At 42.9% G+C, this 144,179-nt stretch overlaps 5 protein-coding genes and 1 long non-coding RNA gene across 11 annotated transcripts in view; 5 read left to right on the plus strand and 1 right to left on the minus strand.

Annotated features, from left to right (window-relative positions):
• The first annotated feature begins 8,599 nt into the window (after positions 1-8,599).
• Positions 8,600-25,365, plus strand: keap1a (kelch-like ECH-associated protein 1a). Its single transcript, XM_071387598.1, is given in 21 exon segments — positions 8,600-8,939; positions 12,932-13,484; positions 13,740-13,950; positions 14,176-14,197; positions 14,200-14,341; positions 14,495-14,542; positions 14,544-14,590; positions 14,593-14,630; positions 20,970-21,062; positions 21,200-21,346; positions 21,469-21,578; positions 21,721-21,977; positions 21,980-22,148; positions 23,000-23,083; positions 23,085-23,132; positions 23,134-23,227; positions 23,275-23,309; positions 23,311-23,335; positions 23,337-23,419; positions 23,560-23,625; positions 23,669-25,365. Coding segments are annotated over 20 exon segments (1,869 nt in total). The 5' UTR covers positions 8,600-8,939; positions 12,932-13,443; the 3' UTR covers positions 23,778-25,365.
• A 17,212-nt stretch (positions 25,366-42,577) lies between these two features.
• Positions 42,578-61,791, plus strand: LOC139566434 (single-stranded DNA-binding protein 3). 4 transcript variants are annotated; one of them, XM_071387602.1, is made up of 18 exons: positions 42,578-42,869; positions 48,640-48,712; positions 49,317-49,378; positions 51,717-51,801; positions 54,215-54,304; positions 55,370-55,435; positions 55,839-55,898; positions 56,008-56,074; positions 56,512-56,579; positions 56,708-56,766; positions 56,922-56,967; positions 57,164-57,199; positions 57,320-57,374; positions 57,484-57,554; positions 57,723-57,801; positions 57,911-57,939; positions 58,095-58,196; positions 58,341-61,791. In XM_071387602.1, exons 1-18 carry the CDS (start codon positions 42,814-42,816, stop codon positions 58,368-58,370), a joined length of 1,134 nt encoding a protein of 377 aa, XP_071243703.1. In that variant the 5' UTR covers positions 42,578-42,813; the 3' UTR covers positions 58,371-61,791. The 4 variants fall into 4 exon arrangements, with proteins under 4 accessions (XP_071243703.1, XP_071243701.1, XP_071243702.1 ...); XM_071387600.1 differs by having other exon boundaries at positions 58,520-61,791; XM_071387601.1 differs by having other exon boundaries at positions 57,320-57,371; positions 58,520-61,791.
• Positions 61,792-61,910: 119 nt separating this feature from the next.
• Positions 61,911-65,028, plus strand: LOC139566433 (ankyrin repeat and SAM domain-containing protein 3). The gene is made up of 5 exons (XM_071387599.1): positions 61,911-62,594; positions 62,671-62,895; positions 63,081-63,263; positions 63,554-63,770; positions 63,840-65,028. Exons 2-5 carry the CDS (start codon positions 62,674-62,676, stop codon positions 64,781-64,783), a joined length of 1,566 nt encoding a protein of 521 aa, XP_071243700.1. The 5' UTR covers positions 61,911-62,594; positions 62,671-62,673; the 3' UTR covers positions 64,784-65,028.
• A 69,582-nt stretch (positions 65,029-134,610) lies between these two features.
• On the plus strand, positions 134,611-135,190 carry LOC139566196 (uncharacterized). Its single transcript, XR_011673069.1, has 2 exons — positions 134,611-134,822; positions 134,996-135,190. It is a non-coding gene; the product is annotated as an uncharacterized lncRNA (long non-coding RNA).
• A 192-nt stretch (positions 135,191-135,382) lies between these two features.
• Positions 135,383-140,023, plus strand: d2hgdh (D-2-hydroxyglutarate dehydrogenase). The gene is made up of 10 exons (XM_071387090.1): positions 135,383-135,797; positions 136,276-136,642; positions 136,915-136,972; positions 137,096-137,235; positions 137,391-137,584; positions 137,685-137,853; positions 138,054-138,197; positions 138,316-138,458; positions 138,618-138,783; positions 138,952-140,023. The coding sequence occupies exons 2-10, from the start codon at positions 136,297-136,299 to the stop codon at positions 139,212-139,214; spliced, it is 1,623 nt and encodes a 540-aa protein (XP_071243191.1). The 5' UTR covers positions 135,383-135,797; positions 136,276-136,296; the 3' UTR covers positions 139,215-140,023.
• Positions 140,024-142,971: 2,948 nt separating this feature from the next.
• The window catches only part of acvr1l (activin A receptor, type 1 like), an 8,748-nt gene continuing 7,540 nt past the window's right edge, over positions 142,972-144,179 (minus strand). For all 3 annotated transcript variants that reach the window (XM_071387094.1, XM_071387092.1, XM_071387093.1), the window contains one exon: positions 142,972-144,179. This exon is cut by the window's right edge and continues 42 nt beyond it. In XM_071387094.1, coding sequence (XP_071243195.1) covers positions 144,090-144,179 — 90 coding nt within the window. In that variant the 3' untranslated portion in view covers positions 142,972-144,089.

Consider the following 144,179-nt stretch of genomic DNA (forward strand, 5'->3'; position numbering starts at 1 on the left):
TTCCACGCTTCAAGACTGCTTCCATCACGTGGATTGGGATATGTTCCGCATTGCGTCCAACAACAACATTGACGAATACGCTGATTCGGTGAGCGAGTTCATTAGAAAGTGCATCGGCGACATAATACCAACAGCAACGATTAAAACATTCCCAAACCAGAAACCGTGGATTGATGGCAGCATTCGCGTGAAACTGAAAGCGCGAACCACTGCTTTCAACCAGGGCAAGGTGACCGGAAACATGACCGAATACAAACAGTGTAGCTTATTCCCTCCGCAAGGCAATCAAACAAGCTAAGTGCCAGTATAGAGACAAAGTAGAGTCGCAATTCAACAGCTCAGATACAAGAGGTACAGTGGGGAGAACAAGTATTTGATACACTGCCGATTTTGCAGGTTTTCCTACTTACAAAGCATGTAGAGGTCTGTAATTTTTATCATAGGTACACTTCAACTATGAGAGACGGAATCTAAAACAAAAATCCAGAAAATCACATTGTATGATTTTTAAGTAATTAATTTGCATTTTATTGCATGACATAAGTATTTGATACATCAGAAAAGCAGAACTTAATATTTGGTACAGAAACCTTTGTTTGCAATTACAGGGATCATACGTTTCCTGTAGGTCTTGACTAGGTTTGCACACACTGCAGCAGGGATTTTGGCCCACTCCTCCCTACAGATCTTCTCCAGATCCTTCAGGTTTCGGGGCTGTCGCTGGGCAATACGGACTTTCAGCTCCCTCCAAAGATTTTCTATTGGGTTCAGGTCTGGAGACTGGCTAGGCCACTCCAGGACCTTGAGATGCTTCTTACGGAGCCACTCCTTAGTTGCCATGGCTGTGTGCTTCGTGTCGTTGTCATGCTGGAAGACCCAGCCACGACCCATCTTCAATGCTCTTACTGAGGGAAGGAGGTTGTTGGCCAAGATCTCGCGATACATGGCCCCATCCATCCTCCCCTCAATACGGTGCAGTCGTCCTGTCCCCTTTGCAGAAAAGCATCCCCAAAGAATGATGTTTCCACCTCCATGCTTCACGGTTGGGATGGTGTTCTTGGGGTTGTACTCATACTTCTTCTTCCTCCAAACACGGCGAGTGGAGTTAGACCAAAAAGCTCTATTTTTGTCTCATCAGACCACATGACCTTCTCCCATTCCTCCTCTGGATCATCCAGATGGTCATTGGCAAACTTCAGACAGGCCTGGACATGCACTGGCTTAAGCAGGGGGACCTTGCGTGCGCTGCAGGATTTTAATCCATGACGGCGTAGTGTGTTACTAATGGTTTTCTTTGAGACTGTGGTCCCAGCTCTCTTCAGGTCATTGACCAGGTCCTGCCGTGTAGTTCTGGGCTGATCCCTCACCTTCCTCATGATCATTGATGCCCCACGAGGTGAAATCTTGCATGGAGCCCCAGACCGAGGGTGATTGACCGTCATCTTGAACTTCTTCCATTTTCTAATAATTGCGCCAACAGTTGTTTCATTCTCACCAAGCTGCTTGCCTATTGTCCTGTAGCCCATCCCAGCCTTGTGCAGGTCTACAATTTTATCCCTGATGTCCTTACACAGCTCTCTGGTCTTGGCCATTGTGGAGAGGTTGGAATCTGTTTGATTGTGTGTGGACAGGTGTCTTTTATACAGGTAACGAGTTCAAACAGGTGCAGTTAATACAGGTAATGAGTGGAGAACAGGAGGGCTTCTTAAAGAAAAACGAACAGGTCTGTGAGAGCCGGAATTCTTACTGGTTGGTAGGTGATCAAATACTTATGTCATGCAATAAAATGCAAATTAATTATTTAAAAATCATACAATGTGATTTTCTGGATTTTTGTTTTAGATTCCGTCTCTCACAGTTGAAGTGTACCTATGATAAAAATTACAGACCTCTACATGCTTTGTAAGTAGGAAAACCTGCAAAATCGGCAGTGTATCAAATACTTGTTCTCCCCACTGTATGTGGCAGGGTCTACAGTCAATCACGGATTACAAAAAGAAACCAGCCCCGTCGCGGACCAGGATGTCTTGCTCCCAGACAGGCTAAATAACTTTTTTGCTCGCTTTGAGGACAATACAGTGCCACTGACACGGCCCGCTACCAAAACCTGCGGGCTCTCCTTCACTGCAGCCGAGGTGAGTAAAACATTTAAACGTGTTAACCCTCGCAGGGCTGCAGGCCCAGACGGCATTCCCAGCCGCGTCCTCAGTGCATGCGCAGACCAGCTGGCTGGTGTGTTTACGGACATATTCAATCAATCCTTATCCCAGTCTGCTGTTCCCACATGCTTCAAGAGGGCCACCATTGTTCCTGTTCCCAAGAAAGTTAAGGTAACTGAGCTAAACGACTACCGCCCCGCAGCACTCACTTCCGTCATCATGAAGTGCTTTGAGAGACTAGTCAAGGACCATATCACCTCCACCCTACCTGACACCCTAGACCCACTCCAATTTGCTTACCGACCCAATAGGTCCACAGATGACGTAATCGCAACCACACTGCACACTGCCCTAACCCATCTGGACAAGAGGAATACCTATGTGAGAATGCTGTTCATCGACTACAGCTCAGCATTTAACACCATAGTACCCTCCAAACTCGTCATCAAGCTCGAGACCCTGGGTCTCAACCCCGCCCTGTGCAACTGGGTACTGGACTTCCTGACGGGCCGCCTCCAGGTGGTGAGGGTAGGTAACAACATCTCCACCCCGCTGATCCTCAACACTGGGGCCCCACAAGGGTGCGTTCTGAGCCCTCTCCTGTACTCCCTGTTTACCCACGACTGCGTGGCCATGCACGCCTCCAACTCAATCATCAAGTTTGCGGACGACACTACAGTGGTAGGCTTGATTACCAACAACGACGAGACGGCCTACAGGGAGGAGGTGAGGGCCCTCGGAGTGTGGTGTCAGGAAAATAACCTCACACTCAACGTCAACAAAACAAAGGAGATGATTGTGGACTTCAGGAAACAGCAGCGGGAGCACCCCCCTATCCACATCGACGGGACAGTAGTGGAGAGGGTAGTAAGTTTTAAGTTCCTCGGTGTACACATCACGGACAAACTGAATTGGTCCACCCACACAGACAGCGTTGTGAAGAAGGCGCAGCAGCGCCTCTTCAACCTCAGGAGGCTGAAGAAATTCGGCTTGTCAGCAAAAGCACTCACAAACTTCTACAGATGCACAATCGAGAGCATCCTGTCGGGCTGTATCACCGCCTGGTACGGCAACTGCTCCGCCCACAACCGTAAGGCTCTCCAGAGGGTAGTGAGGTCTGCACAACTCATCACTGGGGGCAAACTACCTGCCCTCCAGGACACCTACACCACCCGATGTCACAGGAAGGCCATAAAGATCATCAAGGACAACAACCACCCGAGCCACTGCCTGTTCACCCCGCTATCATCCAGAAGGCGCGGTCAGTACAGGTGCATCAAAGCAGGGACCGAGACTGAAAAACAGCTTCTATCTCAAGGCCATCAGACTGTTAAACAGCCACCACTAACATTTAGTGGCCGCTGCCAACATACTGACTCAACTCCAGCCACTTTAATAATGGGAATTGATGGAAATTTATGTAAAAATGTATCACTAGCCACTTTAAACAATGCCACTTAATATAATGTTTACATACCCTACATTACTCATCTCATATGCATATGTATATACTGTACTCTATATCATCTACTGCATCTTGCCATCTTTATGTAATACATGTATCACTAGCCACTTTAAACTATGCCACTTTATGTTTATATACCCTACATTACTCATCTCATATGTATATACCGTACTCTATACCATCTACTGCATCTTGCCATGCCGTTCTGTACCATCACTCATTCATATATCTTTATGTACATATTCTTTATCCCTTTACACTTGTGTGTATAAGGTAGTAGTTGTGGAATTGTTAGGTTAGATTACTCGTTGGTTATTACTGCATTGTCAGAACTAGAAGCACAAGCATTTCGCTACACTTGCATTAACATCTGCTAACCATGTGTATGTGACAAATAAAATTTGATTTGATTTGACCAGGCGAAAAAACCTTTCTAAGCCAAACCATATCATAACCACTACACCCATCTGTCATGACTGTCCTGTAGGGATCCAGATATGTCAGATCAGCTTTGCAATAAATAACTTCAGCCTGACCCCCTCTCACCCGCAGAGGGTGGAGAAGAGAGCTGGTGGGGGGTTGACAGTTCACACTCTGTTGTAAATCAAGGATTAGAACATTCAGCTATCTCCAAATTCACACAGGAATGTGCCTTTGTTTCATAGACATTTTCCCGCCAAAACTCTAACATGTTCTAAAGCGAATACTGGAACAATTTTTCTAACATAGAATGTGAGGAATGGTCAGTGGCGATCTAAAGAATAATAATGTCACTTCGGTTGTTATTTTTTCTTCTTGTTGCATTAAAATGTTATAAAGAAAATACTGTAATTTGAACAGTATATACAATATATGAACAAAGTTTCATACAATGTTGTGTATGAAATATGAAAAAATATGAAAGTGTTTTTGTTAAGAGGGGGATGTAATCTTAGAAAGTATTAGAGGAAATTGTTTCTATAACTTTGTACAAGTAAGTAGTCACTGCCCCCTTGAGTGCGGTCAGCCTCACAAACCGCCCATTTTCAACGAACTGTATAAAACAATGGGTTAAGAATTTAACATATCAGACCAGAGAGACGTGTAGCTGCAGCTCACGTCCAAAGTGGTTCGAACTCAATCTCAACACGAGGTAGAGACGATAACGTCACCTCGCGGACAATCACTGGTACGGCTGATTAGCTGTCCTAAGTAAAGTATCTAGATAAGCGAATTTAAGTGGGACTATTCTATTACTCTCTTCAAACCATCATATTCTAATCCTCTCATCACCCCACTGGGATCCATTGGCAAGGCTGGCTAGCCTATATTCAAATAATCATCTTCCAGAACGAATGGAAGAACAACAATAGAAGACGGGTGGGGACCTCTTTTGGACAATCAGAGCCTTACAAGCATGCAGCAAAAAGGCCCAACACACTTTCCAAGAAGGCCTAGTTCTGACAGAAAACCACGACGAGCCAAGACATTTACATGTAAATACATAATTTGATTTCTTACTTCAAACGGGTGGTGGTTCATGTGCAAAGTATATGATTACTGTGAGAGCAGTTTCTAAATATACCAAAGCATTATGTCTCTGTCCCTCTCTCTCTCACTCTCCCTTTTGACTTTTGTAACAAGCCGTCATGTTGTGTCAGTCCACTAGGGACCTGTTTCTAATGTATTAAGTGTGTATGTTTATCCTGTGTTACCATTTAGTTAGCTAGTAAATAAATAATTAAACCAATTTGTGTAGTTCTGAATCATAAGTAAGACTGGGGTTTTTGTAGATGCAGGAGGTTTCGACTGTTCAGAATGATGATATGATACTAGGTTAGGATTAATAAGTTGACTGTTTATGGATGTAATAGGTTAAGACCTTTGGAGTTGAATTCGGGAGATGGAAACTTTTTAATGAACCACTCTCGTGGTGCCCCAAATCCTAATGAGTTAATTGTTACATAATTCATTTAATCAGGTAACAATTAAACATAGTTAGTTGATTAGATAAATAACAGTCATCAGATTAATGAAAGTAAAGTCACGACACTGCCTACATCATTGTCACAAATTTAGCTAAAGTAACATCATAGTCAACATAGCTGATAGAACTAACGCACTAGAAAACCCCCTACAATCATTCAGTAAAGTTTGTCTACAGTTAGTAAGTCGTTTAGCCCTTACACCGGCGGGCCCTGGTGGCAATAAATAAGTAAAACCAAAAGCTTACCTTGACTTGGAAGAGTTCCAGTGTTGTGTTGGATAGTCATAGTCAGCTAGCTAACATAGCATCCCACTGTTTGAGCAGGGTGTTTGAGTTGGCTAAACTAGCTAGCTGCATGTCCTAGCTAAGTAAGTGAAATTGAAAGTGAAAAAAAATACTCTCTCTCTTTTGCTTCTCCTTAATTTTGGAATAAATTAATTTGTTCAAAACTGTCCTACTATTGTCTTTCTCTCTATTTGAGTCAACTACTCGCCACATTTTATGAACTGCAATGCTAGCTAGCTGTAGTTTCTGCTTTCAGTAATAGATTAATTCTCTGATCCTTTGTTTGGGTGGACAACATGTCAGTTAATTGCTGCAAGAGCTCTGATAGGTTGGAGGACATCCTCCGGAAGTTGTCATAATTACTGTGTAAGTCTATGGATGGGGGTGAGAACCATGAGCCTCCTAGGCTTTGTAATGAAGTCAACGTACCCAGAAGAGGACGGAAGCCAGCAGTCCTCTGGCTGCACCATGGTGCTACCCTACAGAGTGCTGTTGAGGCTACTGTAGACCTTCATTGCAAAATAGTGTGTTTTAATAAATTATTTGGTGACATGTGAATATATTTAGTATAGTTTGATCTGAAAATTATAACAAAAAAAAAATATTTTTTTATCAAATTCACTGAGGAGGATGGTCCTCCCCTTCCTCCTCTGAGGAGCCTCCACTGATGTAAACAACTTACAGTACGCATATCCTTTGGTAACATTACAGTAGCATTCACTTTCAATGGGGGGAGCTTTCAGAGTTAGTGCCACCTGATTTTCTTCAGACTTTTTTTTAGCTAGGTTTGCTATGTATTGCTTGTTGTTCTTGTGGTAGTGTAATACATTCGTCCTGTTGGTTTCAGATGTCTAAAAAGACCCATAAGGAAGTGGATGTCCCTCTTGGGGACATTTGCCACCACAGGGATTTGGCCAGCCAATGTGGGCAACAGGCCAGCCCCGAGGCAGAAGAGGTGGTATGACTTCAAATCAAATCAAATTTTATTGGTCACATACACATATTTAGCAGATGTTTTTGCGGGTGTAGCGAAATGTTTGTGTTCCTAGCTCCAACAGTGCAGTAGTATCTAAAATTTCACAACAATACACAAATCTAAAAGTAAAAGAATGGAATTAAGAAATACATAATTAAGATGAGCAATGTCGGAGTGGCATTGACTAAAATACAGTAGAATACAGTATATACATATGAGATGAGTAGATGAGATGAGCAGTGTGTAAACGTCATTAAAGTGACTAGTGTTCCATTATTAAAGTGGCCAGTGATTCCATGTCTATGTGTATAGGGTAGCAGCCTCTAAGGTGCAGGGTTGAGTAACAGGGTGGTAGCCAGCTAGTGATGGCTACTTAACAGTCTGATGGCCTTGAGATAGAAGCTGTTTTTCAGTCTCTCGGTCCCAGCTTTGATGCACCTGTACTGACCTTGCATTCTGGATGATAGCGGGGTGAACAGGCCGTGGCTCGGATGGTTGATGTCCTTGATGATCTTTTTCACCTTCCTGTGACATCGGGTGCTGTAGGTGTCCTGGCTGGGCAGGCAGTGTGCCCCCGGTGATGTGTTGGGCAGACCGCACCACCCACTGGAGAGCCCTGCGGTTGTGGGCAGTGCAGTTGCCGTACTAGGCGATGATACAGCCCGACAGGATGCTCTCAATTGTGCATCTGCAAAAGTTTCAGGGGGTCTTAGGGGCCAAGCCAAATTTCTTTAGCCTAGTGAGGTTGAAGAGATGCTTTTGCTCCTTCATCACCATACTGTCTGTGTGGTTGGTCCATTTCAGATTGTCAGTGATGTCTATGCCGAGGAACTTGAAGCATTCCACCTTCTCTACTGTGGCCCCATCGATGTGGATATGAGCGTGCTCCCTCTGTTGTTTCCTGAAGTCCACGATCAGCTCCTTCGTTTCGTTGACGTTGAGGGAGAGGCTGTTTGACTGGCCCCACTCCGCCAGGGGCCTCACCTCCTCCCTGTACGCTGTCTCGCCATTGTTGGTAATCAGGCCTACTACTGTTGTGTTGTCTGCAAACTTGATGATTGAGTTGGAGGCGTGCGTGGCCCCACGGTCATGGGTGAACAGGGAGTACAGGAGGGGGCTGAGCACCCACCCTTGTGGGGCCCCTGTGTTGAGGATCAGCGAAGTGGAGGTGTTGTTTCCTACCTCCACCACCTGGAGGCGGCCCGTCAGGAAGTCCAGGACCCAGTTGCACAGGGCTGGGTTCAGACCGAGGGTCCCGAGCTTAATGATGAGCTTGGAGGGTACTATGGTGTTGAATGCTGAGCTAAAGTCAATGAACAGTATTCTGACGTAGGTATTCCTCTTGTCCAGATGGGATAGGGCAGTGTGCAGTGCGATGATGATTGCATTGTCTGTGGATATATTGGGGCGGTAAGCAAATTGAAGTGGGTCTAGGGTCAGGCAAGGTAGAGGTGATATGATCCTTAACTAGCCTCTCAAGCACTTCATGATGACAGAATGGGCCAGCATCCCTGTGGAATGCTTTTGACACCTTCTAGAGTCCATGCCCCAATGAATTTAGACTGTTCTCAGGGCAAAAGGGGGTGCAACTCAATATTAGGAAGGTGTTCCTAATGTTTTGTACACTCTGTGTATGTGGCTCTCAGAATAAATTGTCATTATTCCCACTGGGCACACACTGGTTGAATCAACGTTGTTTCCACGTCGAACCAACGTGGGATAGACATTGATTCAATGCGCGTTTAGGTGCACACAGCACAGGAGCCAGCTTCAAACGAGGTATTGTTCATCTGAATGTGTCTAAAATGTATCCAAAAATATCACTTGTTTTATTCAATAGGTGCGATGTCATTTATTAAGTGAAGTGGCAAGTTTTATTTATGTGCTGACATAAGGCCTGCGCGGTTGCGTCATCAAAGGACAACTGCATCGGCAGTTTGACAGCCTGATTTCCATACTGACAGTCAGTGAGCCGAATGTGTCGTAGCCACATTGTTTTCTGTGTCCTTAACCACGAAAAGAACACTAGTTGGAAACTACTATTTTGGAATAAATCCCTGTAGCCTAAAATATAATATAGCAGGGGAGGTGAGTATCTAATGATTTGAGCAGATGGGCTAGGCTACATCAGTGTCTGATGTGTGTAATATTTTACCTTTGACATGTCCTATTGTTGTTGAATGCACTGCAGTCTAAAAGGAAGTGAAAACTGATTAAGAAGCAGATGAGCTCCACATATGACTAACTCCCGCTCATATATCTCAATCTAGACTTGCCTGGAAAGCTGACGTTGAATTGCATTGCAATAATGGTTGAATTGAAGAAGTTTAAGCTGCCTATCAATCGTTGTTTTTGCCACCAGTGGACAGCCAGTGAAAATGAGCTCTAGCAACAGCTGCATAGTGTGTATTCAGGGCCTGATTAATGCAGGTGCTTACAGGGTCTGAAGCCTCGTTGTTCAAGCCCGTAGGGGGCCCTTGAAGCCGATAACAATTGAGAAAGTTATTCGTTTGAGAGCTAAGTCTATATAAGCATTCTGATAAGTATAAATAACTACAATCTCAAGGGAATACGTTTATCACTAACAGGAATATAGCTGATTTATTTATGAATTTCAATTAACAAGTGTGCCTTGCTAAAAGTACATTTGTGGAATTTCTTTCCTTCTTAATGCGTTTGAGCCAATCAGTTGTGTGTGACAAAGTAGGGGTGGTATACAGAAGATGGCCCTATTTGGTAAAAAATCAAGTCCATATTATGGCAAGAACAGATCAAAAAAGCAAAGAGAAACGACAGTCCATCATTACTTTAAGACCTAAAGGTCAGTCAATCCGGAAAATTTCAGGAACTTTTAAAGTTTCTTCAAGTGCAGTCGCCACAAACATCAAGCGCTATGATGAAACTGGCTCTCATGAGGACCGCCACAGGAAAGGAAGACCCAGAATTACCACTGCTGCAGAGGATAAGTTCATTAGAGTTAACTGCACCTTAGATTGCAGCCCAAATAAATGCTTCACAGATTTCAAGTAACAGACACATATCATCAACTATTCAGAAGAGACTGCGTGAATCAGGCCATGGTTGAATTGCTGCAAAGAAACCATTATTAGAGGACACCAGAAAGAAGAAAATACTTGCTTGGGCCAAGAAACAAAAGCAATGGACGTTAGACCGGTGGAAATCTGTCCTTTGGTCTGATGAGTCCAAATTTGAGATTTTTGGTTCCAACCGCCTAGTCTTTGTGAGATGCGGAGTAGGTGAACGGATAATCTCCACATGTGTGGTTCCCACCGTGAAGCATGGAGGAGGAGGTGTGATGGGGTGGGGGTGCTTTGCTGGTGACACTGTCTGTGATTTATTTAGAATTCAAGGCATACCAGCATGGCTACCACAGCATTCTGCAGCGATACGCCATCCCATCTAGTTTGCACTTAGTGGGACTTTCATTTGTTTTTCAACGGGACAATGACCCAACACACCTCCAGGCTGTGTAAGGGCTATTTGACCAAGAAGGACAGTGATGTAGCGCTGCATCAGATGACCTGGCCTCCACAATCATCTGATCTCAACCCAATGGAGATGGTTTGGGATGAGTTGGACCGCAGAGTGAAGGAAAAGCAGCCAACAAGTGCTCTGCATATGTTGGAACTCCTTCAAGACTGTTGGAAAAGCATTCCTCATGAAGCTGGTTGAGACAATGCCAATAGTGTGCAAAGCTGTCAAAAGGTGGCTACTTTTGAAGAATATAAAATATAAAATCAATTTTGATTTGTTTAACACTTTTTGTTACTACATGATTCCATATGTGTTATTTCATAGTTTTATGTCTTCACTATTATTCTAGTCAAAATAAAGAAAAACCCTTGAATGAGTAGGTACGTCCAAACTTTTGACTGGTACTGTAAGTCAGCAGTGTGACTTTGTTTCAGTAGTTCTGCAGATTTTTCACACTGTCTGCTGTGGACTGTACGCTTATTTGCTGTGTCGACAGGGTTAGTTTGGTGTGTAAAACCCCTTTAGCCAGATCAGGAGTTCAGTACCAGGGAACACAGCTCAAGACAATGGACCTTTTAATAGGAGGTAGTGGGTGGGGGGGGGGTGAAGGTCTCTTTCTCTCACTCCTGCTCTTTTTCTATCCCTTATCTCTCTCTTTTTGCCATTCACCACTCTTCCCCCCCTTTCTCTCTCTCACCCCCCCCCCCCCCTCTCTCCTGGCTGGTGGGTTTAGGTCTTGTGACTTGTGATCAGGCTAGCTGTAGGGTGACACACTCACACTACACTAGGCCTATGTCATTTCTGATATGATTGTTTGTCCTCGTCTATTTATAAACCTTAAGGAAGTGAAACTATGCTCGAGGTCTCATATAGTTTACCCAATAGCAATTTTTCACATTTATACTGAACAAAAATATAATCTCAACATGAAAAGTGTTGGTCCCATCTTTCATGAGCTGAAATAAAAGATCCCAGAAATGTTCCATACGCACAAAAAGCTTATTTCTCTCAAATTTTGTGCACAAATTTGTCTACATCCCGGTTAGTGAGCATTTCTCCTTTGCCAAGATAATCCATCCACCTGACAGGTGTGGCATATCAAGAAGCTGATTAAACAGCATACTTATTACACAGGTGCACCTTGTGCTGGGGACAATAAAAGGCCACTCTAAAAAGTACAGTTTTGTCACAACACAATGCCACAGATGTCTCAAGTTTTGAGGGAGCATTCAATTGGCATGCTGACTGCAGGAATGTCCACCCGAGCTGTCATTTCAGAGAATTTGTCAGTACGTCCAACCAGCCTCACAACCTCAGACCAGGTATAACCACGCCAGGCCAGGACCTCCACATCCGGCTTCTTCACCTGCGGGATCGTCTGAGACCAGCCACCCGCACAGCTGATGAAACTGTGGGTTTGCACAATCGAAAGACTTCTGCACAAACTGTCAGAAACCGTCTCTGTGAAGCTCATCTGCGTGCTCATCTTCCTCACAAGGGTCTTGACCTGACTGCAGTTTGGTGTCGAAACCGACTTCAGTGGGAAAATGCTCACCTTCGATGGCCACTGGCACGCTGGAGAAGTGTGCTCTTCACGGATGAATCCCGGTTTCAATTTTACCGGGCAGATGGTGTTGTGTGTGCGAGCAGTTTGCTGTAGTCAACGTTGTGAAGAGAGGCCCATTGTCGTGCCATTCATCTGGCACCATCACCTCATGTTTCAGCATGATAATGCACATCCCCATTTCGCAAGGATCTGTACACAATTCCTGGAAGCTGAAAATGTCCCAGTTCTTCCGTGGCCTGCATACTCACCAGACATGTCACCCATTGAGCCTGTTTGGGATGCTCTGGATCGATGTGTATGACAGCATGTTCCAGTTCCCGCCAATATCCAGCAACTTCGCACAGCCATTGAAGAGGAGTGGGACTACAGGCCAAAATCAACAGGCTGATCAACTCTATGCGAAGGAGATGTGTCACGCTGCATGAGGCAAATGGTGGTCACACCAGATATTGACTGGTTTTCTGATCCACGACCCATAGCTATTTTTTTAAAGGAATCTGTGACCAACAGATGCAATATTTGTATACCCAGTCATGTGAAATCCATAGATTAGGGCCTGATTAATTTATTTCAATTGACTGATTTTCTTAAATGAACTGTAACTCAGTAAAATCTTAGAAATTGTTGCATGCTACGTTTTTTAAAATGCACATGAAGTTGGTAATCATTTTACGAGCAGAACAGCTTAATATCCAGAAGTTTAAAACCATTTGTTTTTGAGATAGGGGTGTCACCAATGCTGTGTTCTATTCATTAGGTATGCAAAAGCTAATTTTAAAGGATATGTTACAAGCTCAAAACCATTTTAACCAAAATTACAATTATGACAATAACCGTGGTCATTTGCACGACAATGAATCTTTACACATAATTCCATAATCATCACAGTCCTAGGTCTGTTGACAGTGGTGTGTGTGTGGGGGGGGGTTAAAACATTTTGATATATATACACACTCTCTCCATTGGATACACACATGCTGCCTCTCCTAATGACTATATTGTCTTAATTTGCTCCCAGACAAACAGAAGCCACCAGATCATCCCTGATGTTATCTATCTTGGACATAATGGATTTAGAGGACAACAAGTGAAGAATGACCAACCAATGATTCATTCCTGAACCCCAGAACTGGAGGCCCAACACCAAAGGACCAAGCTGGAATCTCATGGACTAAATCAGGAATATCTGCTCTAAAGATGGAATCTCTGGACTAAACTAGAACTACATGGACGAAATAGGAATAGTTCTTAAACCAGGAATATCAGGACCAAAAGCTGAAATATCACAGACTAATTTAGGCATTTCTGGACTAAAATTGGAATCTTTGGACTGAATACGGAATTGCTGGACTGAACTAGAAGTCTTTGGGTGAAATCCGTAATCTCAGCAACATGACCGGTTTCTTCTGATATCTGACTGACTAGCGTAGATTATGTGTGTGTTGTAACAGGCTAGTCACTAGATGGCTATGCTAGAGAGGTGACAATATTATCAACACATTGACTCTGGAGGAAGTACTGCCAACAGTGATGGATGGAAGTTATAATCATCAAATCGGACAAATGGAGGGGTACGTGGCTGTTACTTGTGTAGGACTTTGATTTGTAGTAACAGATACTGCGTGGGAAAACCCACACTCCTCCTGAACGTTTAGTAATATCGATAAGTATCACGTGTTGAGTGACTATGCACTGTCACAATCATTCAAAGAGGATTAATCGGGTGCAAAAGTCGACTTGGGGAATTCAGGGGAAATCAATGCTTAGTCCATTGATTGGTTAATCAGTCCCTAAGACAGACAACCCCACCCCCCCAAATCGGTCAGGATGCTGTGCCCCAGGAAGAAGCTCCTCACCAGGGATGCGGATTTCTCTGCCATCGCGGTGCCGTCGATGCGGGGGTCTGGGTACCTGGACTACACCATAGAGACCCACCCCTCCAGAGCCCTGCAGGCCATGGAGGACTTCAGAAGGCACGAGATGCTGTGTGACATCACTCTACACGTCACCTATAAGGACACGACCGCCGACTTCAAGGTGAGAGGGCTGCTCTTTGTTCCTACTTATAAAGCTGTATAACGGGATACTTGACTGTAAAATACAGCATTATCCTTGTGCATTACCCCTGAGGTTTGCTTATCAAAGCAAAAGGCTGTAAAATACTTTATTAGTTGAATCAGGAGTTTTACTGCTTGGTTGGAGTAAAAGCCTGTCCCCCACCCACATGTATAAGATTGGCCACACCTCCCCTCCCAACCTCAGGTGCATAAAGTGGTGCTGCAAGCAGCTTTAAGGAGTGCCATGCCTCTGAGGTGACGTTACGTGATGTCTGCCCCCTGGTGGTAGGGAGGCTCATTGACTTCGCCTACACCTCACGCATCACCGTGGGGGAGAAGTGTGTGCTGCACGTCCTACTGGCTGCCATGAGGTAAGAGTATGTGGTGACATAAATAATTGGACTGGTAGATGGTCTACATATAAAGTTCTTCCTGGTGTCTTAAATGACGAATCCTTCTGTACCTTTTAAGGCATGTTGTGACTACCTCATTGAACATGTCTAAAATGTCTGTGTGTCTGTCAGGTACCAGATAGAAGACGTGGCTAAGGCTTGCTGTGACTACCTCACTAAACTTGAAGCCGGCCAACGTGATCGGCTTCGCTGAGGAGATTGGCTGCACCTGAGGAGCAGCGAGTACATCAATACACACTTTAACGAGGTAGAAACCACACACACACACTTTGTATCTCACTCAAATAATGTAGCCAAAATTGCTGGCTATGTGTCTGAAGTGACCTGAAGTAACCTTTCAGATTTGGGTCAAAATAATGTTGTTGTCTGTCAAGCAGCTGTCATATTGCTGTACACATGAGCTATTTTAACACGATGTCATAAAGACTAAAACATCAACGAGACAAAGACGGTTCTGCCTTTTGTTGATAGATGTTAGAAGAATCATTTTGGAAGAGGCCCTGACATACAGACTCTTTACTAGAGACCATTACAGCATCCATGATGTTCTCACACTGTGAAGAGCAGGAAGCCACTGAAGGGGTTATGGTTTTCGTAGGAATCTCAGAGCTTCCACAATGTAGGGTTGCACATCTACACAGTACAGTCGTGGCCAAAAGATTTGAGAATGACACAAAAATTAATTTTCACAAAGTCTGCTGCCTCAGTGTCTTTAGATATTTTTGTCAGATGTTACTATGGAATACTGAAGTATAATTACAAGCATTTCATAAGTGCCAAAGGCTTTTATTGACAATTACATGAAGTTGATGCAGAGTCATGCAGTGTTGACACTTCTTTTTCAAGACCTCTGCAATTTGCCCTGGCATGATGTCAATTAACTTCTGGGCCACATCCTGACTGATGGCAGCCCATTCTTGCATAATCAATGCTTGGAGTTTGTCAGAATTGGTGGGTTTTTGTTTGTCCACCTGCCTCTTGAGGATTGACCACAAGTTCTCAATGGGATTAAGGTCTGGGGAGTTTCCTGGCCATGGACCCAAGCCACTTAGTTATCACTTTTGCCTTATGGCAAGGTGCTCCATCATGCTGGAAAAGGCATTGTTTGTCACCATACTGTTCCTGGATGGTTGGGAGAAGTTGCTCTCTGAGGATGTGTTGGTACCATTCTTTATTCATGGCTGTGTTCTTAGGCAAAATTGTGAGTGAGCCCACTCCCTTGGCTGAGAAGCAACCCCACACATGAATGGTCTCAGGATGCTTTACTGTTGGCATGACACAGGACTGATGGTAGCGCTTACCTTGTCTTCTCCGGACAAGCTTTATTCTAGATGCCCCAAACAATCGGAAAGGGGATTCATCAGAGAAAATGACTTTACCCCAGTCCTCAGCAGGCCAATCCCTATACCTTTTGCAGAATATCAGTCTGTCCCTGATGTTTTTCCTGGAGAGAAGTGGCTTCTTTGCTGCCCTTCTTTGACACCAGGCCATCCTCCAAAAGTCTTTGCCTCACTGTGCGTGCAGATGCACTCACACCTGCCTGCTGCCATTTCTGAGCAAGCTCTGTACTGGTGGTGCCCCGATCCCGCAGCTGAATCAACTTTAGGAGACGGTCCTGGCGCTTGCTGGACGTTCTTGGGTGCCCTGAAGCCTTCTTCATAACAATTGAACCGCTCTCCTTGAAGTTCTTGATGATCTGATAAATGGTTGATTTAGGTGCAATCTTACTAGCAGCAATATCCTTGCCTGTGAAGCCCTTTTTGTGCAAAGCGATGACGGCACGTGTTTCCTTGCAGGTAACCATGGTTGACAGAGGAAGAACAATGATTCCAAGCACCACCCTCCTTTTGAAGCTTCCAGTCTGTTATTCGAACTCAATCAGCATGACAGAGTGATCTCCAGCCTTGTCCTCGTCAACACTCACACCTGTGTTAACGAGAGAATCACTGACATGATGTCAGCTGGTCCTTTTGTGGCAGGGTTGAAATGCAGTGGAAATGTTTTTTGGGGAGTCAGTTAATTTGCATGGCAAAGAGTGACTTTGCAATTCATCTGATCACTCTTCATAACATTCTGGAGTATATGCAAATTGCCATCATACAAACTGAGGCAGCAGACTTTGAAAATGTATGTTTGTGTCATTCTCAAAACTTTTGGTTTTCACTCAGTTCCAGAGTGAAAGCATTAGACATGTGCGTATGCTTATCGTCAGGCTTGAAGTCGTAATTGTACATTCTCTGACCTTTCTTGTACATGTACAGTGCCTTCAGAAAATATTCACACCCCTTGACTTTTTCCACATTTTGTTGTTAAAGTGGGTTTAAATTTGATTTAATTGTCATTTTTGGTAAACAATCTACACAAAATACTCTTGTCAAAGTGCAAGAATAATTCTAACATTTATAAAAAATATATAAAGTCAGCAAAAAAAGAAACGTCCCTTTTTCAGGACTCCGTCTTTCAAAGATAATTCATAAAAATCCAAATAACTTCACAGATCTTCCATTGTAAAGGGTTTTAACACTGTTTCCCATGCTTGTTCATTGAACCATAAACAATTCATGAACATGCACCTGTGCAACGGTCGTTAAGACACTAACAGCTTACAGACGGTAGGCAATTAAGGTCACAGTTATGAAAACTTAGGACACTAAAGAGGCCTTTCTACTGACTCCAAAAGAAGGATGCCCAGGGTCCCTGCTCATCTGCGTGAACGTGCCTTAGACATGCTGCAAGGAGGCATGAGGACGGCAGATGTGGCCAGGGCAATAAATTGCAATGTCCGTACTGGGAGACACCTAAGACAGCACTACAGGGAGACAGGACGGACAGCTGATCATCCTCGCAGTGGCAGACCACATGTAACAACATCTGCACAGGATCGGTACATCCGAACATCACCCCTGCGGGACGGGTACAGGATGGCAACAACTGCCTGAGTTAAACCAGGAATGCACAATCCCTCCATCAGTGCTCAGACTGTCCGCAATAGGCTGAGAGAGGCTGGACTGTAGGCCTGTTGCAAGGCAGGTCCTCACCAGACCTCACCGGCAACAACGTTGCCTATGGGCACAAACCCACCATCGCTGGACCAGACAAGACTGGCAAAAAGTGCTCTTCACTGACGAGTCGCGGTTTTGTCTCACCAGGGGTCATTGTCGGATTCGCGTTTATTGTCGAAGGAATGAGCGTTACAGCGAGGCCTGTACTCTGGAGCGGGATCGATTTGGAGGTGGAGGGTCCATCATGGTCTAGAGCGGTGTGTCACAGCATCATCGGACTGAGCTTGTTGTCATTGCAGGCAATCTCAGCGCTGTGCGTTACAGGGAAGACATCCTCCTCCCTCATGTGGTAGCCTTCCTGCAGGCTCATCCTGACATGACCCTCCAGCAACAATACCACCAGCCATACTGCTCGTTCTGTGTGTGATTTCCTGCAAGACTGGAATGTCAGTGTTCTGCCATGGCCAGCGAAGAGCCCGGATCTCAATCCATTGAGCACGTCTGGGACCTGTTTGATCGGAGGGTGAGGGCTAGGGCCATTCCCCCCAGAAATGTCTGGGAACTTGCAGGTGCCTTGGTGGAAGAGTGGGGTAACATCTCACAGCAAGAACTGGCACATCTGGTGCAGTCTATGAGGAGGAGATGCACTGCAGTACTTAATGCAGCTGGTGGCCACACCAGATACTGATGGTTACTTTTGATTTTGACCCGCCCTTTTTTTCAGGGACACATTATTCCATTTCTGTTAGTCACATGTCTGTGGAACTTGTTCAGTTTGTCTGTTGTTAAATCTTGTTCTATATTCATAAAAATATTTACACATGTTAAGTTTGCTGAAAATAAATGCAGTTGACACTGAGAGGACGTTTCTCTTTTTGCTGAGTTTATATAAAAAATGAAACACTATCTTGATTAGATAAGTATTCACCCCCCTGAGAGAATATCTGTTAGAAAAATCTTTGGCAGTGATTCCAGCTGTAAGTCTTTTGGGGTAAGTCTCTAAGTGCTTTGCACACCTGGATTGTACAATATTTGTCCATTTCTATTCTTTTGAAAGGTTCTTCAAGCACTGTCAAGTTGGTTATTGATCATTGCTAGAAAGCCATTTTCAAATCTTGCCATAGATTTAAGACGATCTTTAGTCAAAACTGTAACTAGACCACTCAGGAACATTTGATGTAATCTTGGTAAGCAACTGCAGTGTAGATTTGGCCTTGTATTTTAGGTTATTGTCCTGCTGAAAGGTGAATTTATCTCCCAGTGTCTGTTGGAAAGAAGACTGAGACAGGTTTTCCTCTAGGATTTTGCCTGTGCTTAACTCTATTCCGTTTTTTGTTTTATCCAAAAAAAAGACATAGTCCTTGCCGATGACAAGCATACCCATAACATGATGAAGCCACCACCATGCATGACAATATGAGAGTGGTTCTCAGTGATGGCTTTGCCCCAAACATAACGCTTTGTATTCAGGACTTGCCTTGTTGCAAACAGGATGCATGTTTTGGAATATTTTTTATTCTGTACAGGATTCCTTTTTTCACTCTGTCATTTAGGTCACTATTGTGGAGTAAATACAATGCTGTTGATCCATCCTCAGTTTTCTCATATCACAGCCTATCACTCTAACTGTTAAAAATCCCCATTGGTTTCATGGTGAAACCCCTGAGCAATTTCCTTCCTCTCTGGCAACTGAGTTAGGAAGGACGCGTGTATCTTTGTAGTGACTGGGTGTATTGATACACCATCCAAAGCCTAATTAATTACTTCACCATGCTCAAAGTGATATCCAGCATCTGCTTTTTATTTTTTTTTTACACATCTACCAATCGGTGCCCTTCTTTGCGAACATTAAAAACCTCCCTGGTCTTTGGTTGAATCTGTGCTTAAAATTCACTATTCGATTGAGAGACCTTACAATTATCTGTATGTGTGGGGTATAGAGATGAGGTAGTCATTCAAAAATCATGTTAAACACTATTGATCACAGAGTGAGTCCATGCAAATTATTATGTGACTTGTTAAGCACAGCTTTACTCCTGAACTCATTTAAGCTTGCCATAAGGAAGGGTTGATAAGGAAGGGTTGATTACTTAATGACTCAATTAATGACTCAAGACATTTAAGCTTTTCATTTTTTAAATTAATTTTGAAAAACGTTCTACAAACAAAATCACACTTATTTAGGCCGTAACACAACAAAATGTGGAAAAAGTATAGGGGTGTGAATAGTTTTTGAAGGCAATGTAAAATGTGTTAATGGCAGTGAATCTCTAGTACACTCCTCTTACTGGTGGTGTGGAGATACCTGGAGCAGAGGACAAGAACATTTTGCATACACGCTTGAACTCCAAGACTAAAGTAAATCAAAAACAGTCTATATGGTTGGGCCACAAAGTGACTACCTGTTGTTGGGTCGTAGGCCTCGCCGATGTTGGTGATGACTCTGGTGTAGACCGGGGTGGTGACATTATTGAAGGGGCCTACAGGTCCATTGTGGCTCAAACCAGCAGAGAAAACAGTAGAATTACTTGATGATACATTTACATAATTCTTCTATTCTCAGAGTGCAAATGACAGTATATGTTATGGTTCACAGGCTCTCAATGGTATTCAATACATTATATTTGTGCAACAGTGAATTCTGCAGCAATGTAGATTTTGTGAAATGAACTGATCCCCCAACTCAAAAGCAATGTTGTTTACATCCGTTTTACTATAACTACAGCTGCCCTCGTCAGCTCTCACTGGCACTCAGTCTGGCCTCCAGGCCTGAAAACAACAGACATATTCACACTAAGAGTCACCAGTAACTTTACATCCAACATGAAACAATGTTAACCCTTCCTCAAGTCATTATAAACAGTGGGACGCTGTGACTGACTTATTTCCTTCAATTTACACCTTTACAAACATACCTGTTAAATCACCTGTGTCCTTTATCTTCATCTTCGCCATGGTGGCTTCTAAGGTCCACCACTGTGTTATTCTGTTTCTATACCCCACCCTCATTGGTTGTCACTCTGACTTCCATGTTCCTCAGCTTCTCTCTCTGCTCCACCACGATGGTTCCCAGGTTGTGCACCATGTCTCTCAGCGCCTTCATCTCAGTCCAGATGTCAGGTGAGGTCGTCTGTTCGTTGGTCATCTCTCCATCTGAACCTCACTCTCCTGCTCTCTCTCACTGCACTGTGTCCCTGTTGAGTGATGTCACTCTCTCTGACCCCTCCACTCTCCTCCTGAGCCCATGCCCCAGACAGACAGAACAGCAACACCAGCAGAGCAACAGCACCCCTCATTCTGAAACGATACCTGTTCAGATATGATGCACTTTGAGGCTTATACACACACATCTCAGTTAAGCAGTACGTGTACAAGAGACACGTCGTTAAAAAGCTACGGTTGGTAAGTTTTATCAATGTTGTATAAGACCATGAGAAGTCCAACTGTTTGGTGAAGGGTCCCCTGACGTCACCTGTTCTTTATAGACAAAAACAGTGCGCTTAGTCGGACATAGAATTGCTTTGATGGACTGTGTTGGTGAGCATGTGACGTGTGTTGACTGTGTGTATTTGTCCCTACCCCAGGTAACCAAAGAGGAGGAGTTATTCAGTCTCCCTCACTGTCAGCTGTTGGAGCTCATCAGCCAGGACAGCCTCAAGGTGCTCTGTGAGTCAGAGGTATGGATTTGATTTATATTCTATATACATTGTTTATCCTGAGGTGTATATTTATATACTTCACTTATATGCATATTTCTATGTGAAAATCAAGAAAACTGTCTGCCAAAGTGTGACCATGAGCTCCTTGATGTCAGGTGTACAAGGCTTGTACAGACTGGGTGCGATGGGACGTGGAGAGCAGAGCTCCGTATCTCCACGCCCTCCTCAATGCTCTCCACGTCTACGCTCTGCCTCCCAAGTTCATCAAGATACAGCTCCAGTCCTGCCCCATCCTCAGCAAGGCAAGTCTCTATCTATGAAACCTATGTCATCTATTTATCTATGACCGGCTGCTGGGATTGATTGTTAGATTGAGGAATACCAAATTCAATAATTTTTCTATTTTCATGTTCCTTCATTCCAGGCCAACTCCTGTAGAGACTTCCTGTCGAAGATATTCCAGGAAATAGCATTGAGGAAGCCCCTCCCCCCTGCGCCTCACCATGGAACACAGCTTATCTACGTAGCCGGAGGGTAGTCTACAAACATATGATGGGATGGGATGTAGTAGGATACGATACAATGAGATAATTGGATGATATGATATCATACGAGTATGATGATATAATCCTGATACGGTTATGTACTGTCTGATCCTACCTGTGTTCCATCCCAGGTATCGGCAGCACTTTCTGTCTTCTATGGAGGCCTATGACCCTGGTAGGAACGTCTGGCTGAAGCTAGCTGACATGGGCTCTCCCTGCAGTGGCCTGGGCTCCTGTGTGCTGTTTGGCCTGCTCTACACGAACGCACGCACACACCTTGCTTTATACGGCCTTGTAGGTCTACCTAACGCCTCTCATCCTTCCCTCCCTCTCTCTCTCTCTCCCTCTTTTCCTCATCCTCAGGTGGGAGGCAGGAACCTGTCTCTACAGAAAACACTGAGTCCAGTTCCCTGTGCTGTTACAACCCCATGACCAATCAGTGGAGTCAGCACGCTTCCCTGAACACCCCCAGGAACAGGGTGGGGGTGGCCGTGGTGGACGGGAGCATTTACGCCGTGGGGGGGTCCCAGGGATCCACACATCATAACACTGTGGAGAGGTGAGGAGAGAGAGAGGGTAGTGTAAATTTCCCAGATAATGTAGAAATTCCTGACTAATTAGTGTGACATCCTTTGGTCCGGCTGTGTTGGTACCCACTTCCAAGGAATGTCAATCTGGTTGGGAATGCTTCACAACTCGCTGCTGAGCGGCTAACAGGTAGGGAATCGTCTTCACCGGAATGTTGTTACAGGACCCATGGCTCTGGTAGAATACCTCAGAGATGTGTCCTTCCTGCCTTTTTTTTCTATCTTCCTACCTTCCCTCCTTCCTTCCATCCATCCACCCTTGCCTCTCCGCTGCTCTCTCACACAGCGTGTTACTAGACACTGCACAAAGCTGGCAGCTTTAGTTAATCCACTGTACGTTACCTGGCTCCTATACAATGAGTTAGTTATACTATCAAACTCACACTCTGATAGCTCCTACAGTTCCATGCACTCAGGTCATGATGATGAGCATTAAAGTTGCACTATGCAGAAATCGCTCCACCATTTCCTGATTGCAGAAATTCTAATAGTTTGCCTAATTTCAATTTATGTGACAAAACAAGCAAGTATAGTGTAGAGAATCATTGTACCATCTAAACCGCTGTGAAATATATTTTACATAACCAAAAATATTGTATTTTCAGCTGTTCGAAGCTGGTGTACAAAACCCAAAGTAAAAGATGCAAAAGCGAAACTTAAGACAGGGAAGCATAGAAATAACACACATAGAGCAGATCTACTGCTTCTTAGATTTGCTTTCTTTAACTGGCATTTCTATGTGAATTTGGTCGGGCACGCCTAAAAAGTTACACATTGCAGCTTTAAGGCAACAACCACCATACATTTTCTCTCTCTCCGCCAGGTATGACCCAGAGGCGAACTGCTGGGTGTTTGTGAGCCCCGTGTCAGTTGCCCATCTGGGAGCGGGGGTAGCAGGTTGTGGGGGTTCTCTACGTGGTGGGGGGGTTCGATGGCCAGAACCGCTGGAACAGAGCAGAGGTTCCACCCCGGCTCCAACACCTGGCACCAACTGGCCCCCATGACTACTGTACGCAGCGGACGGTGTGTGTGTGTGTATACACCTGTCAAAGTGTGTGGATAACGTTTCTCCCTCTGTGTGTGTGGACTCGTATGCAGTATGCAGTAGGAGGGTATGACGGTCATGCTCAGCTCCATGGAGAGGTACAGTGTAACCAGAGTATGTGTGGGAGCCAGTGGCCTCCATGCAGCACTGACGCAGCGCTCACGGGGTCACCATCTACCAGGGACGCATCTTCATACTGGGTGAGTCTGGAGAAACCTGCCATCTCTCTGGAGAGTTTGGCCAACTTTAGAACCAGATACCATGTTGCTCCTCCTGAGCCTTGGATTCACTCATCCTGTTTCCCTTTCTCTCCTCCTCCCTCCCTCCCTCCTGCCTCCTGGTGGTTTTAATGCCACAGGGTTTCTGTCCAGTGTTGAGAGTTACTGCCCTGACACCAGCCAGTGCTGAGAGTTACCGCCCTGACACCAGCCAGTGTTGAGAGTTACCGCCCTGACACCAGCCAGTGTTGCTAGGACGCAGTGGAATGGCCGCCGCAGTAACAATGGAGCCCTGCCCTGGCAACCTGCCCGAGGAGGAAGAAGAGGAAGTGACATAGAGTTAGAGCGAGGAGACATGACTCATCATAACTCTTTTTATATCTGACTCAACATGGCGGCAGAGCAGGACTTGTTGCAATAGAATTAGAATGAGTAGAAAGGACAAGGTCTAAGATCACTTTTGTCCAAAGCCACAAAGTTTGCATTAATCAGGAATGTCTGTTCTGCTCATTCATATGTGGAGTCAGTAGGAAGTGATCTCACAATGACTTCAAAGTGACCTCACCATTATTAGGGTGCTACAGACATAGAGTTAGGAATTAGAATACTAGAATGGACATGAACCTTCGTATGATGCCATTATAAGACACATTGTCTGAATCACTAAATGGGCTGTCACTCCCAAACAGAAGACAACTGCATTGGTCACAATTTATTTTTAAGTGTATCAACTTAAATTTAAGGAACACCTAACTTTACCAGACTGACATGACTTATTTCAGCAGCAATTACAAAGTCCAAGGGTACATCATGAGGTTAGAGTAAGATCTTTCAGATACAAAGGCCCTGACTGGAATTATGTACCTATAGAAAAAACGGTGAATTTAAGAAAGTCATTTCTCAAATGTTAAGAAAAAACTGTTTGTTTTTAACTAGCTAATAGAAACATCACCATGTGAAGATATTTGTATGTATATATTATAGGTACTTAGTTTTATTAGTAGTTGGAGTAGTATTTGTAACTTTTTAATTCTGTTAATGCATGTTGTTTTTTTGTATATATATATTTTTTGTTATTATTAGACAGTAGTTTCCATATTATTCTAAGTATTGTTTAGTTTTTTTCATTTGGACTCTTGAAAACGAGATGGTGCGTCTCAAGAGATTTCCTCCTGCAAAATGTCAAATACATAAATAAATGATGGGATAAAGGTCAGACATTTTGGTCAGGGAGTTTGTCAACCATGGTTTGCCAGTGCTGTGATAGTGTCAAATAATGAATTTGAAGAATTTATTTGCACTCTGTGTGTTAGCCTGCCAGGTAGTTTTAGAGGTTTGATTCCATAAATGTTTTAAATTAACTGCCAATATGCCAACATTCCATTTAAACAATGCAGTCAATCCACAGCCATACACTGTCTTAAATCAGTTGATGATGGGACTTAGACAAGTTATAAATGCAACAAGTACTGATATTGCATCATATAATAGAACTCTCAGCTTTCCAAGAAAACACAATTTAGACATTTATGGTCTGTTTACATATATTTTAGTGGCTTTTTACAGCAAATGGTATAAAACCCATAAATTGTATTTATGATTATATGACAATATTTTAGGTTGACAGTAATTCTATTACATCATTTCCAATATATCACATGCCTTACTTAAATTTTCCTGCATAAGTAAAACCAGGATTATGCCTTTACTGCCATTCATTCCAATTAGGCTGGTTTGGATTTCTCCTTGACCACAATGGCTGATCACCCCATTCTGGAACATTGAGGGTTTATGACATAGCCCCTCTAGTAATTTAATGGGATCTCTATTGCTACAGAACTTATCTCAGAGACTCTTCTAATTGACTGTGCCATCATGTCCCCTCTCTCTATCGACAACTCTGACCATAACTCTAGCAGTTTTTCACATGCAGTGTTTTCATAATCCAAGTGCACCTTATTATAGTTCACATACTGTTGTCTTGCCCACATCATTAGAGGAGGCTCCAGAGAAGCTGAAATGAAGACAGTTCTCTCTCTGACCTCACATAGTTTGTGTTACAAATGGCACCCTATTCCCTTTATAGTGCCCTACTTTTGACCAGGGCCCATATGTATTAAAACTTGTGGTTCATTTCTCTTGCTGCACTGTAGTAGAGCCTAGTCACTGTGGGAGCATGTTGGTTAACCACCACTAGGTGGAGGAAGACTACTACCAAAGACTAGAGGGATGAGAACACAACAGGCCACATAACAGAAAACACATAACAGGGCACATTCAAGTGTGTTGTTCATTCTGTATTCTAACCATGGCCACAGGACTGTTTAGTAGACATCACTGCATTAGTCACCACTGGTTTACGTCAGACAACTGTTTACTTATCTCTGTATGTGTGACCCCTCCCCCTCTGTGCTAGCTGATATCTCTGTGTGTGTTCAGTAGGAGTCTTTAGGGTCAGGCATATTCACATCCAAACCTCCAGGTCTCCAGTACTGCCAGGGCAGTGTTCACCTGCTGTCCAGGTCTCACACCTGAGATCTGAATCAGTCCCTGATAAGAGGGGAAAGATGAGCACTAAAAGTTTGTATATTTGACTGAAAGGCAGTGGAAATGGAAGGAGGAGAGGGAGATGAGGTGGGAGCAGAGAGAGAGGTGGAAGGAGCAGAGAGGGAGGTGGAAGGAGCAGAGAGGGAGGTGGAAGGAGCAGAGAGGGAGGTTGAAGGAGCAGAGAGGGAGGTGGAAGGAGCAGAGAAGGAGGTTGAAGGAGCAGAGAGGGAGGTGGGAGGAGCAGAGATGGAGGAGTTGGGAGGAGCAGAGGGAGGTGGAATGAGTAGAGAGAGGAGGTGGAATGAGGAGAGGGGGAGAATAAATGTGAGGTGGAATGAGTAGAGAGGGAGGAGGTGAAAGGAATAGAGGGAGGAGGTGAAAGGAGTAGAGAGGGAGGAGGTGAATGGAGAAGAGGGGGAGGGGGTGAATGGAGAAGAGGGGGAGGAGGTGAATGGAGAAGAGGGGGAGGTGGGAGGAGCAGAGATGGAGGAGGTGGAAGGAGTGGAGATGGAGGGGGGGTGGGAGGAGCAGAGGGAGGTGGGAGGAGCAGAGGGAGGTGGAATGAGTAGAGAGAGGGGAGGTGGAATGAGTAGAGAGAGGGGAGGTGGAATGAGGAGAGGGGGAGAAGAAATGGGAGGTGGAATGAGTAGAGAGGGAGGAAGTGAAAGGAATAGAGGGAGGAGGTGAAAGGAATAGAGAGGGAGGAGGTGAAAGGAATAGAGAGGGAGGAGGTGGAATGAGTAGAGAGGGAGGTGAAAGGAATAGAGGGAGGAGGTGAAAGGAATAGAGAGGGAGGAGGTGAAAGGAATAGAGGGAGGAGGTGAAAGGAATAGAGAGGGAGGAGGTGAAAGGAATAGAGGGAGGAGGTGAAAGGAATAGAGGGAGGAGGTGAAAGGAATAGAGAGGGAGGAGGTGAAAGGAATAGAGAGGGAGGAGGTGAAAGGAGTAGAGAGGGAGGAGGTAAAAGGAGAAGAGGGGGAGGAGGTGGAAGGAGAAGAGGGGGAAGGAGCAGAAATGAAGGAGGAAAGGGAGAGGGAGGAGGTGGAAGGAGGAAAGGGAGAGGTGGAGGGAGGAGGTGGAAGGAGGAAAGGGAGAAGAGGGGGCGGTGGAAGGAGCAGAAATGGAGGTGAAGGAGGGGAAGTGGAAGGAGGAAAGGGAGAGGTGGGAGAAGAGAGGAGGTGGGAGCAGGTGGTGGGAGGAGAGAGGGAGGAGGTGGAAGGAGGAGAGAGGGAGGAGGTGGAGGTTGAAGGAGGAGAGAGGGAGGGAGGAGGTGGAGGGAGGAAAGGGAGGAGGTGGAAGGAGAGAGAGGGAGGAGGTAGGTGGAGAGGGAGGAGGTGAGAAGGAGGAGAGAAAGGAGGTGGAAGGAAAAGAGGGAGGAGAGGGAGGAGGTGGAAGGAGGAGAGGGGGAGGAGGTGGAAGGAGCAGAAATGGAGGTGGGAGGAGAGAGGGAGGAGGTGGAAAGCGGAGAGAGGGAGGAGGTGGAAGGAGAGGTGGAAGGAGGAAAGGGAGAGATGGAAGGAGGAGAGGGAGGAGGAGAAAAAGGTGGAAGGAGGAGAGAGGGGGGAGGTGGAAGGAGTAGAGAGAGGAGGTGGAAAGAGGACAGAGGGAGGAGATGGAAGGAGAGAGGGGAGATGGAAGGAGGAGAGAGGGAGGAGGTGGAAGGAGGGAGGAGGTGGAAGGAAGAGAGATGGATGAGGTGAAAGGAGTAGAGATGGATGAGTTGGAAGGAGGTGGAAGGAGAGGAGGTGGAAGGAGGAGAGAGGGAGGAGGTGGAAGGAGGACAGGTAGGAAGTTAAAGGAGGAGAGGGAGGAGGTGGGAGGAGAGAGAGGTGGAAGGAGGAGAGAGGGGGTGGAAGGAGGAGAGAGGGGTGGAAGGAGGAGAGAGAGGGGAGGTGGAAGGAGGAGAGAGGGAGGAGTTGGAAGGAGGAGAAAGGGAGGAGTTGGAAGGAGGAGAGAAAGGTGGAAGGAGGAGAGAGGTGGAAGGAGGGGGGAAGAGAGAGGGAGGTGGGAGGAGAGAGGTGAAATAAGTAGAAAGGGAGGAGAGGGAAGGGGGAGAGGGGGGAGGTGGAAGGGGGAGAGAGGGAGGAGGTGGAAGGAGGAGAGAGTGGAGATGGAAGGCGGAGAGGGAGGAGGTGGAAGGAGAGGGAAGGAGGAGAGAGGGAGGAGGTGGAAGGTGGAGAGGGAGGAGGTGGAAGGATGAGAGTGGGGAGGTAAAAGGAGGAGAGAGGGAGGAGGTGGAAGGAGGAGAGAGGGAGGAGGTGGGATGAGAGTGGGGAGGTAAAAGGAGGAGAGAGGAGGGGGAAGGAGGAGAGGGAGGTGGGAGGCGGAAAGGGAGGAGGTGGAAGGATGAGAGTGGGGAGGTAAAAGGAGGAGAGAGGAAGGAGGTGGAAGGAGGAGAGCGGGGATGAGAGTGGGGAGGTAAAAGGAGGAGAGAGGAGGGGGGAGGAGGAGAGGGAGGAGGTGGAAGGAGGAGAGAGGGAGGTGGGAGGAGGAGAGAGGGAGGAGGTTGAAAGGAGTGGAGAGGGAGGAGGTGGAAGGAGGAGAGAAGGGAGGGAGGAGGTGGAAGGAGAGAGGGAGGAGGTGGAAGGAGTGGAGAGGGAGGAGGTGGAAGGAGGAGAGAGGAGTAGGAGGAGAGGATCTTTCTACTTAGACCCTCACACTTGAGGATGACTCACATGGCAAACACATGGCAAACACTGACACGCATCACACACACTGACTGTTCCTGATCTGACTGGCTCATAGAGACCTCTTGCTTCAGTCTATGCAGTGTGTCCTTAAAGAAAGCAGAGCTAGGTTTCAACCTGTCTTAAACACATAGAAACAGATCATACAGAATGTATATAGTTCTGTATGATATATAGAGGATGAAATGAAATACGCATACATGTGGAAGTGACCTTGGGAAGGGATGACCTTATCAATATCTCTGCCTGCAAACATTCTGTTTCCTTCTGAAGGATGCTCCAACGGCACACACACATCAACATCCCTCCCTGCCTACAAACCTTATCTGTTACATTCTGAAGGATGCTCCATGTATAGTGTTCCATGAAGGTGACATTGGTGGTTACACACACACACAGGCACACACAGATTACATTGATGCATATGGGTGATACACACACACACACACACAATGGAATAGTGCGCCTGATTTTCCCCCAAGCCATGTTCCCTGTGACGCAAAGTAATTTACGTACATGAGTGACATAAGTACAGCGTGTGTGTGCGCACTCAAAGCTCCAAAGCATCTAGTTTGTTACCTGTCCAGTTCAACCTGCTCCAGGTGTGGTGGTGGCATGGATACAGTGACCAGGTAAGACCATACATGACTGCCTGTCCCAAATGGCATCCTATTCCCTTCATAGTGCACTAGTTTTGACCAGGGCCCATAGGGCTCTGGTCAAAAGTAGTGCACTACAGTATGGTAGGGAATAGGGACATTTGGGACGGTGATTACGAGAAATCTCACTCATCACAGGGCTTCATCTAGATGTGATGGTTGCTATGTTTCGCCCCCACCTCCTTAGTTACTACCCAACTGCTACAATACCTTCAACTTCACACAGAGAAAGAAGCGGATTATGATCAGGGATCATTTCAGCTATTCTTTTCAGTTTAATTGGAATTTCGATCGATTTTTGTTATGAGAGATGATCTTAAAGTTGGCATATTCATTTTGCATTCTAGCACATGAAGACATGTTTTAAACCCTCTCAGTGTAAATGACTGAAGTGTTGAGCATTATGCAGTCCATTTCAGTGCTCAAAACACAATGACTATAGTTTAAGCATAGCCTTCATGTAGTTAATGTATTACACTGTTATTTAACTTAACATAATTATTCATTTGATAATCGGTCAAGGAAAAGCAAAGATTAATGAGTGTGATCGACAGTGTGTGCAACTTGTGCCGTGCTGCTGATATCCCACTAGCTGACTGTATTCAGTTTGACTGTGTTTCTCCAGAGCTCCGAGGAAAGCATCAGTTGACAGTTTCAAGCTACCCCTAGCTGAATTGATTCTACTATGGGGCCGCTCGAAATGCAGCAGTGTATGGCGGGGGTCTGCGATGTTACGTCCTTCTTTAACCAACCCCTTTAAACAAACAGAACTCGTCGAAATAAAAATTAAGCCTATTCGTCTTCTTTGTTGTTTATTTTAGACTTTATAGTAGTCCGAATTAAAGTTGAGCAGCCAATGGTTAAGAATTCAATGTTTCGTCAAATATGCTCCCCCACCCCTGTTCTTGGAAATAGTATATTCCACAATTTATTCCAGGCAAAGACTGACAGTTTTTTGGGTCACAGAACGGCTGTTGAAGTCACCAGTTTACCCTCCCCCCGCCATAATAAGGAATTAGTACATTTTAGATAACGAAAATGTTCGTGGACTGAGGGAGAAAGCGTGTTGACATGTCTGCCCATTTCTACTGAATAAAAAGGTTTTTGCCATCTTTTTTAAAAGGCTTTAATGTTTTCTTGTTTTTCTCTAGTCTACCACATCCACCTTTCCTTTATTTAATTAAAACATGTATTTCACCTTTATTTAACCAGGTAGGCCAGTTGAGAACAAGTTCTCATTTACAACTGCGACCTGGCCAAGATTAAGCAAAGCAGTGCGACAAAACAACAACACAGAGTTACACATGGAATAAACAAATGCACAGTCAATAACACAATAGAAAAATATGTATACAGTGTGTGCAAATGAAGTAAGGAGGTAAGGCAATAAATAGGCCAATAGTGGAGAAGTAATTCCAATTTAGCAATTAACACTAGAGTGATAGATGTGCATATGAAGATGTGCAAGTAGAAATACTGGTGTGCAAAATATCAGAAAAACAAATATGGGATGAGGTAGGTAGTTGGTTGGATGGGCTATTGACAGATGGGCTGTGTACAGCTGCAGCGATCGGTAAGCTGCTCTGACAGCTGATGCTTAAAGTTAGTGAGGGAGATATAAGTGATATAACTTCAGTGATTTTTGGAACTGGAAGGAAAGGAGGTGCTGGCTTTGGGGATGACCAGTGAAATATACCTGCTGGAGCGCGCGCTACGGGTGGGTGTTGCTATGGTGACCAGTGAGCTAAGATAAGGCGGAGCATTACCTAGCAAAGACTTATAGATGACCCGGAGTCAGTGGGTTTGGCAACGAATATGTAGAGAGGGCCAGCCGAGGAGAGCATACAGGTCGCAGTGGTGGGTAGTATATGGCACTGTGATAGACAGCATCCAATTTGCTGAGTAGAGTGTTGGAGGCTATTTTGTAAATGACATCGCCGAAGTCAAGGACCGGTAGGATAGTCAGTTTTACGAGGGTATGTTTGGCAGCATGAGTGAAGGAGGCTTTGTTACGAAATAGGAAGCCGATTCTAGATTTAATTTTGGATTGGAGATGCTTAATATGATGCTTAATATCAGTCTGGAAGGAGAGTTTACAGTCTAGCCAGACACCTAGGTATTTATAGTTGTCCACATATTCTAAGTCAGAACCGTCCAGAGTAGTGATGCTAGTCGGGCAGGCGGGTGCGGGCAGCGATCGGTTGAAGAGCATGCATTTCGTTTTGCTAGCATTTAAGAGCAGTTGGAGGCCACGGAAGGAGTGTTGTATGGCATTGAAGCTCGTTTGTAGGTTTGTTAACACAGTGTCCAAAGGGCCAGATGTATACAGAATGGTGTCTGCGTAGAGGTGGATCAAAGAATCGCCCGCAGCAAGAGCGACATCATTGATATATACAGAGAAAAGAGTCGGTCCGAGAATTGAACCCTGTGGCGCCGAATTGAGACTGCCAGAGGTCCGGACAACAGGCCCTCCGATTTGACACACTGAACTCTATCTGAGAAGTAGTTAGTGAACCAGGCGAGGCAGTCATTTGAGAAACCAAGGCTGTTGAGTCTCCCGATAAGAATACGGGGATTGACAGAGTCGAAAGCCTTGGCTAGGTCGATGAAGACGGCTGCACAATATTGTCTTTTATCGATGGCGGTTATGATATCGTTTAAGACCTTGAGCGTGGCTGAGGTGCACCCGTGACCAGCTCGGAAACAGGATCGCATTGCGGAGAAGGTATGGTGGGATTCTAAATGGTCGGTGATCTGTTTGTTCACTTGGCTTTCGAAGACTTTAGAAAGGCAGGGCAGGATGGCTATAGGTCTGTAACAGTTTCGGTCTAGAGTGTCTCCGCATTTGAAGAAGGGAATGACCACGGCCGCTTTCCAATCTTTAGGAATCTCAGATGATATGAGAGGTTGAACAGACTAGTAATAGGGGTTCCAACAATGGCGGTAGAGAATTTTAGGGAGAGAGGGTCCAGATTGTCTAGCCCAGCTGATTTGTAGGGATCCAGATTTGGCAGCTCAGCTGTCTGGATTTGGGTGAAGGAGAAGCGGGGGGGGGGGGGGGGGCTTGGGGCAGTTGCTGCGGGGGGTGCAGAGCTGTTGGCCGGGGTTTGGGTAGCGAGGTGGAAAGCATGGCCAGGCGTGGAGAAATGCTTATTGAAGTTCTCGATTATCGTGGATTTATCTGTGGTGACAGTGTTTCCTAGCTTCAGTGCAGTTGACAGCTTGGAGGAGGTGCTCTTATTCTCCATGGACTTTAGAGTGTCCCAAAACTTTTTGGAATTAGTGCTGCAGGATGCAAATTTCTGTTTGAAAAAGCTAGCATTTGCTTTCCTAACTGACTGTGTACTGTATATTGGTTCCTGACTTCCCTGAAAAGTTGCATATCGCTGGGACTATTTGATGCTAGTGCAGTACGCCACAGGATGTTTTTGTGCTGGTCAAGGGCAGTCAAGTCTGGAATGAAGTAAGGGCTATATCTGTTCTTAGTTCAAAATGTTTTGAAATGGGCCTGCTTATAAAGATGGTGAGGAAAGCACTTTTAAAGAACAACCAGGCATCCTCTATTGATGGGATGAGGTCAATATCCTTCCAGAATACCCGGGCCAGGTCGATTAGAAAGGCCTGCTCGCAGAAGTGTTTTAGCGAGCGTTTGACAGTGATGAGGGGTGGTCGTTTGACCGCGGACATTTAACTGACGCAGGCAATGAGGCAGTGATCGCTTAGATCCTGGTTGAAAACAGCAGAGGTGTATTTAGAGTGCAAGTTGGTCAGGATGATATCTATGAGGGTGCCCAAGTTTACGGATTTGGGGTTGTACCTGGCAGGTTCCTTGATAATTTGTGTGAGATTGATGGCATCTAGCTTAGATTGTAGGACGGCCGGGGTGTTAAGCATATCCCAGTTTAGGTCACCTAACAGTACAAACTCTGACGATAGATGGGGGTCAATCAATTCGCATATGGTGTCCAGGGCACAGCTGGGAGCTGAGGGGGGTCTATAACAAGTGGCAACAGTGAGGGACTTATTTCTGGAGAGATGGATTTTTAAAAGTAGAAGCTCAAACTGTTTGGACATAGACCTGGATAGTATGACAGAACTCTGCAGGCTATCTCTACAGTAGATTGCAACTCTGGCCCCTTTAGCAGTTCTATATCGACAGAAAATGTTGTAATTTGGAATGAAAATTTCAGAATTTTTGGTGGCCTTCCTAAGCCACGATTCAGACACGGCTAGGACATCAGGGTTGGCGGAGTGTGCTAAAGCAGTGAATAAAGCAAACTTAAGGAGGAGGCTTCTGATGTTAACATGCATGAACCCAAGGCTTTTACAGTTAGGGGTTGCATCTCTGCAGGCGCCAGTTAAGCTAGGTGCGGTCTCCGCAAGTGTGGGGGGTGGGACAAAGGAGCTATCTGAGGCATGTTGAGCAGGACTAGGGGCACCGCAGTAAAATTAAACAATGAGAGCTGTCCTAAACAACAGTATACAAGGCATATTGACATTAGAGAGAGGCATAAAGCAATCACAGGTGTTGATTGGGAGAGCTAAGACAACAACGGGTAAACAGCTAAGACAACAACAACGAGTAAATGGCGATGAATGGGCAGAGAGGGTCAGTTAGCTACACACAGGGCCTGAGTTCGAGGCTGGGGCCGACAGATAAACAAAATGAAGTACCGTGTTAATGAACAGTCCAGCAGGCATCAGCTGTGTAGCCGAGTGATCATAGGGTCCAATGAGCAGCAATAGATGAAACAGGGAGCCGTTCGGTAGTCGTTACTAGGCTAGGCGAGCGGGAGACACGGCGTTCAGAAAGCTTGCGGGCTGGGGCTAGCAGATGGGTCTTCACCGACATCCACGACGCAGAGGCTGGTTGAGAGCACATCGGCCGAATTACGTCAGCAGACTAGCAAACAAGTCGTGATGGATCAGCGGGGCTCCGTGTTGACAAAGGGTCCAGGCCAATTGGCAAGAGAGGTATTGTAGTTGGTGTACTTCGTTTGCTAGCCGAGAGATGGGCCTAGCTCGAGGCTAACTGGTGCTTGCTTCTGGACAAGGGCGTTAGCCACAATAGCTACTTGGTAGCAGCTAGCTAGCTGCGATGATCCGGTGTAATGGTCCAGAGCTTGCGACAGGAATCCGGTGATGTAGTGAAAAAAACTGTATCGCGCTGTGCAGACTGGCAGGTATTATCCGGGCTATCGCGGCTGGTGTCTGAGCTAAAGGTAAAGACCGCTATTAGTGGCTAACAATGACTAAATAGCTAGTAGCTAATTAGCTGGCTAGCTTCTGATGGCTAGCCTCTGATGGAGGTTCCTGTTATAAGATCTAAAAAAAAATAGCAGATCCGTACCACATTGGGTGAGGCGGGTTGCAGGAAGGTATATTTAATCCGAAAATGGAAAAAAGAGATTGAAATGTATACAAAAAAAATTGAAAAAAACCCGGAATATTTACATGGGACGAAAACAAACACGTCTTACTGCTACGCCATTTTGGATCAGTTTCGTTGTGAAAATGTAGGCCTGCCTATGCTGTAACACATTTATCATGAAGTATATTATAATAGAGTAATTCCAGTGCATGCCGTCTTAGTGATGTGAACTGATTGTCATGTTGTCGTTTTATTTTCTCCAGAATAAAAAAAAGAAAAGACAAACAGAAGAGATTGAATAATAACATGTTGGACAATTATTATCAATAATGGAAAACTCTCTATCCCTCTTTCCGTCTCTCTCTCTCCCCATATCCTGTACTGTACATATGGCTGGTAACACAACAGTGGTGGCAGTTAAGGGAGAAGGACTAGTGACACTTGACTCTACAGGTCCTATGTAGCCATTCATCAAATCAAATTTGATTAGTCACATGCGCCGAATAAAATGCTTACTTACGAGCCCCTAACCGACAGTGCAGTTTCAAAAAATACAGATAAGAATAAGAGATAAAAGTAACAAGTTATTAAAGAGGAGCAGTAAAAAAATAACAATATATACAGGGGGGTGCCGGTACAGAGTCAATGTGCGCGGGCACAGGTTAGTTGAGGTAGTATGTACATGTAGGTAGAGATAATTAAAGTGACTATGCATAGATGACAACAGAGAGTGCCACTGGTGTGGAGAGGGGAGGCAATGTGAATAGTCTGGGTAGACATTTGACTAGACGTTCAGGAGTCTTATGGCTTGAGGGTAGAAGCTGTTTAGAAGCCTCTTGGACCTAGACTTGGCGCTCCGGTATCGCTTGCCATGTGGCAGCAGAGAGAACAGTCTATGACTACGGTGGCTGGAGTCTTTGACAATTTTTAGGGCCTTCCTCTGACACTGTCTAGAGGTCCCGGATGGCAGGAAGCTTGGCCCCAGTGATGTACTGTGCCATTCACACTACCCGCTGTAGTGCCTTGCGGTCGGAGGCCGAGAAGTTAGAATACCAGGCAGTGATGCAACCAGTCAAGATTAGTTCAATGGTGCAGATGTAGAACCTTTTGAGGATCTGAGGACCCATGCCAAATCTTTTCAGTCTCCTGAAGGGGAATAGGTTTTGTCATGCCCGCTTCACGACTGTCATGGTGTGCTTGGACCATGTTAGTTTGTTGGCAATGTGGACACCAAGGAACTTGAAGCTCTCAACCGGCTCCACTGCAGCCCCGGTCGATGAGAATGGGGGTGTGCTCTGTTCTCTTTTTCCTGTAGTCCACAATCATCTCCTTTGTCTTGATCACGTTGAGGGAGAGGTTGCTGTCCTGGCACCACACGGCCAGGTCTCTGACCTTCTCCCTATAGACTGTCTCGTTGTTGCCGGTGATCAGGCCTACCACTGTTGTGCCATCGGCAAATTTAATGATGAGGTTGGAGTCGTGCCTGGCCGTGCAGTCATGAGTGAACAGAGAGTACAGGAGGAGGCTTCGTACGCACCCCTGAGGGGCCCCTGTGTTGAGGATCAACGTGGTGGACGTGTTGTTACCTAACCTTACCACCTGGGGGTGGCCCGTCAGGAAGTCCAGGATCCAGTTGCAGAGGGAGGTGTTCAGTCCCAGGGTCCTTAGCTTATTGATGAGCTTTGAGGGCACTATGGTGTTGAACGCTGAGCTGTAGTCAATGAATAGCATTCTCACATAGGTGTTCCTTTTGTCCAGGTGGGAAAGGGCAGTGTGGAGTGCAATTCATACAATAATTATAATGCTTTATCACAGGTCAAGATCTGGAAGATAGCATACATACTCACGGTGTGTGTGTGTGTTTACTAAAACAATACAGTGAATCCCCAGGACCAATAAAGCATTAGTGTAGTTAAGATCTGATTATCCCCTATGGGGCTTCTGTGGTTATTGACGATTATGTTTTTCATGTTGCTACAGTGCGAACCTTAAAGGCTCCAACATATTTTTAGCTTAAAAGCACCAACAGGGCTCATTTTGACCCCAAATTTGTAATGATTGCAAAGAGACACTGTCTGTCAAGCAGTAACACAAATATAAATAGTTTAAACACACACAAGTAAATGGTTTATATTTCCCTCAAATAAGTGTATAGTATTGCAGTTGAAGCGCCCTCTAGTCGCTTCATCGGTGGAATGTTATTCATATTTTTCATAATTAATAAACATGATTAAATTTGTCACGAAAATCCGGTGTTTCTATGTCAAACGGTTTTGCTATATTTCAGTCTTATGTGATGTATATAAAGTCTAATATTGGGATGCAAACTCTAAATGTAATACATTTCAACTCTATATCTGACATGGTACAGGTGTCTTATTTTTAAGCCCACAACCATGTGTGTGAAGGTGTATACTTTTGTTTCAAAGAAGATTTGTTTAAGACTACCAAGAAACACTCTGTGACCTTGATTTAGCTCACTGCAGTAAAAGGTTTAAATAAAGAAATGCACACATTTATAGTCAAAGTTGATCTTTCAAAACATACGTTTGAATGTTTTTCATGTTTTGAACAGATATGTGGATACATTTCACCCAGCCACTTTGACATTTGTCTGTTATTCAAAGTGTTGTGTTTCTGTGATACTCAGAGGCTGAGAAATTGACGATTGAGCTAATCTGACATACTGACACGATTTAAAATGGCCAACGATACAGTCACATGTGCCATCAGACTTTGAGCTCTAACTTTGGAACGCCACGGGCTGTCAACTCAGTTCTAATTACATCTGAAACATGACACTCTGGACTTGGTATGGAGACATTGACTAGAAGAATGTGCATTAACATTTTTCTTTTTTTATAAAACAAATTGTTGTTCATGTTGCTTTCATGTCTCCCACACCTAATAATCGTTAGAACCTTTGTAATCTACATTAGATTTTGACAAACAATTGATAAACCTTTAAAGCAAAATATAAAGATGAATGTTTTATTCACCACATCTGAATAGAACGTAATAGAACCTAATAGAATAGAGCAGGTATGTACAAGTGCTTTGTGATGTCTGCAGTAGATCCTGCTGAACAGCTAGAATGGACCCATTATGGCTAACACTGGATTAACGTCATCCTTCACCGTGAGCTGTGTATGTACCCCCGTTAGCTAATGATGAGGATCATATGTGGAGTCAGCACAGAAACACTAAACAATTTACTTTCCCCACCACCACCACACACACAAACATCCTCGGCCTTAAACCCCTCGTCAGTGAGTTAAACACTACTCCTTGGGGAGGTAGAGTACAGCCCTGCCACCGTGTGTGTTAGAGATAGGTGGATGTGGTGGTGAATGGTGGGAGAGGCGAGGAGAGAGAGAGACGGAGAGAGAGCAGGAGGTATGGAGTGCGCAGAGGGAGAGGGACAGCAGTATAGAACGAGAAAGACAGAGAGAGAAAAGAGAGGTTTAGAGGCCCACAGAGGGGTAGAGGGGCCCTGTAGTTCTGGCAGAGGGGCGAGACTGTCAACAACGCATGTATCAAAACCCCCAGACAACATACTCCATATACACACACACACAGCCCCTGTTTTTGGTGTGTGTACGTACATAACACTGCATGTGACACCAAGAGCCGAGGTAAGACAAACATAATGCCAAGCATAACCTTCTCTACTGGAGAGAGTGGGGGAGGAAGAAGGAGAGAGAGGGGTGAGGGAGAAGCAGCGAGAGAGAGGGATAAGGAGAGAAAGGGGGAGGAAGAAGGGGAGAGGGGGAGGAAGAAGCAGAAAGATGGGAGAGGGTGAAGGAGAGAGAGCGGGAGGGAGCAAAGAGAGGGGAGAGAGGGGGAGAAGGATAGAAGGGGGGAGGAGAGAGAGCGGGAGAAGGGGAGAGAGGGGGGGAGAAGGATAGAAAGGGGGAGGAGAGAGGGGAAGGGAGAAGGAATGAGAGGGGGAGGGAGGGAAAAGGGGGGAGGGAGAAGGAGAGAGACGGGCGAGGGAGAAGGATAAAAAGGGCAGGAAGAAGGGTAGAGAGGGGGAGAGAATGAGAGAGAGGGGGGAGGGAGAATGGGAAAGATGGGAGAGGGAGTGGGAGGGGAGAGAGGGAAAGCGGTAAAGAGAGAGAACATTTAGAGAGAGATTAGAAGGGGGGATAGAATAGAACATTATTTATTCAGTCAACAAACATACCTCGGAAAGTAGTTATGTGGTCATTTTACCTAAAACCATTTAGACATTTCGGGAATAAAGCAATATCAAGACATTACCAGATAACCATTGCAGTAAGAGTTTGATTGAATTCAACATTTAAATAAAATAGTGTTAAAACCTGAGAACATCAGTGTACTCCTGTCTGTGTAGTAGCAGAGCACACCACAGTCTGTGTTCCTTTAATGAAAAAACTGTGTTCCGGGTGTGTGTGTGAGTGCATGTGTACGTACGTGTGAGTGCGTGCCACTGTTAAAACCCTTCTTTAAGAGGACATGCAATCTGGATCCTATTTAACATCCATGTGTTTTTATTTCAGGGCTCTTAGGTCAGATGTACTTGACTCTGCTCCAACTGTTTAAAAGTTTGCCATTATTGACACACAGTATCAAAACTTTAGAGGTGGTATTTGACATTCTGATCCTAAAGCATGTACATGCATGTATGTGTGTGTGTGTGTTTGTGTGCCTACGGGTATGATATGACTGTACAGAGTTGTGTTCTGTCAGAAATAGGGCAGGTTAGGTCATAGACAGTTTCATAAGCCCAGTCTGACCTCTTTATACAGACACACACAATCTCTCTCTCCCTCTCTTTCTTTCTCTCCTTTAATCTCTCAGAATATTAGTCAACTCGCTCAAATTCCCACATCTCTCTCTCCCTCTGGATCCCCTTTGTTTTCCACTGGCTGATTACAACCACGCTGATACGATTCATATCTACACGTAACAAAAATATAAACGCAACATGTAAAGTGTAGGTGCCATGTTTCATGAACTGAAATAAAAGATCACAGAAATGTTCCATACGCACAAAAAGCTTATTTCTCTCAAGTTGTGCACAAATTTGTTTACATCCCTGTTAGTGAGCATTTCTCCTTTGCCAAGATAATCCATCCATCTGACAGGTGTGGCATATCAAGAAGCTGATTAAACAGCACACTCATTACACATGTGCACCTTGTGCTGGGGACAATAAAAGGCCACTCTAAAATGTGCAGTTTTGTCACACAACACAATGCCACAGATGTCTCAAGTTTTGAGAGAGCCTACAATTGGAATGCACATTGCAGGAATGTTCACCAGAGCGGTTGCCAGAGAATTCAACGTTAATTTGTTTTAGAGAATTTGGCAGTACGTCAAACTGGCCTCATAACCGCAGACCACGTGTAACTACACCAGCCCAGGACCTCCACATCCGACTTCATCACCTGCGGGATCGTCTGAGGGGAGAAGGAGCTGAGGAGTATTTCTGTCTGTAATAAAGCCCTTTTTGTGGGGAAAAACTCATTCTGATTGGCTGGGCCTGGTTTCCCATTAGGTGGGCCTGGTTTCATGTGAAATCCATAGATTAGTGCCTAATTCATTTATTTCAATTGACTGATTTCCTTATATGAACTGTAACTCAGCTAAATCTTTTAAATTGTTGCATGTTGCGATTTATATTTTTGTTCAATATAAAACAACAGCAGCCTGACATTTTAGTTTCTGGAAATATGGTCCACCTATATGTTGTGGTGCTAAAACCCATGTACTTACATGGTAATTAGCAGGTAATCATTAGCGAGTAATTAGCATGAGCAGGTAAGGTGTACATACAGTCCAGGTACACATTGTTGCAAAACACCTACAACTGATATACCTGTTTGCAGCTTGCACAACGAGTGGGGAGGATGGAGAAGAAGAATGAATGAATGGGAGACAAGGGGAGAGGAAAGAAGAGGAGAGAAGAAGAGGCTGAAAAAGCAAGGAGAGGCAGCGTCATACAGAGGCAGTGGTTGTCTGTGGTTTTCCCCTCAGACAGTTAAAATAGGGGCGTAGAGAAACCAGGCAGTATGATCTTTCGAGAGATTACATTTCTATAGAGATAGAACGTATTCAGAGAAAACAGAGATTAGAGAGATACAGGAGCAGGTAGACATTTCCCTTAACTCTAAGGCTGTGTTTACACAGGCAGGCCAATTCTGATCTTCTGCCCAATTATTTGCAAAATAGCTCTTTTGATTGCTCAAAAGACCAATTAGTAGAAAAATAATCTGAATTGGGCTGCATGTGTAAACGCAGCCTAGCTGGTCCTAGGTCAGACACTTGTTCAGTCCTGTTAATGGTTATGTTTAGAATGTGAGGTCGGGTAACCTGATCCTAGATCTGTAGTTAAAGTGCTAACTTCTATTCTGAGGGATAGTAGAACTATCAGGTATCAGGAAGTGTGAGAAGCAAAATAGTTAACCACATATATTAAATGTGCTACTACTGAAACCACCACACGCTCTACTAGCTAGCTTGTGGTATTGACACACTCATGTCAGAGCCATGTTCCAGTAACCTCCTTCTTTCTTACTACAGTATTGAAACGAGGCCCAAGTCTTTGAGATGAAGCCATCTATAGGAATCCAGTGAGTACTGATCTAGAAATCCAACAAACAGCCTAATTGGTGAGTCAAACGGCCTCATTCAATTAGCAATGAAACATGTGAATGTAATATTCTGAGAGGGCCTCTTCAGGAGTGATTGAAAATACAGGTCTGGCTCGACTGAACACAACCTGTTTGGAGTGTGTATGAGATGTGTATGTGCGCGTGTGTACATTAGGGTGAATACCTCTGAATTCCAGGAGTGGAGTTGATTTATAATTACCCTAACGAATCATCCTACCCTATCAGAAATATACACACATACACACACACAGGCACACTCCCTCAACAGTATGTGTGTTCTGAGAGGTATGTGGGCTCAGACCAATCGATACTGATGCTATGATGAGACAGTGATAGAGTTTGTGGTCTAGAGCGGAGTAGATACAAACACACTCTCCCTCACTCTCTTCCCTATTGGAGCAACACAAGCACACTGACAGGTCTGCCTAGCTAGACTGGGTTTGTGTGTCCTAGCTCTGCACTCTCTCTTCTCTTTCCCCCTTTTTTGGACAATGTGTTTGCTTATGTGTGTCCTGTAGAAAACAGTGGAGGTGGCTAACCCCAAGAATGACACATGCATGCGCACACACGCATGCAGTCAGTGTGTCCTTCCCACAGATGAGCAACATTTAAACAGAACACTTCGCTCCTGCACACACACACACACACACACACACACACAGCCACTGCACTGGCACTCACACACATTCTTAAAGGGACAGGACACACACACATCCCTCTACTTCATACTTGGTATACATGTACACATTTTATGAATAATTCCCTCACACGACACATGGGCTGTGTTTAGACAGGCACCCCAATTCTGATCTGTTTATCTCCACTAAATTGGTCCTTTCACCAAACAGATCAGCTCTGAAAAAGATCTGATGTGATTTGTAAAAAGACCAATTAGTGGGAAAATGATCAGAATTTGGCTTACTGTGTAAACACAGCCATAGAACTATATCTAAACAGGACACGCAGAGCTGTAATATACCATTCCTGGCTGGAACATACCTTACAGAGCACACAGTTCCATAAGGGCACAGTAGGGTACTGTTAAAAGAGGTATGTTAGTGCTGTGCTATATCAAAACCCTGCACACACCCATGTGGGTCTCCAGGCACAGGAATGAAGAACACTGACCAGTCTATCATAATTTAGTTTGGCAAATAAACAAAAAAGGTATCTATCCCTTTAAGAAGCCCCCACCATTCTATAACAGGGGGAGCGTTAGTAAAACCCTGGAACAGCGACAAAAAAAAAACGATCACCAACAGACGGTTTCAAGCTCCCCGCAACGGCAGCAGCCCCTGTTCGGATCGGCAATGTTGAGGATGGATGTAGCCTGCTAGAAAAAAAAGACACCGGGGCACAGTGAGAGAGAGAACACTACTGCTGTGTAGCTATGGAGATCGTAAGTGGTCGCTTTCTTTGACAGGTGTCGGAACCGGACTGAATAAAAAGTATCGAAACCAGCTTCAAGGATGTACGCCAAGGGGAAAGGTGCTGTTGTGCCCTCAGATAACCAAGCAAGAGAAAAGTAAGTGGGAATAGTGCAATGTCACAAAAACACCAGCTAGAGACACTAATGCTAGGATATCTACTGTTATCTCCAACGCTCACATACACCACCTCGCTTGTTATAGAAAGGGTGCAGAATAGGATACGATATGCTCTCTCTTCGTAGTTTTGGTTCTTTGTTTTTCAGGTTGTTTTCTTGCATCGGTGAAGTCTTGTAGTCCTCCCTAACAAGCAAGCAGTTATTGGGGGTTGATTGCTAGCCTAGCTAACGTTAGCTTACTACCAAGGTATCCATTCCTACTCGTTTCATTCTCATCCGGTACAGTATATTATTAACTTCATGTATGACATTGTAGATATTAAACACCATTGGCAAATTCGTTTGTTTTTAAACTGTCTGTGCAATATGTTGCATTTTATAATTGAGTGGAAAAGAGAATCCCTACCTCTCTGGGTATTGGGAACAATGCATTCGTGAAGATGATTGTGTGTTTCAGGAAGCCTGGGATTAGTTTATGGTGAAATAACGTAGCCGACTGATAGCTTTTACAAAGTTGAAACCAATGTAACCGGTTTTGTTTCAATGTAACAAAGGAGTGTCCAACGTTCCAAAAAGTAACTATTCGAACTCACTCTACATTGTATGAATGTGTTCCTTCATACGCGAGTTACTGCTAGGTAGGCTAGGAGCTAGCTAGCGGCAAGTATGACAACTTTGTGTCCAAACAGTTTGTTTAGCTCTTTTTAAAGAGTAAAATACGTGTACTTTATGAAACTAGGTTTTCTATAATTTTAAAATTGGCCACTATGCAAAGCATTTAACCGAATAGTTGAGTTAAACTCTAGGTAGTGTGCTAGCTCAGATAGCGGTAGCTTACCTATCCCTTTGTCTGCTAGCTACGGGTGCCGTTTAGTCCGTGAAGGATGCTGTTCCGCTGATGTAGGAACTGGCTGCTAGTACGACAGAAACGTAATCTTATCCACCTAGTGCTACTGTGTTGCATATGTTTAGTTCCTAAACATGTTTGTCTCTCAACATGTGTTATTTGGTTTCTAAAGAGATTTCATTGTTTTGTTGTTATAACCTGCAGAACCAGATACTCAACATTATGCACCGTGAACAACACAACTACTAGGCTATTCATACTGATTTATTTGAACTTTACTGACAAGCTGTAGATGGCTCTTTTTTTCCTGTCTTTCCAAATGTCAACAAAGCCAATACCTCATTATTTGCCCATGCTTTAACCCACACACTTCAGTCCATATTTCAATAAAAACTGTTCTAAGCCTTGTCCCTTAGATGTGCAAATAAATTGTCAAAACATTTGTCTGCTCCTTTTGTGTATGTCGCTGCTGTGCTTGATATGAGTATGTTAATCTCTACAATCTAGCCTAACTGATTTTATGAATCAACCTCAGCACTTGAGCTCTGGGCAGACCATAGCTTTACTCAGAAGGCAAACTTTTGTTCATTTTCCTCCACTCTGTCTCTCTATTCTTCTACCTCCCCTCCCTCTCCTCCTCAGTCTCCTCTCCTTTCTTCCCCTCCTCTCCTCTCCAATGCTCAGTTCTCTCTTCCAAGTCCTCATCTCCCTCTTCTGTGTTGAATTATTGAGTGTCTGACTGAAGCGGTTGCTCTGTGCTGTGAGTCGGAGTGGTGTGTGCGGTCGCTCTGAGCTAGAATAAATGTGTGTGTTTTTCGGTCTGTGAGAAAGAGAGAGTGTGTGTGTCGGTGGGCTGGCTTATCCATGTTTAAAGAGGGGTTTTGTCTGCAGCCGCAGCCAGGATGTCAGGTGTACTGGTGGCGCACATCAGGAGGGAAGTTTGTGTGAGAGAGAAAGGGACTGAGGGAGGAGTGAGCTGTCCCTTTGCTGACTGAGTAATTGTGCGTGTGTGCAGAGACACTACCTTCCCATCAAAACATCTCCCCAGTGTTGCAGCTCAAGAAACTCTCTTCCTCTCAATGCGTGAGCTTAAATAATGCAGCAGTCCAGGTGCATGTAGCCCCCCCCACCCCGCGCACACACACAGACAGGCCTCTCATCACACATAAACATTTCATCAGTGCCCTTATGGGGGAGATCAGTAGTTTCTGTTAACGGGCAGGAGAAGACATGGTGTGTATGTGAGAGAGTAGACCTACACTAACTAAAGTCAGTGGTGTAGTGGAGGGTAAAGGCAGTTTACCCTCCATGCATCCCACTTCTGGCTTGCCTCTGAAGCTAAGCAGAGGCACTCTTTCCTCTGGTCTAAAATAAATAATAATTCCAGTGCCCCAGGGCAGTGATTGGGGACGTTTCCCTGTGTAGAGTGCCGTCTTTCGGGTGTGATGTTAAGAGTGTCCTGACTGTGGCCACCAAAAGATCCCATGGCACGTAGCATGAGAGAATGAGTGTTAACCCTGGTGTCCTGGCTACATTTCCCCACCTTTTGGGGAAAAATGCATTGAAAGTATAGGCAGCGTTACTTTATTCACTGTAACCGCCGATCAGTTTGCCCACCTGTGTTTTTTTTTACCCCTACAGCACTGCCAAAGGTGTGTGTGTGTGCAGAGAGACCCACACTAAACCAGCAGTCTCAAAGAGCTAAGGGACTTTCAAACCATTGAGTGCCCTGTGCAGTGGTCACATTGATACATTGGTCAGGTGTGTGTGTGAGAGGGAGGCCTAACTGACCAAAGACAGACAGTAAACTTTACTACACCACCAGGCAGCCACAGTGTGTGTGTGTGTGTGTGTGTGTGTGTGTGTGTGTGTGTGTGTGTGTGTGTGTGTGTGTGTGTGTGTGTGTGTGTGTGTGTGTGTGTGTGTGTGTGTGTGTGTGTGTGTGTGTGTGTGTGTGTGTGTGTGTGTGTGTGTGTGTGTGTGTGTTAGAACCACTACCTCTGACATCCTGGCTCATAAATCACAGGCTCGCCTGTCCAAAGAGCTGCAACCTCACAATTACCTCCTGCTCTTAAGAGGGTTCGTACTCTTCTCTGGCAGTGTGTGTGTGTCCTGTCTCACCAGTTGTTTTATCTGTGTGATCACAGGGTGGGAACACCCCTCAGCTATTTATGATCCTGTCCTGTGAGACAGCCTTTACGACTGTACACAAACATCAGACTTGGGTTCAAATACATATGTATTTTGTTATTTAAGTACTTATTTTCTGTGTATTTTAGTATTTTCAAATAATATGTGCTGACTCAATTACTTCAATTTTATTCACGAGCTGTTGCGTCTCAACTGATGGCAGGCACAACACAAACCTCAGATGATGAAAGCTCTAAGCTACAACATATGCGAATATAAAAAAAGTTTTTAATGAAATTATAAAATAGTTTCACCACCCTGTTTTTGTATTTAATAAAATTATAAAAAAATCAACCTCAACCGTTTATCTTTTCCAATGCTGAAGACATGGCTGTCTCGTGGTATGTAAAATGGGTCAACTTTGAGCACCTTAATCTCCTGGATGTTTTGGTATTCAGGTGTAAGAAGTCATGGTCCAATATTAGGCCATAGGCCAAAATATGACCATTTAGGTCATGGTCCAATATGTATGTGAATTTATTTTGCGGGAAAATTCAATCAAAGGGGATACGGTCAAAAAGTGATTAAATTTAAACATATTTACCCTATTTTCCAATACATGCCAATACCTTCCAAATGTATTTCCCCACAGCATTCAAATATTCAACTACTTGTCTTTTCAAATAATTTTTTTATCTTAATATTTACTTGAAATGTGATAAGATATTTGAAATGGTATTTTAACCCAGGTCTGACATTCACAGGGCCAGCTCTAGCCTATTGGGGGCCCTAAGCGAGATTTGATTGGGGTCCCTCCACCTCGTGGGCAAAACATTTGAGTGGACACTTACCCATGTGGTGTAGAGAGTGCTGCAGTTTTAAAGCAATTTTTCTGTAGTTCTACATATTTTGCGAAGAGAACATTTTAGCAATTTTATAACAAATTTCATGCCATTATACAAATTTTGCCATGTGGTAGAAAACGTATTTTTTGTTACTTTCCTGCAATTCTACCCATTTTGTCATGGGGTGAAATGTTTGAAGTTTTAAAGAGGCACTATGCAGAAATTTCTCTTAAAATTCGAATAGTTCGCCTAATTTCCGTTTGACAAAACAAGCAAGTATAGTGTAGAGAATCATATTTCACTTTCAGCTGTTTGAAGCTGGTGTACAAAATCAAAACTTTAAAATGGGAAGCATAGATATAGCGCACACAGATCTGTAACTCACATTTCTATGACTTTTGTCGGGTCGCCGAAAAAGTTACAAATTTACAGCAGTTCTACACGTTGACTTATGCCATGTTAATCCTTTACAGCCTGAGCAGAATGTTCCACTGGATCATGACCTCTGCGTGCATTAATGAGTATAATGAAAACATGATACTGATTTTGAAAGCTGAGAAACTGCCCTTTCAAATGACAATCAGTCAAGAAAGAACACCTGTGAAAATCTATCTTATATGAAAATCTATGCTTTCCCCCCCTGCAATTTACAACACTTTCTAATGAAGATCGAGAAAAACTTGTAAGAGGGGGGACCAGAAGGGAAGAGGCAAGGGTGGAAGCGGTCTGGGGAGGGGCGTTGGGAGGCCGGGGAGCCACGCTGGGAAGTGTCTTAGACCTGTGGGGGCAGGGGGACATCAAGCATACTGTATTTCCTTAACCTCCCTAAACCAGCCTGATCTGGCAAGCTCACATATTTCACTGCAAGTGAAGTGAAACCAGTGTGAGCACTGGTCAATCTGGTTTAATTGGCATTTGAGTCATTTAGCACTCTTATCCAGACCGACTTACAGGAGCAGTTAGGGTTAATTGTCTTGCTCAAGGGCAGATCAACAGATTTTTTTTCTTCATGTAGTCAGCTCAGGGATTCGAACCAGCAACCTTTTGGTTACTGGCCCAACGCTCTTAACCGCTAGTCTACCTGCCTATTTTTACTAGCCCATATCAGCGACAAACTTAGCTATGTTATTGACAGTACACTGAAAATCTAGCTCACTTGTTTTGCCAGCTAGAAAGAAATGTCCCCAAAAAAATTCAGAAACGGAGGAAATAGCAACTTTCTTTCCTCATCTGATCCACCTGGTGGTTTTCACTTTGAAGCCGTCAAAATAGCACTTGATCCATTCTCCTTTAAGTCATCTACCCGGGCACTGAGGCAAATGGAGGATTTGCGCCGTGACCTTTCATTGAAGTAAAAAAAAAGGTTCCCGCCCATAAATCCCTAAACCAATTCTATCTATTTGTAGCTCATGTTGTCATGTGTAAATGGCAGTTTACAGAAATACATTTGGTGATTGGGCGGCAGTGTTAAGGCTTTAAACCATTGTTTAACTGTTATTACAAAATTAGAATGCTCCGGCTGGAAAGGGTTTTAATGATATCTGAGTGACAAAGACTAACAAAATCAATTGGGGACCCTAGGCACATACCTGGTCGGTATTTGGCCATGATTGGTAAATAAATCAAAAACATTGTTAGCTGAAATTGAGAAATTGCTGATGCACAACCAAATTTCGAACTTGCACCTTGTGTATTCTACTATTCTAACTCGCAACAGTAAGTTGAGACCCTGACTGAGTTCCCAAAAACAACCTAGCGGCCTGGGGCCCTAAGCGACCGCCTATGCCTGGAGCTGGCCCTGCTCACATGGTCTGCCTTGTTGTTCTGGGAGGTTTGTGTAATCCTCATCCAGATCTTTGCTAATGCTAACTCCTATGGCCTTTTCTATCATTTTGCTAATGTAATGTCCTGTTCTCCTCTGTTGCAGGTTAGCGCTGTACGTATATGAGTACCTGCTGCATGTAGGAGCACAGAAGTCTGCACAGACCTTCTTGTCAGAGGTAAGACGCACACACTTTTCTCTCCGACTTTGCTCCTTCCCAGTAAGGGACTAGAGTGAGACTGTGGGAGAAAGGTAGAGACTGACTGAGAGGGAGACTGAGCTAGAGATGTGGACAGGTAGCGGTAGCCTAGATGGAGGCAGTGGTAGAGGAAGGGAGACCGCGAGGGGGAAGGACGGTGTTGACGAAGAGGTAGAACGAGGTGTAACTGTGTCTGAGGGCATTGACTGAGAGGTAGGGAAAGCAGGAGAGCGGGAGAGAGAGCGTGGTCGAGAAAGAGGGACAGCATTGACTTGCTGAGACAGACTGATTATGTGTTCTTAACCTCTAGGCCAGGGGTGTCAAACTCATTCCAAGGAGGGCCAAGTGTCTGTGGGTTTTTGGTTTTTCCTTTCAATTAAGACCTAGACAACCAGGTGAGGGGAGTTCTTTACTAATCAGTGACCTTAATTCATCATTCAAGTACAAAGGAGGCGTGAAAACACGCAGACGCTCAGCCCTCAGTGGAATGAGTTTCACACGTACTCTAGACACACACCCACCCTGACCGTCTCCTCTCCTGCTGAGTTTAAAACTAGACATCATGTTGCTTTCTCTCTTTCAGATACGATGGGAAAAGAATATTACGTTAGGGGAGCCTCCTGGATTCCTGCACTCGTGGTGGTGGTGAGTATCTCGGCCCCGTGCGCATCTTCTTGTGTTCACACGTTTGTGTATTCCTTTAGAATATCATTTACATTCAGATGCATACAGTTGAAGTCAGAAGTTTACATACACGTAGGTTGGAGTCATTAAAACTCGTTTTTCAACCACTCCACAAATTTCTTTTTAACAAACTATAGTTTTGACAAGTCGGTTAGGACATCTACGTTGTGCATGACACAAGTAATTTTTCCAACAATTGTTTACAGACAGATTATTTCACTTATAATTCACTGTATCACAATTCCAGTGGGTCAGAAGTTTACATACACTAAGTTGACTGTGCCTTTAAACAGCTTGGAAAATTCCAGAAAATTATGTCATGACTTTAGAAGCTTCTGATAGGCTAATTGACATCATTTGAGTAAATTGGAGGTTTACCTGTGGATGTATTTCAAGGCCTACCTTCAAACTCAGTGCCTCTTTGTTTGACATCATGGGAAAAATCTAAAGAAATCAGCCAAGACCTCAGAAAAAAATTGTAGACCTCCACAAGTCTGGTCCATCCTTGGGAGCAATTTCCAAACACCTGAGGTACCATGTTCACCTGTACAAACAATAGTACGCAAGTATAAACGCCATGGGACCACGCAGCCGTCATACCGTTCAGGAAGGAGACGCGTTCTGTCTCCTAGAGATGATCGTACTTTGGTGCGAAAAGTGCAAATCAATCTCAGAACAACAGCAAAGATGAAGATGCTGGTGGAAACCGGTACAAAAGTATCTATAGCCACAGTAAAACGAGTCCTATATCGACATAACCTGAAAAGCCGCTCAGCAAGGAAGAAGCCACTGCTCCAAAACCGGCATAAAAAAAACAGACTACGGTTCGCAACTGCATATGGGGACAAAGATCGCACTTTTTGGAGAAATGTCGTCTGGTCCGATGAAACAAAAATAAAACTGTTTGGCCATAATGACCATAGATATGTTTGGAGGAAAAAGGGGAGGCTTGCAAGCCGAAGAACACCATCCCAACCGTGACGCACAAGGGTGGCAGCATCATGTTGTGGGGGGTTTTTGCTGCAGGAGGGACTGGTGCACTTTACAAAATAGATGGCATCATGAGGAAAGGAAATTATGGGGATAAATTGAAGCAACATCTCAAGACATCAGTCAGGAAGTTAAAGCTTGGTTGCAAATGGGTCTTCCAAATGGACAATGACCCCAAGCATACTTCCAAAGTTGTGGGAAATGGCTTAAGGACAACAAAGTCAAGGTATTGGAGTGGCCATCACAAAGCCTTGACCTCAATCCTATAGAACATTTGTGGGCAGAACTGAAAAAGTGTGTGTGCGCAAGGAGGCCTACAAACCTGACTCAGTTACACCAGCTCTGTCAGGAGGAATGGGCCAAAATTCACCCAACTTATTGTGGGAAGCTTGTGGAAGGCTACCTGAAACGTTTGACCCAAGTTAAACAATTTCAAGGCAATGCTACCAAATACTAATTGAGTATATGTAAACTTCTGACCCACTGGGAATGTGATGAAAGAAATAAAAGCTGAAATAAATCATTCTCTCTACTATTATTCTGACATTTCACATTCTTAAAATAAAGTGGTGATCCTAACTGACCTAAGACAGGGAATCTTTAATAGAATTAAATGTCAGAAATTGTGAAAAATGTAGTTTAAATGTATTTGGCTAAGGTGTATGTTAACTTCCAACTTCAACTGTACGTGTGTGAGTGAGAGAGCGCACATGTCGGTGTGGTAGAGGGTAAGTGAGAGTAGTATGGTGAAAAACTGATGTACTGTACATAGATGTCGGTGGAACGCAGACGTTCCATTGACCAGGTTGGCACACGTTCTAACAAAGTGGACATTTATCTACTGTAACAGGCCCACAATGTGGTTACTTCAGTCCGATTTGGATATATTTTGCTGTTTTCGCTGCGTAACATGTGGAAGGTTTAGAAGTGACTGCTAAATGCGAACTCCCGTTTGTATAAACTGGTTAGCATAGCTAGCATACAGAAATTGGTGGTGGTCAGTCGTTTTTAATTATATAATGCGATTGATTTGTAACGATGACATAAACATGTGTTGGGGTTGACATCCATACAAGCATTATATTGAGATTTCTACCTCAACATAGTGTGAAATACACATGTAAACAATAGCCTAAATGTAGGCTAATTTTGCTGGGGGACAATGAGGAGAGTCGGGATCTTTCCCCCACGGTCCTTCATGCGTTTCCATGGCAATTCAATTGCTTTGGTGGAGTTCGATTGACCTCTTTACCGCCTCTATTGGCTCATCAGGTGCTCCCTGACCCTCTTGCTCTATTTCCCGTTGCAGTGTATTCTGGGATTTGTATTGCGCTGCGCCGGACAGACGGGAGAACTGCGAACACTCCAGCGAGGCCAAGGCCTTCCATGATTACGTGAGTGACAGGCCCAAGTGTGTGTGCGTCTTCGTCCCGCCTCTTCCCTTGGCCTAGGTGTGTGTGTGTGTGTTGCTATCGTCAGTGTGTGGAAATAATGGAATAGAGGTCTTAATCCAGTAATCCCAGCACTGGGCCGGGGTTAAGCCAGGGATTTGTGTGTGTGTGTGTGTTGCAGCCCTGGCATCCGGCCCAGAGCAAGGGGGGCTTTCACATCCTCAGTGCCAGAGAGAGCTGGTTAACCGTGTGTGTGTGTGTGTGCATGCTTTGTGTGTTCTGTTTTGTCTGCCTTGGCTGGCAACTGTTTGAGTGAAGTGCCAGTTTGCAAGTCTTGAGGACCAGATGGGCACTCAAACACACAAGGTGTGTGTCTATATCCATGTCTAGCATTCTGGCAGAGGGAGTGTGCATCTCTGTCTGTGTGGGTGTCTGTGTCCATATCCATGTCTAGCATTCTGGCAGAGGGAGTGTGCATCTCTGTCTGTGTGGGTGTCTGTGTCCATATCCATGTCTAGCATTCTGGCAGGGGGAGTGTGCATCTCTGTCTGTGTGGGTGTCTGTGTCCATATCCATGTCTAGCATTCTGGCAGGGGGAGTGTGCATCTCTGTCTGTGTGGGTGTCTGTGTCCATATCCATGTCTAGCATTCTGGCAGGGGGAGTGTGCATCTCTGTCTGTGTGGGTGTCTGTGTCCATATCCATGTCTAGCATTCTGGCAGGGGGAGTGTGCATCTCTGTCTGTGTGGGTGTCTGTGTCCATATCCATGTCTAGCATTCTGGCAGGGGGAGTGTGCATCTCTGTCTGTGTGGGTGTCTGTGTCCATATCCATGTCTAGCATTCTGGCAGGGGGAGTGTGCATCTCTGTCTGTGTGGGTGTCTGTGTTCATATCCATGTCTAGCATTCTGGCAGGGGGAGTGTGCATCTCTGTCTGTGTGGGTGTCTGTGTTCATATCCATGTCTAGCATTCTGGCAGGGGGAGTGTGCATCTCTGTCTGTGTGGGTGTCTGTGTCCATATCCATGTCTAGCATTCTGGCAGGGGGAGTGTGCATCTCTGTCTGTGTCGGTGTCTGTGTTCATATCCATGTCTAGCATTCTGGCAGGGGGAGTGTGCATCTCTGTCTGTGTGGGTGTCTGTGTCCATATCCATGTCTAGCATTCTGGCAGGGGGAGTGTGCATCTCTGTCTGTGTGGGTGTCTGTGTCCATATCCATGTCTAGCATTCTGGCAGGGGGAGTGTGCATCTCTGTCTGTGTCTGTGGGCTCAGACTTGCTGTTTTCTAAATTCATAGAAAACAAGTTATTTTGTTTTCCTGTAACTTTCTCTTTGCCCTCCTCCCTCTCTCATTTTGCCACCTTCACTCTCTCATCTCTCTTTGGGGGGGGATTACCACTCTTCTCTCCCCCTTTATTTTCTCTCCCCTCCACTCTTTTTCTTTCTCTCCCTCTCTTCATCCTCCAGTGTTTGTTTGTGTCTTACCATTGAAAAGGTACAAGGGAAAAGGTCAATAATGTGTTGAGCACCATTGATCTGTCCGTTTCTAAGTGTGTGTGTGGGTGGGGGGGGGGCTGGATAGATCAATTCCATTCAGTATCGGTGAGCCACATACCACATCGCCCAATCAAATCATCAGTTTTGATTTGTTGATTAATTATTCATGGTGGTGGATTCCTATAGGCTGAGCCAGACATTAACCTTCCCCTGTGGTGCTTCCTGTCACTGTGTGTGTGTGTGTGTGTGTGTGTTGAAATGTATTTCTGTTTGTGTGGGTGAGTGATAGTCAACCATGTAGCTGTATAGATGTACAGTTATTTGTCATTGACGTGTAGGATTTAGGATTTGTCTGTGTTTTGTCAATATGTCAAGCATGATGCCAGTAGCCTGGTTAATGGTATTTCTATATGAACCTTGCCCTCTGATATGATAGGTGGAGTTTTCACCATATTGCCCATGTCTATCCAATTATTTCATATCCACACAAGTGGCTAGGGCCTGGTTAGAGGTTGTTACTGAAAACTCGTCACTCTGTCTCTCTCCCCTACCTCCCTCTTCTCTCCCTCTCTCTGAGAGGGGGATGCTAGAGGGACAGGGAGCAAAGGACTCGTCTCCATAGCAACAGCTTTGACTAGCTACTGCAAGAGATGAGAGAGAGGTAGTGAGCAAAAGGAAGTGAGAGCAACGGGGAAGAACTGAGGCAGGTGAGGGTGGGGAGGTTAGGGCTGTGGAGGAGGGAGGGGAGGGGAAGAGGGAGGGGGATAGAGGTGAGAAAGAGGAGTAGTACAGATGTTTGGGGATGGAGAGGGGTTTAAGGGGAATGAGCCGGAGAAAGAGGGGAGAGCGAGATGGAGGAAGACCCAATGCATCTATTAGTGTGTGATTGTGTGCTTCATCTTTTAACGTGTGTGTGTTGCAGAGTGCGGCAGCAGCCCCCAGTCCTGTGATGGGGAACATGCCTCCTAATGATGGCATGCCAGGAGGACCCATGCCGCCCGGCTTCTTCCAGGTAAAACTCCCTCTATTCATCCCTCTCTTTTGCTACCTCCCTCGCCCCTCACTTTACGCATGGTAAAACTCCCTCTTGTTGTCATCCCTCCCTCCACTCCACCAATCATCTTCACCATCCATTACTTTATTCCCTCTCTTCCTACATCTCCTCACACTTTTTCACCTCCCTCTCTTTCTCTCCACCTCCAATGATCCCACACTCCTCTTCTCTCGCTCTATATATATATATATATATATATATATATATATATATATATATATATATATATATATATATATATATATATACACACACACACACACGGCCAGACAGTGTGATGGACAGCCCTGGCATTTGGCAGCAGCGATGATGAGGTGGAACGGAGAGAGATGGGCCTCAATGTGTTTGTTTCTGTGGCTACCACTTCATTGTTTGTCGAGAGAGTGGAAGAGAACTGGAGAGAGAGAGAGATGGAATGAAATAATGGGAGGGAGGAAGTAGGTGAGAGTGGGAGATGGCAAGAGTAGTGAGAGAGCGAGAAAAGAGAGGAGAGGCACGGAAGTGCTATTTATAACACAAGTGAGGGAGGAGGGTGTGTGTGTGTGTGTGTGCTTGTTGTCCTTTTTGTACAAGTGGCCTTATCATTAGCAAGAGCTGTTTGCTGCAAATATGCCTGTGTTGTTATTATCGTGTGTGTTTTGGTGTTTGTTCGCTAAGATTTTTTTTTTTTTTTAAATAGAAGACCCACACAACTCACAAAACAAACCTGAAGTCATACATGCACAGTCTCTGCAGTTCGTCAGTCTAGTTGCATGTCCTGATGTTGAACAGTGTGGGATGGATGGTGACCAACCATGCTGTAGGCTCCTCGGATCCACTGTCGTTCTGAGCTGTGCGTTTTAGCTGTGTCAACATTGCCCTCTAGTGGCGAAGACACCCTCTTACCATGGATTAGGAAAAACGGCCTCCTCTCCCTCTCTGTGTTCTGATTGGCTACTGCCTAGCTTCTCCAGTCCCTTGCTCCTGAAGGTGTAATTGTGTTAGCTCCTCCCTCACTCTGATGTCACTCTTCCCTTCTCTCAGGGTCCGCCAGGCTCCCAGCAGTCTCCTCACGCACAGCCCCCCCACGGCATGGGACCACACGGACAGGTAACACACACACACACACACACACACACAGAGAGAGAAATAATTGACTCTCCTCTGGAGCTGTTCTGGGGGGAGGGAGCTTTAGCCTCCACACAGACACACTCCACCTACACCTCATCAATAAAACAAAAGATGAGCCACTGTGGACCTACACACTGAGCATGTGCACAGGACAGACAAAACCCACACACTCATCTACATGTAAGGCTAAGGGAGGAGAGCAAAGCCAACATCCATGAAGACAAGCTTCCTCTGTAAAATACCTCGTTAATGAGCCTGCTCATTTTTTTGTTTTCTGTGTTGTCACCCCCCTTCTTCCTCATCCTCCATTCACACCCTGTCCATCATCTGTCTGCTCCGCTCCTTTTCAGTCGGAATGACAAACTCTCTCTCTGTCTCTCAGCCTTTCATGTCGCCACGGTTTCCAGGTGGACCACGCCCCTCACTCCGAATGCCAAATCAGGTATGGACCACACACTCACCTATACAGCTGAACATGCACTTCCAGATAAGTATGTGCTGGTGGTCCATACTCACGATCACCCTTTCGCTCATCCATCTGTTTGCCTCAGCCTCCAGGGGGAATCCCTGGTTCTCAGCCTCTCCTGCCAAACAGCATGGACCCCATCAGACCACAAGGTAGGTGTGTGTGTGTGTGTGTGTGTGTGTGTGTGTGTGTGTGTGTGTGTGTGTGTGTGTGTGTGTGTGTGTGTGTGTGTGTGTGTGTGTGTGTGTGTGTGTGTGTGTGTGTGTGTGTGTGTGTGTGTGTGTGTGTGTGTGTGTGTGTGTGTGTGTGTGTGTGTGTGTGGCTTGAGATTACAGGTTCAGATTAGAGATGATCATTTAACCCAACAGGGGTCCCAGTTAATGAGGTTAGAAGAGAGTTTAGTCTGTTGCCTGCCATTAACCCTGCCTTCCAGGTTCAGACTGGCCATATGTGGATTAGGTGTGGAGGTGACCGTCTCATTGGATAAAAGCGTTTGCTAAGTGAATCGAATTATCCATTAGACCATCACATAGTATCTTTAGTTAACTACCAGTGTGTGTTTGTGTTCTTGTCATCTTTTCTCCTATAGGACATCCTAATATGGGCGGGCCAATGAGAATGAACGCTCCGCGAGGAATGGGGCCCATGGGTCCACAGGTAAGTGCACACACACACACACACACACACACACACACACACACACACACACACACACACACACACACACACACACACACACACACTCTCTATAGTTGTGACACTGTGTATCTCTTCTCTCTATGTAGAACTACGGGGGTATGAGACCTCCTAACTCCATGGGTGGTCCTATGCCTGGGATGAACATGTAAGTGTTCCCTCCGTAGGGAGAAATACAGTCTATCCCATAGCACCAGCTTCATGGTTGAATATCGAAGGCCCCGACATCATGATTGTTGAACTGTTGTTTTCTTGGTTTATGGCAGTGTTTCCCTATACTTACAGTCTCTCTCTGTCTCTCAGGGGACCTGGTGGTAGAGGGCCGTGGCCTGGTCCCAATGCTAACTCAGTAAGTTGTTTCCTCCTCGCTCAATTTGTCATAGATTAGATTATTCATTACAAGGATTGTTATTATTTAACAGGTGGCTTGAAAAGGTACTATACTGCCCTCTTGTTGCTGGAGGAAAGAACTACTGCTTAGTTGAGAATCTCTCCTGGAGGTAACTATGACTCCGTAACCTCTAGTTTCCCTTCTCTCATCACAGATACAATACTCCTCCTCATCTCCAGGCCACTATGTGGTGAGTAGCCAACCGTCAGTGTTTTCCATAACACGTCAGTTCTGAAACTGTTCCTTAGCTGTGGAAATGGGAAATTGTGTGCACTGTTCTTATTGACCTTTTGAACTATCTGTTTCCCAGGGTCCTCCAGGAGGAGGGGGGCCTCCCGGAACTCCCATCATGCCCAGCCCAGGTGGTGCGTCTCTTAAATAAGCCCCCCCCCAGCACCAGTACTATATTTAGACACTATGTGTGTTGCCTTTCTCTGTGGACTAATGTTATGCTATTGTGTTTGTCTCCCCCAGACTCCAACAACTCCAGTGAAAACATCTACACTATGATGAACCCTATAGGACCAGGAGGAAACAGACCCAACGTGAGTCACATTACACCTCGTATTCCACCGCATGACATCACACAGCGTGACACCACAATACATTATAACGCCGTATGACTTTATCCCCCTGCTGATTAGATAGGGCAATGAAACCAGACTAAAGGTCCAGTCACTGAGACATGAGTGTGTGTGTGTTTTCTCTCCCAGTTCCCTATGGGCCCGGGGCCTGATGGACCGATGGGAGCTATGGGAGCCATGGAACCTCACCACATGAACGGCTCACTAGGTGGGTGACAGGGTTATGAACACCTGTTATAATGCAGTCGTAAGGGTGACAATGTTCAGTGCATGGATTTAACTGTTTTGAATCTCATCTCTCTCTCATTGTCTCTCAGGCTCTGGGGACATGGACGGGTTGCCAAAGGTGAATATAAATCCCCTTTTCTACAACATTTGACTTGAATCTCTCAAACCGACAGAGGGTTTACAGTCAGAGGGACATGTCTTGGTGCTGCTGGTCAAATAACTTGTGGTATGACATATTTGTAGAGTTATCTTACTCTCTATCTATCCATCCAGAACTCTCCTAACAACATGGGGGGTATGAGCAACCCTCCCGGGACGCCGCGGGACGATGGAGAGATGGGTGGAAACTTCCTCAACCCATTCCAAAGTGAAAGTGTGAGTACTGCTGGCCGATGACCCCTGACCCTTGTACCTTGACCCCACAAGAACCAGGGTGGGTGACCTGGTATGTAATGTTGTAGCGTTTACATTTTTCACTCATGTCTACCACCCCACCCCCTTCCCTTTCTCTCTTCACAGTATTCACCCAACATGACGATGAGTGTGTAATTTTAATTTCTTTATTTTTGTATTTTCTTTTGGTTATTTTTGTTTTTGTACCTTTCCACCTGGATTTTTCCAACCCCTCACCTTGGATCGGACTCATTCTGCCTTTCCCACCTCACCTCCACCCCCTCGGAACTCTCGCCGCTACCCAGGCTTCTAGGACAGCCCTGGGGCATGCTGGGCCTCTAGTGAAGGCGGAGCTTCCCGACGCTGTCTGTGGCATAGACAGGAAACAGAGACACAGGAAGTCCCTACTCTCTAACCCCGCCCCCTGCCTCTCTGACTTCTTGTCAGGCTCTGGACAATGAGAGCGGGGATGAGAGGAAGAAGGATGGAGAGACTGGATAACACGGACACCCTTCAGGACACAGCATGGTAGGGTTCTGTCAGTAGCTGTCCGGAAGCTCGACAAACATCACATTGGCATTCACTTTTATTTAGATGTTTTTATTGTTTCTAATGGATTTGATTGTGTTTCTAATGGATACAGGGGTGGAACAGGGAACGAATCTCGAATGATCCCCTTTTCCCTATGTAGTGCACTACTTTAGAGGAATAGGGTGTCATTTGAGACATAGACATGGAAGAGTCGTCCATCCCCCCTCCCCCCTCGTTCACTCTGTGTATACATTTGAAAAACAGAAGTGTTGTGATTTCCATTACTCTGTATGTAATGTATTATTGCTATTCTTTTATAATATTTTATTGTTATGATTAATAATATTGTTATGATGATTCTGGTTATTTTAAAATGTAGGATTTAATTTCTGGAGTTTTTGTTGTTGTTGAAAGGACACACACACACACACACACACACACACACTGATGACCTTTTCGTTAGTAACTTCACAGGATGGTGAACCTTCGCTAGTCTCCTTAAGGAAAACCCCACAGGATATATACAATCTACTGCCCCCTCTTTGCCCAGTCAGAGAACAGCACCGTGGTCCATCATGGTACTTTAAATAGTAATGTCCCTCTCCATCCCCCTGAGAAGGCGTTTTCTCTGTAGTAGACTAAGTGACCCTGAACATGCAGAGGATGCACAGTTGTATTTATTTGTATGTTTAATTTTCCATTGAGACAGAACAGGTTGACAATAAGTCTATCTGCACACTCCGGAATCACTCTGCACCAATCAGCATCCATCTCCTAGAGGAAGACATCTTGGAAGTGTCTGTTTTTTGTTTTAATTGTATTTTTTACCCAGAGGGCAGTTCTGACCTTCTGTGAAATTATTCTGATTGGATGCTTAAAGGACTCTTGTAACAGAGCTGAGCCAATCAGTAGGCGGTGTGGCAGTTGCCATGGTAACCGGCTGTCAAGCTCCCCCCAAAAGGACAACATTTGTCCTTACACACACAACCAACCAATCGGCTTACCTACGCCATCCCCCTCCCCAACCACCTCTCTCTCCTTTTTGTGACGTCTCCATCTGTCTTTTGGTTTGTATTGTAAATACTGTAAAGTGAATTTTGATATCATGACATTTTGATATTTCCGTCACAACCAATGACTGATGAGAAATGAATTGATTCAGACCATCTGGGTTTGAAAGAGACCAGTGTGTGTTTTTACAGTACCTCACTGTTTAACTCCGACACAACTAGGGCCAGGAGGAACCCTCTTTATTGGATCATTACTTAGAAGCTACAACTAACGTTAGAGTCCAGAGTATTTCCTGGTCAGGTCAAACTGTTAGGGAAATCTCCTGTCCCTAGTAACGATAGATGAAAAGAAAATAAGGTTTTCAATTAAGGATTTTTTTTCTGTATTTTAGTTGAAAAGATGTAAAAACGCAGGTTCTTAATGATATGAAGAATGTTAAGGGGGGGGGGGGGTTCTGGTGTATTTTGAGATACTGCTGTATAGATTCAACTCTGAACCATCCTCTCTATATTCAATAAGACAAATCTAAAATGCACCCAATTCCCTATATATAGTGCACTACTGAAGCCAAAAGTAGTGCACTACATAGGGAATAGGGTGCCATTTGGAACGTGCCCTAGTTTGCACCAGTGCAAAGTGTTTATTGTTGGAAGAGGATAATTATTGGAAAACAAACCGTGAAACTGTTTCTGTTTTTAAAATGTGAGATATATTTACTTACCATAACTAGGGCTGTGACTTTTTTTTATGTGCCCTTGTCAGTGGAGGCTGGTGAGGGGAGGATGGCTCATAATGTCTGGAATGGAGCGTGGAACCACGTTTGATGTATCTGAGAACATCTCACTGATTCTGCTCCAGCCATTACCACAAGCCTGCCGTCCCCCAATTAAGGTGCACCGACCTCCTGTGGTCCTTTTCATGTGCTCAGGAAAAACTCATGGCCCTACTCATGACCTTCATTTGACCTTTCCGCTCTGCCCATAGCGATAGAGGACTCATCTTTATATCTGTGACAGCATGGGCAGTGCCATTGAGGCAACAACCCATAAGAATCCCCATCCAGTTGACTACTTTAATATGGCGGAAGTATGGTGGAAGCCGTTAATGGTGCTGCCCATGCTAAAACAGCATTTTGGCCACTATAGGCCTCTATCATTCTCTATGGCGCTACCTTTTTCAAGTTGTGTTCCCTGACCATGTGACCTGTTCAGGAAAACCTCCTGGCCCTAGTTCTTCCCTTCTGATCATGAGGTGTCAAACTCTGCACCGGTGCAAACGACTCTCCTGTATGTAAAATCAACGTTGTCACATTGTTGGTCATTTCTGTGTTTCTATGGTGACGTATAATACTGTTTCATTCTGGGAGGGTTGCAAGGAGGAGGGGACGGAGGGTAAGGAAACATGTTTCTGTTCCTTGGGTGTATCCAACTCGATAGTCTAAAGGAGAGTCCTCGTCTCCTTTCACCTGCACCGACGTGAAAGAAGAGATGACGTGAGGAGAGGAAGCCACTTTGGACTGAGATGCAGACCATGTTTTTCTCTGGTGACAAAGCAGTATTGAAGACGAGGCAGTCTGTTTCCCGGTGCCAGTATTTCAGAACATTTAGTCCATTACAATGATCCTGTGTTTTTAAATTCTGTTAACCCTTTTGGATTGGGTGCCTCGTTGATTTGAAGATCCAACTGAAAGAGAAATCTGACCTATCTCTTGCAGTGTTGTATATAAATGATCCCATTTGGTTGGAATATTGCCATATTCAGGTTCTTTTCAAAAGCAGGGGGACCATAATCTAAGGGGGGCAACACGGTTTCATGCCAATCTGGATTAAACATTGTGAAGAACTGCTTCCTGGGTTTGCTTTGTATTTCCTGATAGGCTAGTTTCCGCTCCTAAATGTCTTGTGTAGTAATAAAATGTTTCCTATTTGTACGTTTTCTTTGTTGTAATAAAGTTTCTTTAGAGACTGATTAAAAAGTTGCTTATTGAGAAAAAGGTGGGAAATGTTGCATCAATAAATGTCATTTGTTTTAGGTTTTTCATCGAGTCATCTGTTTTTTTTTCCTGTGTCCCTCTTGTTGTAGATACATCAAAATAAAATGACTTCACTACTTTTGCTAAGATCTAGTTCATTCAACACCTTTTTTTGAGGCTTCTAGTTCCGTGACCTCAATTAGTTTGCTCTCTCGCACTGCTGACGATGAATGCAAAGGAAGTGTGTGTGTTTACAGGCCTATCCAAAGGCAGAACAGCCAGTAGAGTCATTAGCAGAGCGCTTCATTACATTCCTACATATCCACAGGTCTTTTTATCACTAGTCTGTGTTCTGACAAGATGGCAGCTCTGCTTCTAGCTCCTAAGCAACTTGGCAGTATTTCGTTTTTTTTTTTTTTTGTGACAAGAATTTCTCTACACCCGCAATAACATCTGTTAAATATGTTTATGTGACCAATAAAATTTGATTTCGAGTGCCATTTCTGCACACCCCTCTGGGCTGTTTGAACTCAGTCGGTGGTCTGCCAGATGAAGGCTGTTCAAAGCTGACTTCTATCAGTCCTTCCCAGAGCCTTTGTAGTGTGGAGACTCAGCAACAGGTGACATTTAGAGCTGAAAACCGGTGTCAACTTTGAACGCTTGCCGCTACCCACGCCTGCCCTTCACCTGAGACGGGACCCACGCTCCTCGTACAGGAGAGAGGTACAACGGAGTGAGATGGAGAGAAGAGGATGTGTATAGTGTCCAGTCTGCCGAAGTTGTCTGCTGCCAATATGTGATGTGTGGCTCTCCACTTGGTCTGGAGTGAAACCTTAACAATCTACCCAGGACCTCAGACAACCCAGGTACGTTTGGATGCTAACTCACTATTTGACTTTCGCCTGTCTGTTTGACTGCCTCTCACTACCTTTTCCTCTCCAGACCATGTCGGTCCCCCAGGACCTCCTGCCAGACGGCAGTCCCCTGATTGAAGCAGCGAGGCTGGGGAAGCTTCGCCTCGTTAGGCTGCTCCTAGAGGGGGGTGCCCAGGTCAACGAGAGAAACCCAGGAGGAGAGACTCCTCTCCTGGCAGCGTGTAAAGCCCTGAGAGGGGAACCCACCGGACCTGGAACCCTGAAACTGCTCAGATACCTACTAGACAACCAGGTCTGTGTCTGCTTTTAAAGGAGCGTTCTGTAGGTTTAATTTTCCCTTGTGGGTCCTTGTGGGATTCTATTTACATTTACATTTAAGTCATTTAGCAGACGCTCCTACTCTATTCTAAACAGGCCCACTGTGTGTGTGTGTGTGGCTACCTACATCCTAACCCCATCCTATCTTTCCCCACCCAGGCAGACCCTAATGCCCAGGACCGGTCAGGCCGTACAGCTCTGATGTATTCCTGTATGGAGAGGGCTGGAGCTCAGCTAGCCTCTACTCTCCTCTCAGCTGGAGCTGACCCCAGTATGGAGGACTACTCTGGAGCTTCAGCTATGGTCTACGCTATCAACGCACAGCACCAGCCTACACTACAGGTCAGGAGGGAGGAGGGGTGTGTCTGTGTTTAACTATACTTGTGGGGACCAGAAGTCCCCATAGTAAACAAACAAAACATCGACCAAATGGGGACATTTTGTTGGTCCCCACAAGGTCAAATGCTATTTCTAGGGGGTTTAGGGTTAAGGTTCGAATTAGTTTTTGGTTAAGGGTACGGGTTAGGGAAAATAGTATTTTGAATGGTAGTGAATTGTGTCCCCCCAAAAGGTTAGTTATACAAGACTGTGTGTGTGGTGAAATTATTATAACTGGCCATTACATACCCCAGGTGCTGCTGGACGCATGTCGCGCCAAAGGCCGTGACATCATCATCATCACTACGGAGATGGGTGTGAGCGGAGGGCCGGTGACGAGGCGCTACCTGAACGTTCTGCCGTCTCCCGATGCATCACCTGTCACCTGCATGTCACCCTCTGACATCATTATCAAGACGGGCTCACCTAACTCACTTGAGGGAGAGAACGTGTTCAATTTCAGAGGACCAGGTTAGAGGGAGGGAGGGAAGGTGTTAAACATCTCAGGAACCTGTCTCATACTTTCTTATCTCATCCCAGGTAAGAGGGGGAGTGGCAGCAGCAGCAGAGTCTCCCCATGTGAGCTGAGTCCAGTGGACCAGTCCTGTATCCCCCCTCCCAGGCAGCGACAGTGGTCTGAACCATGGCTAGCTATTCACAATCTGGCTCGACTTAACAAGGTCTACCAAGAGGGAAGGAGGGAAAGGAAGGTAGAGGAAGAGGGAGGAGAGGAAGGAGGAAAGGGAGAAAAAGGTTCTCTTCAGCACGACTTTAAGAAGGAAAGGAGGGAGAAGGCCGAGCTAGAGGAAGAGGTGGGAGATGACAAGGAGAGTCAATCTGTCCATCTCTACCATAAGGAGATATCTTCCGGGGCCTCTTGCTCTCTCCTCTTTCCTACAGAGGAGCACCTTTCCCAGGCAGCCCAGAGCAGACTGTCCTCTGAGAGGAGGCTAGCCCCTGGAGGTTCCACCTTGGATTTATACAAAGAACACCCCAGTACTCAAACTGCTTTACATTGTAGAGGGGGATCTAATCTCATCGGAGGCGACCCAATGACCCGGAAGTGCTCCGTGGACAGACTTCCTCCCTGCTCTCCCTCTCGCTGGCAGGGGGCTCGTAGGAACACCCTCCCATCCTTGACTCCAGCTCCACCCCTTCTTCATCTGCCTCCCCTATCATGTTATGAGTCTCACCTACAGGTCCCGCCCCTTGGCCTACCTGTTGCAGGTTTAGGTATGGTGTGTCGGACGCAGCTGCCCTCCTCCCCTCTTTCTCCCACTCCCCCCCTCTCTCTTCCCTTTAAAGCAATATTTAGACCAGGCTTTCTGCCTTCTCTACCCCTCTCTACCTCTTCCATTTCTGCTCTCCTTCTCTCCACCTCCTCCTCATCCTCCTTTGTTCCCGCTCTCCCTCCCTCCAGTGGGAGGTCACCTCGACGTCACTCTATCCAGCTGGAGCCGCTGAGAGGAGAGGAGGAGGAATAGAGGAGACAAGAGGGAAAGGAGGAGCAGGAGTGAGACCCTATGTTAGCTGTTGTGGTGTGTGTAGTTACTTGTAATAACCTCTAGAGCATGCTGGACACTTATTTAGTGCTTGCTGACCTCAATGTGTGGATTCATATCAACAGTCTAAAGCAGTAATCTCCAATCCAAATAATTTGTTTGAATAATTTGTTTATTAGATATTTCCTATTTATACTATATGGATAATAAAACCCATCCTTTATTCAGTTGTGTTGTAGCTTTTTCCCCACACCCACACTGAAGGTTGTCACTGAACTTTAGTGTGTCTTGCTTTATGATAGTCACATGCCCCTACCATTACAAGAAGTCAGTCAGTATTCTTAATGAGGGATTTAAAGCAAATGTTAATTTGACTGTGTACTTTAAGAACATACTTGTCTATTCCAAGACAGACCTAGCTGTGTCTGAATGACCATACTAGCATACTACATACTTAATAAATCCTCTACAGGATCGGTGTCCCGTCAATGGGACGGTTGAGCTAACGTAGGCTAATGTGATTAGCATGAGGTTGTAAGAAACAAAAACAAAATCCTAGGACATAGACATATCTGATATGGGCAGAAAGCTTAAATCCTGTTAATCTATCTGCACTGTCCAATTTACAGTAGCTATTACAGTGAAATGACACCATGCTATTGTTTGAGGAGAGTGCACAATTATGAACTTGAAATTGCATTAATTAACCAATTAGGCACATTTGGGCAGTCTTGATACAACATTTTGACTAGATATGCAATAGTTGGATCACTCGAAAACTTTGCACATACACTGCTGTCATCTATTGGCCAAATTGCACCTGGGCTAGAATAATTCATTATGGCCTTTCTCTTGCATTTCAAAGATGATGGTACAAAAAAACGGTTGCTTTTTTCTTTGTATTATCTTTTACCAGATCTAATGTGTTATATTCTCGTACATTCATTTCACATTTCCACAACCTTCAAAGTGTTTCCTTTCAAATGGTAGCAAGAAAATGCATATCCTTGCTTCAGGGGTTGAGCTACAGGCAGTTAGTTTAGGGTATGTACTAATTTCGCCGTTTGATCTAGTAACAGGGGTGGGCAATTCCAGTCCATGAGGGCCTGATTGGTGTCACAGTTTTGCTCCAGCTCCAGCTAACACACCTGACTCCAATAATCACCTAATCATGATCTTCAGTTTAGAATGCAATTTGATTAATCAGCTGTGTTTGCTAGGGATGGAGAAGAAGTGTGACACCAATCAGGCCCTCGAGGACTGGAGTTGCCCACCCTTGCAGAAATCACTCTTCTTTTCCGACTGACTTGTTTTACAACAGCTGATAATCAGATAAATTAAAGCGCTGTACCAAAATGAACAAATGACGGAGTCAATGCAATCGTGCGTTAGTTGACGTATTTGGAATACTACTGCTGCGTTCATGTGCTAGTCGGAACTAGGAAACTTGGAAATGTCAGACTTGCTTACGGGTTGTAGTTATATACGTGTCGCATTCAACGAATCAGCAAGTCGGACATTTCAGAGTTTCCTAGTTCCGACTAGCATGTGAACGCTGCATACTTTCTATATTTCACATACTATAAAACATTTATTTTTTTTGCATACTATTTAGTATGCTTATATGGGTATTCTGATACTGCCTCTTTCTCTCACGCACTGAGCACGAGCACATTCATCTCCATTATGACCACAGCTTCCTCTGACCTGGCAGAGCACCTGTCCTGTTCCATCTGTACAGAGATCTACACTGAGCCGGTGTCTCTGAGCTGTCAACACACCTTCTGCAAGAGATGCCTCCAAGACAGCCGGAATGCTGGACACCAGCTCTGTCCAGAGGGCAGGGCTCTGGTCAGAGCCAGAAACTTCCAGATCAACAGACTGATCAGGAATGTGGCCTACCAGCTGAAACTGGAGGAAGATCCTAAAAGATAGAGAGCTACAGCCGAGAGAGGAAATGGCAGAGAAGATGAATGTCGTGAACATGGAGAGGCTCTGAAGCTGCCTTGTGAGACAGACAGTAATCTGATCTCTGGGATCTGCAGAGATGGGAGAGACGACAGAGGACACACATTCCAACCTATAAGAGAAGCACATAAGGATCTGAAAAAAGAGGTAGCCTCAGATTTATGCTACTTCAAGAAGGACATTAGTGTGCTGGAATATGATGAGCAGCAACGAGAAATGTCTCAAACAAATGAGGCGTCAGATCATCTCAAAGCCCAGATCCGGGGTGATTTTGAGGATCAATAGAGAGCAACTGAGAGTTAAAGAGGAGGCAATCAAATATGTGGAAAAGGAAGGTTGCCTGGTTGACAAGGAGATGGTACTTTCCAGGCTGGAGGAACAGCTAAAGGAGAAGACAGTTAAAATGGCCTCTCTTCAGTCTGAGCTGGACCTCACTGAGCCCAGAGACTTCCTGCTCTGGTGGATGGAGAGGGGCTGCACAGAGGGAGAGGAGGAGGGAGGGGCAGTGGGTGGAGAGGAACATGATAGAGGGGGATATGATAGAGGGGAGTACGACAGAGAAATATTATAGAGAGGAATATGATAGAGTGTGATGGAGAGGAGTATGATAGAGAGGAATATGATAGAGGGGGATATGATAGAGAGGAATATGATGGAGAGGAATATGATGGAGAGGAGTACGACAGAGGAATATTATAGAGAGGAATATATTGAGAGAGAGGAATGTGACAGAGAGGATTTGTTTCACTAGACCACTTTAAGATTTAAAACCTCTTAAACTGACAGTCCCCGAAACACTATGACATTAATAAAATGTTGCCCTCTTGCTAGATTGATGACTAAAGCCATAGTGAAACAGTGCAAAACGGGGGTCAGATCAACTGTTCATTGTGAAATGTATGTGTTCAATCTAATACATTTGCTCAGTATATATTTTCTGCTCTGTATGTAATTATATTTGTTTAAGCTGTTTGGATTGTTCATTGAACCATTGAAAAAGAGACCCTGGTCTCAATTGGGATTCCCTGTATAAATAAAGTGGAATATAAAAGAGGGGAATAGGAAAGAGGGGAATATGATAGAGAGGAATATGATAGAGGATAATGATAATGGAGGAATGTGTGATGCTGTTGAGCAACCAAGGTTGTCTGTTTGGTTCGATCAGCTGGAACGTGTTTAAAAAATGGGTGCGGTTGGCAGGTTTGTAAATACTGTTATATAGTCAGCTGATACTGATTTCCTTAATTAATAATTTAGTGAACTAGAATGCAAGAATTCAGGGACACCTACTCTTCAAGTGTTTTAGGCCTAGATAATTACACATCCAACACATCTTATTTCTCTACCAGCATGCATACCGTAAAGATCCCTCGACTGCAACAGCTCTAGTTGATTTAACCCATCAATGGCTCAGGTCACATGACCAAGATAAACTTGTGGGTGAGCCGCTTCTTGATTTTAGTGCTGCATTTGACATTATTGATCATATGGCTAATAGCTGAGGCCATTGAAGAGAGATGTTTTCTTGAATCCTCATTTCTTTGTTGGAACTTTGTTACTGATGTAACCGATGTGAAATGGCTAGCTAGTTAGCGGTGGTGTGCGCTAATAGCGTTTCAATCGGTGACGTCACTTGCTTTGAGACCTTGAAGTAGTGGTTCCCCATGCTCTGCAAGGGCAGCGGCTTTTGTGGAGCGATGGGTAACGATGCTTCGTGGGTGACTGTTGTTGATGTGTGCAGAAGCTCCCTGGTTCGCGCCCGGGTCGGGGCGAGGGGACGGACTAAAATTAAACTGTTACACTGAGGTGGCATAGACTATGGAAGACTTGTCTTACTGTAGTTAGGTAGCCTACATATGTTATTAAGGATGATGAGAAACATTGATATTAGTGGTAGGCTGAGGTCAAACAAGTAACCTAAGTAAACCTGGATGCTAGTTGTGATATCTAAAACACATTGACTTTGAATTAGTCAAAACTCCTGTATTATGAATGGTCAACCATTTGATATGAGGTAGAGCATTTTAATTGAATAAAAAAATGTGGTTACATGGATTCAATGTAAATATTAGATATGACTGTGCTGCATAGGTTAAAAAAAGTGAATTGTTCCAGCATTTGATTACACATGAGAGCTTCTGTGGGTAATCATGGCAACGAGGCCTTCATTGTGACATCACAAGATTTTGATTCTGGGAGGTTAGCTGTTGTACAGACAAACAGAACAGTGCAAAGAGACTGATTCAACTAACCACTGACAGATTATTCATGTCCTATTTCATTAGAGAGAGAACACACTGCTTACTTGAGAGGTAGGTTGTAATATAACTTACTGAATAACTATGATTCTGTACAATAACTACTTCAAATTACTTGTGTGCTAACATGTCCTTTTAAGTAGGCATAACATGCAATCATGGTGACAAGTGAAACTGTTGACGAGAGACAGTTTGCTTGAATCGTTTTTTTGTGAGAAAATGGTTCATCCTGACACCTGAGATGGCATGTTAGTTGTTGTAGTGAGCCAGGCTAATGGCAAATCATTATATTGCTGAATGAAAACGCTCTCTCTGTGATAATAACAACCTATATTGTAATGAATTATCTCAATAATATTGTACCAAAAGGGAAGGTTATGTAAAAAAACAAGTAGGCCTACCTAATTTATAGTTGCTAAATTGCTAATGACAATCAGCTTTTCTTAATTGAATGGTCATCCATTTCAAATGGTTGAATTGATAGACCTCTTTAAATGAAGGTGCACAAAGGGGCACTCAAAGAGAAGACTGGAGTGTTTCCCTCCTTGTTTTATAAAATAGATGAAACTGTACAATAAGTTACGTCCTGCATGGATATAGAGTCATTTTCTATCCCAAACCTTTTTTTGAATGATATGAGGGGGGGGGGGGGGGGGGGGTTGAGGGGGGGTTGAATAAGGCTCATTAGTAAGGTACAGAGAGAGACTGAAGTTTTCTTTTTAAAGTCTGTGATGTGCTTTGTCATCTCCAATGGCAACGCCTTCCATCACAATGATGATGTCATAAGGAATATTGTGCACATAATGATAGGAACAGCCAAAATCAATTCATTTGAGCTTGGTCGCTATTCCAGTAGCCAACTTTTTACTAGTAATTCAGATAGGCCTATTGCGTAATCATCTCTGGATCAGGATTGTCACTTGCTTCAATGTAAGTAGCTGGGAAGAAAATGTGTGCACATTGTAAAGAGATGCATTATTCTTTGGTAAGCAGCACTCCACTTACTACAACGTTATGTATTTTGGCTCTGGTGTGGCAGATCCAGAGGGAGCAGGAGAAGGAAATGAAGAGGATTTGGTTTGAGACGAGGAAAATGCCAAGCCTGATTGAGGAGGTAACAAGACCAACTTTGACAAAGTTGACTAGAGTTCTATTGAACAATATTGATTAAAGCAAATACATGTCAAATGTTATGCTGGGTGTGGGGCATGTATTTTTACACTTAGTTGACCCATTGGCTAGAAGACCCAGGGTTGGTACAGACTGGTGCAGAGCATCTGAGAGGACACTAGATATATACAGTGCCTTCGGGAAAGTATTCGGACACCTTTACTTTTTCCACCTTTTGTGACGTAACAGCCTTATTTTAAAATTGATGAAATAAATGCAAATTCTCAGCAATCTACAAACAATACCCCATATTGACAAAGCAAAAACAGGTTTTTAGAAATGTTGAAATACCTTTTTTACATAAGTATTCAGACCCTTTGCTATGAGACTGGAAATTGAGCTCATGTTCATCCTGTTTCCACTGATCATCATTGAGATGTTTCTGCAACATGATTGGAATCCACCAGCTGTACATTCAACTGATTGGACATTATTTGGAAAGACACACACCTGTCTATATAAGGTCCCACAGTTGACAGTGCATGTCAGAGCAAACACCAAACCATGAGGTCGAAGGAGTTGTCCGTAGAGCTCCGAGACAGGATTGTGTCGAGGCACAGATCTGGGGAAGGGTCCCAAAAAGTCTCTGCAACATTGAAGGTCCCCAAGAACGCACTGTTCTCCATCATTCTTAAATGGAAGACGTATGGAACCACCAAGATTCATCCTAGAGCTGGCCGCCCAGCCAAACTGAGCAACCGGGGGAGAAGAGCCTTGGTCAGGGAGGTGACCAAGAACCAGATGGTGACTGACAGAGCTCTAGAGTTCCTCTGTGGAGATGGGAGAACATTCCAGAAGGACAACCATCTCTGCAGCACTCCACCAATCAGGCCTTTACGGTAGAGTGGCCAGATGGAAGCCACTCCTCAGTAAAAGGCACATGACAGCTCTCTTGGAGTTTGCCAAAAGGCACCTAAAGACTCTCAGACCATGAGAAACAAGATGCTCTGGTCTGATGAAACCAAGATTGAACTCTTTGGCCCCAATGCCAAGCGTCACGTCTGGACGAAATCTGCCACAATCCCTTCGGTGAAGCATGGTGGTGGCAGCATCATGCTGTGGGGATGTTTTTCAGCAGCAGGGAATGTGAGACTTGTCAGGATTGAGGCAAAGATGAACAGAGCAAAGTACAGAGAGATCCTTGATGAAAACCTGCTCCAGAACACTCAGGACCTCAGACTGGGGTGAAGGGTCACCTTCCAACAGAACAATGACTCTAAGTACAAAGCCAAGACAATGCAAGAGTGGCTTCGGGACAAGTCTCTGAATGTCCTTGAGTGGCCCAGCCAGAGTCTGGACTTGAACGGATTGAACATCTCTGGAGAGACCGGAAAATAGCTGTGCAGAAAATCTCCCCATCCAACCTAACTTAGATTGAGAGGATCTTTAGAGAAGAATGGGAGAATTCCCCAAACACAAGATTGGCAAGCTTGTAGCGTAATACCCAAAAAGATTCTATGCTGTAATCGCTGCCAACGGTGCTTCAACAAAGTACTGAGTAAAGGATCTGAATACTTATGTAAATGTGATATTCCAAATTATTTTTGTAATGAATTTGGAACGATTCTGTTTTTGCTCTGTCATTATGGGCTATTGTGGGTAGATTGAAGAGGGGGAAAAACGATTTAATCATTTTTAGAATAAGGCCGTAAGGTAACAAAATGTGGGAAAAGTGAGGGGTCTGAATACTTTCCGAAGGCACTGTAAATGTGATGTATAAGTAAATAGCATTGATTCATAAAGTATTTATGTAGCGAATATGATCACATGTCAGTTTTTTTTCTCCCGCAGAATGTGAGAGATGTGACCAACCGTCCACTCACTGAGTTCATGGCTCCCTGTATTGACTCCCTCCCACCGCTGGCTTTCACCAATCGGAGGGCTATACCAACCATGTTACATCCCCCCTCTCCATTGGCCATACGCGCTCAGGATGCACAGCGGTTCATTGTATTTTCATACTTTGTCCCTGCTGAGTGCCCAGTTGCCACAGAGGCCATTGCAGATGTATGTACTGGTAAAAGAGAGGACTTATCGACAGATACACATCTTTCCTCAATGCTGCATCGATACCTGCCACACTTCTTTAACGATGACTCCATTCCACCACAGCAGACAGTAGAGGGAACCACTGAGGTCTCAGTTGCTCCAGTGGCAAAATCTAATATCAAGGAAGAGGACAGATTCTATCCTTTCTCCCTCCCACCACTGGCTCAGCGGTTCATTGGCAATTCATTCAAGGTCCCGGAAACCTCCCAGCCTGCTGTTTCAGCCACAGAGTGCCGAGTTGCCAAAGAGGCCACTGCAGGCACAGCCACTGACAAGACAGAGAACCGATGGGCAGATAGAAGTCTTCCTTCAGTGCTGCCTCCATGCCTGCCATCAGTCTTTGACGATGACTTCATGCCTCCAGAGCAGACAGTAGAGGATGCCTATGAGGTCTCAGGTGCTACAGAGAACACTTCAGGCACAGCTACTGTTGATGGAGTGGACAGATCAGCAGCTAAATGCCCTGTCCCAATGCTGCCTCCAAGTCTGCCACCTGTCTTTCACATTGACTACAAGCTGCCAGGGTCGGCAGTAGAGGGAACCAACAAGTGTCCAGTTGCCAGTGAAACAGCCAATGATGTGTCCACTCACCTCAAAGAGGACATGGCAGCTGATCAAAGCCCTCCTGACCCCGCAGCACTGCCTCCAAGCTTGCCATGTATCCGAGCCTCTGACCACAAACTGACAAAGGAGCAAAAAGAGGACGCCACCGAGTCCTCCCTTGCCACAGAGATCGCTGTAGACACATCTATTGTCCAGGGAGAGGACCTGTTGGGTGATAAAAGCCCTGCTCCAAGGCTGACTCCAAGCTTGTCACACATTTTGGACAATGACCATAAGCAGCCAGAGGAGACGATAGAGGGCGCCACTGAGTGCTCAGTTTCCACAGAAGCATCAGTTGTTAATAGAGAGGATCCATCGGCAGCTACACGTCTTCCCTCAGTGCTGCCTTCAAGTCTGCCACTTGTCTTTGACAATGACTACAAACTGCCAGAGGAGGCAGTAGAGGACACGTGTCCAGTTGCCAGTGAAGCAGCCGCTTCCGTGTCCACTGTCCTCCAAGAGGAGGTTTCGGCTGATATAAGTCCTCCTGCACCCGCAGTACTGCCTCTAAGGCTGTCCTGCACCCACAGCATTGACAACAAACAGCTATGGGAGACAGTTGAGGACAACACAGAGTGCTCAGTCGACATAGAGGCAACTGACGTCATTTACACTTGGAGTGAAAAAAGTCCTTCAGTTCTGCCATGCCTTCACCACAACAACGACCACCAACTGCCAGAGGAGACAGTTGAGGACAACACAAAGTGCTCAGTTGACACAGAGGCAAGTGCAATTGCATCCACTGTCAAGAGAGAGGAACTGACAAGTGATAAAAGCCCTGTCCTAGCACTTCCTCCAAGCCTGGCATGCATCCATGACAAGGACCACAAGGAGGCAGAGCAGAAAGTGAAGGGCACTAGTGAAGAGGTGGATCTCTGCCCTCACGCTCACCAGCTGGTCCCAGATGTTAACTTAACTCTGGCAACCCACAATGATGAACCCAGGACCTGGACGCTGGAAGAGGCAAAGGTAGGTGTCCTATTTTACACTACAATTTTACAGGGTTGGGGTCAGTTCCATTTCAATGCAAAGCATTGAAGAGATTTGGAATTTTAGAGTTCTTCTTGAATTGACTGGAATTGACCCCAACCTTGCTGCTCTTTGCTCATAATATGAGCCATCACCCCTCACTAGGGTTAACATTTGTATCACGTTTAGTATGAACACAGGAAGAACATCTATGGGTATTGTAAAATATAATGGGGATACAAAAAAACAAAGGACCTTAATTACTGTCCTCCAAATTGTGTGCCCCATGAGGCCATCATTGTATGTTGATCACTCAAATGTGTATTGAATGTGCCACATTGGAACAATATTACATCTAGAGTCAATGTCTTCCTGTCAGGATTATTGGACAGATATTGAACTTGAGAGTGAAGAGAGGAGCGTCAAGGAGGAGGTGAGACCGAGGGAGGGATGGAAGCGTAAGGCGGACTGTGCCCATTCCAAGAGCTCCAATGGGATGTTTTCATCAGAGAGAGCAGAGACCATCCTGGGAAGAGTGGGCTTTCTGGTCAGAAACCACATGCAGAAAATCCCGTTTTTGAAGAATACGAAACTGAATAAGAAGTTGAAAGATGATGAGAAAGAGAGAAAGGGGATGAAAAACAAGGAGCAGGAGAAAATAAAGAGGGAGAAGAAAGAGAGAAATGAAAGAGAGAAACAGCAGAAGAAAGTCATGAAGGCTGAGGAAAAGAGGGAGAAGTTAGAACAGAAAAAGAGAGAGAAGGAAAGAAAAGAGGAGGAAAGGGAAGAGAAAAAGAGGTTAGAGGGGCTGATGAAGATATATAATGATACGATGAAAGACAGGATTAAGAAAGAGAAGAAGTGTTCTGAGGAGCTGAAAAAGAGAGAGAAAGCTCAAGCTGAGTTCCTGGAGATGGAGAGAAAGATTCAAGAAAAGGAGGAGAAGAAGAGAGAAAAGATGAGGAAAGAGGAGAGGAAGAGACTGGAGAAGAAGAAAAAGGAACTGAGAGGGTGATAGAAGAGCAGGGAAGGGATGTAAGCTTGAAGATGGATGAGCATACTGGGTAATAGAGAGAGCAGGGAGAGATACTGTATTTTTGCATGCAATGAAAAAATGAATAAAACAATTAAATTGAACAGGTTTACTCTCTGTTTGATTTTTGTCAAGGCATACTGTATAACACAGAAGAAAGAGATCATAGAGAGGAATATAATAGAGGGAATATGATGGAGGGGAATATGATAGAGGGGATACGATAGAGGTTAATATGATAGAGAGGAATATGATAGAGAGGATTATGATAGAGGGGAATATGATAGAGAGGATTATGATAGAGGGGAATATGATAAAGAGGAATATGATAGGGAGGAATATGGTAGAGGGAATTTTGATAGAAGAGAATATGATTCAGGGGAATATGATAGAGAGGAATATGATATATAGTGAATATGATAGAGTGGAAGATGATAGATGGTAATATGAAAGAGTGGAATATGATAGAGGGGAATATGATTTTTAGAGAATGTGATAGAGGGTAATATTATAGAGGGTAATATGATAGAGAGTAATATGGTAGATAGGAATATGATATAGAGGAATATGATAGAGTTGATTATGATAGAGGGGAATATGATAGAGAGGAATATGATATAGAGGAATATGATAGAGTTGAATATGATAGAGGGGAATATGATAGAGGAAATATGATAGAGAGGAATATGATAAAGAGGAATATGATGGAGGGAATATGATAGAGAGGAATATGATAGAGGGGAATATGATTGAGAGGAATATGATAGAAGGGAATATAATAGAAGGGAATATGATAGAGTGGAATATGATAGAGGTTAATATGATAGAGGGGAATATGATAGAGAGGAATATGATGGAGAGCAATATGATAGAGGGGAATATGATAGAGAGGATTATGATAGAGAGGAATATGATAGAGAGGAATATGATAAAGAGGAATATGATGGAGGGAATATGATAGAGAGGAATATAATAGAGTTGTATATGATAGAGGGGAATATGATAGAGAGGAATATGATAGAGGGAATATGATAGAGGGAAATATGATAGAGAGGAATATGATAGAAGGGAATATGATAGAAGGAATATGATAGAGTGGAATATGATAGAAGGGAATATGATAGAAGGGAATATGATAGAGTGGAATATGATAGAGGGGAATATGATAGAGAGGAATATGATGGAGAGGAATATGATGGAGGGGAATATGATAGAAGGGAATATGATAGAGTGGAATATGATAGAGAGGAATATGATAGAGGGGAATATGATAAAGAGGAATATGATAGAGGGGAATATGATAGCTGGAATATGATAGAGGGAATATGATTGAGGGGAATATAATACCCGGAATATGATAGAGGGGAATATAATACCCGGAATATGATAGAGGGGGATATGATAGAGGGAATATGATTGAGGGGAATATAATACCCGGAATATGATGGAGGCACATGACAGAGGGGAATATGATAAAGGGAATATGAAATAGAGGAATATGATAGAGGAATACAATAGAGAGGATTATGACAGAGGAATATGATATAGAGGAATATGATAGAGAGGAATATGATAAAGGGGAATATGATAGAGAGAAATATAATAGAGAGGAATATGATAAAGGGGAATATGATAGAGAGGAATATAATAGAGAGGAATATGATAGAGATGAATATGATAGTGAGGAATATGATAGAGAGGAATATAATAGAGAGGAATATGATAAAGGGGAATATGATAGAGAGGAATATAATAGAGAGGAATATTAGAAAGGGGAATATGATAGAGAGGAATATAATAGAGAGGAATATGATAGAGATGAATATGATAGTGAGGAATATGATAGAGAGGAATATAATAGAGAGGAATATGATAAAGGGGAATATGATAGAGAGGAATATAATAGAGAGGAATATGAGAAAGGGGAATATGATAGAGGGGAATATGATGTTTCATTTATTTTATTTCATTTAACCTTCATTTTACAAGGCAAGTCAGTTAAGAACAAATTCTTATTTACAATGACGGCCTACCAAAAGGCAAAAGGCTTTCTGCGGGGATGGGGGCTGGGATTAAAAATATAAATACATTAAATTAAAATATAGGACAATACACACATCACGACAAGAGAGACAACACAGCACTATATCATGAGAGACCTAAGATGACAGCATAGCATGGCAGCAACACATGACAACACAACATGTTAGCAACACAACATGACAACAACATGGAGGCAACACAACATGGCAGCAGCACAAAACAAGGCACATACATTGTTGGGCACAGACAACAGCAAAACAGACAAGAAGGTAGAGACAACAATACATCACTCGAAGCAGCCATAGATGGAATATGATGGAGGCACATGATAGAGGTGAATATGAGAGAGGGAATATGAAATAGAGAAAAATTATAGAGGAATACAATAGAGAGGAAAATGACAGAAGAATATGATAGAGAGGAATATGATAGAGGAATATGATAGAGGGGATATGATAGAGAGGAATATGATACAGAGGAATATGATAAAGGGGAATAAGATAGAGAGGAATATGATAAAGGGGAATATGATAGAGAGGAATATGAGAAAGGGGAATATGATAGAGGGGAATATGATAGAGAGGAATATGAGAAAGGGGAATATGATAGAGGGGAATATGATGTTTTATTTATTTTATTTCATTTAACCTTCATTTTACGAGGCAAGTCAGTTAAGAACAAATTCTTATTTACAATGACGGCCTAACAAAAGGCAAAAGGCTTTCTGCGGGGATGGGGGCTGGGATTAAAAATATAAATACATTAAATTAAAATATAGGACAATACACACATCTACATCATGAGAGACCTAAGATGACAACATAGCATGGCAGCAACACATGACAACACAACATGTTAGCAACACAACATGACAACAACATGGAGGCAACACAACATGGCAGCAGCACAAAACAAGGCACATACATTGTTGGGCACAGAAAACAGCAAAACAGACAAGAAGGTAGAGACAACAATACATCACTCGAAGCAGCCATAGAGGGAATATGATGGAGGCACATGACAGAGAGGAATATGATAAAGGGAATATGAAATAGAGGAATATGATAGAGGAATACAATAGAGCGGATTATGACAGAGGTATATGATATAGAGGTATGTAATAAGAGGGGAATATGAAATAGGGGAAAATGATAGAGAGGATTATGATAGAGAGGAATATGATAGAGAGGAATATGATAGAGGGGAATATGACAGAGAGGATTATGATAGAGAGGAATATGATAGAGAGGAATATGATAGAGAGGAATATGATAGAGGCTGGTATGATAGAGGGGAATATGATAGAGGGAATATGATAGAGGGGAATATGATAGAAAGGAATATGATAGAGAGGAATATGATAGAGAGGGATATGATAGAGGTTAATATGATAGAGGGGAATATGTTAGAGAGGAATATGATAGAGAGGAATATGATAGAGGTTAATATGATAGAGAGGGAAATGATAGAGAGGAATATGATAGAGGGAAATATGATAGAGAGGAATATGATAGAAGGGAATATGATAGAAGGAATATGATAGAGTGGAATATGATAGAAGGGAATATGATAGAAGGGAATATGATAGAGTGGAATATGATAGAGGGGAATATGATAGAGAGGAATATGATGGAGAGGAATATGATGGAGGGGAATATGATAGAAGGGAATATGATAGAGTGGAATATGATAGAGAGGAATATGATAGAGGGGAATATGATAAAGAGGAATATGATAGAGGGGAATATGATAGCTGGAATATGATAGAGGGAATATGATTGAGGGGAATATAATACCCGGAATATGATAGAGGGGAATATAATACCCGGAATATGATAGAGGGGGATATGATAGAGGGAATATGATTGAGGGGAATATAATACCCGGAATATGATGGAGGCACATGACAGAGGGGAATATGATAAAGGGAATATGAAATAGAGGAATATGATAGAGGAATACAATAGAGAGGATTATGACAGAGGAATATGATATAGAGGAATATGATAGAGAGGAATATGATAAAGGGGAATATGATAGAGAGAAATATAATAGAGAGGAATATGATAAAGGGGAATATGATAGAGAGGAATATACTAGAGAGGAATATGATAGAGATGAATATGATAGTGAGGAATATGATAGAGAGGAATATAATAGAGAGGAATATGATAAAGGGGAATATGATAGAGAGGAATATAATAGAGAGGAATATTAGAAAGGGGAATATGATAGAGAGGAATATAATAGAGAGGAATATGATAGAGATGAATATGATAGTGAGGAATATGATAGAGAGGAATATAATAGAGAGGAATATGATAAAGGGGAATATGATAGAGAGGAATATAATAGAGAGGAATATGAGAAAGGGGAATATGATAGAGGGGAATATGATGTTTCATTTATTTTATTTCATTTAACCTTCATTTTACAAGGCAAGTCAGTTAAGAACAAATTCTTATTTACAATGACGGCCTACCAAAAGGCAAAAGGCTTTCTGCGGGGATGGGGGCTGGGATTAAAAATATAAATACATTAAATTAAAATATAGGACAATACACACATCACGACAAGAGAGACAACACAGCACTATATCATGAGAGACCTAAGATGACAGCATAGCATGGCAGCAACACATGACAACACAACATGTTAGCAACACAACATGACAACAACATGGAGGCAACACAACATGGCAGCAGCACAAAACAAGGCACATACATTGTTGGGCACAGACAACAGCAAAACAGACAAGAAGGTAGAGACAACAATACATCACTCGAAGCAGCCATAGATGGAATATGATGGAGGCACATGATAGAGGTGAATATGAGAGAGGGAATATGAAATAGAGAAAAATTATAGAGGAATACAATAGAGAGGAAAATGACAGAAGAATATGATAGAGAGGAATATGATAGAGGAATATGATAGAGGGGATATGATAGAGAGGAATATGATACAGAGGAATATGATAAAGGGGAATAAGATAGAGAGGAATATGATAAAGGGGAATATGATAGAGAGGAATATGAGAAAGGGGAATATGATAGAGGGGAATATGATAGAGAGGAATATGAGAAAGGGGAATATGATAGAGGGGAATATGATGTTTTATTTATTTTATTTCATTTAACCTTCATTTTACGAGGCAAGTCAGTTAAGAACAAATTCTTATTTACAATGACGGCCTAACAAAAGGCAAAAGGCTTTCTGCGGGGATGGGGGCTGGGATTAAAAATATAAATACATTAAATTAAAATATAGGACAATACACACATCTACATCATGAGAGACCTAAGATGACAACATAGCATGGCAGCAACACATGACAACACAACATGTTAGCAACACAACATGACAACAACATGGAGGCAACACAACATGGCAGCAGCACAAAACAAGGCACATACATTGTTGGGCACAGAAAACAGCAAAACAGACAAGAAGGTAGAGACAACAATACATCACTCGAAGCAGCCATAGAGGGAATATGATGGAGGCACATGACAGAGAGGAATATGATAAAGGGAATATGAAATAGAGGAATATGATAGAGGAATACAATAGAGCGGATTATGACAGAGGTATATGATATAGAGGTATGTAATAAGAGGGGAATATGAAATAGGGGAAAATGATAGAGAGGATTATGATAGAGAGGAATATGATAGAGAGGAATATGATAGAGGGGAATATGACAGAGAGGATTATGATAGAGAGGAATATGATAGAGAGGAATATGATAGAGAGGAATATGATAGAGGCTGGTATGATAGAGGGGAATATGATAGAGGGAATATGATAGAGGGGAATATGATAGAAAGGAATATGATAGAGAGGAATATGATAGAGAGGGATATGATAGAGGTTAATATGATAGAGGGGAATATGTTAGAGAGGAATATGATAGAGAGGAATATGATAGAGGTTAATATGATAGAGAGGGAAATGATAGAGAGGAATATGATAGAGATGAATATGATAGAGGAATATGATAGAGGGAATATGATAGAGCCGAATATGATAGAGGATATATGATAGAGAGGAATATGACAGAGAGGAATATGATAGAGAGGAATATGATAGAGAGGAATATGATAGAGGTTGGTATGATAGAGAGGAATATAATAGAGTTGAATATGATAGTGGAAATATGATAGAGTTGAATATGATAGAGGAAATATGATAGAGTTGAATATGATAGAGAGGAATATGATAAAGAGGAAAATGATAGAGGAAATATGATAGACAGGAATATGATAGAGGAAATATGATAGACAGGAATATGATAGAGAGGAATATGATAGAGAGGAATATAATAGAGGGAATATGATGGAGGGGAATATGATAGAGGGGATACGATAGAGGTTAATATGATAGAGAGGAATATGATAGAGAGGATTATGATAGAGGGGAATATGATAGAGGGGAATATGATAGAGGGAATATGCTAGGGAGGAATATGGTAGAGGGAATATGATAGAAGAGAATATGATTCAGGGGAATATGATAGAGAGGAATATGGTATAGGGAAAATGATATATAGTGAATATGATAGAGTGGAATATGATAGATGGTAATATGAAAGAGTGGAATATGATAGAGGGGAATATGATAGAGGGGAATATGATTTTTAGAGAATGTGATAGAGGGTAATATGATAGAGGGTAATATGATAGAGTGTAATATGGTAGATAGGAATATGATATAGAGGAATATGATAGAGTTGATTATGATAGAGGGGAATATGATAGAGAGGAATATGATATAGAGGAATATGATAGAGTTGAATATGATAGAGGGGAATATGATAGAGGAAATATGATAGAGAGGAATATGATAAAGAGGAATATGATGGAGGGAATATGATAGAGAGGAATATGATAGAGGGGAATATGATAGAGAGGAATATGATAGAAGGGAATATAATAGAAGGGAATATGATAGAGTGGAATATGATAGAGGTTAATATGATAGAGGGGAATATGATAGAGAGGAATACGATGGAGAGCAATATGATAGAGGGGAATATGATATAGAGGAATATGATAGAGTGGAATATGATAGAGAGGAATATGATAAAGAGGAATATGATGGAGGGAATATGATAGAGAGGAATATAATAGAGGTGAATATGATAGAGGGGAATATGATAGAGAGGAATATGATAGAAGGGAATATGATAGAAGGGAATATGATAGAGTGGAATATGATAGAGAGGAATATGATAGAGGGGAATATGATAGCTGGAATATGATAGAGGGAATATGATTGAGGGGAATATAATACCCGGAATATGATAGAGGGGGATAATACCCGGAATATGATAGAGGGGGATATGATAGAGGGAATATGATTGAGGGGAATATAATACCCGGAATATGATAGAGGGGGATATGATAGAGGGAATATGATAGAGGGGAATATAATACCCGGAATATGATAGAGGGGGATATGATAGAGGGAATATGATTGAGGGGAATATAATACCCGGAATATGATAGAGGGGGATATGATAGAGGGAATATGATTGAGGGGAATATAATACCCGGAATATGATAGAGGGGGATATGAAAGAGGGAATATGATCAATGTGGGATGCATGCCAGCAAAACCACTACCCAACACTAAACAATACATTAATTGCACTACAACAGTGAAAAGCAGTGCCCGCAAACTGTTAGAGCCTACATAAAGCTATCCCAACAGCAGAGTCCCAACAGCAGTCCCAACACCTTACCAATATTGCACCTGGCTATCAGCAAAGCCTTGTCTGGCAGCGAAATAGTTTGTTCATTCGGTGAGGCACATGGGCTACTAACAGCTTACTTTCTTAGCTGCAGTATATATATCTCCCTGCCATATTACGTCATTTATGTAGCAGCATACACAACCTTTTTGGACTCACCTTGTTGTGCTGTGCTCACTTGAACAGGAAGGTGGCGCGGCGGTCCATCGTTGGCAAAATTTTGTCACCAAAGTTTGTCATCAAAGTCTGGCATTTTCTGGATTCATGGTGCCTTCAAGAAAACTGGGAACTCAACAACAAAAAAAGCATGAATCATGATGACGTCAGTGATCTTCAGGTCATAGCTCTAGAATGAGGCCTGAGTTGTGAAATGAACATTCCGAGCTGGGTAAAAGTTCAAAATGTATTTTCCCAGTCGTAGATCATTTTTCCCGAGTTCACAGTTGTCTTGAACTTACGTAAGTCAGATTTTGCAGTTCCGAGTTAACAGTTTTGAGGGGGGCACAAATCATGCTTCATTGACAGCATGGCCAATGTTGATTGTTTATCATTTTGAACTAGGAAAAGAGACCCCTAATCTTAGATTTGGGACTACACAGCCACTCCAGTGAATAGCAGGCTAATGACTGCATTGCAATTCTTGCAGTTAGCGACTGATTCCTTCCAAACCACTCATTGTTGCATTTGCGATTTCCAACTAAATGTTTATGTCCAATGGCCGTTGAGCAACGATACGTTTAATCTATAATTAACAAATCAAAATATATTTTAGATTTGAGATTCTTCAAAGTTTCCACCCGTTGCCTTGATGTCAGCTTTGTACACTTTTGGCATTCTCTCAACCAGCTTCACCTTCACCTTTTCCAACAGTCTTGAAGGAATTCCCACATATGCTGATCACTTGATGGCTGCTTTTCCTTCACTCTGCGGTCCAACTCATCCCAAACCATCTCAATTGGGTTGAGGTTGGGTGATTGTGGACCAGGTCATCTGATGCAGCACTCCATCACTCTGCTTCTTGGTCAAATAGCCCTTATACAGCTGTCGTGGTAATTTCCTGTATTACTAAATGATGAGAGTTTACAAACCACACACAAGTCAGAGTTATAGTCCATCTTTAATTATACGAGCTTCACCATAGCCCTTTGACTCTCAGATCAATTCAGTGTCTATAAATGAATTCTCTGAGAGTGCTTACAAAATAATTCTTAGTATCTTTTATAGCCAAGATACACCCCTCTCAACTCACATGACGAACCACAGATCTTAGGAACTTCACAAAGGGCCTTTTACTTGAAAGAGGAGTATCCCATAGCCAGATAGCATTAGCTATAAATTATCGTTCAGTTTGGTCTCTTAGAAGAGGTTCTAATCTCGTTCTTGGTACTTCTTAGGATCAAAACATTACCTCATCCAATGGCATATATCAATAGTCAATTCTAGATACACCCATCTCAAATACACCCCCTCTTCTCCCCACTCCTGGAGAAGCTCACTAAGGGGAGTGAACCTCTAGGTCATATACTATGAAAGATAAGTTCAACATCAGAGGGGTGGTATAATGGTTCCAGACACTGCCATACTCCTCCCCCCCAATGGGAAAATGAGGGAGTGACTGGAGTACAGACATAGTGGAGCCCTTCACATGGTTTCACAGATATATTCACCTATGAAAGACAATGTTCAAACCTGACTTCTCCCTTTCTGATATTCTGCATATTACCAGATATGTAAAAGACAAGCCTGACCTCTCCCCTCTCTGGGCCCCAAGTGACCATTCCCTAGAGGAGAAAGGAAAATGCAACTGCCAACAGTATAGTCCAAAAGAAGACATTCTAATGACAAGTATAAGATAAATAAAACATCTTATTTATCTATGTTACCTAACTAATTCTGATTCAGCTACGACACAGCCTAGAGGTGTGTTGGGTCATTGTCCTGTTGAAAACAAATTATAGTTCCACTAAACGCAAACTAAATGGGATGGTGGATCGCTGCAGAATGCTGTGGTAGCCATTCTAGTTAAGTGTGGTTGAATTCTAAATAAATCACAGACAGTGTCACCAGTAATGCACTCCCACACCATCACACCTACTCCTCCATGATTCAGGCTGGGAACTACATATGCGGAGATCATCCGTTCACCTACTCTGCGTCTCACAAAGACACGGCGGTTGGAACCAAAATCTCAAATTTGGACTGATCAGACCAAAGGACAGATTTCCACTGGTCTAAAGTCTATTTCTTGTGTTTCTTGGCCCAAGCAATTCTCTTCTTCTTATTGGTGTCCTTTAGTAGTGGTTTCTTTGCAGAAATTCGACCATGAAGGCCTGATTCACGCATCCTCCTCTAAACAGAAGATGTTGAGATGTGTCTGTTACTTGAACTCTGTGAAGCATTTATTTGGGCTGCAATTTCTGAGGCTGGTAACTCTAACGAACTTATCCTCTGCAGCAGAGGTATCTCTGGGTCTTCCTTTCCTGTGGCGGTCCTCATGAGAGCCAGTTCCATCATAGCGCTTGATGTTCTTGACATTTTCCTGATTGTCTGATCTTCATGTTTTAAAGTAATGATGGACTGTCATTTCTCTTTGCTTATTTGAGCTATTCTTGCCATAATATGGCCTTTTTCCCCCAAATAGGGCTATCTTCTGTATACCACCCATACCTTGTCACAACACAATTGATTGGCTCAAACGCATTAAAAAGGAAAGAAATTCCTCAAATTAACTTTTAACAAGGCATACCTGTTCATTAAAATGCATTCCAGATGACTACCTCATGAAGCTGGTTGAGAGAATGCCAAGAGTGTACAAAGCTGTTATCAAGGCAAAAGGTGGCTACTTTGAAGAATCTCCCATATAAAACATATTTTCATTTGTTTACCACTTTTTATTTTACTACATGATTCCATATGTGTTATTTCATAGTTTTGATGTCTTCACTATTATTCTACAATGTCGAAGAAAAAAAACTTGAATGATTAGGTGTGTCCAAACCTTTGACTGTTACTGTATATATATTTTTACATTGTTCGCAAACTGATATGTGACATGTATTAATGTCAAAATAACATGCAAAACAGGAAAGCCAGTTTTTGCTATAAATGTGTGGCTAAGCCCCACCTGCCCTGAATGACGAGTCACCACTGAATATGATAGAAGAATATGATAGAGGGGAATGAATGGAGGAATGTGTGATGCTCTTGAGTCTGATTGGTTAGATCAACTGGAAAGACATGGATAAGAAACATTTCAAAAAGGTTTTTAAACAATGGGCCCTGTTGGCAGGTCTAAAACTACTGTTCTATAGTCAGCTGATATTGATTTCCTTAATTAATAATATATTGAACTACAATGCAAGAATTCAGGGACACCTACTCTTCAAGTGTTTTAGGCCTAGATAATTACACATCCAACACATCTTATTTCTCTACCAGCATGCATACCGTAAAGATCCCTCGACTGCAACAGCTCTAGTTGATTTAACCCATCAATGGCTCAGGTCACTTGACCAAGATAAACTTGTGGGTGAGCCGCTTCTTGATTTTAGTGCTGCATTTGACCTTGTTGATCATTTGGCTAAGAACTGAGTCCATTGAAGAGAGATGTTTTCTTAACCCTAATTTCTTTGATGGAACTTTGTTACTGAGTTGGCATAGACTATGGAAGACTTGTCTTACTGTAGTTAGGTAGCCTACATATGTTATTAAGGATGATGAGAAACATTGATATTAGTGGTAGGCTGAGATCAAACAAGTAACCTAAGTAAACCTGGATGTGATATCTAAAACACATTGACTTTGAATTAGTCAAAACACCTGTATTATGAATGGTCAACCATTTGATATGAGGTAGAGCATTTTAATTGAATAAAAAATGTGGTTACATGGATTCAACGTAAATATTAGTTATGACTGTGCTGCATAGGTTAAAAAAAGTGAATTGTTCCAGCATTTGATTACACATGAGAGCTTCTGTGGGTAATCATGGCAACGAGGCCTTCATTGTGACATCACAAGATTCTGATTCTGGGAGGTTAGCTGTTGTACAGACAAACAGAACAGTGCAAAGAGACTGATTCAACTAACCACTGACAGATTATTCATGTCCTATTTCATTAGAGAGAGAACACACTGCTTACTTGAGAGGTAGGTTGTAATATAACTTACTGAATAACTATGATTCTGTAGAATAACTACTTCAAATTACTTGTGTACTAACATGACCTTTTAAGTAGGCATAACATGCAATCATGGTGACAAGTGAAACTGTTGACGAGAGACAGTTTGCTTGAGACCTTTTTTTGTGAGAAAATGGTTCATCCTGACACCTGAGATGGCATGTTAGTTGTTGTCGTGAGCCAGGCTAATGGCAAATCATTATATTGATGAAAGAAAACCCTCTCTCTGTGTTAATAACAACCTATATTGTAATGAATTATCTCAATAATATTGTACCAAAAGGGAAGGTTATGTAAAAAAACAAGTAGGCCTAACCAATTTGTAGTTGCTAAATTGCTAATGAAAATCAGCTTTTCTTAATTGAATGGTCATCCATTTCAAATGGTTGAATTGATAGACCTATTTAACTGAAGGTGCACAAAGGGGCACTCAAAGAGAAGAGTGGAGTGTTTCCCTCCTTGTTTTATAAAATAGATGAAACTGTACAATAAGTTACGTCCTGCATGGATATAGAGTCATTTTCTATCCCAAACCTTTTTTTGAATGATATGATATAAGTGATTAGTGTGGTTTGTGAGAACCAGGCCCAATATGGAGTGGAGTTACATGATGGGGGGGGGGGGGGGGGGGTTGAATAAGGCTCAGTAGTAAGGTACAGAGAGACACTGAAGTTTTCTTTTTAAAGTCTGTGTTGTGCTTTGTCATCTCCAATGGCAACACCTTCCATCACAATGATGATGTCATAAGGAATATTGTGCACATAATGATAGGAACAGCCAAAATCAATTCATTTGAGCTTGGTCGCTTTTCCAGTAGCCAACTTTTTACTAGTAATTCAGATAGGCCTATTGCGTAATCATCTCTGGATCAGGATTGTCACTTGCTTCAATGTAAGTAGCTGGGAAGAAAATGTGTGCACATTGTAAAGAGATGCATTATTCTTTGGTGAGCAGCACTCCACTTACTACAACGTTATGTATTTTGGCTCTGGTGTGGCAGATCCAGAGGGAGCAGGAGAAGGAAATTAAGAGGATTTGGTTTGAGACGAGGAAAATGCCAAGCCTGATTGAGGAGGTAACAAGACCAACTAAAGTTGACTAGAGTTCTATTCAACAATATTGATTAAAGCAAATACATGTTAATATACGGGCAAAATGTGCGATATGCCATGAAATGTAAGTTAACAATATTTGGTCTGATATCTTCTCTTGTGTTGTATCGTGTCTGTCTCTCTGTCTGAGTATTGTTATGTACATAGTCCTCAGTTCTTATGGTTATCTTGTCTTTAAAAAAATATAAATTACAAGACCAAGCGATCTCTAGTAGACCGTCATATCAGGATTATATGGTTCTCCCACCTCGTTATCTTATTAAGTTGAATGCACTAACTGTAAGTCGTTCTGGATAAAAGCATCTGCTAAATGTCTAAAATGTCAGATGTTATGCTGGGTGTGGGACATGTATATTTACACTTAGTTGACCCATTGGCTAGAAGACCCAGGGTTGGTACAGACTGGTGCAGAGCATCTGTGACTTAACAGCCTTATTTTAAAATGTATTAAATAAATGCAAATTCTCAGCAATCTACAAACAATACCCCATATTGACAAAGCAAAAACAGGTTTTTAGAAATGTTGAAATACCTTTTTTACATAAGTATTCAGACCCTTTGCTATGAGACTGGAAATTGAGCTCATGTTCATCCTGTTTCCACTGATCATCATTGAGATGTTTCTGCAACATGATTGGAATCCACCAGCTGTACATTCAACTGATTGGACATTATTTGGAAAGACACACACCTGTCTATATAAGGTCCCACAGTTGACAGTGCATGTCAGAGCAAACACCAAACCATGAGGTCGAAGGAGTTGTCCGTAGAGCTCCGAGACAGGATTGTGTCGAGGCACAGATCTGGGGAAGGGTACCAAAAAGTCTCTGAAACATTGAAGGTCCCCAAGAACGCACTGTTCTCCATCATTCTTAAATGGAAGACGTTTGGAACCACCAAGACTCTTCCTAGAGCTGGCCGCCCAGCCAAACTGAGCAACCGGGGGAGAAGAGCCTTGGTCAGGGAGGTGACCAAGAACCAGATGGTGACTGACAGAGCTCTAGAGTTCCTCTGTGGAGATGGGAGAAAATTCCAGAAGGACAACCATCTCTGCAGCACTCCACCAATCAGGCCTTTACGGTAGAGTGGCCAGATGGAAGCCACTCCTCAGTAAAAGGCACATGACAGCTCTCTTGGAGTTTGCCAAAAGGCACCTAAAGACTCTCAGACCATGAGAAACAAGATGCTCTGGTCTGATGAAACCAAGATTGAACTCTTTGGCCCCAATGCCAAGCGTCACGTCTGGACGAAATCTGCCACAATCCCTTTGGTGAAGCATGGTGGTGGCAGCATCATGCTGTGGAGATGTTTTTCAGCAGCAGGGAATGTGAGACTTGTCAGGATTGAGGCAAAGATGAACAGAGCAAAGTACAGAGAGATCCTTGATGAAAACCTGCTCCAGAACACTCAGGACCTCAGACTGGGGTGAAGGGTCACCTTCCAACAGAACAATGACCCTAAGTACAAAGCCAAGACAATGCAGGAGTGGCTTCGGGACAAGTCTCTGAATGTCCTTGAGTGGCCCAGCCAGAGTCTGGACTTGAACCGGATCGAACATCTCTGGAGAGACCGGAAAATAGCTGTGCAGAAAATCTCCCCATCCAACCTAACTTAGATTGAGAGGATCTTTAGAGAAGAATGGGAGAATTCCCCAAACACAAGATTGCCAAGCTTGTAGCGTAATACCCAAAAAGATCCTATGCTGTAATCGCTGCCAAAGGTGCTTCAACAAAGTACTGAGTAAAGGGTCTGAATACTTATGTAAATGTGATATTCCAAATTATTTTTGTAATGAATTTGGAACGATTCTGTTTTTGCTCTGTCATTATGGGCTATTGTGTGTAGATTGAAGAGGGGAAAAAACGATTTAATCATTTTTAAAATAAGGCCGTAAGGTAACAAAATGTGGGAAAAGTGAAGGGGTCTGAATACTTTCCGAAGGCACTGTAAATGTGATGTATAAGTAAATAGCATTGATTCATAAAGTATTTCTGTAGCGAATATGATCACATGTCAGTTTTTTTTCTCCCGCAGAATGTGAGAGATGTGACCAACCGTCCACTCACTGAGTTCATGGCTCCCTGTATTGACTCCCTCCCACCGCTGGCTTTCACCAATCGGAGGGCTATACCAACCATGTTACATCCCCCCTCTCCATTGGCCATACGCGCTCAGGATGCACAGCGGTTCATTGTATTTTCATACTTTGTCCCTGCTGAGTGCCCAGTTGCCACAGAGGCCATTGCAGATGTATGTACTGGTAAAAGAGAGGACTTATCGACAGATACACATCTTTCCTCAATGCTGCATCGATACCTGCCACACTTCTTTAACAATGACTCCATTCCACCACAGCAGACAGTAGAGGGAACCACTGAGGTCTCAGTTGCTCCAGTGGCAAAATCTAATATCAAGGAAGAGGACAGATTCTATCCTTTCTCCCTCCCACCACTGAATCAGCGGTTCATTGGCAATTCATTCAAGGTCCCGGAAACCTCCCAGCCTGCTGTTTCAGCCACAGAGTGCCGAGTTGCCAAAGAGGCCACTGCAGGCACAGCCACTGACAAGACAGAGAACCGATGGGCAGATAGAAGTCTTCCTTCAGTGCTGCCTCCATGCCTGCCATCAGTCTTTGACGATGACTTCATGCCTCCAGAGCAGACAGTAGAGGATGCCTATGAGGTCTCAGGTGCTACAGAGAACACTTCAGGCACAGCTACTGTTGATGGAGTGGACAGATCAGCAGCTAAATGCCCTGTCCCAATGCTGCCTCCAAGTCTGCCACCTGTCTTTCACATTGACTACAAGCTGCCAGGGTCGGCAGTAGAGGGAACCAACAAGTGTCCAGCTGCCAGTGAAACAGCCAATGATGTGTCCACTCACCTCAAAGAGGACATGGCAGCTGATCAAAGCCCTCCTGTCCCCGCAGCACTGCCTCCAAGCTTGCCATGTATCCGTGACTCTGACCACAAACTGACAAAGGAGCAAAAAGAGGACGCCACCGAGTCCTCCCTTGCCACAGAGATTGCTGTAGACACATCTATTGTCCAGGGAGAGGACCTGTTGGGTGATAAAAGCCCTGCTCCAAGGCTGACTCCAAGCTTGTCACACATTTTGGACAATGACCATAAGCAGCCAGAGGAGACGATAGAGGGCGCCACTGAGTGCTCAGTTTCCACAGAAGCATCAGTTGTTAATAGAGAGGATCCATCGGCAGCTACACGTCTTCCCTCAGTGCTGCCTTCAAGTCTGCCACTTGTCTTTGACAATGACTATAAACTGCCAGAGGAGGCAGTAGAGGACACGTGTCCAGTTGCCAGTGAAGCAGCCGCTTCCGTGTCCACTGTCCTCCAAGAGGAGGTTTCGGCTGATATAAGTCCTCCTGCACCCGCAGTACTGCCTCTAAGGCTGTCCTGCACCCACAGCATTGACAACAAACAGCTATGGGTGACAGTTGAGGACAACACAGAGTGCTCAGTCGACATAGAGGCAACTGACGTCATTTACACTTGGAGTGAAAAAAGTCCTTCAGTTCTGCCATGCCTCCACCACAACAACGACCACCAACTGCCAGAGGAGACAGTTGAGGATAACACAGAGTGCTCAGTTGACACAGAGGCAAGTGCAGTTACATCCACTGTCAAGAGAGAGGAACTGACAAGTGATAAAAGCCCTGTCCTAGCACTTCCTCCAAGCCTGGCATGCATCCATGACAAGGACCACAAGGAGGCAGAGCAGAAAGTGAAGGGCACTAGTGAAGAGGTGGATCTCTGCCCTCACGCTCACCAGCTGGTCCCAGATGTTAACTTAACTCTGGCAACCCACAATGATGAACCCAGGACCTGGACCCTGGAAGAGGCAAAGGTAGGTGTCCTATTTTACACTACAATTTTACAGGGTTGGGGTCAGTTCCATTTCAATTCAAAGCATTGAAGAGATTTGGAATTTTAGAGTTCTTCTTGAATTGACTGGAATTGACTGGAATTGACCCCAACCTTGCTGCTCTTTGCTCATAGTATGAGCCATCACCCCTCACTAGGGTTAACATTTGTATTACGTTTAGTATGGACCCAGGAAGAACATCTATGGGTATTGTAAAATATAATGGGGATACAAAAAAACAAAGGACCTTAATTACTGTCCTCCAAATTGTGTGCCCCAGGAGGCCATCGTTGTATGTTGATCACTCAAATGTGTATTGAATGTGCCACATTGGAACAATATTACATCTAGAGTCAATGTCTTCCTGTCAGGATTATTGGATAGAAATTGAACTTGAGAGTGAAGAGAGGAGCGTCAAGGAGGAGGTGAGACCGAGGGAGGGATGGAAGCGTAAGGCGGACTGTGCCCATTCCAAGACCTCCAATGGGATGTTTTCATCAGAGAGAGCAGAGACCATCCTGGGAAGAGTGGGCTTTCTGGTCAGGAACCACATGCAGAAAATCCCGTTTTTGAAGATGGAGGAAAAAGAGAAAAATAAGAAACTGAATAAGAAGTTGAAAGATAACAAGAAAGAGAGAAAGGAGATGAAAAACAAGGAGGAGGAGCAAAAAAAGAGGGAGAAGAAAGAGATGAATGAGAGAGAGAAACAGCAGAAGAAAGTCATGAAGGCTGAGGAAAAGAGGGAGAAGTTAGAACAGAAAAAGAGAGAGAAGGAAAGAAAAGAGGAGGAAAGGGAAGAGAAAAAGAGGTTAGAGGGGCTGATGAAGATACATAATGACATGATGAAAGACAGGATTAAGAAAGAGAAGAAGTGTTCTGAGGAGCTGAAAAAGAGAGAGAAAGCTCAAGCTGAGTTCCTGCAGATGGAGAGAAAGATTCAAGAAAAGGAGGAGAAGACGAGAGAAAAGATGAGGAAAGAGGAGAGGAAGAGACTGGAAAAGAAGAAAAACTAGGGAGCCAGCTGGAAGTGGAACTGAGAGGGTGATAGAAGAGCAGGGAAAGGATGAAAGCTTGAAGATGGATGAGCATACTGGGTAATAGAGAGAGAGAGCAGGGAGGGATACTGTATTTTTGCATGCAATGAAAAAAGGAATAAAAAAAATAAATTGAACAGGTTTACTCTCTGTTTGATTTTTGTCAAGGCGTACTGTATAACACAGTATAAACACACAATGTTTACTTTTCACAAATCTGGGGAGTGTTGCACTGTTAAATAGTTGAGTTCCAAATTGACCCGATGGAGCGTAGCTGTGCTGAGATGATGAGGATGGAAAGGGAGGGGGAGTGGATGGAGGGTAGAGCGGAATATGATAGAGAGGAATATGATAGAGAGGAATATGATAGAGAGGAATATGATAGTGGAATATAATAGAGGGGAATATGATAGAGGGGAATATGATTGAGAGGAATATGATAGAGGGGATTATGATAGAGAGGAATATGATAGAGGGGAATATGATAGAGAGGAATATGATAGAGAGGAATATGATAGAGAGGAATATGATAGAGGGGAATATGACAGAGAGGAATATGATAGAGAGGAATATGATAGAGAGGAATATGATAGAGAGGAATATGATAGAGAGGAATATGATAGAGAGGAATATGATAGAGGGGAATATGACAGAGAGGAATATGATAGAGAGGAATATGATAGAGAGGAATATGATAGAGAGGAATATGATAGAGAGGAATATGACAGAGAGGAATATGATAGAGAGGAATATGATAGAGAGGAATATGATAGAGAGGAATATGATAGAGGGGAATATGACAGAGAGGAATATGATAGAGAGGAATATGATAGAGAGGAATATGATAGAGAGGAATATGATAGAGAGGAATATGATAGAGAGGAATATGATAGAGAGGAATATGATAGAGAAGAATATGATAGAGGGGAATATGACAGAGAGGAATATGATAGAGAGGAATATGATAGAGAGGAATATGATAGAGAGGAATATGATAGAGAGGAATATGATAGAGAGGAATATGATAGAGGGGAATATGATAGAGAGGAATATGATAGAGAGGAATATGATAGAGAGGAATATGATAGAGAGGAATATGATAGAAAGGAATATGATAGAGAGGAATATGATAGAGAAGAATATGATAGAGGTTAGTAAGATAGAGGGGAATATGATAGAGGGGAATATGATAGAGAGGGAAATGATAGAGGTTAATACGATAGAGGGGAATATGATAGAAAGGAATATGATAGAGAGGAATATGATAGAGGGGAATATGATAGAGAGGAATATGATAGAGATGAATATGATAGAGGTTAATATGATAGAGATTAATATGATAGAGAGGAAAATGATAAAGTGGAATATGATAGAGAGGAATATGATACAGAGGAATATGATATAGAGGAATATGATAGAGCTTAATATTATACAGAGGAATATGATAACGGGGAATATGATAGAGAGGAATATAATAGAGAGGAATATGATAAAGGGGAATATGATAGAGGGGAATATGATGTTTTATTTATTTTATTTCATTTAACCTTGTACTCTATTCTAGATCGTACAATATGCATATTATTATTACTATTGGATAGAAAACACTCTCAAGTTTCTAAAACCGTTTGAATTATATCTGTGAGTAAAACAGAACTTATTTACCTAGCCAGTTAGAGGTTACCTAGCCAGCTACACTTTCAAACAAAGTCAACAACGCAGCCACTGCTAGCTAGCCTATTTCACCAGCCAGCAGTACTATATCATTTTAGCCAATAAGATTTTTTGCAACGTAAACTTAACTTTCTGAACATTCGAGACGTGTAGTCCACTTGTCATTCCAATCTCCTTTGCATTAGCGTAGCCTCTTCTGTAGCCTGTCAACTATGTGTCTGTCTATCCCTGTTCTCTCCTCTCTGCACAGACCATACAAACGCTTCACACCGCGTGGCCGCTGCTACTCTAACCTGGTGGTCCCAGTGCGCACGACCCACGTGGAGTTCCAGGTCTCAGGCAGCCTCTGGAACTGCCGATCTGCGGCCAACAAGGCAGAGTTCATCTCAGCCTATGCTTCCCTCCAGTCCCTCGACTTCTTGGCACTGACGGAAACATGGATTACCACTGATAACACTGCTACTCCTACTGCTCTCTCCTCGTCTGCCCACGTGTTCTCGCACACCCCGAGAGCTTCTGGTCAGCGGGGTGGTGGCACTGGGATCCTCATCTCTCCCAAGTGGACATTCTCTCTTTCTCCCCTGACCCATCTGTCTATCGCCTCCTTTGAATTCCATGCTGTCACAGTTACCAGCCCTTTCAAGCTTAACATCCTTATCATTTATCGCCCTCCAGGTTCCCTTGGAGAGTTCATCAATGAGCTTGACGCCCTGATAAGTTCCTTTCCTGAGGATGGCTCACCTCTCACAGTTCTGGGTGACTTTAACCTCCCCACGTCTACCTTTGACTCATTCCTCTCTGCCTCCTTCTTTCCACTCCTCTCCTCTTTTGACCTCACCCTCTCACCTTCCCCCCCTACTCACAAGGCAGGCAATACGCTTGACCTCATCTTTACTAGATGCTGTTCTTCCACTAATCTCATTGCAACTCCCCTCCAAGTCTCTGACCACTACCTTGTATCCTTTTCCCTCTCGCTCTCATCCAACACTTCCCACACTGCCCCTACTCGGATGGTATCGCGCCGTCCCAACCTTCGCTCTCTCTCCCCCGCTACTCTCTCCTCTTCCATCCTATCATCTCTTCCCTCTGCTCAAACCTTCTCCAACCTATCTCCTGATTCTGCCTCCTCAACCCTCCTCTCCTCCCTTTCTGCATCCTTTGACTCTCTATGTCCCCTATCCTCCAGGCCGGCTCGGTCCTCCCCTCCTGCTCCGTGGCTCGACGACTCATTGCGAGCTCACAGAACAGGGCTCCGGGCAGCCGAGCGGAAATGGAGGAAAACTCGCCTCCCTGCGGACCTGGCATCCTTTCACTCCCTCCTCTCTACATTCTCCTCTTCTGTCTCTGCTGCTAAAGCCAATTTCTACCACTCGAAATTCCAAGCATCTGCCTCTAACCCTAGGAAGCTCTTTGCCACCTTCTCCTCCCTCCTGAATCCTCCTCCCCCTCCTCCCCCCTCCTCCCTCTCTGCTGATGACTTCGTCAACCATTTTGAAAAGAAGGTCGACGACATCCGATCCTCGTTTGCTAAGTCAAACGACACCGCTGGTTCTGCTCACACTGCCCTACCCTGTGCTTTGACCTCTTTCTCCCCTCTCTCTCCAGATGAAATCTCGCGTCTTGTGACGGCCGGCCGCCCAACAACCTGCCCGCTTGACCCTATCCCCTCCTCTCTTCTCCAGACCATTTCCGGAGACCTTCTCCCTTACCTCACCTCACCTCGCTCATCAACTCATCCTTGACCGCTGGCTACGTCCCTTCCGTCTTCAAGAGAGCGAGAGTTGCACCCCTTCTGAAAAAACCTACACTCGATCCCTCCGATGTCAACAACTACAGACCAGTATCCCTTCTTTCTTTTCTCTCCAAAACTCTTGAACGTGCCGTCCTTGGCCAGCTCTCCTGCTATCTCTCTCAGAATGACCTTCTTGATCCAAATCAGTCAGGTTTCAAGACTAGTCATTCAACTGAGACTGCTCTTCTCTGTGTCACGGAGGCGCTCCGCACTGCTAAAGCTAACTCTCTCTCCTCTGCTCTCATCCTTCTAGACCTATCGGCTGCCTTTGATACTGTGAACCATCAGATCCTCCTCTCCACCCTCTCCGAGCTGGGCATCTCCGGCGCGGCCCACGCTTGGATTGCGTCCTACCTGACAGGTCGCTCCTACCAGGTGGCGTGGCGAGAATCTGTCTCCGCACCACGTGCTCTCACCACTGGTGTCCCCCAGGGCCCTGTTCTAGGCCCTCTCCTATTCTCGCTATACACCAAGTCACTTGGCTCTGTCATATCCTCACATGGTCTCTCCTATCATTGCTATGCAGACGACACACAATTAATCTTCTCCTTTCCCCCCTCTGATAACCAGGTGGTGAATCGCATCTCTGCATGTCTGGCAGACATATCAGTGTGGATGACGGATCACCACCTCAAGCTGAACCTCGGCAAGACGGAGCTGCTCTTCCTCCCGGGAAAGGACTGCTCGTTCCATGATCTCGCCATCACGGTTGACAACTCCATTGTGTCCTCCTCCCAGAGTGCTAAGAACCTTGGCGTGATCCTGGACAACACCCTGTCGTTCTCAACTAACATCAAGGCGGTGACCCGTTCCTGTAGGTTCATGCTCTACAACATTCGCAGAATACGACCCTGCCTCACGCAGGAAGCGGCGCAGGTCCTAATCCAGGCACTTGTCATCTCCCGTCTGGATTACTGCAACTCGCTGTTGGCTGGGCTCCCTGCCTGTGCCATTAAACCCCTACAACTCATCCAGAACGCCGCAGCCCGTCTGGTGTTCAACTTTCCCAAGTTCTCTCACGTCACCCCGCTCCTCCGCTCTCTCCACTGGCTTCCAGTTGAAGCTCGCATCCGTTACAAGACCATGGTGCTTGCCTACGGAGCTGTGAGGGGAACGGCACCTCCGTACCTTCAGGCTCTGATCAGGCCCTACACCCAAACAAGGGCACTGCGTTCATCCACCTCTGGCCTGCTCGCCTCCCTACCTCTGAGGAAGTACAGTTCCCGCTCAGCCCAGTCAAAACTGTTCGCTGCTCTGGCACCCCAATGGTGGAACAAACTCCCTCACGACGCCAGGTCAGCGGAGTCAATCACCACCTTCCGGAGACACCTGAAACCCCACCTCTTTAAGGAATACCTAGGATAGGATAAAGTAATCCTTCTAACCCCCCCCCCCCCCCTTAAAAGAGTTAGATGCACTATTGTAAAGTGGTTGTTCCACTGGATATCATAAGGTGAATGCACCAATTTGTAAGTCGCTCTGGATAAGAGCGTCTGCTAAATGACTTAAATGTAATGTAAATGTATTTTGCAGCAAACTTCCTGTCAGGAAGTGAAAGATCTGAAATCGAGGCTCTGTTCCAGGGCCTTCCTATTAATTTGCTTGAAATCTATGGATATACATGCACTTCATACACCTTCCACTAGATGTCAATAGGCAGTGAGAGGTGAAATGGGGTGTCTAGCTAGATCTGAGGTCGAATAAGAGCTCTTGGAAATCTACAACATGTATTTTTTAGTAAAGTTTATGATGAGTTATTTGGTCAGATTAGGTGAGTGTCAGAAATATATCCGGAGATTCTGGGAAAAAGTTGCTATGTTTTCACAATGTATAACCACGGATTTCAGCTCTAAATATGCACATTTTCGAACAAAACATAAGTGTATTGTATAACCTGATGTTATAGGACTGTCATCTGATGAAGTTTGTCAAGGTTAGTGAAAAATTATATATCTTTTGCTGTTTTTTGCGATCGCTAACTTTTGCTGCTGATAAATGGGTTGTGTTTTTGGCTATTGTGGTAAGCTAATATAATGCTATATTGTGTTTTCGCTATAAAACACTTAAAAAATCTGAAATATTGGCTGGATTCACAAGATGTTTGTCTTTCATTTGCTGTACACCATGTATTTTTCGGTATTTTACGTTGCTCTCTGTAGATATTCTAGCTGCTTTGGTGATATTTGTGATTGTAGCTGCAATGTAAAACTATCATTTATACCTGAAATATGCAATTTTTTCGAACAAAACATAGATTTATTGTATAACATGTTATAAGACTGTCATCTGATGAAGTTGTTTCTTGGTTAGTGACTAATTCTATCTCTATTTGGGGGTTTTGTGCAAGCTACCTGTGCTGTGAAAGAAATGTCTGTGCTTTTTTGTATTTGGTGGTGAGCTAACATAAATATACGTGGTGTTTTCGCTGTAAAACATGAAAAAAATCGGACGTGTTGGCTGGATTCACAAGATGTTTATCTTTCATTTGCTGTATTGGACTTGTTAATGTGTGAAAGTTAAATATTTCAAAAAAATATTTTTTGAATTTCGCGCGCTGCCTTTTCAGTGGAATGTGGGGGGGGTTCCGCTAGCGGAACCCGGGGGTTTCTGGACTACCCATCCCGGATCCGGGATCATTGTCATCAGAAACGCTGACTAGCATAGCCTGGCCTAGCGCCACAGGGATATAATATAATATAATTTCATGAAATCACAAGTCCAATACAGCAAATGAAAGATAAACATCTTGTGAATCCAGCCAACATGTCCGATTTTTAAAATGTTTTACAGCGAAAACACAACATATATTTATGTTAGCTCACCACAATATCCAAAAACACACCGCCATTTTTTCACAGCAAAGATAGCTTTCACAAAACCCACAAATAGAGATAAAATTAATCACTAACCTTTGAACAACTTCATCAGATGACAGTCATATGACATCATGTTATACAATACATTTATGTTTTGTTCGATTATGTGCATATTTATAGCCACAAATCGTGGTTTTACATTGGAGCCATGTTCAGAAATGGCTCCAAAATAGCGAAAGTAAGATAGCCACGTGAAATACAGAAATACTCATCATAAAACTTTGATGAAAAATACATGTTGTACATATAATTAAAGATAAACATCTTGTGAATCTAGCCAACATGTCCGATTTTTTAAATGTTTTACAGCGAAAACACAACATATATTTATGTTAGCTCACCACAATATCCAAAAACACACAGCCATTTTTTCAATGCAAAGATAGCTTTCACAAGACCCACAAATAGAGATAAAATTAATCACTAACCTTTGAACAACTTCATCAGATGACAGTCATATGACATCATGTTATACAATACATTTATGTTTTGTTCGATTATGTGCATATTTATAGCCACAAATCGTGGTTTTACATTGGCGCCATGTTCAGAAATGGCTCCAAAATAGTGAAAGTAATTACAGGTAGCCACGTGAAATACAGAAATACTCATCATAAACTTTGATGAAAGATACATGTTTAACATATAATTAAAGATACACTGGTTCTTAATCCAACCGCTGTGTTAGATTTAAAAAATAACTTTAGTAAAAAGCACAGCATGCAATAATCTGAGACAGCGCTCAGCCATTCTCCGCCATGTTGGAGTCAACAGAAATACAAAATTACATCATAAATATTCCCTTACCTTTGATGATCTTTCATCAGAATGCAGTGCCAGGAATCGTAGTTCCACAATAAATCGTTTTTTTGTTTTATAATGTCCATTACTCCTGTCGAATTAGCAACTTTGGCTAGCATGTGTAGTACACATGTCCAAACACTTGCGCAATTGAACGAAAACGTCGAACGAAAACTTCAAAAAGTGATATTACAAGTCGAATAAACTGGTCAAACTCAGTTGAGAATCAATCTACAGGATGTTTTTCTCATATATATCCAATAACGTCCCAGACGGAGCATTTCTTCATGTCTATCTAATGCATTGCAGACAAGGACATCACATGCGTACTGTGCGTGGCCAAGAACTGGCAATATGCCTGACCAGTCACTCCATTGGCTCTCATCCGGTCCCACATCAAGCTATACGCTTCATTCCACGTTCTACTGCCTGTTGACATCTAGTGGAAGGCGTATGAAGTGCATACAGATCCATAAATATAGGAGAATTGAATAGGCGATGCCTTTCACAGCGACCCATTTCAGAATTTTCACTTCCTGTTTGGAAGTTTGCCTGCCATATGAGTTCTGTTTAACTCACAGATATAATTCAAACAGTTTTAGAAACTTCAGAGTGTTTTCTATCCAATAGTAATAATACTATGCATATCATATGATCGAGGACAGAGTACGAGGCTGTTTAATTTGGGCACCAATTCATCCAAAAGTGAAAATGTCGCCCCCTATCCCTAAGAAGTTTTAAGAACAAATTCTTATTTACAATGACGGCCTACCAAAAGGCAAAAGGCTTTCTGCGGAGATGGGGGCTGGGATTAAAAATATAAATACATTAAATTAAAATATAGGACAATACACACATCTACATCATGAGAGACCTAAGATGACAACATAGCATGGCAGCAACACATGACAACACAACATGTTAGCAACACAACATGACAACAACATGGAGGCAACACAACATGGCAGCAGCACAAAACAAGGCACATACATTGTTGGGCACAGACAACAGCAAAACAGACAAGAAGGTAGAGACAACAATACATCACTCGAAGCAGCCATAGAGGGAATATGATGGAGGCACATGATAGAGGTGAATATGAGAGAGGGAATATGAAATAGAGAAAAATTATAGAGGAATACAATAGAGAGGAAAATGACAGAAGAATATGATTTAGAGGAATGTAATAAGAGGGGAATATGAAATAGAGGGAAAGGATAAAGGGAATATGAAATAGGGGAATATGATAGAGGGGAATTAAATACAGATGAAAATGATAGAGCGGAATATGATATATAAGGAATATGATAGAGGGTAAAATGATAGAGGGGAATAAGATAGAGGGGAATATGATAGAGAGGAATATGATATATAAGGAATATGATAGAGGGTAAAATGATAGAGAGGAATATGATAGAGAGGAATATGATAGAGGGTAAAATGATAGAGGGGAATACAATAGAGAGGAATATGATAGAGAGGAAGATGATAGAGGGGAATACAATAGAGAGGAATATGATAGAGAGGAAAATGATATATAAGGAATATGATAGAGGGGAATATGATAGAGAGGAATACAATAGAGAGGAATATGATAGAGAGGAATATGATATATAAGGAATATGATAGAGGGTAAAATGATAGAGAGGAATATGATAGAGAGGAATATGATAGAGGGTAAAATAATAGAGAGGAATATGATATATAAGGAATATGATATATAAGGAATATGATAGAGGGTAAAATGATAGAGAGGAATATGATAGAGAGGAATATGATAGAGGGTAAAATGATAAAGAGGAATATGATAGAGAGGAATATGAAAAAGGGGAATATGATAGAGAGGAACATGATAGAGGGAATATGATAGAGGGGAATATGATAGAGGGGAATATGATAGAAAGGAATATGATTGAGGGGAATACGATAGAGAGGAATACGATAGAGAAGAATATGATAGAGATGAATATGATAGAGAATAATATGATAGAGGGGAATATGATAGAGGGGAATATGATAGAGGGGATATGATAGAGAGGAATATGATAGAGAGGAATATAATAGAGGGAATATGATAGAGAGGAATATGATAGAGGGGAATATGATAGAGGGGAATATAATAGAGGGGAATATGATAGAGTGGAATATGATAGAGGGGAATATGATAGAGGGGAATATGATATATAGAGCATATGATAGAGGGGAATATGATAGAGGGGAATATGATATATAGAGAATATGATAGAGGGTAAAATGATAGAAGAGAATATGTGTAACGGCTGTCTTCCTCTTCTTCCTCTGAAAAGGTGTAACAAGGATCGGACCAATACGCAGCGTGGTAGGTATCCATGTTTTAATATAGAAAACTGAACTATGAACACCAATACAAAACAATAAACGTGAACAAACCGTAACAGTCCCGTGTGACACAAACACTGACACAGGAAACAATCACCCACAAAATACCCAAAAAACATGGCTGCCTAAATATGGTTCCCAATCAGAGACAACGATAAACACCTGCCTCTAATTGAGAACCAATCTAGGCAACCATAGACTTACATAAACACCTATAATGAACACAACCCCATACCTCTACAAAAACACCCTAGACAGTACAAACACCCTAGACGAGACAAAAACACACAAACCACCCTCGTCACACCCTGACCTAACCAAAATAATAAAGAGAACAAATATAACTAAGGCCAGGGCGTGACAATATGATTCAGGGGAATATGATAGAGAGGAATATGGTAGAGGGAATATGATATATAGTGAATATGATAGAGTGGAATATGATAGATGGTAATATGAAAGAGTGGAATATGATAGAGGGGAATATGATATTTAGAGAGTGTGATAGAGGGTAATATGATAGAGGAGAATATGGTAGAGAGGAATATGATATAGAGGAATATGATAGAGTTGAATATGATAGAGGGGAATATGATAGAGAGGAATATGATAGAAGGCAATATGAAAAAAGGGAATATGATAGAGAGGAATATGATAGAGGGTAAAATGATAGAGATGAATATGATAGAGGAGAATATGGTAGAGAGGAATATGATATAGAGGAATATGATAGAGTTGAATATGATAGAGGGGAATATGATAGAGGGGAATATGATAGAGGGGAATATGATAGAGAGGAATATGATAGAGATGAATATGATAGAGGGGAATATGATAAAGAGGAATATGATAGTGGGGAATATGATAGAGAGGAATATGATGGAGAGGAATATGATAGAGGGGAATATGATAGAGAGGAAAATGATAGAGGGGAATATGATAGAAGGGAATATGATAGAGTGGAATATGATAGAGTGGAATATGATAGAGGGGAATATGATAGAGGGGAATATGAAATAGAGGAATATGATAGAGGAAATATGATAGAGAGGAATATGATAGAGGGGAATATGATAGAAGGGAATATGATAGAGTGGAATATGATAGAGAGGAAAATGATGGAGGGGAATATAATTCCCGGAATATAATAGAGGGGAATATGATAGAGCGGAATATGATAGCTGGAATATGATAGAGAGGAATATGATAGTGGGGAATATGATAGAGAGGAATATGATAGAGAGGAATATGATAGAGGGGAATATGATAGAGGGGAATATGAAATAGAGGAATATGATAGAGGGAATATGATAGAAGGGAATATGATAGAGATGAATATAATAGAGGGGAATATGATAAAGAGGAATATGATAGTGGGGAATATGTTAGAGAGGAATATGATGGAGGGGAATATGATAGAGGGGAATATGATAGAGAGGAATATGATAGAGTGGAATATGATAGAGAGGAAAATGATGGAGGGGAATATATTTCCCGGAATTTAATAGAGGGGAATATGATAGAGGGGAATATGATAGCTGGAATCTAATAGAGGGAATATGATTGAGGGGAATATAACACCCGGAATATGATAGAGGGGGATATAATAGAGAGGAATATGATAGAGTGGAATATTATAGAGGGAATATGATTGAGGGGAATATAACACCCGGAATATGATAGAGGGGGATATGAAAGAGGGAATATGATCATTGTGGGATGCATGCCAGCAAAACCACTACCCAACACTAAACAATACATTAATTGCACTACAACAGTGAAAAGCAGTGCCCACAAACTGTTAGAGCCTACATAAAGCTGTCCCAACAGCAGAGTCCCAACAGCAGTCCCAACACCTTACCAATATTGCACCTGGCTATCAGCAAAGCGAAATAGTTTGTTCATTCGGTGAGGCACATGGGCTACTAACAGCTTACTTTCTTAGCTGCAGTATATATATCTCCCTGCCATATTACGTCATTTATGTAGCAGCATACACAACCTTTTTGGACTCACCTTGTTGTGCTGTGCTCACTTGAACAGGAAGGTGGCGCGGCGGTCCATCGTTGGCAAAATTTTGTCACCAAAGTTTGTCATCAAAGTCTGGCATTTTCTGGATTCATGGTGCCTTCAAGAAAACTGGGAACTCAACAACAACAAAAAGCATGAATCATGATGACGTCAGTGATCTTCAGGTCATAGCTCTAGAATGAGGCCTGAGTTGCGAAATGAACATTCCGAGCTGGGTAAAAGTTCAAAATGATTTTCCCAGTCGTAGATCATTTTTCCCGAGTTCACAGTTGTCTTGAACTTACGTAAGTCAGATTTTGCAGTTCCGAGTTAACAGTTGTTTTGAGGGGGGCACAAATCATGCTTCATTGACAGCATGGCCAATGTTGATTGTTTATCATTTTGAACTAGGAAAAGAGACCCTTAATCTTAGATTTGGGACTACACAGCCACTCCAGTGAATAGCAGGCTAATGACTGCATTTCAATTCTTGCAGTTAGCGACTGATTCCTTCCAAACCACTCATTGTTGTATTTGCGATTTCCAACTAAATGCTTATGTCCAATGGCCGTTGAGCAACGATACGTTTAATCTATAATTAACAAATCAAAATATATTTGAGATTTGAGATTCTTCAAAGTATCCACCCGTTGTCTTGATGTCAGCTTTGTACACTTTTGGCATTCTCTCAACCAGCTTCACCTGGAAATGCTTTTCCAACATTCTTGAAGGAGTTCCCACATATGCTGAGCACTTGTTGGCTGCTTTTCATTCACTATGTGGTCCAACTCATCCCAAACCATCTCAATTGGGTTGAGGTTGGTTGATTGTGGACCAGGTCATCTGATGCAGCACTCCATCACTCTCCTTCTTGGTCAAATAGCCCTTACACAGCTGTCGTGGTAATTTCCTGTATTACTAAATGATGAGAGTTTACAAACCACACACAAGTCAGAGTTATAGTCCATCTTTCATTATATGAGCTTCACCATAGCCCTTTGACTCTCAGATCAATTCAGTGTCTATAAATGAATTCTCTGAGAGTGCTTACAAAATAATTCTTAGTATCTTTTATAGCCAAGATACACCCCTCTCAACTCACATGACGAACCACAGATCTTAGGAACTTCACAAAGGGTCTTTTACTTGAAAGAGGAGTATCCCATAGCCAGATAGCATTAGCTATAAATTATCATTCAGTTTGGTCTCTTAGACGAGGTTCTAATCTCGTTCTTGGTACTTCTTAGGACCAAAACATTACCTCATCCAATGGCATATATCAATAGTCAATTCTAGATACACCCATCTCAAATACACCCCCTCTTCTCCCCACTCCTGGAGAAGCTCACTAAGGGGAGTGAACCTCTAGGTCATATACTATGGAAGATAAGTTCAACATCAGAGGGGTGGTATAATGGTTCCAGACACTGCCATACTCCTCCCCCCCAATGGGAAAATGAGGGAGTGACTGGAGTACAGACATAGTGGAGCCCTTCACATGGTTTCACAGATATATTGACCTATGATAGACAATGTTCAAACCTGACTTCTCCCTTTCTGATATTCTGCATATTACCAGATATGTAAAAGACAAGCCTGACCTCTCCCCTCTCTGGGCCCCAAGTGACTTTTCCCTAGAGGAGAAAGGAAAATGCAACTGCCAACAGTATAGTCCAAAAGAAGACATTCTAATGACAAGTATGAGATAAATAAAACATCTTATTTATCTATGTTACCTAACTAATTCTGATTCAGCTACGACACAGCCTAGAGGTGTGTTGGGTCATTGTCCTGTTGAAAACAAATTATAGTTCCACTAAACGCAAACTAAATGGGATGGTGGATCGCTGCAGAATGCTGTGGTAGCCATTCTGGTTAAGTGTGGTTGAATTCTAAATAAATCACAGACAGTGTCACCAGTAATGCACTCCCACACCATCACACCTCCTCCTCCATGATTCAGGCTGGGAACTACATATGCGGAGATCATCCGTTCACCTACTCTGCGTCTCACAAAGACACGGCGGTTGGAACCAAAATCTCAAATTTGGACTGATCAGACCAAAGGACAGATTTCCACTGGTCTAAAGTCTATTTCTTGTGTTTCTTGGCCCAAGCAATTCTCTTCTTCTTATTGGTGTCCTTTAGTAGTGGTTTCTTTGCAGAAATTCGACCATGAAGGCCTGATTCACGCATCCTCCTCTGAACAGATGATGTTGAGATGTGTCTGTTAGCATTTATTTGGGCTGCAATTTCTGAGGCTGGTAACTCTAACAAACTTATCCTCTGCAGCAGAGGTATCTCTGGGTCTTCCTTTCCTGTGGCGGTCCTCATGAGAGCCAGTTCCATCATAGCGCTTGATGTTCTTGACATTTTCCTGATTGTCTGATCTTCATGTTTTAAAATAATGATGGACTGTCATTTCTCTTTGCTTATTTGAGCTATTCTTGCCATAATATGGCCTTTTTCCCCCAAATAGGGCTATCTTCTGTATACCACCCATACCTTGTCACAACACAATTGATTGGCTCAAACGCATTAAAAAGGAAAGAAATTCCTCAAATTAACTTTTAACAAGGCACACCTGTTCATTAAAATGCATTCCAGATGACTACCTCATGAAGCTGGTTGAGAGAATGCCAAGAGTGTACAAAGCTGTTATCAAGGCAAAAGGTGGCTACTTTGAAGAATCTCCCATATAAAACATATTTTCATTTTTTTTCATTTCTTTACCACTGTGCGCACTGCTTTTCCTGTGCTATTTGTCTCCTAAATGGCCTAAAAGTGCATCCGATTGCGAGCACCATTGATTGTGTACTTACCACTTTTTCTTTTACTACATGATTCCATATGTGTTATTTCATAGTTTTGATGTCTTCACTATTATTCTACAATGTTGAAAAAAAATACTTGAATGAGTAGGTGTGTCCAAACCTTTGACTGTTACTGCATATATATTTTTACATTGTTCGCAAACTGATATGTGACATGGTCCCGTTCGCAAACTGATATGTGACACGGTCCCGTGTGGCTCAGTTGGTAGAGCAAGCCTGCAAACGCCAGGCTTGCAACGCCAGGATTGTGGGTTCATTCCCCACGGGGGGACCAGGATGAATATGTATCCTGCATCCTGTACATCCATGTATTTCCAATTTGTAAGTCGCTCTGGATAAGAGCGTCTGCTAAATGACTTAAATGTAAATGTATTAATGTCAAAATAACATGCAAAACAGGAAAGCCAGTTTTTGCTATAAATGTGTGGCTAAGCCCCACCTGCCCTGAATGACGAGTCACCACTGAATATGATAGAAGAATATGATAGAGGGGAATGAATGGAGGAATGTGTGATGCTCTTGAGTCTGATTGGTTAGATCAACTGGAAAGACATGGATAAGAAACATTTCAAAAAGGTTTTTAAACAATGGGCCCTGTTGGCAGGTCTAAAACTACTGTTCTATAGTCAGCTGATATTGATTTCCTTAATGAATAATATATTGAACTACAATACAAGAATTCAGGGACACCTCCTCTTCAATCAAGTGTTTCAGGCCTAGATAATTACACATCCAACACATCTTATTTCTCTACCAGCATGCATACCGTAAAGATCCCTCGACTGCAACAGCTCTAGTTGATTTAACCCATCAATGGCTCAGGTCACTTGACCAAGATAAACTTGTGGGTGAGCCGCTTCTTGATTTTAGTGCTGCATTTGACCTTGTTGATCATTTGGCTAAGAACTGAGTCCATTGAAGAGAGATGTTTTCTTAAACCCTCATTTCTTTGTTGGAACTTTGTTACTGAGTTGGCATAGACTATGGAAGACTTGTCTTACTGTAGTTAGGTAGCCTACATATGTTATTAAGGATGATGAGAAACATTGATATTAGTGGTAGGCTGAGATCAAACAAGTAACCTAAGTAAACCTGGATGTGATATCTAAAACACATTGACTTTGAATTAGTCAAAACACCTGTATTATGAATGGTCAACCATTTGATATGAGGTAGAGCATTTAAAAAATGTGGTTACATGGATTCAACGTAAATATTAGTTATGACTGTGCTGCATAGGTTAAAAAAAGTGAATTGTTCCAGCATTTGATTACACATGAGAGCTTCTGTGGGTAATCATGGCAACGAGGCCTTCATTGTGACATCACAAGATTCTGATTCTGGGAGGTTAGCTGTTGTACAGACAAACAGAACAGTGCAAAGAGACTGATTCAACTAACCACTGACAGATTATTCATGTCCTATTTCATTAGAGAGAGAACACACTGCTTACTTGAGAGGTAGGTTGTAATATAACTTACTGAATAACTATGATTCTGTAGAATAACTACTTCAAATTACTTGTGTACTAACATGACCTTTTAAGTAGGCATAACATGCAATCATGGTGACAAGTGAAACTGTTGACGAGAGACAGTTTGCTTGAGACCTTTTTTTGTGAGAAAATGGTTCATCCTGACACCTGAGATGGCATGTTAGTTGTTGTCGTGAGCCAGGCTAATGGCAAATCATTATATTGATGAAAGAAAACCCTCTCTCTGTGTTAATAACAACCTATATTGTAATGAATTATCTCAATAATATTGTACCAAAAGGGAAGGTTATGTAAAAAAACAAGTAGGCCTAACCAATTTGTAGTTGCTAAATTGCTAATGAAAATCAGCTTTTCTTAATTGAATGGTCATCCATTTCAAATGGTTGAATTGATAGACCTCTTTAAATGAAGGTGCACAAAGGGGCACTCAAAGAGAAGACTGGAGTGTTTCCCTCCTTGTTTTATAAAATAGATGAAACTGTACAATAAGTTACGTCCTGCATGGATATAGAGTCATTTTCTATCCCAAACTTTTTTTGAATGATATGATATAAGTGATTAGTGTGGTTTGTGAGAACCAGGCCCAATATGGAGTGGAGTTACATGATGGGGGGGGGGGGGGGGGGTTGAATAAGGCTCAGTAGTAAGGTACAGAGAGAGACTGAAGTTTTCTTTTTAAAGTCTGTGTTGTGCTTTGTTATCTCCAATGGCAACGCCTTCCATCACAATGATGATGTCATAAGGAATATTGTGCACATAATGATAGGAACAGCCAAAATCAATTCATTTGAGCTTGGTCGCTATTCCAGTAGCCAACTTTTTACTATTAGTTCAGATAGGCCTATTGCGTAATCATCTCTGGATCAGGATTGTCACTTGCTTCAATGTAAGTAGCTGGGAAGAAAATGTGTGCACATTGTAAAGAGATGCATTATTCTTTGGTGAGCAGCACTCCACTTACTACAACGTTATGTATTTTGGCTCTGGTGTGGCAGATCCAGAGGGAGCAGGAGAAGGAAATTAAGAGGATTTGGTTTGAGACGAGGAAAATGCCAAGCCTGATTGAGGAGGTAACAAGACCAACTAAAGTTGACTAGAGTTCTATTCAACAATATTGATTAAAGCAAATACATGTCAAATGTTATGCTGGGTGTGCGGCATGTATTTTTACACTTAGTTGATCCATTGGCTAGAAGACCCAGGGTTGGTACAGACTGGTGCAGAGCATCTGAGAGGACACTAGATATATACAGTGCCTTCGGGAAAGTATTCGGACACCTTTACTTTTTCCACCTTTTGTGACGTAACAGCCTTATTTTAAAATTGATGAAATAAATGCAAATTCTCAGCAATCTACAAACAATACCCCATACTGACAAAGCAAAAACAGGTTTTTAGAAATGTTGAAATACCTTTTTTACATAAGTATTCAGACCCTTTGCTATGAGACTGGAAATTGAGCTCATGTTCATCCTGTTTCCACTGATCATCATTGAGATGTTTCTGCAACATGATTGGAATCCACCAGCTGTACATTCAACTGATTGGACATTATTTGGAAAGACACACACCTGTCTATATAAGGTCCCACAGTTGACAGTGCATGTCAGAGCAAACACCAAACCATGAGGTCGAAGGAGTTGTCCGTAGAGCTCCGAGACAGGATTGTGTCGAGGCACAGATCTGGGGAAGGGTACCAAAAAGTCTCTGCAACATTGAAGGTCCCCAAGAACGCACTGTTCTCCATCATTCTTAAATGGAAGACGTATGGAACCACCAAGACTCTTCCTAGAGCTGGCCGCCCAGCCAAACTGAGCAACCGGGGGAGAAGAGCCTTGGTCAGGGAGGTGACCAAGAACCAGATGGTGACTGACAGAGCTCTAGAGTTCCTCTGTGGAGATGGGAGAACATTCCAGAAGGACAACCATCTCTGCAGCACTCCACCAATCAGGCCTTTACGGTAGAGTGGCCAGATGGAAGCCACTCCTCAGTAAATGGCACATGACAGCTCTCTTGGAGTTTGCCAAAAGGCACCTAAAGACTCTCAGACCATGAAAAACAAGATGCTCTGGTCTGATGAAACCAAGATTGAACTCTTTGGCCCCAATGCCAAGCGTCACGTCTGGACGAAATCTGCCACAATCCCTTCGGTGAAGCATGGTGGTGGCAGCATCATGCTGTGGGGATGTTTTTCAGCAGCAGGGAATGTGAGACTTGTCAGGATTGAGGCAAAGATGAACAGAGCAAAGTACAGAGAGATCCTTGATGAAAACCTGCTCCAGAACACTCAGGACCTCAGACTGGGGTGAAGGGTCACCTTCCAACAGAACAATGACCCTAAGTACAAAGCCAAGACAATGCAGGAGTGGCTTCGGGACAAGTCTCTGAATGTCCTTGAGTGGCCCAGCCAGAGTCTGGACTTGAACCGGATCGAACATCTCTGGAGAGACCGGAAAATAGCTGTGCAGAAAATCTCCCCATCCAACCTAACTTAGATTGAAAGGATCTTTAGAGAAGAATGGGAGAATTCCCCAAACACAAGATTGCCAAGCTTGTAGCGTAATACCCAAAAAGATCCTATGCTGTAATCGCTGCCAAAGGTGCTTCAACAAAGTACTGAGTAAAGGGTCTGAATACTTATGTAAATGTGATATTCCAAATTATTTTTGTAATGAATTTGGAACGATTCTGTTTTTGCTCTGTCATTATGGGCTATTGTGTGTAGATTGAAGAGGGGAAAAAACGATTTAATCATTTTTAAAATAAGGCCGTAAGGTAACAAAATGTGGGAAAAGTGAAGGGGTATGAATACTTTCTGAAGGCACTGTAAATGTGATGTATAAGTAAATAGCATTGATTCATAAAGTATTTATGTAGCGAATATGATCACGTCAGTTTTTTTTCTCCCGCAGAATGTGAGAGATGTGACCAACCGTCCACTCACTGAGTTCATGGCTCCCTGTATTGACTCCCTCCCACCGCTGGCTTTCACCAATCGGAGGGCTATACCAACCATGTTACATCCCCCCTCTCAATTGGCCATACGCGCTCAGGATGCACAGCGGTTCATTGTATTTTCATACTTTGTCCCTGCTGAGTGCCCAGTTGCCACAGAGGCCATTGCAGATGTATGTACTGGTAAAAGAGAGGACTTATCGACAGATACACATCTTTCCTCAATGCTGCATCGATACCTGCCACACTTCTTTAACGATGACTCCATTCCACCACAGCAGACAGTAGAGGGAACCACTGAGGTCTCAGTTGCTCCAGTGGCAAAATCTAATATCAAGGAAGAGGACAGATTCTATCCTTTCTCCCTCCCACCACTGGCTCAGCGGTTCATTGGCAATTCATTCAAGGTCCCGGAAACCTCCCAGCCTGCTGTTTCAGCCACAGAGTGCCGAGTTGCCAAAGAGGCCACTGCAGGCACAGCCACTGACAAGACAGAGAACCGATGGGCAGATAGAAGTCTTCCTTCAGTGCTGCCTCCATGCCTGCCATCAGTCTTTGACGATGACTTCATGCCTCCAGAGCAGACAGTAGAGGATGCCTATGAGGTCTCAGGTGCTACAGAGAACACTTCAGGCACAGCTACTGTTGATGGAGTGGACAGATCAGCAGCTAAATGCCCTGTCCCAATGCTGCCTCCAAGTCTGCCACCTGTCTTTCACATTGACTACAAGCTGCCAGGGTCGGCAGTAGAGGGAACCAACAAGTGTCCAGTTGCCATTGAAACAGCCAATGATGTGTCCACTCACCTCAAAGAGGACATGGCAGCTGATCAAAGCCCTCCTGACCCTGCAGCACTGCCTCTAAGCTTGCCATGTATCCGTGACTCTGACCACAAACTGACAAAGGAGCAAAAAGAGGACGCCACCGAGTCCTCCCTTGCCACAGAGATCGCTGTAGACACATCTATTGTCCAGGGAGAGGACCTGTTGGGTGATAAAAGCCCTGCTCCAAGGCTGACTCCAAGCTTGTCACACATTTTGGACAATGACCATAAGCAGCCAGAGGAGACGATAGAGGGCGCCACTGAGTGCTCAGTTTCCACAGAAGCATCAGTTGTTAATAGAGAGGATCCATCGGCAGCTACACGTCTTCCCTCAGTGCTGCCTTCAAGTCTGCCACTTGTCTTTGACAATGAAAACAAACTGCCAGAGGAGGCAGTAGAGGACACGTGTCCAGTTGCCAGTGAAGCAGCCGCTTCCGTGTCCACTGTCCTCCAAGAGGAGGTTTCGGCTGATATAAGTCCTCCTGCACCCACAGTACTGCCTCTAAGGCTGTCCTGCACCCACAGCATTGACAACAAACAGCTATGGGTGACAGTTGAGGACAACACAGAGTGCTCAGTCGACATAGAGGCAACTGACGTCATTTACACTTGGAGTGAAAAAAGTCCTTCAGTTCTGCCATGCCTCCACCACAACAACGACCACCAACTGCCAGAGGAGACAGTTGAGGACAACACAGAGTGCTCAGTTGACACAGAGGCAAGTGCAGTTGCATCCACTGTCAAGAGAGAGGAACTGACAAGTGATAAAAGCCCTGTCCTAGCACTTCCTCCAAGCCTGGCATGCATCCATGACAAGGACCACAAGGAGGCAGAGCAGAAAGTGAAGGGCACTAGTGAAGAGGTGGATCTCTGCCCTCACGCTCACCAGCTGGTCCCAGATGTTAACTTAACTCTGGCAACCCACAATGATGAACCCAGGACCTGGACCCTGGAAGAGGCAAAGGTAGGTGTCCTATTTTACACTACAATTTTACAGGGTTGGGGTCAGTTCCATTTCAATTCAAAGCATTGAAGAGATTTGGAATTTTAGAGTTCTTCTTGAATTGACTGGAATTGACTGGAATTGACCCCAACCTTGCTGCTCTTTGCTCATAGTATGAGCCATCACCCCTCACTAGGGTTAACATTTGTATTACGTTTAGTATGGACCCAGGAAGAACATCTATGGGTATTGTAAAATATAATGGGGATACAAAAAAACAAAGGACCTTAATTACTGTCCTCCAAATTGTGTGCCCCAGGAGGCCATCGTTGTATGTTGATCACTCAAATGTGTATTGAATGTGCCACATTGGAACAATATTACATCTAGAGTCAATGTCTTCCTGTCAGGATTATTGGACAGATATTGAACTTGAGAGTGAAGAGAGGAGCGTCAAGGAGGAGGTGAGACCGAGGGAGGGATGGAAGCGTAAGGCGGACTGTGCCCATTCCAAGAGCTCCAATGGGATGTTTTCATCAGAGAGCAGAGACCATCCTGGGAAGAGTGGGCTTTCTGGTCAGGAACCACATGCAGAAAATCCCGTTTTTGAAGAATACGAAACTGAATAAGAAGTTGAAAGATGATGAGAAAGAGAGAAAGGGGATGAAAAACAAGGAGCAGGAGAAAATACAGAGGGAGAAGAAAGAGAGAAATGAAAGAGAGAAACAGCAGAAGAAAGTCATGAAGGCTGAGGAAAAGAGGGAGAAGTTAGAACAGAAAAAGAGAGAGAAGGAAAGAAAAGAGGAGGAAAGGGCAGAGAAAAAGAGGTTAGAGGGGCTGATGAAGATACATAATGACATGATGAAAGACAGGATTAAGAAAGAGAAGAAGTGTTCTGAGGAGCTGAAAAAGAGAGAGAAAGCTCAAGTTGAGTTCCTGGAGATGGAGAGAAAGATTCAAGAAAAGGAGGAGAAGAAGAGAGAAAAGATGAGGAAAGAGGAGAGGAAGAGACTGGAGGAGAAGAAAAAGGAACTGAGAGGGTGATAGAAGAGCAGGGAAGGGATGAAAGCTTGAAGATGGATGAGCATACTGGGTATTAGAGAGAGAGAGCAGGGAGGGATACTGTATTTTTGCATGCAATGAAAAAATGAATAACAAAATTAAATTGAACAGGTTCACTCTCTGTTTGATTTTTGTCAAGGCATACTGTATAACACAGTATAAACACACAATTTTTACTTTTCACAAATCTGGGGAGTGTTGCACTGTTAAAATGTTGAGTTCCAAATTGACCCGATGGAGCGTAGCTGTGCTGAGATGATGAGGATGGAAAGGGACGACGAGGATGGGTGGAGGGTAGAGCGGAATATGATAGAGAGGAATATGATAAAGGGGAATATGATAGAGAGGAATATGATAGAGAGGAATATGATAAAGGGGAATATGATAGAGAGGAATATGATAGAGAGGAATATAATAGAGGGAATATGATAAAGGGAATATGATAGAGAGGAATATGATAGAGGGGAATTAAATACAGAGGAAAATGATAGAGAGGAAAATGATAGAGAGGAATATGAAAGAGGGGAATATAATAGAGGGAATATGATAAAGACCAATATGAAAGAGAGGAATTTGATAGAGGGGATATGATAGAGAGGAATATGAGAAAGAGGAATATGATAGAGTGGAATATGATAAAGGGGAATATGATAGAGAGGAATATAATAGAGAGGAATATGATAAAGGGGAATATGATAGAGAGGAATATAATAGAGAGGAATATGAGAAAGGGGAATATCATAGAGAGGAATATAATAGAGAGGAATATGAGAAAGGGGAATATCATAGAGGGGAATTTGATGTTTTATTTATTTTATTTCATTTAACCTTCATTTTACTAGGCAAGTCAGTTAAGAACAAATTCTTATTTACAATGACGGCCTACCAAAAGGCAAAAGGCTTTCTGCGGGGATAGGGGCTGGGATTAAAAATATAAATACATTAAATTAAAATATAGGACAATACACACATCACGACAAGAGAGACAACACAGCACTACATCATGAGAGACCTAAGATGACAACATAGCATGGCAGCAACACATGACAACACAACATGTTAGCAACACAACATGACAACAACATGGAGGCAACACAACATGGCAGCAGCACAAAACAAGGCACATACATTGTTGGGCACAGACAACAGCAAAACAAACAAGAAGGTAGAGACAACAATACATCACTCGAAGCAGCCATAGAGGGAATATTATAGAGGCACATGACAGAGAGGAATATGATAAAGGGAATATGAAATAGAGGAATATGATAGAGGAATACAATAGAGAGGATTATGACAGAGGAATATGATATAGAGGTATGTAATAAGAGGGGAATATGAAATACGGGAAAATGATAGAGAGGAATATGATAGAGAGGAATATGATAGAGAGGAATATGATAGAGAGGAATATGATAGAGAGGAATATGATAGAGAGGAATATGATATAGAGGAATATGATAGAGTTGATTATGATAGAGGGGAATATGATAGAGAGGAATATGATAGAGAGGAATTTGATAGAGAGGAATATGATAGAGAGGAATATGATAGAGGCTGGTATGATAGAGGGGAATATGATAGAGTGGAATATGATATAGAGGAATATGATAGAGGGGAATATGATAGAAAGGAATATGATAGAGAGGAATATGATAGAGAGGAATATGATAGAGAGGGATATGATAGAGGTTGGTATGATAGAGGGGAATATGATAGAGTGGAATATGATAGAGAGGAATATGATAGAGAGGAATATGGTAGAGGTTAATATGATAGAGGGGAATATGTTAGAGAGGAATATGATAGAGGTTAATATGATAGAGGGGAATATGTTAGAGAGGAATATGATAGAGGGGAATATGATAGAGTGGAATATGATAGAGAGGAATATGATAGAGAGGAATATGATAGAGGTTAATATGATAGAGAGGAATATGTTAGAGAGGAATATGATAGAGATGAATATGATAGAGAGGGAAATGATAGAGAGGAATATGATAGAGATGAATATGATAGAGAGGAATATGATGGAGGGAATATGATAGAGCCGAATATGATAGAGGAAATATGATAGAGAGGAATATGATAGAGAGGAATATGATAAAGGGGATATGATAGAAAGGAATATGATAGAGATGAATATGATAGAGATGAATATGATAGAGGAAATATGATAGAGAGGAATATGATAAAGAGGAATATGATAGAGAGGAATATAATAGAGGGGAATATGATAGAGGGGAATATGATAGAGGGGAATATAATAGAGAGGATTATGATAGAGGGGAATATGATAGAGGGAATATGATAGGGAGGAATATGGTAGAGGGAATATGATATATAGTGAATATGATAGATGGTAATATGAAAGAGTGGAATATGATAGAGGGGAATATGATTTTTAGAGAATGTGATAGAGGGTAATATGATAGAGTGTAATATGGTAGATAGGAATATGATATAGAGGAATATGATAGAGTTGATTATGATAGAGGGGAATATGATAGAGAGGAATATGATATAGAGGAATATGATAGAGTTGAATATGATAGAGGGGAATATGATAGAGGAAATATGATAGAGAGGAATATGACAAAGAGGAATATGATGGAGGGAATATGATAGAGAGGAATATGATAGAAGGGAATATAATAGAAGGGAATATGATAGAGTGGAATATGATAGAGGTTAATATGATAGAGGGGAATATGATAGAGAGGAATATGATGGAGAGCAATATGATAGAGGGGAATATGATATAGAGGATTATGATAGAGTGGAATATGATAGAGAGGAATATGATAAAGAGGAATATGATGGAGGGAATATGATAGAGAGGAATATGATAAAGAGGAATATGATAGTGGGGAATATGATAGAGAGGAATATGATGGAGAGGAATATGATAGAGTGGAGAAGAAAAAGGAACTGAGAGGGTGATAGAAGAGCAGGGAAGGGATGAAAGCTTGAAGATGGATGAGCATACTGGGTATTAGAGAGAGAGAGCAGGGAGGGATACTGTATTTTTGCATGCAATGAAAAAATGAATAACAAAATTAAATTGAACAGGTTCACTCTCTGTTTGATTTTTGTCAAGGCATACTGTATAACACAGTATAAACACACAATTTTTACTTTTCACAAATCTGGGGAGTGTTGCACTGTTAAAATGTTGAGTTCCAAATTGACCCGATGGAGCGTAGCTGTGCTGAGATGATGAGGATGGAAAGGGACGACGAGGATGGGTGGAGGGTAGAGCGGAATATGATAGAGAGGAATATGATAGAGAGGAATATGATAGAGAGGAATATGATAGAGGGGAATATGATAGAGGATTTGATAGAGGTTAATATGATAGAGGGGAATATGATAGAGAGGAATATGATAAAGGGGAATATGATAGAGAGGAATATGATAGAGAGGAATATGATAAAGGGGAATATGATAGAGAGGAATATGATAGAGAGGAATATAATAGAGGGAATATGATAAAGGGAATATGATAGAGAGGAATATGATAGAGGGGAATTAAATACAGAGGAAAATGATAGAGAGGAAAATGATAGAGAGGAATATGAAAGAGGGGAATATAATAGAGGGAATATGATAAAGACCAATATGAAAGAGAGGAATTTGATAGAGGGGATATGATAGAGAGGAATATGAGAAAGAGGAATATGATAGAGTGGAATATGATAAAGGGGAATATGATAGAGAGGAATATAATAGAGAGGAATATGATAAAGGGGAATATGATAGAGAGGAATATAATAGAGAGGAATATGAGAAAGGGGAATATCATAGAGAGGAATATAATAGAGAGGAATATGAGAAAGGGGAATATCATAGAGGGGAATTTGATGTTTTATTTATTTTATTTCATTTAACCTTCATTTTACTAGGCAAGTCAGTTAAGAACAAATTCTTATTTACAATGACGGCCTACCAAAAGGCAAAAGGCTTTCTGCGGGGATAGGGGCTGGGATTAAAAATATAAATACATTAAATTAAAATATAGGACAATACACACATCACGACAAGAGAGACAACACAGCACTACATCATGAGAGACCTAAGATGACAACATAGCATGGCAGCAACACATGACAACACAACATGTTAGCAACACAACATGACAACAACATGGAGGCAACACAACATGGCAGCAGCACAAAACAAGGCACATACATTGTTGGGCACAGACAACAGCAAAACAAACAAGAAGGTAGAGACAACAATACATCACTCGAAGCAGCCATAGAGGGAATATTATAGAGGCACATGACAGAGAGGAATATGATAAAGGGAATATGAAATAGAGGAATATGATAGAGGAATACAATAGAGAGGATTATGACAGAGGAATATGATATAGAGGTATGTAATAAGAGGGGAATATGAAATACGGGAAAATGATAGAGAGGAATATGATAGAGAGGAATATGATAGAGAGGAATATGATAGAGAGGAATATGATAGAGAGGAATATGATAGAGAGGAATATGATATAGAGGAATATGATAGAGTTGATTATGATAGAGGGGAATATGATAGAGAGGAATATGATAGAGAGGAATTTGATAGAGAGGAATATGATAGAGAGGAATATGATAGAGGCTGGTATGATAGAGGGGAATATGATAGAGTGGAATATGATATAGAGGAATATGATAGAGGGGAATATGATAGAAAGGAATATGATAGAGAGGAATATGATAGAGAGGAATATGATAGAGAGGGATATGATAGAGGTTGGTATGATAGAGGGGAATATGATAGAGTGGAATATGATAGAGAGGAATATGATAGAGAGGAATATGGTAGAGGTTAATATGATAGAGGGGAATATGTTAGAGAGGAATATGATAGAGGTTAATATGATAGAGGGGAATATGTTAGAGAGGAATATGATAGAGGGGAATATGATAGAGTGGAATATGATAGAGAGGAATATGATAGAGAGGAATATGATAGAGGTTAATATGATAGAGAGGAATATGTTAGAGAGGAATATGATAGAGATGAATATGATAGAGAGGGAAATGATAGAGAGGAATATGATAGAGATGAATATGATAGAGAGGAATATGATGGAGGGAATATGATAGAGCCGAATATGATAGAGGAAATATGATAGAGAGGAATATGATAGAGAGGAATATGATAAAGGGGATATGATAGAAAGGAATATGATAGAGATGAATATGATAGAGATGAATATGATAGAGGAAATATGATAGAGAGGAATATGATAAAGAGGAATATGATAGAGAGGAATATAATAGAGGGGAATATGATAGAGGGGAATATGATAGAGGGGAATATAATAGAGAGGATTATGATAGAGGGGAATATGATAGAGGGAATATGATAGGGAGGAATATGGTAGAGGGAATATGATATATAGTGAATATGATAGATGGTAATATGAAAGAGTGGAATATGATAGAGGGGAATATGATTTTTAGAGAATGTGATAGAGGGTAATATGATAGAGTGTAATATGGTAGATAGGAATATGATATAGAGGAATATGATAGAGTTGATTATGATAGAGGGGAATATGATAGAGAGGAATATGATATAGAGGAATATGATAGAGTTGAATATGATAGAGGGGAATATGATAGAGGAAATATGATAGAGAGGAATATGACAAAGAGGAATATGATGGAGGGAATATGATAGAGAGGAATATGATAGAAGGGAATATAATAGAAGGGAATATGATAGAGTGGAATATGATAGAGGTTAATATGATAGAGGGGAATATGATAGAGAGGAATATGATGGAGAGCAATATGATAGAGGGGAATATGATATAGAGGATTATGATAGAGTGGAATATGATAGAGAGGAATATGATAAAGAGGAATATGATGGAGGGAATATGATAGAGAGGAATATGATAAAGAGGAATATGATAGTGGGGAATATGATAGAGAGGAATATGATGGAGAGGAATATGATAGAGTGGAATATGATAGAGAGGAAAATGATGGAGGGGAATATAATTCCCGGAATATAATAGAGGGGAATATGATAGAGCGGAATATGATAGCTGGAATATGATAGCTGGAATATGATAGAGAGGAATATGATAGAGAGGAATATGATAGAGGGGAATATGATAGAGGGGAATATGAAATAGAGGAATATGATAGAGGAAATATGATAGAGAGGAATATGATACAGGGGAATATGATAGAGAGGAATATGATAGAAGGGAATATGATAGAAGGGAATATGATAGAGATGAATATGATAGAGGGGAATATGATAAAGAGGAATATGATAGTGGGGAATATGATAGAGAGGAATATGATGGAGAGGAATATGATAGAGGGGAATATGATAGAGAGGAATATGATAGAGTGGAATATGATAGAGGGAAATATGATAGAGGGGAATATGATAGAGTGGAATATGATAGAGGGGAATATGATATATAGAGAATATGATAGAGGGGAATATGATAGAGGGTAAAATGATAGAAGAGAATATGTGTAACGGCTGTCTTCCTCTTCTTCCTCTGAAGAGGTGTAACAAGGATCGGACCAATACGCAGCGTGGTAGGTATCCATGTTTTAATATAGAAAACTGAACTATGAACACCAATACAAAACAATAAACATGAACAAACCGTAACAGTCCCGTGTGGCACAAACACTGACACAGGAAACAATCACCCACAAAATACCCAAAGAACATGGCTGCCTAAATATGGTTCCCAATCAGAGACAACGATAAACACCTGCCTCTAATTGAGAACCAATCTAGGCAACCATAGACTTACATAAACACCTATAATGAACACAACCCCATACCTCTACAAAAAAACCCTAGACAGTACAAACACCCTAGACGAGACAAAAACACACAAACCACCCTCGTCACACCCTGACCTAACCAAAATAATAAAGAGAACAAAGATAACTAAGGCCAGGGCGTGACAATATGATTCAGGGGAATATGATAGAGAGGAATATGGTAGAGGGAATATGATATATAGTGAATATGATAGAGTGGAATATGATAGATGGTAATATGAAAGAGTGGAATATGATAGAGGGGAATATGATATTTAGAGAGTGTGATAGAGGGTAATATGATAGAGGAGAATATGGTAGAGAGGAATATGATATAGAGGAATATGATAGAGTTGAATATGATAGAGGGGAATATGATAGAGAGGAATATGATAGAAGGCAATATGTAAAAAGGGAATATGATAGAGAGGAATATGATAGAGGGTAAAATGATAGAGGGTAATATGATAGAGGAGAATATGGTAGAGAGGAATATGATATAGAGGAATATGATAGAGTTGAATATGATAGAGGGGAATATGATAGAGGGGAATATGATAGAGAGGAATATGATAGAAGGGAATATGATAGAGTGGAATATGATAGAGGTGAATATGATAGAGAGGAATATGATGGAGAGGAATATGATAGAGTGGAATATGATAGAGAGGAAAATGATGGAGGGGAATATAATTCCCGGAATATAATAGAGGGGAATATGATAGAGCGGAATATGATAGCTGGAATATGATAGAGGGAATATGATAGAGAGGAATATGAGAGAGAGGAATATGATAGAGGGGAATATGATAGAGGGGAATATGAAATAGAGGAATATGATAGAGGAAATATGATATAGAGGAATATGATACAGGGGAATATGATAGAGAGGAATATGATAGAAGGGAATATGATAGAGGGGAATATGATAAAGAGGAATATGATAGTGGGGAATATGATAGAGAGGAATATGATGGAGAGGAATATGATAGAGGGGAATATGATAGAGAGGAATATGATAGAGTGGAATATGATAGAGAGGAAAATAATGGAGGGGAATATAATTCCCGGAATATAATAGAGGGGAATATGATAGAGGGGAATATGATAGCTGGAATCTGATAGAGGGAATATGATTGAGGGGAATATAACACCCGGAATATGATAGAGGGGGATATAATAGAGAGGAATATGATAGAGTGGAATATGATAGAGTGGAAAATGATGGAGGGGAATATAACACCCGGAATATGATAGAGGGGGATATGAAAGAGGGAATATGATCAATGTGGGATGCATGCCAGCAAAACCACTACCCAACACTAAACAATACATTCATTGCACTACAACAGTGAAAAGCAGTGCCCACAAACTGTTAGAGCCTACATAAAGCTGTCCCAACAGCAGAGTCCCAACAGCAGTCCCAACACCTTACCAATATTGCACCTGGCTATCAGCAAAGCCTTGTCTGGCAGCGAAATAGTTTGTTCATTCGGTGAGGCACATGGGCTACTAACAGCTTACTTTCTTAGCTGCAGTATATATATCTCCCTGCCATATTACGTCATTTATGTAGCAGCATACACAACCTTTTTGGACTCACCTTGTTGTGCTGTGCTCACTTGAACAGGAAGGTGGCGCGGCGGTCCATCGTTGGCAAAATTTTGTCACCAAAGTTTGTCATCAAAGTCTGGCATTTTCGGGATTCATGGTGCCTTCAAGAAAACTGGGAACTCAACAACAACAAAAAGCATGAATCATGATGACGTCAGTGATCTTCAGGTCATAGCTCTAGAATGAGGCCTGAGTTGCGAAATGAACATTCCGAGCTGGGTAAAAGTTCAAAATGTATTTTCCCAGTCGTAGATCATTTTTCCCGAGTTCACAGTTGTCTTGAACTTACGTAAGTCAGATTTTGCAGTTCCGAGTTAACAGTTTTGAGGGGGGCACAAATCATGCTTCATTGACAGCATGGCCAATGTTGATTGTTTATCCTTTTGAACTAGGAAAAGAGACCCTTAATCTTAGATTTGGGACTACACAGCCACTCCAGTGAATAGCAGGCTAATGACTGCATTGCAATTCTTGCAGTTAGCGACTGATTCCTTCCAAACCACTCATTGTTGCATTTGCGATTTCCAACTAAATGTTTATGTCCAATGGCCGTTGAGCAACGATACGTTTAATCTATAATTAACAAATCAAAATATATTTTAGATTTGAGATTCTTCAAAGTTTCCACCCGTTGCCTTGATGTCAGCTTTGTACACTTTTGGCATTCTCTCAACCAGCTTCACCTTCACCTTTTCCAACAGTCTTGAAGGAATTCCCACATATGCTGATCACTTGTTGGCTGCTTTTCCTTCACTCTGCGGTCCAACTCATCCCAAACCATCTCAATTGGGTTGAGGTTGGGTGATTGTGGACCAGGTCATCTGATGCAGCACTCCATCACTCTGCTTCTTGGTCAAATAGCCCTTATACAGCTGTCGTGGTAATTTCCTGTATTACTAAATGATGAGAGTTTACAAACCACACACAAGTCAGAGTTATAGTCCATCTTTAATTATACGAGCTTCACCATAGCCCTTTGACTCTCAGATCAATTCAGTGTCTATAAATGAATTCTCTGAGAGTGCTTACAAAATAATTCTTAGTATCTTTTACAGCCAAGATACACCCCTCTCAACTCACATGACGAACCACAGATCTTAGGAACTTCACAAAGGGCCTTTTACTTGAAAGAGGAGTATCCCATAGCCAGATAGCATTAGCTATAAATTATCGTTCAGTTTGGTCTCTTAGAAGAGGTTCTAATCTCGTTCTTGGTACTTCTTAGGATCAAAACATTACCTCATCCAATGGCATATATCAATAGTCAATTCTAGATACACCCATCTCAAATACACCCCCTCTTCTCCCCACTCCTGGAGAAGCTCACTAAGGGGAGTGAACCTCTAGGTCATATACTATGAAAGATAAGTTCAACATCAGAGGGGTGGTATAATGGTTCCAGACACTGCCATACTCCTCCCCCCCAATGGGAAAATGAGGGAGTGACTGGAGTACAGACATAGTGGAGCCCTTCACATGGTTTCACAGATATATTCACCTATGAAAGACAATGTTCAAACCTGACTTCTCCCTTTCTGATATTCTGCATATTACCAGATATGTAAAAGACAAGCCTGACCTCTCCCCTCTCTGGGCCCCAAGTGACCATTCCCTAGAGGAGAAAGGAAAATGCAACTGCCAACAGTATAGTCCAAAAGAAGACATTCTAATGACAAGTATAAGATAAATAAAACATCTTATTTATCTATGTTACCTAACTAATTCTGATTCAGTTACGACACAGCCTAGAGGTGTGTTGGGTCATTGTCCTGTTGAAAACAAATTATAGTTCCACTAAACGCAAACTAAATGGGATGGTGGATCGCTGCAGAATGCTGTGGTAGCCATGCTGGTTAAGTGTGGTTGAATTCTAAATAAATCACAGACAGTGTCACCAGTAATGCACTCCCACACCATCACACCTCCTCCTCCATGATTCAGGCTGGGAACTACATATGCGGAGATCATCCGTTCACCTACTCTGCGTCTCACAAAAACACGGCGGTTGGAACCAAAATCTCAAATTTGGACTGATCAGACCAAAGGACAGATTTCCACTGGTCTAAAGTCTATTTCTTGTGTTTCTTGGCCCAAGCAATTCTCTTCTTCTTATTGGTGTCCTTTAGTAGTGGTTTCTTTGCAGAAATTCGACCATGAAGGCCTGATTCACGCATCCTCCTCTAAACAGAAGATGTTGAGATGTGTCTGTTACTTGAACTCTGTGAAGCATTTATTTGGGCTGCAATTTCTGAGGCTGGTAACTCTAACGAACTTATCCTCTGCAGCAGAGGTATCTCTGGGTCTTCCTTTCCTGTGGCGGTCCTCATGAGAGCCAGTTCCATCATAGCGCTTGATGTTCTTGACATTTTCCTGATTGTCTGATCTTCATGTTTTAAAGTAATGATGGACTGTCATTTCTCTTTGCTTATTTGAGCTATTCTTGCCATAATATGGCCTTTTTCCCCCAAATAGGGCTATCTTCTGTATACCACCCATACCTTGTCACAACACAATTGATTGGCTCAAACGCATTAAAAAGGAAAGAAATTCCTCAAATTAACTTTTAACAAGGCATACCTGTTCATTAAAATGCATTCCAGATGACTACCTCATGAAGCTGGTTGAGAGAATGCCAAGAGTGTACAAAGCTGTTATCAAGGCAAAAGGTGGCTACTTTGAAGAATCTCCCATATAAAACATATTTTCATTTGTTTACCACTTTTTATTTTACTACATGATTCCATATGTGTTATTTCATAGTTTTGATGTCTTCACTATTATTCTACAATGTCGAAGAAAAAAAACTTGAATGATTAGGTGTGTCCAAACCTTTGACTGTTACTGTATATATATTTTTACATTGTTCGCAAACTGATATGTGACATGTATTAATGTCAAAATAACATGCAAAACAGGAAAGCCAGTTTTTGCTATAAATGTGTGGCTAAGCCCCACCTGCCCTGAATGACGAGTCACCACTGAATATGATAGAAGAATATGATAGAGGGGAATGAATGGAGGAATGTGTGATGCTCTTGAGTCTGATTGGTTAGATCAACTGGAAAGACATGGATAAGAAACATTTCAAAAAGGTTTTTAAACAATGGGCCCTGCTGGCAGGTCTAAAACTACTGTTCTATAGTCAGCTGATATTGATTTCCTTAATGAATAATATATTGAACTACAATACAAGAATTCAGGGACACCTCCTCTTCAATCAAGTGTTTCAGGCCTAGATAATTACACATCCAACACATCTTATTTCTCTACCAGCATGCATACCGTAAAGATCCCTCGACTGCAACAGCTCTAGTTGATTTAACCCATCAATGGCTCAGGTCACTTGACCAAGATAAACTTGTGGGTGAGCCGCTTCTTGATTTTAGTGCTGCATTTGACCTTGTTGATCATATGGCTTAGAACTGAGTCCATTGAAGAGAGATGTTTTCTTAAACCCTAATTTCTTTGTTGGAACTTTGTTACTGAGTTGGCATAGACTATGGAAGACTTGTCTTACTGTAGTTAGGTAGCCTACATATGTTATTAAGGATGATGAGAAACATTGATATTAGTGGTAGGCTGAGATCAAACAAGTAACCTAAGTAAACCTGGATGTGATATCTAAAACACATTGACTTTGAATTAGTCAAAACACCTGTATTATGAATGGTCAACCATTTGATATGAGGTAGAGCATTTTAAAAATGTGGTTACATGGATTCAACGTAAATATTAGTTATGACTGTGCTGCATAGGTTAAAAAAAGTGAATTGTTCCAGCATTTGATTACACATGAGAGCTTCTGTGGGTAATCATGGCAACGAGGCCTTCATTGTGACATCACAAGATTCTGATTCTGGGAGGTTAGCTGTTGTACAGACAAACAGAACAGTGCAAAGAGACTGATTCAACTAACCTCTGACAGATTATTCATGTCCTATTTCATTAGAGAGAGAACACACTGCTTACTTGAGAGGTAGGTTGTAATATAACTTACTGAATAACTATGATTCTGTAGAATAACTACTTCAAATTACTTGTGTACTAACATGACCTTTTAAGTAGGCATAACATGCAATCATGGTGACAAGTGAAACTGTTGACGAGAGACAGTTTGCTTGAGACCTTTTTTTGTGAGAAAATGGTTCATCCTGACACCTGAGATGGCATGTTAGTTGTTGTCGTGAGCCAGGCTAATGGCAAATCATTATATTGATGAAAGAAAACCCTCTCTCTGTGTTAATAACAACCTATATTGTAATGAATTATCTCAATAATATTGTACCAAAAGGGAAGGTTATGTAAAAAAACAAGTAGGCCTAACCAATTTGTAGTTGCTAAATTGCTAATGAAAATCAGCTTTTCTTAATTGAATGGTCATCCATTTCAAATGGTTGAATTGATAGACCTCTTTAAATGAAGGTGCACAAAGGGGCACTCAAAGAGAAGACTGGAGTGTTTCCCTCCTTGTTTTATAAAATAGATGAAACTGTACAATAAGTTACGTCCTGCATGGATATAGAGTCATTTTCTATCCCAAACTTTTTTTGAATGATATGATATAAGTGATTAGTGTGGTTTGTGAGAACCAGGCCCAATATGGAGTGGAGTTACATGATGGGGGGGGGGGGGGGGGGTTGAATAAGGCTCAGTAGTAAGGTACAGAGAGAGACTGAAGTTTTCTTTTTAAAGTCTGTGTTGTGCTTTGTTATCTCCAATGGCAACGCCTTCCATCACAATGATGATGTCATAAGGAATATTGTGCACATAATGATAGGAACAGCCAAAATCAATTCATTTGAGCTTGGTCGCTATTCCAGTAGCCAACTTTTTACTATTAGTTCAGATAGGCCTATTGCGTAATCATCTCTGGATCAGGATTGTCACTTGCTTCAATGTAAGTAGCTGGGAAGAAAATGTGTGCACATTGTAAAGAGATGCATTATTCTTTGGTGAGCAGCACTCCACTTACTACAACGTTATGTATTTTGGCTCTGGTGTGGCAGATCCAGAGGGAGCAGGAGAAGGAAATTAAGAGGATTTGGTTTGAGACGAGGAAAATGCCAAGCCTGATTGAGGAGGTAACAAGACCAACTAAAGTTGACTAGAGTTCTATTCAACAATATTGATTAAAGCAAATACATGTTAATATACGGGCAAAATGTGCGATATGCCATGAAATGTAAGCTAACAATATTTGGTCTGATATCTTCTCTTGTGTTGTATCGTGTCTGTCTCTCTGTCTGAGTATTGTTATGTACATAGTCCTCAGTTCTTATGGTTATCTTGTCTTTAAAAATATATAAATTACAAGACCAAGCGATCTCTAGTAGACCTTCATATCAGGATTATATAGTTCTCCCACCTCGTTATCTTATTAAGTTGAATGCACTAACTGTAAGTCGTTCTGGATAAAAGCATCTGCTAAATGTCTAAAATGTCAGATGTTATGCTGGGTGTGGGACATGTATATTTACACTTAGTTGACCCATTGGCTAGAAGACCCAGGGTTGGTACAGACTGGTGCAGAGCATCTGTGACTTAACAGCCTTATTTTCAAATGTATTCTAAAATGCAAATTCTCAGCAATCTACAAACAATACCCCATATTGACAAAGCAAAAACAGGTTTTTAGAAATGTTGAAATACCTTTTTTACATAAGTATTCAGACCCTTTGCTATGAGACTGGAAATTGAGCTCATGTTCATCCTGTTTCCACTGATCATCATTGAGATGTTTCTGCAACATGATTGGAATCCACCAGCTGTACATTCAACTGATTGGACATTATTTGGAAAGACACACACCTGTCTATATAAGGTCCCACAGTTGACAGTGCATGTCAGAGCAAACACCAAACCATGAGGTCGAAGGAGTTGTCCGTAGAGCTCCGAGACAGGATTGTGTCGAGGCACAGATCTGGGGAAGGGTACCAAAAAGTCTCTGCAACATTGAAGGTCCCCAAGAACGCACTGTTCTCCATCATTCTTAAATGGAAGACGTATGGAACCACCAAGACTCTTCCTAGAGCTGGCCGCCCAGCCAAACTGAGCAACCGGGGGAGAAGAGCCTTGGTCAGGGAGGTGACCAAGAACCAGATGGTGACTGACAGAGCTCTAGAGTTCCTCTGTGGAGATGGGAGAAAATTCCAGAAGGACAACCATCTCTGCAGCACTCCACCAATCAGGCCTTTACGGTAGAGTGGCCAGATGGAAGCCACTCCTCAGTAAAAGGCACATGACAGCTCTCTTGGAGTTTGCCAAAAGGCACCTAAAGACTCTCAGACCATGAGAAACAAGATGCTCTGGTCTGATGAAACCAAGATTGAACTCTTTGGCCCCAATGCCAAGCGTCACGTCTGGACGAAATCTGCCACAATCCCTTTGGTGAAGCATGGTGGTGGCAGCATCATGCTGTGGGGATGTTTTTCAGCAGCAGGGAATGTGAGACTTGTCAGGATTGAGGCAAAGATGAACAGAGCAAAGTACAGAGAGATCCTTGATGAAAACCTGCTCCAGAACACTCAGGACCTCAGACTGGGGTGAAGGGTCACCTTCCAACAGAACAATGACCCTAAGTACAAAGCCAAGACAATGCAGGAGTGGCTTCGGGACAAGTCTCTGAATGTCCTTGAGTGGCCCAGCCAGAGTCTGGACTTGAACCGGATCGAACATCTCTGGAGAGACCGGAAAATAGCTGTGCAGAAAATCTCCCCATCCAACCTAACTTAGATTGAGAGGATCTTTAGAGAAGAATGGGAGAATTCCCCAAACACAAGATTGCCAAGCTTGTAGCGTAATACCCAAAAAGATCCTATGCTGTAATCGCTGCCAAAGGTGCTTCAACAAAGTACTGAGTAAAGGGTCTGAATACTTATGTAAATGTGATATTCCAAATTATTTTGTCATGAATTTGGAACGATTCTGTTTTTGCTCTGTCATTATGGGCTATTGTGGGTAGATTGAAGAGGGGAAAAAACGATTTAATCATTTTTAAAATAAGGCCGTAAGGTAACAAAATGTGGGAAAAGTGAAGGGGTCTGAATACTTTCCGAAGGCACTGTAAATGTGATGTATAAGTAAATAGCATTGATTCATAAAGTATTTATGTAGCGAATATGATCACATGTCAGTTTTTTTTCTCCCGCAGAATGTGAGAGATGTGACCAACCGTCCACTCACTGAGTTCATGGCTCCCTGTATTGACTCCCTCCCACCGCTGGCTTTCACCAATCGGAGGGCTATAGCAACCATGTTACATCCCCTCTCTCCATTGGCCATACGCGCTCAGGATGCACAGCGGTTCATTGTATTTTCATACTTTGTCCCTGCTGAGTGCCCAGTTGCCACAGAGGCCATTGCAGATGTATGTACTGGTAAAAGAGAGGACTTATCGACAGATACACATCTTTCCTCAATGCTGCATCGATACCTGCCACACTTCTTTAACGATGACTCCATTCCACCACAGCAGACAGTAGAGGGAACCACTGAGGTCTCAGTTGCTCCAGTGGCAAAATCTAATATCAAGGAAGAGGACAGATTCTATCCTTTCTCCCTCCCACCACTGAATCAGCGGTTCATTGGCAATTCATTCAAGGTCCCGGAAACCTCCCAGCCTGCTGTTTCAGCCACAGAGTGCCGAGTTGCCAAAGAGGCCACTGCAGGCACAGCCACTGTCAAGAGAGAGAACCAATGGGCAGATAGAAGTCTTCCTTCAGTGCTGCCTCCATGCCTGCCATCAGTCTTTGACGATGACTTCATGCCTCCAGAGCAGACAGTAGAGGATGCCTATGAGGTCTCAGGTGCTACAGAGAACACTTCAGGCACAGCTACTGTTGATGGAGTGGACAGATCAGCAGCTAAATGCCCTGTCCCAATGCTGCCTCCAAGTCTGCCACCTGTCTTTCACATTGACTACAAGCTGCCAGGGTCGGCAGTAGAGGGAACCAACAAGTGTCCAGCTGCCAGTGAAACAGCCAATGATGTGTCCACTCACCTCAAAGAGGACATGGCAGCTGATCAAAGCCCTCCTGTCCCCGCAGCACTGCCTCCAAGCTTGCCATGTATCCGTGACTCTGACCACAAACTGACAAAGGAGCAAAAAGAGGACGCCACCGAGTCCTCCCTTGCCACAGAGATCGCTGTAGACACATCTATTGTCCAGGGAGAGGACCTGTTGGGTGATAAAAGCCCTACTCCAAGGCTGACTCCAAGCTTGTCACACATTTTGGACAATGACCATAAGCAGCCAGAGGAGACGATAGAGGGCGCCCCTGAGTGCTCAGTTTCCACAGAAGCATCAGTTGTTAATAGAGAGGATACATCGGCAGCTACACGTCTTCCCTCAGTGCTGCCTTCAAGTCTGCCACTTGTCTTTGACAATGACTATAAACTGCCAGAGGAGGCAGTAGAGGACACGTGTCCAGTTGCCAGTGAAGCAGCCGCTTCCGTGTCCACTGTCCTCCAAGAGGAGGTTTCGGCTGATATAAGTCCTCCTGCACCCGCAGTACTGCCTCTAAGGCTGTCCTGCACCCACAGCATTGACAACAAACAGCTATGGGAGACAGTTGAGGACAACACAGAGTGCTCAGTCGACATAGAGGCAACTGACGTCATTTACACTTGGAGTGAAAAAAGTCCTTCAGTTCTGCCATGCCTTCACCACAACAACGACCACCAACTGCCAGAGGAGACAGTTGAGGACAACACAGAGTGCTCAGTTGACACAGAGGCAAGTGCAGTTGCATCCACTGTCAAGAGAGAGGAACTGACAAGTGATAAAAGCCCTGTCCTAGCACTTCCTCCAAGCCTGGCATGCATCCATGACAAGGACCACAAGGAGGCAGAGCAGAAAGTGAAGGGCACTAGTGAAGAGGTGGATCTCTGCCCTCACACTCACCAGCTGGTCCCAGATGTTAACTTAACTCTGGTAACACACAATGATGAACCCAGGACCTGGACGCTGGAAGAGGCAAAGGTAGGTGTCCTATTTTACACTACAATTTTACAGGGTTGGGGTCAGTTCCATTTCAATGCAAAGCATTGAAGAGATTTGGAATTTTAGAGTTCTTCTTGAATTGACTGGAATTGACCCCAACCTTGCTGCTCTTTGCTCATAATATGAGCCATCACCCCTCACTAGGGTTAACATTTGTATCACGTTTAGTATGGACACAGGAAGAACATCTATGGGTATTGTAAAATATAATGGGGATACAAAAAAACAAAGGACCTTAATTACTGTCCTCCAAATTGTGTGCCCCATGAGGCCATCATTGTATGTTGATCACTCAAATGTGTATTGAATGTGCCACATTGGAACAATATTACATCTAGAGTCAATGTCTTCCTGTCAGGATTATTGGACAGATATTGAACTTGAGAGTGAAGAGAGGAGCGTCAAGGAGGAGGTGAGACCGAGGGAGGGATGGAAGCGTAAGGCGGACTGTGCCCATTCCAAGAGCTCCAATGGGATGTTTTCATCAGAGAGAGCAGAGACCATCCTGGGAAGAGTGGGCTTTCTGGTCAGGTACCACATGCAGAAAATCCCGTTTTTGAAGAATACGAAACTGAATAAGAAGTTGAAAGATGATGAGAAAGAGAGAAAGGGGATGAAAAACAAGGAGCAGGAGAAAATACAGAGGGAGAAGAAAGAGAGAAATGAAAGAGAGAAACAGCAGAAGAAAGTCATGAAGGCTGAGGAAAAGAGGGAGAAGTTAGAACAGAAAAAGAGAGAGAAGGAAAGAAAATAGGAGGAAAGGGCAGAGAAAAAGAGGTTAGAGGGGCTGATGAAGATACATAATGACATGATGAAAGACAGGATTAAGAAAGAGAAGAAGTGTTCTGAGGAGCTGAAAAAGAGAGAGAAAGCTCAAGCTGAGTTCCTGGAGATGGAGAGAAAGATTCAAGAAAAGGAGGAGAAGAAGAGAGAAAAGATGAGGAAAGAGGAGAGGAAGAGACTGGAGAAGAAGAAAAAGAGCCAGCTGGAGGTGGAACTGAGAGGGTGATAGAAGAGAAGGGAAAGGATGAAAGCTTGAAGATGGATGAGCATACTGGGTAATAGAGAGAGGGAGCAGGGAGGGATACTGTATTTTTCCATGCAATGAAAAAAGGAATAAAAAAATTAAATTGAAAAGGTTTACACTCTGTTTGACTTTTGTCAAGGCATACTGTATAACACAGTATAAACACACAATGTTTACTTTTCACAAATATGGGGAGTGTTGCACTGTTAAAATGTTGAATTCCAAATCGACCCGATGGAGCGGAGCTGTGCATAGATGAGGAGGGAGGAAAGGGAGGGGGAGTGGATGGAGGGTAGAGCGGAATATGATAGAGAGGAATATGATAGAGAGGAATATGATAGAGGGAATATGATAGAGAGGAATATGATAGAGTGGGATATGATAGAGAGGAATATGATAGAGGGGAATATGATAGAGGGAATATGATAGAGAGGAATATGATAGAGAGGGATATGATAGAGAGGAATATGATAGAGGGGAATATGATGGAGAGGAATATGATAAAGGGGAATATGATAGAGGGAATATGATAGAGAGGATTATGATAGAGGGGAATATGATAGAGAGGAATATGAAAGAGGGGAATATGATAGAGGTTAATATGATAGAGAGGAATATGATGGAGAGGAATATGATAAAGGGGGATATGATAGAGGGGAATATGATGGAGAGGAATATGATATAGAATGAATGGAGGAATGTCTGATGCTCTTGAGCAAGAAAAGGTCTCTGATTGGCTTGATCAACATGGATAAGAATATTTTCAAACATGTTTTTAACAATAGGCACTGTTGGCAGGTTCTATAGTCAGCTGATATTGATTTCCTTAATTAATAATTTATTGAACTAGAATGCAAGAATTCAGCGACACAGCCAACAGCATCTACCCCCAAGCCATAAGACTCCTGAAACGCTAATCAATGGGCTACCCAGACCCCTCTTTAACTCTGCTGCTACTCTCTGTCTATTATCTATGCATAGCTACGTTAACTCTACCAACATGTACATATTACCTCAAGTATCTCGACTAACCTGTGCCCCCGCACTTTGACTCTGTACCGGTGCCCACTGTATATAACCTCGCTATTGTTATTTTTCTGCTGCTGATGAATTATTTGTTACTTTTATTTAAACATTTTTACTTAACAGTTTTTTTTCTTAAAACATCTTAAAGCATTGTTGGTTAAGGTCTTGTAAGTAAGCATTTCACTGTAAGGTCTACTACACCTGTTGTATTCGGCGCATGTGACAAATAACATTTGATTTGATTTAACCTACTCTTCAATCAAGTGTTTTAGGCCTAGATAATTACACATCCAACACATCTTATTTCTCTACCAGCATGCGTACCGTAAAGATCCCTCGACTGCAAGGCATACTGTATAACACAGTATAAACACTAAGCACTCCTACATCTTGAAAGTATTGGATAGGTGTACAGGGAGATATAGGTGTAATGTGGCCAACATAGCCTATCAGAGGGAATGGTAAAGCCATTACCAGTGCTTATACATTTGGGATGGTAGAGAAAATTCTAAAACAAATCTCATAATCTCTCATCCATAGTCAAATGAACTACTGTCGTCTGGGGTAATGTAGATAGCTACACGCCTGAAAATACCCATCTCCACTAATAGGGCAATAATTAAGAAATGTAAAACACCTGGAGCTGTGATGAACCTTCCTGGAAGAGGACGCAAGTGTATTTTGCCCCCACGCACAGTGAGAAGGATGGTTCAAGTGGCTACAAAAATCTCCAAGGATCACAGTTGGAGAATTGCAGAAGTTGGTTACATCTTGGGGTCATCAAGTCTCCAAAACTACAATTAGACAAGTTATTTGGAAGGGTTGCCAGAAGAAAGCCTCTGCTGTCACCAAACCACAAACGTAAGCAGCTGGAGCTGGCTAAATGTCATTGGAACTATGATTGGAACCAGTTTCTATGATCTGATGAGACTAAAATTGAGATTTTTGCCAACAAACACCAGAGGTGGGTTTGGCGTAAAAAGTGCCATGGCCATGCAGAAAGTAACCTAATCCACACTCTTTTACTTCCAAAGGCCATGGGAACCTTGTTAGGTTACATGGCATCATGGACTCCATCAAGGACCAGAAGATTTTAGGTCAAAAGGAGTGAGCTGAACATTAACATTATGGGAGGTATGCAACCCAACCTTGTCTGCCTAGGGGGACTCATTTATTATCAAATTCAGAAAATGAACTGCTGATAAAATAAAAGCTTGCCTTTGTTATGATTTGTTTTGTTATACCCAGATATCATTCATAGAACAGTGGCCATTGAAATGTTATATAATAAAACAAAATATTATTCTAACGTTTTAGGAGCGTTTTTATCAGACAAACTTTTATTGTGCTTTTACTTTATTAAAACCCGGAAATACCCTTTTTGTGTTGCACCTCCTCAGAACTGTGTTTTCAGCAAAACGGTCCTGACCTCCCACTTGTTCTTACGTACTAGGTTCCTAGCTAGCTGTCCTGGATGTAAACAATTGATTGACCACAACAATCTTGACGTTGTAGTTTAATCTGCCCTTGAACTTTGTGACAGATAGCTATATTTGCGACATTATACGACATTAATAGAGACACTTGCATCCAACAACGTTCCCAGATTGGTTGGTAGCAAACGTTATACGAAGTAACGTTAGCTAGCTATAGCCACATCTTGTATTTTTCAGTGGTTGACGTATAACGTTAGTTGCTAACTAGTTAGCTAATAATAGCCCATGTCATAACAAGTCTGATCTAAAGTTGCAGTGCTGTTGCTTTCAAGGAAAACGTCGTTCATCTAATGAGAATGGTGCACATTCTAAGAAGCTAAGAAAAGCACAAACACGACAGGTACAGTATGTTTTTATTTAACCTTTAATGAACTAGGAAAGTCAGTTAAGAACAAATTCTTATTTACAATGACGGCCTACACCGGCCAAACCCGGACGACGCTGGGCCGATTGTGCGCCGCCCTATGGGACTCCCAATCACGGCCGGTTGTGATACAGCCTGGATTCGCCTGGATTCGAACCAGGGTGTCTGTAGTGACGCCTCACGCACTGAGATGCAGTGCCTAAGAAAAGCACCACTTGGGTTAACAAGGGGAAGCATGGCATTGTTGCATGGCACTAGCTTACTGTTGTGTGTGTGTGTGTGTGTTTAAACCATTAGATTGTGGTTAGATTTACAAAATTAGATTGTGTAGTTATATTATTGGTTTTAGTTATGCAGGAATAATTTGTCAAATTTAAATTAAAGTCAGTGCATGTAAAACATCCACATAATACACTTTGCAATATAACTAAGTATCCCTCCCCATCCACTCTAGGCATCCGCTCTCGTCCCAGCCATGGCTGGTCTCCTCCACAGAAGGTTGCGTCTGAGAACTGCTCTTAGGTGGATGAGTCCCCTCAGCACTGCCTCACCTCCAGCCGTAGTCAGAACTTTACCCCCAGGTTTCAGCAGCAGCCTGCTCCAGACACCCAGGCCTGGGTCTTGTGGCGTCTGCTGTCGGGAGCTCCATGCTGGGGAAGAGAGACCCACCCCGTCACCCACGGCTGCCCCAGAGAGGAGGCCTTTCTCCAGGGTAACTCCAGAGGACCTGGCCTTCTTCAGCAAGATAATACCAGGCAGGACCATCACTGACCCAGATATACTGGAGGCCTGTAATGTGGACTGGCTCAAGTCAGTGAGAGGTGAGAAAAAAAGAGAGGGGGAGGGAGAGAGCGAGCGAGAGAAACAAATAGTAAAAACAAATATGAAAATGTATGCACTCACTACTTTAAGTCACTGTGGATAAGAGTGTCTGCTAAATAACTAAAATGTAGGAAGATCGGTCAGAGGAGGGAGATTGTGGAGGAAAGAGCTTGCTATCTTTGTCTCCTCTGTAGGGTTGTTAGGAACTGTTTATGTACTTGTTATTGTTGTATTGAGTCGATGTGTTGATCTTCTCTCTCTGTCTGTGTAGGTTTCAGTGAGGTTCTGCTGAGGCCCCAGACTACAGAGGAAGTTTCTCAGATCCTTGGGTATTATTCTCCAGTCTTCTACTTCATGAAGCCAGGTTTCCTCTACTGTTGTAGTGTTACATGACTGGTAGGAGGCAGTGTTCCTGTGTTCTAATGTTGTGTTGTGTTGTGTTTCTCCTGTAGGTACTGTAACAGTCGTAACCTGGCAGTGAGTCCTCAGGGTGGTAACACAGGGCTGGTTGGAGGCAGTGTTCCTGTCTATGATGAGATCATCCTCTCTACCGCTCTCATGAACAATGTCATCAACTTCGACTCTGTCTCCGGTCAGTATCGTCTGTAATTCTAGGGTTACTGTCAGTATTCATTGGTCAGTTACACGTCAAATTTCCTGTTCCAATTATCAAAGTTTTGCCCTAGTGTTTTACAGTCCAATCCAGTTGAGCCAGACTCACCCCTCTCTCTCTTCCTCTCCTGCTAGGTATTCTGTCATGCCAAGCAGGTTGTGTTTTGGAGAGCCTGTCTCTTTACCTAGAGGACAGGGACTACATCATGCCTCTGGACCTGGGGGCAAAGGGAAGCTGCCATATAGGAGGCAACGTAGCCACTAACGCTGGAGGACTGAGGCTGCTACGCTACGGATCCCTACGAGGGACAGTATTAGGACTAGAGGTGGTCAGTAGGGGAGGGGGGGAGACAGGGGGCTATGCCTTTTGAAATTCAACTAACTATAAAGGACAGCACCAATACTCTGTGTGTGTGTATTTGTGTGTAGGTGCTAGCAGACGGGAGGGTCCTGGACTGCCTAGCCACCCTGAGGAAGGACAACACAGGATATGACCTCAAACAGCTGTTCATCGGGTCAGAGGGCACGCTGGGGGTCATCACCGCCGTAACCATCCTGTGTCCACGGAAACCTAAAGCCGTCAACGTGGCCTTCCTGGGTGGGTGTGACCTGACCTCATGACCCCTCATGACCTTGTAACTGGTGATCATCTGATGTCACATATGCATCCTCCTTTTGACTTATTTATGTTTACACACTTTCACGCAGTCCAATATATGACGCATGTGATGTGTTTCTTCTGTGAGATGATCGTCATGACAATTTAATGTGATGATATAATCGTGTGTGTGTGTCCAGGCTGTGAGAGTTTTGAGCAGCTGCTGCAGACCTTCCAGCGGTGTAGAGGCATGCTGGGAGAGATCCTCTCAGCCTTTGAGTTCCTGGACAGAGAGTGTATGAGACTACTGAACACACACCTGAAACTGGCTAACCCTATCACAGGTACACACACACACACAGATTTTCTAATGCTTTTGAACGTTCTAGTAATTGTTCGTTTGAGTAATTCTAACTCTGATTGGTTCAAAGCCTCCTATCTATTTCCTACTTTGTTCCGCAGACTGTCCGTTCTACATCGTCATAGAAACGTCCGGCTCTAACCCCACCCACGATGAGGAGAAGTTGCACCAGTTTCTGGAGGAGGCCATGACATCATCCCAGGTTATCGACGGGACCGTAGCAACGGAGGAGGCCAAAATCAAGGTGACTTTCATTTTTGAATATGTTGATATCAAATAAAAGAGAATAATTAAAAAGAATGATAAAACATTGGAGGATGCAAGACACGTTGCCTCAATGTGTGTTCCTGTGTGTGTGTTCCTGTGTGTGTTTTCCTGTGTGTGTGTTCCTGTGTGTGTTTAGGCTCTCTGGTCACTGCGTGAGCGGGTAACAGAGGCTTTAACTCATGATGGTTTCACATATAAATACGACATCTCACTTCCTGTGGAACGGATCTACCAGCTGGTCACAGATATGAGAGAACACCTGGGAGACAGGGCCAAGAGTGTGGTGGGATACGGACACGTTGGTAAGACTGTGTGTGTGTGTGTGTGTGTGTGTGTGTGTGTGTGTGTGTGTGTGTGTGTGTGTGTGTGTGTGTGTGTGTGTGTGTGTGTGTGTGTGTGTGTGTGTGTGTGTGTGTGTGTGTGTGTGTGTGTGTGTGCCTGACTCTGTGTGTGTCCTCTCCTCCCACCAGGTGATGGTAACCTCCACCTGAACATCACCTCTCCTACTAAAGACCCCAACCTCCTGGCGTCCATCGAACCCTTTGTCTATGAGTGGACGGCCCGTTTCCAGGGCAGCATCAGCGCAGAGCACGGCCTGGGCCTGAAGAAGAGGAACTATATTTACTACAGTAAAGCCAGCCTGGCTGTCGCTCTGATGGGGAACATTAAGACTATGTTAGACCCCAAAGGCATTCTCAACCCTTATAAGACCCTGCCGGACGACCTGCAATGACCATATTGCTCCTTACCTGATTAACTTAATAACTTAAACACCTGACCTGACCTTGACTCAACTCTCATAAGACACTACCAGTTGACCTTTCACCTTTCACCCTGCACGACCATACCTGATGAAATCAATTAACCCTGATCCAAACCCCCCTCCAGACTACAGACTCAGAACACCTCCACTGCTGACTCCAGAGCCCAGATTCACAAAACCTTCTTAACAAGAAATGTCTTACTTGTTTTGCATAAGAAGTGTTTTGTGAATCTGGGCCCAGGTCTCTGGTAGGGTGTTATTGTTGTGTAAAGATACTGTAAGGCTTGTCTAGGTTAGGATTCAATCTGATCGCGCTTTGTCGGCAGTGCACGTTTTAAAGGCAATGTTTACGAGTTCACAGACCACATTCATAGTATACCCTGCATATGTCTGCTCAATCGGAAATTACCTTTTAAGTGGTGCATTGTCCAAATCCGTGATCGGATTGAATCCCGGCCCTAGTGAACTACCTCTGATACTCAACTCCAACCTGCACTGATGAGGCCACAGTAGACCTGTCTGATTAGGGGGCTAACCGTGGCCATAGTTCTCTCATTGTACAAGTGTCTGATCAACTTCTAATGTAAGTATAATATGTATAATCTGTGTAAATTCATTGTAAATAGAGCTGATTTATATTTTTTACCTAATCAGTTTATTATTTACCATCAGAATTGAAGACAGCAGATGGTGTTCGGTAACAGTGCAGATATTGTTTTATTACATGTAAAATACACTGCTCAAAAAAATAAAGGGAACACTTAAACAACACAATGTAACTCCAAGTCAATCACACTTCTGTGAAATCAAACTGTCCACTTAGGAAGCAACACTGATTGACAATACATTTCACATGCTGTTGTGCAAATGGAATAGACAAAAGGTGGAAATTATAGGCAATTAGCAAGACACCCCCAATAAAGGAGTGGTTCTGCAGGTGGTGACCACAGACCACTTCTCAGTTCCTATGCTTCCTGGCTGATGTTTTGGTCATTTTTGAATGCTGGCGGTGCTTTCACTCTAGTGCAGGGGTGTCAAAGTCAAATGGACGGAGGGCCAAATAAAAAATTTAGCTACAAGCCGAGGGCCGGACTGTTCGAATGTTCATTGAAAAATTTTTAAATGACGCATATAGTCTAGTGAACCTAATTGAACCTACTGAAAACCTACGGCAATGGTGTTTCTGCTCAGACTCACATTTAAAAAGAGTTGCCTTTTTTCTGGGCAAACTTCGTCACAAACTTTAATCATGCAGTTTTTGATGAAATCCCCCTCCGTAAATGGCCGGGCTGATTTAGCGATCTCTTCTGCCAAAATAAAACTGGCCTTGACAGCAGCCTGGCCTTGTGATTTGGCTTTTTTGAACAGAGCCTGTCGAGATTTGAGGCCTCGTTTTAATTCCTCTGCCTTTTGTAGCCTTTGTTCCATGTCCATATTCTTGTTTTTGTCCGCGTGTTTCGTTTCATAATGTCGTCTCAGATTATACTCTTTCAGTACCGCCACACTTTCTCCACACAGAAGACACACAGGTTTTCCAGCTACCTCCGTGAACATATACTCCGACTCCCACCTTGTTTGAAACCCCCGGTTCTCAGTGTCCACCTTCCGTTTTGCCATTTTTGATGGGTATCTGAAAGTTAATTTTACTGTGATGCTGACGACTGCTGTGCCAATAAATATTGAAATGAAGCAGCCTACTGCTCGGTGCGTCACCGTTGCATTGTGGGAAATGTAGTATTGGTGCGTGTAAAAGATCTGCGGGCTGCCGGCTTGCTGCGGTCTGCGGGCCGGTTCTAATAATAAATCAAGATCATCCCAGGGGCCGTAAAAAACCTTCTCGCGGGCCGGATGTGGCCCGCGGGCCTTGACTCTGACACCCCTGCTCTAGTGGTAGCATGAGACGGAGTCTACAACCCACACAAGTGGCTCAGGTAGTGCAGCTCATCCAGGATGGCACATCAATGCGAGCTGTGGCAAGAAGGTTTGCTGTGTCTGTCAGCGTAGTGTCCAGAGCATTGAGGCGCTACCAGGAGACAGGCTAGTACATCAGGAGACGTGGAGGAGGCCGTAGGAGGGCAACAACCCAGCAGCAGGACCGCTACCTCCGCCTTTGTGCAAGGAGGAGCACTGCCAGAGCCCTGCAAAATGACCTCCAGCAGGCCACAGCATTACCGTGAATATAGTCGCCGAGAACTCAGGAACGTTACCTTTAAATTTCAATCGAGCTAAAACATGGATCTTCCTGCGATACGGATCTAATCCAGCCCCTAGAAATACACCAATCTGCCCTTAAAACACATTTCTCTCTTGACCTCCTTGAGTAGGTAGAAGTTGCCTGATACAGGGTCTGATATGTCATCCCCGTAGTGGTTTTAAGGTTAGTATGTGGGTAGTATGGTAATCTGATTATAGATCTGTGGTTAGGGGAAACTTCTACCTGGAACCTGAATTGAGCGACACCTGGTTATCTTCAGTACCAGTGTGAAAACAGATCACTTTACAGAGTCTTATCGAGGGGCTCAACTTTAAAAACCTTGGTACTAGTACAACCCTATTACAAAGACATTTTCCACAGACACTGTTCCTTACAAATTTACGGTGGATCGGATTTAATCCTGGCTTTTCCTGTAAAACATTCTCTCAAAAGGAACAAGTCTCTTTCCTATGCGTTGGCGATCCTGTCCACTAATCCCGATCAGGTAAGGTCCTGGCTGAGCAGAATCATTAGGTGCATGTGATTAAATTTGCCTGACACTCCGGCAGGGCCGGTTCCAGGCATAAGTGACATGAGCCGTCACTAAGGGCCTCGGGGATCCCCCCCCCAAAACAGGAACTCAGCCGGGTCTCAACTTACTATTGAGAGTAAGAATAGTAGAATATACCAGCTGCAATTTAGAAATGTTGTGTAACAGCAGTTTTTCTCTTGTTATGTCAGTCACTGACAGTCACTCAATTAACCATGTCAGCTAGTCTAGCCAGCTATCTAAACGTGTAGTAATCATGGCCAAATACCGACCGGGCACGCAGGGCACATACCCAGGGTCCCTGACCTCCAAGGGGGCCCCATTGATTTTGTTAGTCATTCTCACTCAGATATATTAACATGACATGTCATTATGTGTAGAATTACAGGAAATTGGCAAAATGTGTTAATGTTTCTGTTTTCTCTCAGCCCCAAAACTTCTGAGGTCCAATGCAGCCGTTTTAATGTCAATATCAAATCATTTCTGGGTAACATTTAAGGCATACTTCAGGATTTTAGCAATAAGCTCCCTTTTTTTTTTTTGTCAATTAGCAGACGCTCTTATCCAGAGCGACTTACAGTAGTGAGTGAATACAATTTCATACCTTTTCTACTTCCCCATAGTCAGATGAACTCGTATATACCATTTGTGTCTACGTGCTGTTTGAAGGAAGTTATTAACTAGCATTAGTGCAATTGCTAACTAGAGTTAGCACATGCTAGTAGATTACCTTAGACTAGTTAGCATTGGCTCACGAGACTGACTTCAAACAGGATGCAGAGACATACAAATGGTATGCAGTTCATCTAACTGGTGAAAGAGAGAAAGGGCTTCATTGCTAAAATACAAAGTATCCCTTTAAGTACCTGTGATTGTTTTCAATTAAAATGGTCAAAAATAGCTTCTTAGCAAGAGTAATTTCTAAGGCAAAACACTTTACTAGCACTGTCTGGGAGTGGAAAACTAAAAATGTTATTCGGAGAGGTTTTGAACTCTTTTTTTATTGGTCTATTAACTCATTTACCACATGGTGATGTCACAATGGAAGGCTGAAACTTCCTCCCACCAAAACAGGCTGAAATTCCAAACAGCTACTACACTAAAAGGGCATTATCATCATGTTCACAGTATTATTCGAACCTCATACTGTGGAAATATATAGAACACAGGAAAATCACGTAAAAAAACACACACAAAAAACATTCTCTCTCCGTAAAGAGGGGGGCCAATAAAATGTTTTGTTGCGAGGTGGGGACCCCACAACCAAATCTGGCTTAGGGCCTCAAAGGCTAGAGCCGGCCCTGCACTCTGGGTAGGGGAGTTTTTCCACTTTTGAAACCAGTCAAGGTGAAAACTCTGCCAACATGGCACGGGTGTGAAGTAAATCAAGAGCACTGGGTGGAATTCTACAAAGCATACAATACTGAATCAGTATGTGGTTCCAATATTTATAACAATGCATTCACAGCTCACAATTCAAAGCATGTGGAGGCATGTCTCCTGACTTCCTCTGTAAATACACAATGTCTTACTAGCCAAAAAACGGCATTTTCATGGGTACATAAAGTGTTCTTGTAAAGTAATCAGTTTTCCCTTACCAAGAGCAACTCCCAAACTCCTAGTCATAACATTACAAATCATCATAGTCCCACCCTACACAAAGCACATTACATAAATATTTTACTATAGAGTTCACAACCACAGCGTTCATTTGATCCTATTGGCTCTGTTCCTGTGTAACTGAACTCAATATTATGTGTGTGTTCGTTCGTGTGTGTACCTACATTGGAATACACAGCTGATTGTCTGAGTAGAGCAACATAATATGATTGGCTGAACATTGAAACGACAAATGGGCAGAAGCGCGTGTGTGTAGAGGGTCTGAGCCCCAGCGTTGACCCCTGCAGCGTGTACAGGCCTTTAAAGCAGGGTAAGGCTACGGTAACACCATCTCTCACACGGAGTGACCAGATAGTTCAGTTCAGCATTCAGCCAATACGGAAAACAACATTCATGTTCAGTAGCAGCAGCTGTGTCCATCTGATCTGTTATCTCCACCCCCCTGCCTTCTATCTCTCCTCTGGCAGTCGTCCTCCTCTCCTCACGACTTCTTTCCTTTCTCCAGGGAGCTATGGATCTTGTTCAGGGTCTTTTTGATGCGCAGGGCTGTGAGGCGAGCCGAGGGGTTCTG

Source organism: Salvelinus alpinus, chromosome 38 (assembly GCF_045679555.1).
Source record: "Salvelinus alpinus chromosome 38, SLU_Salpinus.1, whole genome shotgun sequence".
NCBI classification, from domain to species: Eukaryota; Metazoa; Chordata; class Actinopteri; order Salmoniformes; family Salmonidae; genus Salvelinus; species Salvelinus alpinus.

What these genes read in the sequence shown, in the direction of transcription:
- LOC139566434 (XM_071387600.1), top strand. Translation starts at nt 42,814, where the DNA reads ATGTACGCCAAGGGGAAAGGTGCTGTTGTGCCCTCAGATAACCAAGCA. An exon ending in TTCCTGCACTCGTGGTGGTG is followed by an intron (nt 49,379 to 51,716) that starts GTGAGTATCTCG and finishes TTCCCGTTGCAG; the next exon opens with TGTATTCTGGGATTTGTATT. An exon ending in GGACCCCATCAGACCACAAG is followed by an intron (nt 56,075 to 56,511) that starts GTAGGTGTGTGT and finishes TTTCTCCTATAG; the next exon opens with GACATCCTAATATGGGCGGG.
- LOC139566433 (XM_071387599.1), top strand. Translation starts at nt 62,674, where the DNA reads ATGTCGGTCCCCCAGGACCTCCTGCCAGACGGCAGTCCCCTGATTGAA. An exon ending in GATACCTACTAGACAACCAG is followed by an intron (nt 62,896 to 63,080) that starts GTCTGTGTCTGC and finishes TTCCCCACCCAG; the next exon opens with GCAGACCCTAATGCCCAGGA. An exon ending in GTTCAATTTCAGAGGACCAG is followed by an intron (nt 63,771 to 63,839) that starts GTTAGAGGGAGG and finishes ATCTCATCCCAG; the next exon opens with GTAAGAGGGGGAGTGGCAGC.
- d2hgdh (XM_071387090.1), top strand. Translation starts at nt 136,297, where the DNA reads ATGGCTGGTCTCCTCCACAGAAGGTTGCGTCTGAGAACTGCTCTTAGG. An exon ending in CAGTATTAGGACTAGAGGTG is followed by an intron (nt 137,585 to 137,684) that starts GTCAGTAGGGGA and finishes ATTTGTGTGTAG; the next exon opens with GTGCTAGCAGACGGGAGGGT. An exon ending in GGTGGGATACGGACACGTTG is followed by an intron (nt 138,784 to 138,951) that starts GTAAGACTGTGT and finishes TCCTCCCACCAG; the next exon opens with GTGATGGTAACCTCCACCTG.